General features: G+C 34.4%; 3 protein-coding genes across 3 annotated transcripts in view; 2 read left to right on the top strand and 1 right to left on the bottom strand.

The window, feature by feature from the left end:
* The first annotated feature begins 30,054 nt into the window (after nucleotides 1-30,054).
* LOC118268627 (allantoicase) lies at nucleotides 30,055-37,295 on the top strand. The gene is made up of 8 exons (XM_035583182.2): nucleotides 30,055-30,215; nucleotides 30,629-30,827; nucleotides 31,813-31,893; nucleotides 33,325-33,485; nucleotides 34,424-34,580; nucleotides 34,929-35,075; nucleotides 35,891-36,072; nucleotides 36,446-37,295. Exons 1-8 carry the CDS (start codon nucleotides 30,159-30,161, stop codon nucleotides 36,575-36,577), a joined length of 1,116 nt encoding a protein of 371 aa, XP_035439075.2. The 5' UTR covers nucleotides 30,055-30,158; the 3' UTR covers nucleotides 36,578-37,295.
* Nucleotides 37,296-61,906: 24,611 nt separating this feature from the next.
* On the bottom strand, nucleotides 61,907-133,302 carry LOC118268508 (acid sphingomyelinase-like phosphodiesterase 3a). The gene is made up of 10 exons (XM_035583032.2): nucleotides 133,138-133,302; nucleotides 112,131-112,256; nucleotides 87,785-87,853; nucleotides 85,605-85,764; nucleotides 84,758-84,960; nucleotides 83,182-83,339; nucleotides 75,579-75,750; nucleotides 65,458-65,570; nucleotides 64,936-65,117; nucleotides 61,907-64,440 (listed from the first exon to the last, which is right to left on the bottom strand). Exons 2-10 carry the CDS (start codon nucleotides 112,198-112,200, stop codon nucleotides 64,215-64,217), a joined length of 1,353 nt encoding a protein of 450 aa, XP_035438925.1. The 5' UTR covers nucleotides 112,201-112,256; nucleotides 133,138-133,302; the 3' UTR covers nucleotides 61,907-64,214.
* An 8,243-nt stretch (nucleotides 133,303-141,545) lies between these two features.
* The window catches only part of LOC118268433 (centrosomal protein 20-like), a 4,723-nt gene continuing 2,089 nt past the window's right edge, over nucleotides 141,546-144,179 (top strand). The window contains exon 1 of the mRNA XM_035582926.2: nucleotides 141,546-141,709. Within this exon, the coding sequence (XP_035438819.2) occupies nucleotides 141,617-141,709 (93 nt within the window). The 5' untranslated portion in view covers nucleotides 141,546-141,616. The remainder of the gene's footprint in view (nucleotides 141,710-144,179) is intronic.

Here is a 144,179-nt window from a genome sequence, read left to right as displayed (position 1 = left end):
AAGTACGATAACCGTTGTACTAACATCGAATCAAATACAAAAACTTGAACTAAAATAAAGATATTTCTTTTTATTCTCTCAAGACCTGTTTTATTTTGAAATATGGACGTTTCAATAACAGAAAGAGATAATATTCAATTTCCATAATGTGGTTTCTACCTCTTAGGTTCAAATAAAAAATATGTATTGAAGTGACCTAGAAATGTTGAATATGAGACCTGAATTGATAATGTAGAAATACTATACAAACAGATTAAATCTTTTAATATAAAGACTTTTATTTTAAGGTAAAATTACTGATTAACTTATTAAAATCACTCACTATCAGCACCTATAAGGGCCTTTTTCTTTTGAGGTGCTTTTCGAATCATCTAATGAGTGTGAAACTCTTACTGACTAAAAATCACGCCATTCCTACTTCTGCTATTCAAGCCGGAGCTACGGTAAATCCACTAAATAGTCCGTAGCTCCGAAACCTATAAGGGGCATTGGGTTTTCTATTTGGACTCTGAAACACTAATCTGTAATACTTGTTACCACAAATCCCTAAAAAAAAAACAGGTAATACTACTACATGACTTTTTAATAATGTTTTTCTAGTAATAACATACAAACATAATATTCTTATGCAACCTTTACCTTCCACATCAACGGCAAAGGCATCAAAACACGTCAGAGAAATATCTTTGACATATTCACGTCATTAAAAAATCATGTGGCTAAGTAAAAATCCCACATTACACGAGCTGGTTGAAAGTTGATTATTATATTATTCATCATGCCGCCATTTTATGTTGTTACGCACATCGCTTTAAGCCCAGGTGTACCGTAAGGAGGATAACTCATGTGTTTGGTCCGTGGATTTTGCTTTGCTTACGTACATAAAATAAAAATTATATCAGGGTGAGTTTTGTTGGTTCTTTTCAATTCTCACGTAAAAATAGTTTTGAAAATAGTCATATTTCATAGAAAAATGATCTAGGAAAGATGGGTGAATAGGAGAGTAAAATAGTATTTTAGCTTATTATTCACTAGCTTCTGCCAGTGGCTTTGTCCACGTTTTCGTTGGATAAAACGTCACCTAAGTCAGTTTATACACCCCTCTTTTTGCGTCGGGGGTTAAATTTTATCATAACACGTTCAGTAGTTTTCGTGTGATTGACTTGACAAATATCCAAAAAACACACTTTCACATTTATAATACTCGTATTAAAGTGTGATTTGTTTCTTATATTTTGAATGACGATTTTATATTTGTTTGTGCAATATCTGTTATCTGTTTAAGCGCAATTTTATAATAGCGCAATTTTATAATTGCGCTTATATTGCAATATTTTTCATTTCATTTCATTCATTATAAAATTATTAGCCATGCGATGCGATACTTTACCCACAACTTTTCTTTTAAAACTACTCAAATGCTAGGTCATAATAAAACATTTACAAGTACATACAAGTGCGGCGTTATCGCCCAATTCGATGTTGCAGTCAGAGTGCCGAAACGTGACCCATAATAATTTTAGCCGCACTTTTAAAATGTTTCTTCTAATAGCAGCTATTTATCTATAAAATAGTAAATAAGATTATCTAGTACTTAAGTAAGTAAATGTTAGTTTTAACTATGTTTATGGTACAATGGGTCTGGCAAAGTCTTTATATGACCAATAAACCCTAAATTAATAAAAATAATAGAAAATATGTTTATGTACTGTAAAGGAATGGTTTGAAACACATAATAGTCTTTTTTAATAGCGACAGGTTATTTGATCCTTATATAAATTAATATCTTCTACGCTTATGTAACTAGTATTGTTACGCCTTGTATCCCAGAAGGAGTAGACAGAAGAGAATATTCCGGTACGTAGCGATACTGTATAATAAACATACACCAACCCAAATTTGATTCAGGGATTTTATTTATAAAATCTATAATGTGTTGTGATTTTAGTACTTTAGTCCTACATTGTGATAATGCGCTTATAGCATTTACAATAATATGACAATTATCCCAATTAATGTGACAGCTTCATAACAGATATATCAAACATTTTAGTTAAAACTATCTAGAATTTACAAACTATCTGCCAACTAATAAAAAGGTATTCAATGTAAATGTACAGTATTATCACATAATATAAAACGCGATAATAAAACTTGAACATTATCCATGAAGTTTAACATCTATTCAAATTCCGTAGAGAGGTGCTGAACATCAACACTAAAGGTGGTTTCCATAATAAAAACGTCTTCGTAAAACGTTATCGGCCACCGCTACAAATTCGTAGCCGGCGTAGCATCGTAGCGTCGTAGCATCGTAGCGGTGCTACGAAACGTGACTGGTATACATGTGAGCTTCGATGAGATCACAGTGCACCTTTGTGACAAACGAAACTACGGATTTTGGGACGAAGACTTATTTTGAAAGAGATTTGTCTTGAAAGATAAAAGTTTTTGTCTTTGCGTGGGATTTGAACAAGATGTTCTTGTAGGCAATATTCAAGGTCGTTCGATCGATTTCTTTACATATTTATCAAAATGTCTTACTTGTTCTCAAAGAGACTGAATGTATACAGGTATCTTCCAGATAGCTTAAAGAAATCTGGTAACATAGTGTTAACCTTTGTCAGTTAAAATCAATGATTTGTGCTCAAAATTGACTTTTGTTTTATATTATAAGAAAGCCTCTTTTCCTTTAACTTTTAAACCATTTTCACTTTGTTTAAAACCGACATCACAGTTTCTAAGAGTTTAGAGACGTGACTGGTATGCATCCGATCTTAAACGACGGCTCTTTGTGACAATCGAGACTTGGATTTGTTGAGGAAGAAAAATTGGTTTAAGATGTCCTTAGTTTCTATCTTTGGTAGAGCGGAAACTATGTTGTAAAATTAAAAAATAAAAATGTATTGGTATGTATTGTATTGATAAGATGTACTTACTGAGATACTTATAACTGGTAGCATCGATAGCTAAATGAGTTTATTCTCAAAGTCTTTCTATTTATTATTTGCAATTTTCACGTTCTTGTTAAGCAATAGCCTTTAAGCACACTTTTGTTTTTGTTCTAGTGTTAACTCATGAGCAGTGACCAGTTTTTTAGACGAAGCAACGCAATTGCTATTGTATGATATTTTGTTTGCCAACTTATTTCATTAAATACATACACTAAAATATAACAAAAGGTATGCTTTTACTAACGGAATATTGATAAAACGATGAACGTTACACGGCCTCGGGCCTAGCAACAAAAACAATTTTTTATTATCTATGTTCTTTCGTCCTTCATTTGTGTTCTAAAATTAGTTTTATAATTTTAAAGTTGCATATTGCGACTGCCGGACAAGAGTTTTCGGGCAGTATATGGCAATAGGCTCACCCCTATTACATGGAATTTATAACACAAATGGTAAAAAGTTTAAAAAAAATGTCACCTCTGCCTACCCTTACGGGGATTAAAGGCATGACGTACATGTTGTTAATTAATATAATTCTTTTTGTCTTTAAATGACCTATATTTTATTTCATCAAATAAATTCATCTACAATACAAAGAATCGAGACCAACCATCTAATAATAATATCTTCCTCAAATATTCCATTTCTATTCCTTTATAATTTTAACATGATAGTTGACCAGTTAGTTATAATATTCAAGCTTTGCACAGACGAAGAAAACTTGCCGACTAGGAGGTCAAACGTGACCATTGACTTCAGATTCCCTTTGTTACATTTCACGGGACCGCAGCGGAAAATTTTCATTGTTTTCGAACGTGAGTCGACTGAAACTTGCTTCCGATAAGTGTGGACGGATTATTCGAAATTGTTGAACATCTATTAAGTTCATTGGTGTGGTCGAATTTTAGATAATTATCTATGTAATTATTATTTTGGGTTTAATTAAAGTTTGTTTCAATTTTGTGTTAATTGTACATACGTATTATTGTATGTACTTATATAAGTAATTTGTTATGTGGTAAATAATAATCGAAGTTCCAATCAATTAATCCAATAAAATCGCAATCAAAAGCTAGTATAGCAATGTATCATATACCTAAGTACTCATTCACTTAAAGATATTCATTCAAGGAGTAAAACATGAGAAGACAAACACTTTATTTAAGCATAAGTATACATATATATACACCTTATCTTTACATAATTATGATCTAAATACCTTGTATCACTGCACTTTAATATACCAATTTCGTTAAAACATTGTACAAAACATTTTCTAATTAAAATGTACCCCAGAAAAGACTCGGTGATAAAACGCAAATGTTGCCGCGTCAATCTTGAAGCTGAGTTATGAATGGTTTTCATTTGCAAGAATGTTACAAATTAGTTTATTGCAATTTGTATTTTGAATAGGCTCCCGTACATTTTGGTTGAAAATATACCGGAGCGAATATTTTTGTAGACAGTCTGTTTAAAGAACATAGTTGTCACATACTCTAGTCAAGTGTAGGCTTCTCTTTTATTAAATAAAGTAGTTAATAAAATATGTTAGCGTTCTTCAACTAAAATATTACTTAAAGCTTGAAGAATAAAACGTTCAATCAAAGTTTAGGAGTGAGAGCAAGTACGGTACGTCATTTCTACGTAAACGAAACGTCACGCATTATTTCAAATCAATATAAATACGTGTCTAATATTTTAAAATAATCTACAAGACGGACATTAAAATAAAAATAAGTCATTTACCCTATTAGCTAAAAAGATCTTAGAAATATTGTTTGCTAGTAATATATTACACAGTTTTATCATACATAGTCTAAGTCTAGCGTTTTTATCCCAAATCTAGTCTCGTATATTTCAAAAACATAACCAATCTGTCAGTTAAGCGCGTCGTTTGTATTTTTCCAAGCAACCAACAAAATTGTGCGTACAATTACGTTCATTTATATTTTGAACGTATTGACGTTTATCGAAATTACTAATGACACTTCTTTATATTACTTTTTGATTTATACAATAAATATAAAACGATGTGGGATTCTGTCATTTGTATTTCGTTTTATTTTCAACATGTTTAGCGTAATATTTTGTGCAGATTTTTCTAATGTTGCCACAAGGCAACTCATACGGTGCTGCGGACAACGTAAAAGGAGAAGGAACGGGATAGTTTTTAGTCAGTAAGAGTCTGACACTCCCTTTCGCCTCACCCAAGTCATTGGATGATTTTCCCCCCTCAAAAAAGGTAACTAGGATAGATGTAATGACCATTGCAAAGTTTCGAGCCTAACTAAAAATTTTCGAGCTTTTTGATCCATCTCGAAATTTAACACAACCTTGAAACTATATTATGATACAGCTCAAAACTTTCAATCAAGATCCAAAATATACAACACCACCCCTTAAAAAAGAAACCAAATCCCCTGTATTGAACTAATTTCAATATTTTTGTAAGAAATCCTTATTCGATTTCACTTTACGCGTGTTTCAGCTGGCACTCTATACTTACATACGTATAGAAGTCTGAACTTTACTTGGCACAGTTCCAAAAGTCTATTCCCTCTTTCATCTACACTTCCAAAACTTAAAACAATGAATCTTCGTTGAAACCTTAATCAAAGATATCACTAGTTTCGAATGTAATACTTCGACTGTGTAAATACAAAGTCATTGATTAACTTTCGCGTTTTAGATAATTCCTTCGTTTTCAGAATCAATTAAGTGGCCCAGAATGCTTCGTATTGTATGTACAATGACTTCTCTCGCTTTGGGCGAGGCAAGAGGGAGAGTCAGACTCTTACTGACTAAAAACCACCCCATTCCTACTCCTGCTTTTCGTGCTGGAGCCCCGATAAACCTGCTAGGTAGTCCGCAGATCACTGCTGCGCAACGTGTTGCAGGTTTGATTCCCGTACGAGCAACTCTTTGTGTGATCCACAAATTATTGTTTGCACGCAGACACATGACACCCAGACCAAACACATTTATATTCTTAATATGTAAACGCACCAACAATACAGAAATAAGTCCTAGGTTGGGGCAACATTAAAAAAAAATAGTAATAATAATTTATTTCGGTTTGTCATCACAGACCTAATGATTTATCTCTCTCTACAAAACAACAAGCAACGAGAACCTAATTGTAAGTACACCTGCACTCAAGCCCTTGTATTACCGGCCCATTCATCTGTATTAAGGCAAACAGTGACTAATGCAGTTCCCTTGTCACAGAGTTCATCGCTCAATCTGTGCTTCAATTTGTCCAATTTAGAAGCCACAACGCATGCTGCTGTCATATCTTGGTTAAAAGGTTTTCTGGTAGATTGATAGTGTAATGTTGGTCGCAAATATTTGTGGTCTTTATTTATGTTGGCCAAAGTTTTTCTGGTGTGGAATTGCGCCCGTGTGGTATTGGAATTAGGATCGCTTTCTCTATATGGCTGGAAACATAACCAGTATACATTGAAAGCTGCAAGTTTTTATCATTACGTGTGCTTATGTATAAATGTAAGTCTCTTTAGTTGGTCAGATGCATGTGATCCCAGTGTTTATATACTTAATGAAAATTAGCTTCGATATAATTTCAGGCTGATTGATGTCAATATATGTATTTATTTTATAAATATCATTAAACTAAGTAATAACCAATTAACACATTAATGATAAACACTCAACAATAATCATACTTTTATACAAACCGCTATAAACTTGAACAACACAAGGGCAGTCGATTTAATACCAAAAATTAATAAATATTCGCGTAATATTAATTGGAGTGGATACGCGAGGGAATCGAGAGAACTGTTACGAGTAACATTCTTTTATTAAAACACGTACATTTTTAATTATTTCGGTGGCAACCCTGACGAGTGGCCTGAGATATAGAATCTGCGGAGTATATGAGTGTTAAATAAATATTTTGCTGTTTTTGTTTGTTTGAGAATTCATAATGTGAGCGTGTATTGGGATATAACAAAGGAATATTCTATGTAGGGCGGCGAGCAAAAAGGGCTTTTGTTACCGTATGTAGATAGAGTTGTTTTTTAAATGTTACATTGTTCAGTAAACTGTCTAACTAGGTTTTGTTCGTGGCATCGTTTGGCTCTAAAAGTAACTCTCATCCTCGATGATGGTTCAACCTAATTGTATTACGACAAATAAATAATTATTTGTCTTGTACAATATGCGTAAGCGAAAAATAAAAACTTTAACGGAAATTACAAAAGTCTAAATAATCAATTCCTTTCATTCCGCGTAAAGCTTGTGTTCAACAAGAAGCAACTGTAGGAAAATTAAAGTCATCATAATGGCCCCCAAACATGGACTCGCTGTTATAGCTTCGGTAAGTCCCCTCTTTGAGGCTTGAGAGACAGGGCGACAAAAGACATTGGATGATTTTCTCCCTCAAACTAAATTTTAAAAGGAAAATAGGCCCCCTAACAAAAATAATTATACGAGGTCCCACCAAGGCACACTTCGCTACTGAATGTTTCCATACTAAAATCACATCACAACACCGCCCCATTACTAGAACATCAAACAAATACAAAAATAACACAATTTTAAAAATATGGTTACTTTAAAGCAACCCTTTAAAAGCACCCTCGGTGGATGTAAGTAACAAAAGTATGACGTAACGGTGGCGTCCGAAGTGTTAAATTAAATTTACGATATGACAGGGTAGAGAGATGTCTAGCCCAAGTCAGAGAGCTATGGGAATACGCCAAAGTGCAAACATTTTCGTTCGAGACGCCCCACCCTGTAACGTGTTGGCAGATGAATGTCAAAGAAAATGGTTTTGAGTTTTATAAGCGGAAAATGGAAGATTGGAACGAAGTTATAAGATAGTTTGCATTTTGAAGTTTAGTGACGTTGATAATAATTATTGGTACTGAACTCGGATTTGATCCTATGTAATACACACACCTACTGGTAATCAAATTCAAATTCATTTATTTACACATGCTGTATGATTTTTAGAATGGGAGAACCATGCTTTGGCACGAATGGGCTGGTTCAACCAGAGTGATACCACGGTCATACTGAAAACCGACATGAAACAACTTGCGTTGATACTTTCTGTTTTTGTTTTGTGTGTAGGATTACCGGAGGTCCAATTACCCCTATATTAATCTTCAATTCCCCAACAATACTTAAATTCCTAACTACCAAAATGCCGACAACGCATTTATAATGTGGACGTTTGGCCACTATCTCGCCTGATACATCGTCGTCGTCGAGCCCGTCTGCCCATATGCAAACTTTTCTATTGTACCTAATATATTTATACTACTTTTATACCTACATATTTTCATTAATATAAATGGGAAATTCTCACCTAAATCATAATAGTGTCGGGGCGAGTGAAAATTAAAATTTTCTGCGATCGTTCTTTGCGATGTTTGACTAATTGCGAGGTACAGTGAACATCGAAAGTAATAAATTAAATTATTTTATTGGGGTAAAGATTAGGCTGATCATCCTAAATATAACATTTTAACAAGAAGTTAAAAGATACGAATGGGACCGTCGATAGAGGTCGTCCTAGACGGACATAATATATCGACTAGATTGGCGATATGTTAAAGAAGGCCAAATTATTAGTAGGTTCCCTTTACCGACGAGCATGTATGAACAGATTGATGAATTTTTATGAAAAAGGTATGTAAGATTCGTAGAGATTGGCGATCCATGGTCTCTACCTACTCCCACGGGACACAGGCGTGAAGTTATGTATGCATGAGAAGAAATAGTGTAGAAACGTACACATAAAAAAGAAATTGTAATACCTACTTACACTCAATGGTCTCTACCTACCTCGTGATCTTCAGTGGCCATTATTAAGCCCTCCAACAAAGAAATGATCAACACATTAACAATCATAGCATCCAGTTTCCATCTAAAAGAAAACTAATCCACGAACAATGAGAAAATAAGGAAAGAACCAGACATTGTCTTAGCATTAAAAAGTACGAAGCGAAATGAATACATTGCGCTTTACATACAACCGTGGCTAAGATTAATCCTTACTTACTCAGCAAAGAACATGATACTTTTATTGTTCTCTTAGAAAACAAGGAGCATTGTTTTGCTCTCCCTAACAAATGCATTCGCAAACAAGAATAAATCCACGCATGCGACCTTAAGAGCCACCACACTGGGAGCGCATAATACATTTGTGACGTCATACATTAGCTCGCCGTGCGACAACTGTGTTCCAAGATATTTTATGTTTTTATCTGATTTTCATAAGTCAATTTTGTAGTAGGGCTAAAACTTACCATATAAAATACTCATCAAAGACATGTCTAGCCTAAAATTACACCTATAGATGAACATAATTATATTGTATACTTACTAAAAATCTGTTTTAATAGGTATATTTGATCAATACCTAATCAGTCCTTGATTTAGCTTCAATACAATAAACCGTATCAAAATCATTATTCAAAAATGTATATGAACAAAATACAAAATATCCAGTAAAACCATTTATCATATCTCACTACACTGCAAATCCTTCACAATTAACAATAGTACGGTTGCACGCAAAAATATTCCGTTGCACGGCTCACAAAATAATTGCAGCTCCATATATAAGTGGCTTCCTTAAAAAAGAACATCCCTGCCGACTGTACTGAGGGCGTACCTTTTTTTTCTGAATGCACGTGCATAATTTGTCTAAATGAGCTCGAGAGAGGTGGCTTTCCTTTTATTCCACTCCAGTGATATAAAAAGTTGGTCAAATGTGGATCTCTATTGTACCTTTAGTTTGCATTGTTCTATTCTAAGCTGGATCTAGTGTTTCTATGCAGCCAGTAATTTATTGTGGGCGGAAAGGCTTAATTGTTCATAGCTAATTTGTTTAGTGGGTGGTTCTGTATGAATTTATGTTATTGAGGGTTATTTATATGTTTTTAATTTATTGCGTTTAATGTTATAGTGCATTTAATTAGGTCTTGACTTGTAAAAAAGTGAAAGATATTTTAAGTTATTTGTATAACTTAAAATATATTTCAAGTTTTTTTAGCCATCCGACTATCACAAATGGGACCCAGTAGGGCTGATATCCGACCCGGATTTGCGGACAACCTAGTAGGTTAGGGTTTGTTTTTAGTCAGTAAGAGTCTGGCATTCCCCCTCGCCTCACTCAAGGCTGGAGAAGTTATCGAATGATTTTCCACCCTCAAAAAGAAAAGTCAATAATATAGAAATAGTGTAATAAAATACTTTGGTAAGCAAAAAATGTAAGTGGCTAATGTTCGAGCACAAGCATACTATTTAACACCAGATTACAAAATACTTCACTTAAACTTTATCCCAATATCAGACAGAATACAAAGAACTCTCAATATACGGCGTAATTGTGATCAATGTATGAAATTATATCAAAATCCTCTGTTCACTGCGATTATATTTCTTCTACTAAACCCTAAACTCTTTACTGGCCTAAGCCTTAAGCCTGATAAATGAGAATAGTCGTTAGCGCATTAATCTGAGATCCTACAGACGTCAACGACGCACTCCAGCCAACGCCTATGTCTAATTATCTAGTTTTTTTCATCTAGATAGGATAAAGTAGGGATTAGTAGTTGTTTTTTTATTAGACTGGCTTTTCTTTACATTTTTTGCGCCTGTTTTACCACCTTCATATAAGTGCCCGATAAACTTATGTGACAGATAGTGCATATAAATTACGTTCTTAATTCAAAGTTATCTGATACATAGCGGCTATCCAGACATTGTGTAACAAGTCCTTAATATTTTAAACTGGTATAAAGGATTAGTTAATAGTTATACGTTCTTTAAAAAAGTCTATCAATGTCCATTATTACTAAACATATTAAAAATATTATATTATGTAATTGTGGAACATGATCACGATTAACTTAGTTTTGTAGATTACGCCACGAAAATAATGTTTCAAATCAAATCGAAATAAACATTAAACACAACTATAAAACAAACTTACAACAACTATGAAGAAAAATACTTCGGAGCCTATAAATACAAGACCACTACTCGAAACTGACCCAACCGCTACAAAATTGAATACAAACTTCCACAATTCCATATAGCGACCACCCGAAGTTGGGAACATCTTGCCGCGGTCATCTATAGAGACGTCAAGGGTACTATAACTCAGTTAGGGTACCCCAGAGAGCTGTAGACGGGACCTCTAACTGAGTGCGGCCATACATGGAGCAATTAAAAGTATTGTAAAAGGTCTGGAAATTATTGTGTCATGTTTTATTGGATTTATGACCTCCGAAGGTCGTTTTTGTATTGGCCTCCAAGGAGCTTGATGAGAAAAATTGCGGTTGTCCAGGTTTATTTTATTTGAAGAGCTCTGTTTCTTTGTTTTGTACATAAACAGTTCTTGTATTATACTAACATAGAGATTTAACGAAACATTGTGTTTGTTGTTGTGAAACTACTGAGCATACACTTGATCGTTACGCACACACGTATCACCCTTATAACCTACACAGAAGTTCCAAAATTGCATAAAGAAAAAGCAAATTACCAAAAAAACTACGATTCAATCTCAAAGAATATTCCTTTTAACATAATTCCAACAAAACGGATTCCCGAACAATGGCAAGTTCAGCAAATCGCCCGTCGCCCGTCCGAGGTGCAGAACTTAATTTTTTAAATCAACCGACGGGGGAAGCACGTATTGCCACCGCACTGCACTTTTTTACTCTGTGACTCAAGTAAAATTATATTGCCAAGAAATTTCCACTGCGACTGTTTACTTTGGACCAGATGGCACAAGTTATGTCTCGGAATTATAGGACTGTGCCTGATTGTTTTAGACTAAGTTCTTCGTTTTGTTTATTGTTTTGTTGTGGTGGGCTGTTTACTGTTTATTTGATGTCGCATACTCGTACTGATTGAGTACTTTGTTTACAATGAGCGTGTGAAATTGTGATTAGATTTGTGCCTCAGGCATCAAAATATTATAGAATGGAGTCTGGTACTATAGCCAATGTGTGAAACCTTGGTAGACTTTTGGGGGGGGGGGAATCATCTAATGACTTCTCCCGCTTTGCCCCGAGGTAAGAGGGAATGTCAGACTCATACTGACTAAAAACCACCCCGTTCCTATTCCTGTGTTTCGACCTGGGTAAACCCGTAAGGTAGCCTGCAGCTACGAAAATTTTAATAGTCTAGTGTTAGTAGTAGGACTAGTGTTAGACATTGCTGGTAAAAAATTGGCTCTTGGCATGACATGTCTATACTAATGATCAGTTGGCAACCGATCCAATATTATGAGCAACGCATGGAAAACTTTCATCACAGCTGATACCAGACACAGTCTCCAATCATACTGATAACGTGTCAGATTAAACACTGCATACTGTGCCCTCAATCATCTGTTACGGACAAACAAACTCTCTTGATCGAGCGATCACTAATCATTGTCGCTTGTTCGAATCTTGGGAACATTTTCGATTAATTATCCGCTCGTTTTAATCTATAAGAAGCGACTGTTTCAACCCAGACTGTCTATTGTGGATACTAGCTGTGTTTTATTTATAGACAGAATATTCCATATGACATAAGTCAGTTAACAGGAAAGTGGAATATTTCGCAATATTGGCCACGTTAGTCAACTAGTCAGATAAGCGCGAATTTCTAGTTTCAACGGCCAAAACGTAATTAGAGCACCAAAATTATCAGTAAAAGCACTATACGGAATAATATTTGAGCTTGTCAACAAGCTTGCCTGCAGCAACTGCGGCCGCACTCGCTTTGCCAATGACAAATTTCTCGGAATTGAGACTCCAATATGAGTATCCCTGTAAACGGATCACTGTACTTAAAATCCTTGAGTGCTACTCTTATTATGTACTCATTGATCATTTGATAATGTTCCAGTATACTTCATAAATACTGCCTCGTTGGTCGAGTAGTCGCAATTGCGGCTGCCGGACGAGGGGTCTTGGGTTCGATTCCCGTGTCGGGCAAAGTATTATTGGGCTTTTTTAGGATTTTCGAAAATTTCTCAGTAGTAACACGGAGTCTGGAATTGTATCCAGTATATGGCAATAGGCTCATATCCTACTACATGGGACTTATACAATAAATGTTGAAAAGTGTCTACATTGTATAGCGGCATTAGCCGTAATGTGCACCTCTGCCTACCCCTTCGGGGAAAAAAGGCGTGACGTTGCATGTAAACTTAATTAATACAGGCACAGAACACAATGTTCAACGAGCTTCAAACAATCGGTAGCTAGCCTAGATGGGGTAACAATATACCAAAAAGAAGATCTAGGTCCCCTGTTTCGTTTTTGCTATCATTTGCAGATCCCATACAAAAAGTACACAAAAGGGGATATGCCCCAGAACCCTTTCTCTCGCTGAAATAATAGCCTTTTTTATTTTTTTGTATCTGAACAGTTACACTTGGCTGGATTTTTGGTTTTTGCTACCGTTGTTAGGTACGTTTTGTTTAAGTATGTGTGATTTGCAATGAGGATTATTTTGCTTTTAATGCTGATGTATTGTTTTTGATAATTTATTGTTTAATTTGTATATAAAATTCAGAAATGTAAGTGATAAAAATAACCTTTATATGAGTTGAAGCCACGTGAACGGTGTAGTAGAATGAAGGTATGACAGGGTTGTGTTTTAATTTGTAAAGGGTTTTTAGAGATACCGACACTTGGTCTGATGCATTTGAGCTAAACTCACTATTGCTGTCAACTATAAACTCAAATTATGTTTTGTAAAACAAATCATATTGTTGGATGTGTTTCTAAACGCAAATCTCGAGAACCGCTGAACCGGCTTCGCTATTTTTTTGTTGTTGTAACAATTAGATAGAGACTGCTTAACAGGCGTGGATTATTTCTGGCTACCCTTTTTTTGAGAAGAGGTCTGTCAGTGCAACAGTTGTTTAACATCATGAGCTGACAACGATGATGATTTTGAAAAATATTAACAAAACCAATGTCACACGACACCACACAAACAATATTCTATACACCATAATATATCTGCATATGACGCAATGAGTAAATTAGTTTGTCAGACGCAGTGGCCCGCGAATCCTTTGTGTCATCAACAAAACAAACTTATTCATATAAAAGTTACCACATGCTATCTCCCGGTTGTTTTAAAACTTAGTGTTCTACATTCATTCGACCTATTTTGATGTTCCCGCTGGATAGAAAGGGATGTTCCCAAGAATTCTATGAATGGAAAATTTTCTCGTCTTCAACTTTGTTTGGTATCGATGTTTTAAACCACAATGTTACTGAATTTTGTTTTTAATATATTGTCTAATCATGATACACTCTATTAACTATTATTGAAATGCCATTTTAGTTTAAATGTGTTCAATATGATAAAAATATCTCCATTGTTAAAACTTCTGAACTTCATTTTAGTCTATTTAAAGTCGGTAAAAACAGACTGAAATTACATACACACATGTGTAACTTCGCGTTTGTCTCTAGTGGGATAGGCAGAGATAATGGAACGCCAATTGCTACGAATCTTAATAAAATTACAACTACTTAAAAGCTACCGGCGTGCGGCGACGCGGCTATTGTTCTAGAAAGCTGCTCATGCATATGAACATATTTCTAGCATGACTTGAAACTAGTCGAGTTCCTCGTCAAACAGTTACGTGAGTAAGCCGATAGCATAATAATTAATCTAGGTAACTTTTTAATATTCTCAAAACAATAAATATGTTCTACTAGTTTCAAGGCTCTACATAATTAATTGTATCTCATTCACCTTTCAATTAGTGACACATTACAAATTTTATTGTATTCAATATAAAGCAATCAACACTACGTATGTAAGCAATATGTTATTTGGAATTTCGGATTTAGGAATTCTCCGAAATAGTAATAACTCATTAATAATGAGTTCTCGTTTCCTAGTACCAGGTGCTAATATTATAACGATTGTGAATGTAGTACAAACGTGTTTGGTACTTGTATGCCTATTAATGTTAAACCAAAGAGGTTATTATATTGTTATGAAAAGCCTGTGACAGATTGCAGCTAGATTTGATTTAGGGTTTTTATATTCTCCACGCATACCTAGCGGGTTGGTGATCATTGTTTAAAAATGTTGGGATTATCAAATAGCGCTGCTTGGTTTCTATCCAATGTATAAGTCTTTATTGAGCTATTTTATTCCTAAACCTTTACTAAAACATAAAACTTGGTATAAACGATCAGACGGATCACTTGATGGTAAGCAATCGCCGCCGCCCATGGACACCCGGAATACCAAAGGCGTTTCAAGTGCATTGCATCGGGTATTGGGAAGATTGGACCACTCCGGTCAAGCCGACCCATTTTTGCCGAAGCATGGCTCTCCCACACTCATGTATTTTTAAATTCGTTCAGCTTTTATTTGCAACACTATTTTTATATTATTTTAAATCGTGTTACAGTTCCGATCTAACATCTAGAAAGGTAATAAACAACAATTTGAAAAATTTTAAAAGATATAACTCACACGTTTCTAAAGGAACAACAAACTACTCTCAACTGTGAAACTAAAAGTAATTTCCTGATAAAATTGTTCTAACCTAGATAGTGAGAAGTCGTGGGGAGTTCCTGTACTGATCTTGGGATTAAAGGAAAACATACAATGTATTTAAAGTTTATCCTGCGGTGGAGTGAGAAACTAGTTCGTATTAAGGTGGAGTAACGTATAAATTGTGATGATAAACTGGACATGTGGTGCAATGGATTCAAGGTATAGAGTTTTATTGTAAACCATATAAAAATACAAAGGACACACATATTTTACAAATTGGTAGTACAGTGGGTAATCTTATCACTAAAAATCGATCTCTTACAGACATTACCACATTTGGATGGATAAGCACTAAAAGCAGCGTACTGATATTTATACAAAATATGTCATGCAGATATTTTGTGTAGGTAAATGTAAAGAATGTTATTAAATCAACGACAAAATTGGAAACTATGGGAAAAACTCCCATAGATAACTTCTCACATTGGGCGAGGCGAAAGGCAATGTCAAATTCTTACTGACTAAAAACCACCCTGTTTCTACTTTTTCGTTTCAAACCGAAGCCCTGGTAAACCTAGGTAGTCCGCAGCACCGGATCAGGTATCAGCCCTACTGGGTCCCATCTATGGTGGTCTGATGGCTAGAAAGTTTTGTTACAGACAAAATACAGAAGAATCGAATACCTTATCATCACAAAATTGACATATTTAAAACAATTATGCTGTAAAACTCCAGTCACATTGGGAATTTCAAAATCAAACCCAATCTAATCAACACGCTAAAACTAACTCCAGTACTATTTAAAGTAACTGACATACTAGCAAGAAATGCACCAACGAACACTACATTATACGTGTGAACACTACAAATCAGTGGCACCCATTTTGTTACATAAACGACTCTGCATTCGAGATTCCTGGCCTGTTGAAAAATTAAGTCGTTCGTCACGAGATTACTGTGTTAGTTACTTTTTTACTTGTTTGCAGTACGGGAATATAAAATGCAAATTTCGTACGTATAAATGCTGTGGAAATATGCGAGGATGAGTCTGGTAAATGGCAATCTTTGTTCAGTAGTTTGTGTTTTGTGTATCTACGAGTATTGTGTATTGCTTTATCATTTGCTGTTGATGTGAAAGTTGTATTGATCTGCATAGAGGCTTAAGATCGAGATAGAGAGAAAAAAATTCAGAGTTTTCCAATTTAAGAAGATTGAAATAAAAAAAAATTAAGTTAGAAAAAATACATTTAGTTGGTCTTAATTCAAAATGATTACTATGGTGTTTTATGTGCCTTTGTGTGTGTGTGTGTGTGTGTGTGTGTGTGTGTGTGTCTATGTGTGCGCATTTTTTTAATTAACGCACTTTTAACATTCTCCTTTATGATTCTATGATTTGTCCACAGAATTTGCTTCAGATCTTATTTAACCTAATAAAGTATCATTCATACATTACACTTATCACATGCAATACGAGTACTACAATATTGATGAAACTTGTACCTATGCACAATAGGGAGGTTCAAACTGAAGGCAAAGTAATACCAATATCGGTGAAAGTTGGGTGTTCAATAGCACACCTCTGCGAGATGCCGTGGTTGCACTAGGTAATAACAGAGTAGCAGTTTTGATTTACATGTATGAAGTTGTATATTCATTGCGTGAGTTATGAGTTTTCATGAGAGTGTGTGTATAGATAAATGTGACGACTTAAAATTAATTTTATTGGTAAGATTGTTGTAGTGCGCTGATTGTCATTTTAATTTTGTTTGGTTAAGGGTGTGTTGTAAAACATATGAAACGTACAATATATTTTATTGTGGGAGAGCCATGCTTCAGCATGAATGAAATAGAGACTGGATTGGTAATGCATCAAAGAAAACCGACGCGAAATCACGCTTGCATGGTGTTTCGTTGTGTGAGTCTGGTTACCGGAGACCCAGTTACTCCCTTTCCCTGATTCCCGTTAAATTCCTAACGTACCTAAAAGGAGGCACTTATAACGCTCTGGTAGTTTCGGGTCCATGGGCGGCGGTGATTGTTTACATCATGAGGTCAGTCTGCTCGTTTAGGCAGCTTATATCATAAAGACGTCATTTAATTTAGAATGTCTCATGATAGTCCTTTCGCAATAAAAAACAGATCATTCATAAATTGTATGTTTGTAAACGCACCCACGACACAGTCCTAATTCGCAACCAATTTTTTACATTTTCATTACCCTTAAATCAATGTAGCACACAAATGGCATACAAAACAATGATAAATAGACACAAACAAAACCCACTTCATTCGCACACCCAACCCAACAACAAAAACAAATCACATTCATAAATTCAATGAACGAGTAAAAATATCAATTTCAAAATCTGCAACGAAACTGAAAAACGATCGTAGCAACCTTCCATTTTTATCCAAATGACATTTCGGCATTCGGTTCGGAGGCTGGTCCGAATATACCGAAAATCTCTCACTATTGCTGCGAAAAAAAGAAAGTCCTAGGTAAATCGAACCAAACGAGGTTACAAAGGTTGAAGGCCTCGTCGCAAAAATTTGATTTGTAAATAAAGCCCTTTATACAAAACTAGAATACGTATCTACATTTAATTCCGATTTTTTTTTGTTCGATTGTTAGATGTTGTTCAGATAACTACAGTTTTTTTTAATTACATAAAAATATACTGACTGACTGCCTTGTTGGTCTAGTGGTTGCAAGTGCAAGTGCCGGACACGGGATTTCGGGTTCAATCCCCGGATCGGGCAAAGTGCTACTGGATTTTTTTCGGTTTTTCGAAAATTTCTCGGTAGTAGCACGTAGTCTGGAACTCTGGCCCACCTCCTATTACATGAGCCTTATAACAGAAATGGTGAAAAGTGAGTGTACATTGTATAGAGGCATTGCATACAAAAATATACCAAGCGACATAAATTACAATAAAGTGTTTATAAAAAGTAATTTTAAGCATGATGAGTTTATCCTCACGGATCACACCTTAAATACGGCTACATTACTACAATATTACTGCAATTTATCTTCCCTTTAACTTGCAAATTGTGTTTGAAGTACATAGATAATATTTGATATAGCACTATCTCACTCTAACACTTAAAATTGACGACGCGTGAAAAGGACAACGGTATAACAGTTACGAAATTGCGGCATATCTGAACGCGAAGTCGTGAAACAATTCTATGCCCAAACATTAACATCGAATTACGTTGGGCGCAACTATTCGTGTTAACATTAAGTACGTACATCGTAAAGCTATGTTATGTACTAGGAGATCATGTATGAGTAGCAGGGGACGTCTCGTTGGCTACAGAATACGATAGTCCAGCGTCTAGGGTCCATTACTTGCATTTATGGTAGAGAGCTGGTGAGTAGCGAAGCTTGACTATAGTTCGGCACACATGCAGAGACTATTCACACTGAGGGACATACGCCGTTCATGTATCTGTGTACACAGACTAAAAGTTATGTGTTAGTGAAGCTTCTGTCTCTGAAACTACTCTGTGTACGGTCTCTGTTAGAAATGATGAGACCAACCGTGAAAATGGTTTAACTGCTGTGTAGTAATAAAATGCAGCCATCAAGTGGTCTCGCGAAAGATGTGCCCTGAGAATTGGACTATTTATTGAATTACACGTTTCATTCTGTCACGTTAATGTTTCGTCGTAAAGTGTATGATGTTTGACGTTGTACTATTACTATTATGATTATTCATATTTTGTGTCTAATTGTTTATTAGTGTTGAAATTGTATTTGTGTGTTTTATGGGCGGTGTAGTAAATGTTAGACATAATATAATTACTTATCCTAAAAAGGTCCATCTATTAGAACTATTTTTTAACGTTGCCCCACACTATGGTTTTCTCCTTTGTCGGTTCGATTTACAAACATACAAGTTCACACACACATGACACTGAGACCCGAACCAACAATTTGTGGAATTGTTAAACAAATAGTTGCTCCGGTCAGGAATCGAACCCGTTACACTATACGCGACAGCCGCGCCAACCATGCAGTCACAAAGCTATAAAATTAATATAACTGTGTATTGTAACACAATAACTACCTTCCTCTAGTAAAATAAGGAATCATTTAATTTCGCTTATAAGACTAAAAAATCTTTTATAAACTTTTCATAAGTATTGTAACAGGTCTAATTTAATGATTTCTCATGAAACGAAATGTCCATGTGTGTATTTTAGGTGTAAAAGCTTTTGCCGTAGACTTCCCAGAAGCGTTCATATTTCGAATTTAAAGCAAATTTTCCTACAAAACGTTAGATAAACGTTTACATAGCATTTATTTACACAGCTCATATATACGAGCGTTAATTTCAAGCACGTTTTAATTGTATGGAATAATTCAACCCGCCATTTGAGTTCTTCATTAATATAATCAAATTCAATGCAGCTCAGGACATTTTTAATGAAGTAATTAGCACCGCTCAAGCAAATAAATTAAGTAGAATGGTTCAAAGTACTGAATTGTAGAAAAAGAAGCGAGTTTTGGTTTTTAAAAAGTCATTCAATTAAGTGGTTGGCAATTAACTTCTTCAGCGTGGAATGTTCTAGCAATAATAAATGACAATCAAATAAATTGGTCAAGTAGATAGACTTGTTGTTTAGGGTTCCGTAGTTTCGATTAAGGGTTTAAGAATATGGTACACATTTTATGATTACTATTTTGTTAATATTTTATTTCATAACTATATTTTTTATATTGCTATAAAAATTATTATCATGATAAGAAAATAGCACATCAATTGAGAATAGGGGCTCACCGTGAAGTAACCGAGAAGAATACCTACAAGTTTCAAGACTCTTTTATACAAAAATACATATACTTGTATACAAGTCTTGTATACAATCAGCGACGATCATTAGAATTTGTCAGCCTCTTACACAATAGTCAATACTGATATTTTTTTTAGTGTAGAAATATTTCTACTTTGGAGTTTTTGTGTAACAGTATGCCTATGATGATAATGAAAATGTCACTTATCTTTGCAATACAATTAATAAACATGAGCCTCTAGTATGGCTTGAAACTAGTAGAGTTCCTATCAAAATAGTTGCGTGAGTACATCAAAATATTTTATGTGGAAATGTTATTTTTATAATTAATTTATTAATTTTTCCACGGAACAAATAAACATTTCATAGATGCAAGGGGTCAAGTAAGAGGGTCTTAAATATATTATGTAGGCATCGGTAGCACCCTTTTGTTACCGGACCCTAAAAATGAATTATAAAAACTCATTGTTATACTGCACTTAAGAGTTTGTGAAAAATTAACTGTCAATTTTTAAAATTAAAAAATAAAAAGCTTTTATGTTAATGTAATTTCGAATTCATTTAAAACTTTTGTTATTTAGGTGTAATTCTTAGATGCCATATTGTTACTGAGTTGGCTATTGAATTAAAATATATAATATTTATACAAATGCGTTTTCTATTAATGTAAAAAATTAAGAAAACTATTTGCTATGCAGACGAGTTTTTATTTAATTAAACATCTTTTGTAGAAATTCTTTGTGTGCAGCTGTATCGTTTAGACTTCTAGAGAATACGTGTTAACCATCTATATAGGTATAGTAACGATGTTTCGGAACATAGATCACTATAATAATATCATAATTACTATGTATTGAAGGCGATGGACATATAGAGACCAGATTGGCCATACATTAAAGAAGCGCCAAATTAAAAGTACCCTTAACCGATGAGCATGCATGAAAAGTCTGATGACTGTTGATGAAGCAAAAGAGGTATGTAAGATTCGTAGCAATTGGCGGCCCATTGTCTCTGCCTACCCCCATTGGAGATGGGCGTAAAGTGTATGTATGTATTTAATTACTATGTATTATGGTACAAAATCTTCATCACTTAATTATTTTTCTATACGCGTACAGAATACACCATACTGTCCTATGGGGGTAGGAACCACAGTATCCCTCCTACTACGATTCTTATACGATTTTCTTCACGGCCTCTCTCGTTAATCTAAAGCCAGCTATGTTACTTCAAGAAAGGAACAACAACTTTAATATGCAACATTATGCATTCCCTTCCCACAACACTAGCCGTCAATTCCGCAGCGTTGAAAGTAGTATAATGGCTGTACGAAGGAGTATAATATATCAATGTAAGGATAGCGAGTAATGGAAGTGGTGCACTCGACAAGCGTCGACTAGGGACAAGCCGTCGTCTCCCATTGTATGCTGCGCTCCTTTAAGTCTTTACTTTAAAAATGTTGGCGGTGATGTTTATTTTTGTATTTTTTAGCTTTGTTTTTTCTATATAATTATTTATGGTACAATTTATTAATTACGGCAAGAATGCTATATGATTGTTATTTCAAGATATACCTTTTTAGAATTAACATAGTGGCATATACATGCGTATATCTAATATAAATACAGCAGTTACTGTTGCATAGTCCAACAGCCTACTGTAATTAGAGAATTGTACGTCAAATGAAATATCAAAGAAAACTAAGCTGATGAATAGTAAACACGACATACTTTTTTTCCATATCTTCGACTCATTTTCTATACCTCAGATAAAATCTCATGCCGTCTACCTAGCGGGTTACCGGGGCTCCGGCCCGAAAAGCAGAAGTAGGAACGGGGTGGTTTCTAGTCAGTAAGAGTTGGACACTCCCTCTCATCTCGCCAAGGATGGAAAAACTTTCCTCCCTAAAAAAGATACAATCTCATGTCATACATTTCTACATTATATCTCATTAACAAACTTAAACCAGTACCTTAAACCTTTCACCTTGAACTATTTAAACTTGACACAAATAGACGAAACAACCACGTGGAGTTTGGCCTTCACAGTTCTTTATTTAGACATCTTCCAACTAATGCGTACAGTAAAGCGTATAATTAGCCAGAAAATAAACAAAATCTAACTAATCAGCCCGTCATTATCTCATTTAAACTCGACCACTCGGTGTGATTATGTAACTGAGTGATTACAACTAATGAATCACTTTTTTGTTTCCGTATTCGTCTTATTATAAAGTACCGTATCTGGTAAATGCGCTGAATTTACAGCCTATAATATGTATCTTACACCTGAATGTACCACAATATGTGCCTAACACCTAAATAATTAATTAATTATTTATTACTGCTAATGTTGAAAAATTGTTTTACTATTTTCGGTGTTTCAATAGTGATGTATAAAATTATTGATATTAAGTTAAGAAAACATAAACAGGCGTTTTTATTTTTAAAATACAATAACTATTATCGCTGTTTAGTTTGATTTTTTATATTTCTTACAGCATAACACATACTAATGGAACGCAATACAAAAACTATGGAAAATTTCATACAAACCTTGACACATCTTTTGATTAGAACGGTCACGAAATCAGGTCAATTTAATTGATAACTTCCAATAAGTTTTTTGGTTCAATTTTTATATAATTTGGCTTAAAGTAAGTTTACAAAAATGAACGATATAAAATGCTATACAGCACCACTCTTTTTTATGATATAAGCCAGTAAAAGAGCAATCGCCGGCGCCCATGAACACCCGAAATACCAGAAGCATTACAAATGCGTTGCTGGCCTTTTAGAGGTTAGGATTTAAGAGTTGTTGGTGAATCGGGGATTGAAAAGATTGGGAAGGGGGTAATTGGGCCTCTGGTAATCTCACTTACACAACGAAACACAACGCAAGCTTTGTTTCACGTCGGTTTTGTAAGGCCGTGGTATCACTCTGGTCGAACCGGGCAAGTCAGGCCGAAGCATGGCTCTCTCACGCTTAAACTGGCGAATACCGTTCACGGAATGTTCGATGACATACCTAATTTAATATGAAATATCACAAAGGTAATTTACATTACAAACGTAATTTAATGTTGTTCCATTTAACACTAACTAAGCAAAGAACACAATACTTTTAGGATACAGTGATACCCTGGATTATAATTTAGTTCATAGCCAGAAGTACTAGGCAATCATAAGTTGTTAGAAGAGCATTGCAGCACTAATCGCGTGCATGCACCGATCTTTGTCCTTCGTGTCTCTAGTAACCAGACAGAACTTGATATTACTACCGTCGATAACGGGGTGTTTGGGTTTACTTCTGATTACATCTGTATCGAAGGAAATTCTACAGTTAAAACGATAATCTAAATGCATTTTGTATCCATTGCTGTGTTGTTTTGCATTTGAATTGGCGTCTTCAGTACAAAATGATCAATGGATGTTGAAATAAAGATTTAATTCGGTGGTGAGTATTGTATGAGGTGTAAAGTCTAGTTAGAGCATTGAATCAGACACGTGCCTATGTTTTGCAACAAATATAATTAATTGACTTACTGCAAAGCAAGTGTAGTGACAAATTAGTGAACGTTATTTCCCATTCCTTTGCAGAATTAATAATATACCCTTTTTTCAAGAGAAACAGATCAGTACTTGTGTAGTTGACTTGCAATGGTTATGTTATGTTTGAGTTTCGTATAATAAAGCATATAATATAGTCCCTATTAATATTTGTTCGACCTGGTAAAGGAACCCTCTCTCAGGAGTCATAAGTTTACCATTCAATCCAGCTAGGTTATTCTGTAACTTTCGATTCAAAAGATCAAAGTGAACTCGATCGCGGTCTGGCGTGCCATTGGTTGTGAGAATAATCTCGACCAATCACGGGCAAGAAAGCGATCGAGTTCATTTCGATTATTTCAAATTGATTGACGATAATATTAATTAAAGAAGGCCCAAATTAAAAGAACCATTAAACAACGAGCTTGCTTGCAAAGACTGATGACTATTGATGAAGCGAAAGAGGTTTGTAAGAATGGTAGCAAATGGTGTTCTATAATCTCTGCCTTCCTCTGTGGGAGACAGGGGTGAGATTATTTATTTATATTTTATTTGTATGATAACTTCGTTATTCATCCATTTATAATTAAATCATTCACTAAACAATTTCAGTAGCATCGGAAAATTTTCAATGACGATAATCTGGTTCGAGTATGGCTACTTGGCTAGCCTCGAAGTCCAATTCCGATAGTAAATTAGGTAATTCAAAGATAAAGCTTCGTTATTACTGTCAAATAGTAATTAGGATAACTGGTGAGAACCAGTTTGACGGAAGCAACGAGATGTTTTGGCTGCAACTAATTATGTTTGGTATTTCGTACAAATCAAACATGAATCTGTATGAACTATATGTTTGTACTACATGTATGTGTGTTATGAACTACACCAACATCAATAGAGTAGAAGACTAATTTTTATTTTAATGTCCGTGTTGTAGATTATTTAAAAATAATATTAGACACGTACTTTTTATTTACTTACGGAAACAAATACTTTTGAAGGTATATCGATTTGAAATAACGCGTGATGTCACTTCTAGTTACAGTTTATACCTAGAAATGAGGTATTTGCTCCCAATCTATTCTAACCTTTTTAAAATTATGATTAGTGGTACTGTTTCTTTTGTTGTCTTAGAATTTTAATGGTTCGCCGAATTCCAACAAGCAGACGTTTGAGATACAATACCAAAGTAACAGTATTCTAGTCTCAGTCCAATTTTAAATTCAACATTTCAAAAACGTAGACTACTATTGGGATACCTTTAAATAACTCCGTGTGATATTTGAGCGATACTTTGCAAATGTACGTCTGAGTGTCGACGATACCTTCCCTAGAACCGCTGGGGACATTACCTGGTAGTGTCTCAAGTTTCTAGGCGTTTCTAAATTGATATTTATGCTAATGCTGACTTGTATTGACACTGAACTAGAATATGTTTTAATACTGATCGAATATTCAAGATGACTGTCAGTTGTCTTTTGGTCGTATTTTATGGAAAATGTATGATTTACCTACCATGTAGTTTAAATAATCTTTCTTCCTGAAATATTCTTATAAGGTGTTTGTGGACACTAAGACTTTTTTCTTCACAAGACGTGCTGTGTAGCTATGCTACGAAGATACTAAGCTGTGTAACTGTACGAGGAAGAGGCGCAGCTGGAATATGCGATATATTGATAGTTCCCTACTATCAATATATCGCATACTTAGCCATCCATAGCACGCATCTCTCCATATTATTATAAAAAACATAATTTAGTTGAACTCATTTTCAGTCATCAGTTCTAAACTATAAGTAAACTTATGTCTAATGAATATATTTGGTAGAAGTCAAACACATCCACAGAAACGTAGTATAGGACATCATTGGTAGAAAAGCATCATAAAAGATTCATGTTTATACAATACTATTTGGTCTCTCTCAAATGTGCTTTTTCCTGTCTTTACCACATTTTATCGTGCTGAGGTATAACTGAACATTATTGTTGTCCCATTCAGATTAATCTAGATAAATTCATACCTACAATAACTGACAGGGGAGTGTCATGTCTGAAGCTATATCTCTTATACATTATGCGTATTGAACTCTAAACTCGACACGTGTGACATCAATTAAAAATTCGAACAAAATTTTATTATGTTGCAATAATTTAAGGTGATAAATCTCATTAAAAATGATGATTTTGCTTTATATTGGCATTACAGTGGGAGTGCAATGTGGGGTCTGGTTTGAGTGCATTTGCACTTGTTATCGACAGTATAAGTAAATTATACTGCGGGTGGTTAATAACTTCTATCTATCCCAATTCCCCAACAACCCTCAAATTCCTAACCTCCAAAAGGCCAGCAACGCACTTGTAACACCTCTGGTGTTTCGAGTATCCATGGGCGGCGGCGATTGCTTACCATCAGGTGATCCGTCTGCTCGTTTACCGGCTTATATAATAAAAAATATATACATATGCGCAGTTTTGTACAGGTGCTTATGTTTTAATCTTCATTATTAAAAAGACACGATATCACATCATGTACATTACGGAAACGAACAGTTAGGTATAATTCCACCCACCACCCACCAAAATAATAAATAATAAACTAAAATAAATATTTATATTATTATTTTTATTATCGTAATAATTGCTTAAATGTCTGCCGTTCTTATCGGTCTGTTTGACCCAGTGACTTGGCGCGCGTGGCTGAAACCGGTTAAGAACTGTACTGAACCTAACCTTTAACCTAAATAAATGATAGTCAGTCTACCAATGAGTGATTTTAGTGATCAATGTTAGGAGACTTCTACTGCATTTGAAGCGTAGGTAAGTAAAATATTATTGTATAAATATTGATGCCACCTACAGTATCTACAAAATCATATCAGATTTGTGTTACTGATATCAACTAGACTCGTAAAAGGTTATTAGAGATATAAAAGTATACTTTATTGGCAAATAACATAGCTTAAAATACAGTAAAATTAGTTAAATAGCTTATTTATTTATAGCTAATTGATTGTGTGGCTTGGGAGGCATATTAAAACCCTTTACTAATATATTAAATGTGTATTAGTTTATTAGCATAAATTGGCATAAAATACTGTAAGATTTGTTAAAAATCATATCGGATCTAAAACTAATATTAACTAGACTCGTAAAAGGTTATTAGAAATATTAAATGATTAATTTATTAGCATACAATACGGTAATGTATGTTAAATGTAAGTACTTAGCTAAAATATTTATTTTAGCACGCATAATAGTGTTGATAGTATTGGTATAATAGGTAATTACAACGATAATTAGGTGTTAGGTACATTTTGTGCATTACACTAAAGACGTATTTAAGTAAATACATCATTAACAATTATTACATTAATTAATATTAAAAAAACGTAAAACTGAACCCAATTAATAAGTAACAACAAGACAAGATTTTTTTCCAATTTTCATGAGAGTACGGATTTCGTGGCATATTAAAATTTACTTGCTCAGCTTTCCATATTGCTACATTTCAACCGACAAGACATTTATTAAACATTTAAGAGATGCTTTAAAGATAATAAAAGTCAGTAGCACGATTAAAAAAATAACTAAGGTTAAAATTAAAAACATAAAACAGGGAAAGAAAGTGAGAGATTCTAAATCAACACTTTTTATGATACATTTTGATGGCGAGATGTTAGGGTTTCTGTGGTTCAAAAACAAGGAAATGTTATTTATGTTTTCTAAAAAACTTTAATACAAAAAAAAATTCAATTAAATTTTCTCTCATCATATCAGCCACAAGACGTCCACTACTAAACATAAGATGGTTGGAGGCGATCTGTGACCTTAATCAGGTCGTCTGTCCACCTTGTGAGTGGACAATATTTTTTAAATCCGCATCAAAATCAATTCAACAAACGCGTGATAATCGCGCATAAACATACATACACACATGCAGGTGAAACTGAGAACCTACCTTCTTTGAAGTCGGTAATAAATGCCATTTTTGCCAAATGCTATAAAACATCAAGATACGACTAATTTGAGCTGAGCAGAGTGGGTGTAACTAGTACTTAATATAAATATTAAACCCACTATCGATGAATATAACCTGTGAATATAACAACTTAATATGTATATATTTGTTATCCCAACGTTACCACATTTTCGTTCAATAAAGGCTACCCTTTTCACGTCTTGTGAATTGCAGAGTAACAAAAAATCATACCTAGAATGTGTTTCCAAACTGTAGCTTACGAAAATTCTAGAACAAAATACGTCACTAGCCACTTATCAAAGTCAACAATGCATCCTATGTTTTTAGAACTATCTATTTCAAAGCAGTGTTTAGATACTTTTTATTGGACCATTCAAACCTTTGTTGTTTTTTTTTTCTAACCTCGCTGCGGTTAGTACGATAAAAGGCTATTTCTGGTTTATTGAATTAAGAGTTTTTCTTTGAAACTGTTTAAAGGATGAAAAAGGTAGAAATTTCCGACAGATTTAGATTGCTGTGTGTTCTAGATTTATTCATAGGAAAAGAGTAACTGTTTTGTGATTGTGTCTAGTCATGCGTGTGATTTATTTGGGTTGACTAAACTCTCTTGTGCGAGTTATAATTTCGGTGACAATTTGCCTATGTTAATATGGTTACTATGTTAATATTAATATACTTTATAATTGTTATAATCTATAATAGAATTGAATAAGATAAATTTCAAATTTAGCTAATCTGACATCTTTTTTTCTACTAATGGGTTTTCTACTAATTTATAAGACTATTATAATTTGCTAATGTTTTGTAACTAACTAATGACATGATTATCAAATATCGATAAAGAGTATGCTATTATTTTGAAATATTAAAATCTAAATAAAAATAAATCACTTAAAAATGTTAAGATAAAAGACCACGGTATTTTTTGTATAAGATGGTAAGCCATCGCCGCCACCCATGGACACCTGAAACACCAGTGGCGTTACAAGTGCGTTGCTGACCTTTTGGGGGTTAGAAGGGTTGTTGATAATGGAATCGGGGATTGGATAGATTGGGTAGGGGGTAATTGGGCCTCCGGTAACCTCACTTACACACCGAAACAACGCAAACGTGGTTTCATGGTACAATAGTACTCCCATTTATGGTGAATGAAGTTTTAAGTCATACACATACTCCTAGCATCTGACATGTTTTTAATAATAACTTAACCAACCATAAAAATTGACAATATCACAATGAATTTTACCCGTGAATGCGAATGAAAAGCACGTGTCCATATATAAACAACTTCTCAAGTACTAGGACGTCATGCACGTGCCGTAGATATGCAATTCCCCAATGCAATGTAACTTGCCGTCATTCGCACTCTTCTGATAACAAACAATTATGAGACTGACAGACTTCCCAACATTTTCCTACAATTATAAAGGAGACTGTTGGCTGTTATCTGGACCTCTCTGTGTCTGTTCCTATAGTAGATGTTCCTTGTTAAAACTTTTGTACTAGAGAAATAGCCTAAAAGTATCGTTTTGTAAAAGGAACTATATAGAAAGAGTATACATGTACGTATAAGATGCAATCAAACTTGCAAACATTATAATTATAGTACATTGATTGAAACTAATGTTATGAAATAGTATAAAGTTTTAGAAGATTTTTCCTAATTCTTAACCCATTCTTTGGGTTTGAAAAGTCTATCAAATTCTTACTACTTAAATACAATTTAGTCATACAGTGTTTGGCATTGTACCCAGTATATAGCAATAGGCACACCCTTTATTTAATGGCACTTATAACACAAATGGTGAAAAGTGGGTGTACATTGTACAGTGGCATTAAGTGTCGTAATGTGCACCTCTGCCTACCCTTTCGAGAATAAAAGGCGTAACGCTATTTGAAAGAATGTATGAAAAACTTGTTACATAGTAAACTCAGGCATAAGAATATGAATCTTTTATTATTTCATTTAAAAAAAACCGATAACATACAAAGCTACGAGAAACGTCCTTTAAATCTTCTTCATTAGTTTAAAATCCCGTTAATTTCCCAACAAACCGCTAAATCACCATGACAATCTAAGTTTAACTAAACCCAATCGAACAACAATAATCTATTTTAGTAACAAAACCAATTTAAGTACAATACATTAGCAAATTTTTTCAGCCATTAGCAATTGACTTGAAACCGTAATAATGGGAAAAAACTGGATATATTTAGTGTAATAGTGGTATATTAGTATATATAGCTATGGATTGTTTATTTATACTTAAACGCTATATATAGAGGAGTTAATGACAAATCGTTATCATTGTCTGTCTGGGTTTGAAGCGAGTAACTCGTTAGCTTAAGTGATAAAGGCGTGAAGATGATCGAGACTAAAGTTCCCGCGTTTGCTGAGTTGAGCGAGTTCGCGAGTATAGGGGTAAGTTCTAGGGCATTCTTTTATTTAAATTATTTTAGTTGTTCATCGTTTTGGTTTTTATGAAATCTCTTTACTCACGTTATTATAATATTAGAGATATTTTTTCAAGTCTTTAACAAGATTCTATCACTGTTTTTAAAACTGTTATATTGTTTACAAAACATGGCACTTCCAAATTCTGCTTGATATTATTCTTCTAAAGTGTAAAAATTGGTTTAAAGTCTATAAAAGTATAGACTAGATAGTTATAAAGCAATATGCAAAATCTAATAATACAAACATAATCAGAAATGAAAAGTCCCTTATAAATGATAAGACGCACATCTATCACATCCACAGAACTCTCTTCTTTAAGACCTCAAGTCTTAAAACCTATATTCCTCTGTCTCTAACCAAAAATCTTCTTCCAACAGTCTGGCGGAGAAGTAGTGTTCGCAACAGACGATTTCTTTGCAACATGTGAGAACATGATAGCAGATAGTGAGCCAATATTCATTGAGGATAAATACACGGAGTTCGGCAAGTGGATGGATGGGTGGGAGACCCGTAGAAAGAGGGTTGCTGGCCACGATTGGTGCATCCTGAAGTTGGCGACCAAGTGTGTTGTTCGTGGTAAGTGATATTTTCTATTTTAATATTCTTCTAGTAAGACACTATCGATATATCGAATTTTGAACAGTTCATGTTATTTTCGTTGTAGTAAAAAATCACGTGCCGTTTTGTACACCTCTGCCTACCCCTTCCGGGATAAAAAGCGTGAAGTTACTAAGCTAAAAAATCACAGGATATTTCTGCTCAGAACGACTGAATGCAAAAATGCATGCTCAACAGGCGTTGGGTATCATGCGTATGCTAATCACTCTCATGCAGAGTGATAAGAAACGTGTCAGACAGACTTTGTAATTAATGTCTCCTCGTTCTTCTGATTTGTCACTCTCTCTCTCTCTCTCTCTCTCTCTCTCTCTCTCTCTCTCTCTCTCTCTCTTGCTGTATTTCTTCTTTTTTCTCTTTCTTCTATGAGTTTTGACACAATATACTAAATATTTTTTAAAAGTAACTTACCCTAACTTCGTCTCTTTTAATGTCTCTTATACTATACAGAAGTTTTACCCAATTTTCACCTATTATAAGTTTTACATGGGGCATAAAAAGGGCACAATAATAAACAAACAAAATTATCACAGACCCCATTTCACACAGCAACACAGAAAATAATCAATGGAGGTCAATAATAAGCAATATAATTGTCTTAATTATTTAAAAAGTTGTTTGTTGTTTATTTAGATAATTTATTATGTAATAAGTAATGACCTATTTATATTTTTCATTGATAAAAATTTGGTATTAACAAGACAGTGATATTGTTATTGTGTACTTCTGTGTTCTGTGTAAATAAAAGATTATCACCCAAATGTATAAGTCTTGAATGACTGCACCAAATTGGATAAACGTCTTTGTTGTGTTTATTTTTGCTGTGACAACTTTTGTGTGAAATATTAAGAAAATCAGGGAAGAAGCACCTAACTGAAGACAAGATGGTTTGTTCGATTTAAAATAATGTGTGTATGAAAATTTATATTTTAATTCATTGTTTCAGGATTACTAGTGGACACAGCATTTTTCACTGGGAACTATGCACCTAAATACTCCATACAGGCTGCCTGCTTAACCCCTGAAGGTGAGTTATTTGCATTACAATTCATCTGTACTAATTTCCGAAATAGTCAAGATTTTTTCGTGAAATCTAGTCATAGAAATTTCATACAACAAAGCCATTTTTTTCTATAAATGTGCATACTTCTTACTCTTGCACATCAAGAAACCAACAAGTTTATCACAACTCATAGCAGTAAATATCTAAATACGTCTCTTCATCCCAAATAGAGAAGAATATTTTCTACATTTTTGCCAACACAACACTCAACTTAAGTCCGACCCACAAAAATATTGTACCTATCTATCCAAGTACACTTACCTAAGTCCTAAGTTACTCTACAGTAGCACTTATACCTACCTAGTACTCTCAAAGCACTTAGTTCTAGCTCAATGAGGCGTGTCCTGGCAATTCTCCAATGCTATTTACCGGACACTAGTTATTTTTGCCAAAGAAAGATCTTGGAACTGCGACTTCGTAGCTAATCAATCATACCGAACCGGGGACTTCTTCAACTGTGTGAATTGTTCCAAAAAGATCTGTTTGTATGAAGCGTTTGGATTTTCAAATGTATTTGCGCAATATGTCATTTTTGTTAGATAGGCGATTTATTTGGAATTTACCTTTTGGCAAAGACTATCTAAATCCATATAGGAATAGCGATATGCCTATTTTGTGTTATGTTTTAAGGAACCATAATTGTATCGTTCTTTAACAATAGATCAGAAATCTAGAAACGTATTTAAAAAATGCACACACAACTGGAAAATACAAATAGAAAAATGCATTTTGCTTAAGCAGTGTGCAATATGCTCTAGTTTTTTAATACGCTATGGACTACAATTCTATACTCACTAGTCCAGAAGTCCGATATTATGTTCTTCCCAAACCCTAGGGACATGGAGTTTTTAAAAGTTTACGCTCATTTACGTACATATAATGTTTAGAAGGACGCTAGCATGCCCCCGAGAGCTAATAAGTAGAATTACCAAGGACTCGCTTTTATCGGTGTTCAGATACCTATAATGTTGTTGGAGAAACTATCAAGGGAAAATTATATTTGTTAAGATTATGTGCTTTCCTGTTTCATAATGGACGAGTGGTTTATAATTGCATCTGTCAAGAACGAGTTGTTGATTCGTTCTTAATTTACTCTAACTCCCAATTACCCCTTTCCCAATTTCTCAACCCCCAAAAGGCTAGCAACGCACTTGTAACGCCTCTGGTGTTTCGGGTGTCATGGGCGGTGGCCATTGCTTACCAGGTGATCAGTTTCCTTATTTACCGGCTTATACCATAAAAAGAACTCCTGGTACCTGCAATGTTAACTGTCACTTTTACGATTACGAAATTCTCAATTACAATATATAGGAGATAGGTTCTCTTTTATTACTATTGGACTAAAACAGCTAGCAAAATATCAACATTTTAACAAACGAACATTTTCTTTTACAGAAGAAGAATCGATACCAAAGAGAGTCTCTGAAATGGGTACGGCGTGCAACAAATTCGACTTGAAACATATCGAACGACTTAAGTCTGACAAATGGGATGAATTAGTGCCCATAACAGCCCTGCGGCCAGGCTATGAAGAAACTAGACTTAATTTCCAGAAGGTAGGTGATTCGAAAGAAAATATATTTTTATTTTATAAAAAAAAGAAATCTCTCGGATTACGTAAATTCCAAATAAAGAGAAAATGAGATGACTTTTCCAAGACACAATTTTGATGTGAAGACAAAATTTGACGCAAGATTTTAGCAATACAATAAACACAACCACAAATATGACTCGTTTAAACCAAAAACCAATTTATAAAAATCCCACCCATAAATATTGCATCGCTTCCAAATTGCAACTTTTACAAAATCGCACTTCGTCTAAATTGGGTTTCTGAAAATAAGACGGATGGAACTTGTGTCTGTAGTGCAAAAACTTTTTAAAATAAATCCGATTGGACGTTGAAAACTCATCACACGGCAGCTTTCTGAAGAACCAAATGGAATAGGGCGTTTAAAAAACATTGCTATGAAATAAACAGCGACAGAATTTCAAAGGAGAAGCACTTCTAGTTTCATATTAATCTTGGGTCTTTAAGGGGCAAAATACTATTCATTGGTTTGATTACTTATTACTTACTGCCGATTTTAATCCGAAACCTTTAGATTAAGATTGATTTTTGACATTAGTTCTATAGAGTTTCTGTCAAAAATGAAGATCGATTCTAAGATTTTGGATCGGTTATTAAAATTAGCAGTTAGTCTTAACTGCCGACAATCTTTCGTTTAGATGATAATATAGTTACTTCTGTATGCGTAAAAGTAATTTGGCAGATTGTGAAGGTAATAAAATAGACGAAAAATTACAAGAACGTAAAAAAATCTCAACAAAACAAAACCCATAATTTCAAATAGAAAGTTTAAAAATAAATTCGCCACATTCTCGCCTCTAGCGCTAAATGATGGCTCACTGGAGTGAAATTTAAAAATCCAGGAATAAAGTCCGAGGAATTAAAACATGGAACTACACTTTTGGTATTTTTATTTTGTTTTAGGTACTCAGTGACGATGCTTGGACTCATATTCGTGTGAACATTTATCCCGATGGAGGGATTGCTCGTCTGCGAGTGTTCGGGGAAGCTAAACCCGAGCCGCCTCCGAGAAATCAAATTATAGACCTAGTGTCTCTGCTAAATGGCGCTGCTTGCCAAGGTAATAACGCAACCATGTATATGTCAGGTGTTAAACCTCACAATGGGAATATGAAATTAATTCAATAGTGTTCATTGTGGTGTTGGTTTGAAATAATGACTAGATTTCCTATTTCGGTTCGATAAATTGGTGTTTAGTGATTTTAAAATGATGCTAGATAATTTGGCATAATGCTTCCTTTTGGGTTCGATTCTCTCACTGGAAAATGTTAACTATCTAAATCAAATTTAAAAAGTAGTTAAACTTACTGAGACACTTTTTATAACAGTTATTATAAGCAAAATAGTGAAGCAGAGTGTAGTAGATTTTACAATTTTCCATTTTTACTCATTTTTTTCTCCCTTACAGGTTTCTCAAATGCCCACTACGGACACCCAAAAAACGTAATCAAGCCTTCTAAAGGAAAATGTATGTCTGACGGTTGGGAGACGGCGAGGAGACTGGATAGACCGAATATTATAGAGGCCAATGATGATGGAACTATGAAGACTACAGGTAATTAGCACAATCTAGACTATTAAATAAAATTAGAGTGTCTGTTTGTAATATTGAAATAACGGCCTTTTTACTACATGCATTGGAAGATTTTTAATTTTTTTTTTTATAATTTATGTCTTTCTGTCTGTTAGTTTTGGTTAATCTCTGAAATTGCTGTAACGAATTTGATAAATTTTATACAGCCAAATTAAAAAATATATAGAATAAAATAGTTAAGCTATTAGTTTTTCTAAATTTTGTTATATTTTTGGGGCTCATTGCATTAGCTTGTATACCATCACCATCGTTTCTAGATTTTTTTGTATTTTCCTGGTACAATAATTCATGTTTCACGTATTATTACAATATAATATAAGATATTAACATACCTATTTAGAAATTATTCAAATTCAATTTGATAAACATTTCACACACTAATTGAACACCAGTAGCAAATTACAATACTAATTCAATTTTAGCATTTTGGCACAAATTCAATATGTATTTTAGTATAATTAGAATTCTAATCGGAGGTGGAAAATTAATTTGAAAGCGAAATAATAGAACATTAGGCCTTTATTTCAATGCACACGTCACCATATGTATGTAATATTTACTTTTAACCGTTATATTATGAGTTGAGTGCACATCTGTTTTCAAACACGGAATATTGCAGATTTCGCACTGAAAATTGTTAAATCCGAGAATATTAAATATTCTTTAACTGATGTGGAAATCCGTCTTTGTTTAACTCAAAACACGTCTCTCGGTGGCAATTCCCGAATGCAATCAAAATAATTTGTAAATTCTAACAATTGTATTATTTCACAAAGGTCAAGAATGGGCGGTCTTCAAATTGGGCTTCCCGGGGCACATTAAGCAAATTTGTGTGGACACCAACCACTTTAAAGGCAATTATCCTGACTCCGTGAAGATTGAGGGGGCGTACTTAGGCCGGGGCGACTGGTATCCAGAAATTGACGCCAACTGGCATAATATTTTGAAGCCTAGTAAGGTAAGAATCACTTTCTATTATAACCTTAATCTCTACATTTTTATGGACATTATCTTATAGGTCTTAAAAGTATTACTTCATCTAATATTTTAAACAAATCGAATCTCATAATTCGATACGACTATTGCAAATGGCTTAGACATAACCATTGTTGGTCTTTAAAGACCATAAGACTCGTAATGAGATGCCTACTCTAAGGCATTTTTATTATTTGTGACTTTTGTTTTTCCTTTAGTATTCCTTAATCCCTGTTACCACCATTTTCTGTTATAGTCACAGCACCAATTTTAATAAAGCATTCCCAAATGAAAAAACATAAAATACCGAAATTGAGTTAACAAAATCTAATTTATACGTACATTTTCAATTACAGCTATCGGCCCATAATGAGCATTGGTTTGACTGTGAATCGAATGTCATCACACACATTAAAGTAACGATGGCGCCAGATGGTGGCTTCAGCAGAATTAGAGCGTTCGGTTATATCAGCGAACAAATTATTTGAGAGTTTTGGGTAAATGGTTGGAGTACATAGCGTAATATATAAGTCAGGCCTTTATTTTCAAAGGCAAAGAGATGTTTTAACTATCACTTATTACCAGTTACGTCATTGAGGACGAGCTTATAATAATATCTTCACATTGGATCCCTTTGTAACCAGATCTAGGAATAGAAGTTAAAACCGTCTTAGTAGAAGACTATTTGACTATGTCATTGTGTATCTGTAGTTAGCTGAGAAGGAAACGTATTTTGAAGCTAGTATAAGCGTGCAATGTACAATGTCGCGGAAACCCGAGTACTAGTTCCAAGGGCCATTGTACAGACGAGAACAGTCGTTCTTGGTTCCTACGTACGACACAGACTTAGAAGCGTAGCGACGTAATATCAGAGCTAAAATTCAGTGAAGCAAAACCATGTATTGTTCTAATAGTTGACATTATTTTATGCTGTGAACTAAATTGTATATTTTTGTACTATAATTCTCGTAAATTAATTATGTTTCTTTGGTTTATTTACCACCGTACTCAGAGTCATTTAATGGTTACTTAATGAGTCATTTAATGAGTCATTTAATGGTTACTTAAACCAGTCCTTAGCAATTGTTTTTGAAACCAAAGTTTTACTAAGGAATAGTTTAAGGAACCATTAAATGACTCTAAGTACGGCTAATCAGAGCCCTATTTTGACTTGAAACCAATCGAGTGATATCGTCGAAAAGTTACGTGAGAAAAATATAATTATTTATGTTGTTTCAAAATTGCTTTCTAAGTTTGATTTGGGTTAACCAAAAATAGATTTTATAGATTTTAGTTAGATGGAGTGTTATGTATTACCGTCCTGTATTATTTAGATTTTAAGTTTTAGTTAATAAGGTTGAATTTTCTTTAATTTAATTTCTTGTAACATAGTTCTGTTCTTAGATTTCCAAATGATTTAGACGAATCAGTTTTTAGATGTTATTGTTATAACATTGTTATTGCTTGAAAATTATTTTAACAAATGTGGTTCCTAAATGTTCCTATATGAATATTTAATGTATTCGTATTACTAAGTAACTACAATAGCGTGTAAGTTACAGAAATTATTTAGTTCATGATTACTTTGAAAGTTAAATGTATGAGTAAAAGTTTATTTTGGATTCGATATTTATTCAGAATTCTTGTAAAAACTCTTTAACTTCTGAATCTTATTATATTTTATCTTTCAAGTACTCATTTACTAATGTTTTCAAGTATTATTAATAAAATAATTATAATAACTGAATTTACTTTTTTATTCATTGACTCTTAACATTTTCATAAAACAAAATAACATGCATTTATGTTTCTTTTCAATATAAAGAAAACTATTCAGAAAAAGACTGATAACTGCCTCGTTGGTTAAGTGGTCGCAAGTGCGATTCCTGGGTAAGGGGTCTTGGGTTCGATTCCCGGGCAAAGTCCCGCTGGATTTTTTGATTTTTCTAAAAAAATCTCAATTGTAACACGAAGTCTGGATTTGTGCCCAGTATATGGCAAAAGTCTCACTCACCCCCAATTACATGGAACTTATAATAGAAATGGTGGAAAGTGGATGTACATTGTACAGTTTTTACGTGCCGTAATGTGCACTTCTGCCTACCACTTCGGAGATTAAAGGCATGACGATACACATTATTGAAAAGTATCAACTCAGTAATAACAGTCTATACTTGAAGTCCAAACAGCCATAAATTCTTGCAATACCAATGTCTAGTCAGCACCAACCAACAACAACACACACTCATAAAATTCCCACCTAATTCGCGAAAAACGACATCAAACGCAACCACTTCACATCGCACCTTGTAAACAGTACTAAAACAAAACTACATCAATAAACACAAAAAAAGCACGGTCAAAGTAACATATAAAATAAAAAAAAAAAACGAACATCAAACTCCCTATATACAACAGCGAATTCCATTGAGATCCAATGCATGTAAACTGATCCCTTATTTTATTCCGACTATAAAAATGGCGATATATTTGAGAGGCATTTAAAATAACAAAATGTCCGCGACAATCCCTCGTGGGCTTTTAAGCAGAGTTCTGCAATCTCCTGAACAATATCCGGCTTGAAACTTTGTGGCACACGTGGATCTGTAAGTCGGGCAAACTTGGGAAGGTTTCCTCATGAAGACGGTAGCTGTGTCTACGGTCACACCCTGAGGCTACGACTGAAGTTTCAGTTTCCAGGGAATTTGTGAAAACTTAATAAGAATTAATGTTTCTAGATTTTTTCGGTTTTGATTTCTGATAAGGGCGTTGATTATCGTTTGTTAATTAATTTGTAAGTACTAATTAGACGTAAGGTATGATTTTTTTTCTATTATTATTTTTTGTATTGTAGATACTTATTATAATCATTTACAGAATAAAATGGTGACAAAAAATTATAGTTTGATAAAGAAAAGCTCTTATCCTCACGCTTTTTTATCCCGGAGGAGTAGGTAGAGGCTCTAGTACCAAACTCTGTGCTACTACTGAGAAACTTTAGAAAAACCGAAAAAAGCCTATTAATTCTTTGCCCGCGAATCGAACCGGAGACTCCTTGCCTCGTACGACGACTTGACCAACGAGGCAGTCAATTAAAAGCTACTAAATTAAAACGCCCATCCAAACAGCCTACCGACGTAGATAAAAACACTACATATTTATAAAACGATAGGTGATGCATACATATCTGTGACCTTCAAATAACATACAAAGGTTAATTGCTTTATTCCCCATGCATTAGGGAAATGAGTTTGCTATAGTCTCCGGGGTACATTACGTACGAAGAATCTTACTCATTTTGCCAAAGTAACATCACTTTTATGGAAAGCCTCTTGTCTTAAACACATTGTTTATTGATTCTGTTATGCAATAAGGTTCAAATTGCTTTTTGGTTTTATTAATAAATATCTATGTTGAGGATGGTTTGGTTATTTTAAGAGGATGATGTTATTTTTATGTTATACGCCAGTAAACGGACACCCGAAACACCAGAGGTGTTACAAGTGCGTTGCCGGCTTTTTGGGGGTTAGAAATTTAAGAATTGTTAGGGAATTGGGGATTGGGAAGATTTGGGAGGGGTTAATTTGGTCTCCAGCAATATTACTCTCACAACGAAATACAACGCAAGCGTTGTTTCACGTCGGTTTTCTGTGAGGCCATGGTACCACTCCGGTCGAACCGACCCATTCGTGCCGAAGCATGGCTTATTACATAGTGATCATTCAGTAAAACTAGTTACTCGTTCCAACCTTTATGATTTTAGGGTAACTAAGAAGATAAAATGCCTTTTTTCTAACAGATGATACATAATTGTATTGAGATGATTTCAGTAGTCACTGTATTTGACTTCATAGTCATCCGATGCTTGAAATAGTAGGCCAATATTTATGCAGATTTTGCTAGTAACGTTCAACAGACACAGCAGTTTCACGTGCGACCAATGAGTCAGTCCAAGTAAATTGCTTCAATGGTATTTAATTCCCATTAGACACTCTAACGAGACCTCTTTCATTAGAAAACGTATACTTTCGAGTCTTTTATTACAGGCTAATGCCAATTACTTTGGAAACCCGATCCGATCAACAATGCTAATTATCGTTCATTATCTAGAATGTACAACTTCCAGCTACAAGGGTGACTACCCCGATATTTTAAAAGATACGGCTCGTATATCAAGTAGGAGATCGAATGAGACTATCGAGTCAGAGGTCTCAGGTTTCAATTTCAGGATTAAGGACTACATTTTAAAATTTTGTGGTGGGTGTGTGGCAATTAGTATCTTTTCCAGACATACATACACGGTATTTTTCACATAACTGAATTAGAATGGGTGTTATATTTAAACTATGCCTTCGAAGAAAGACAGGCGTGTATTTTGTTTAGATTATTTGTTTAGTTATATAAGAAAAGATACCGTCTACTTTAAAAAATTTCTTGATCTGATTAATTCATTACGGAATTGGCATCAAATTGGAATGTTACCGAGACTAAAAATACATTTAATTGATGTGCAATAAATTTATTGCTCCTAGATATGATTGTAGAGCAATAATTATATTTTTATATTTTTTTTTTATAATTCTATGTAATAATTAATACTATCTAGGTAGCATTGAACTCATTCTCAATTATCTAGTTGCTATGTTGCTATATATAACTGAAGCCCCTACCTGATTTCATTGACAAAATTCAAAACCATTTTAAGAACAGAATTTTCGTGACATTTCAACAGACAGAAATAAATTCTAAAAGTGTGAATACACTTGGCTTGTACAAAAAACGTCGAAACATGAACACGTAGGTACATTTTAATATACATCAAAGTTCTCGTCTCAACTCGAGTGGAAGTAACAGCGATAATGAAAAGCTACGAGAGTGTTTGAGTGAAATTACTTTTTTTACTCGATACCGAATTAAAATCGGTTATCGATTATACCGTGTTTAGATTGTAGGTGCTGTTTAACTTTTATTTAAGGGTGATAGGTAAAGGTGGTAAGAGAATTTGTTTCAAGTGTAATGAAATGAATTTTAAATTATTTAGTGTGTTCTTTTTTTACTATTTTAAGTGACTTCTAGGTTGATTGATGACTTTGTGATAGATATAGATATATTTCGTGATTTTATGAAAGTGTGTCTCAACATCTTTTGACAGTAAAAGTCTGACACTTTCTTAAGGCGGGAGAAGTCATTGGAAGACATTCCCTTTTTTCCCTCAAAAAAAACCTCGGTTTAATCATTCTATATATCATCATCATCTTCAGCCGAGAGACGTCTTCTGCTGAACAAAGGCCTGCCCCTTAGTCCTCCACGTGGAACGACAAGCCGCCACCTGCATCCACTGGCTCCCCGCGACTTCTATATATACCTATAGTAAATTTCTAACATGCTTTGTTAGACATTGTGAGAAATAAACCAAAAGCAAATGTCTAGAACATATAATTCAAATTCATAAATCTCCACCAGGCTACACTTGACATGTCGACAAAATTGTCGTCCATTAATTCGCAGACAGATCGAATGTGAGACTGGAATCCAAGAGATCATTCAGTTGAGCACTAGTGCGAGATATTTGGGACTTGGCACATGTCTGACATAGGGGTTCATACATGCAGCAAATAACTTGAGCTTTCTGTGGCCATTACCTAAATTGTCGGTTCTAAACCTTAGTGGTTTTTTGGTTGCTATTTGTTATTTATTGTATTATTGTGTATTTTGTTTAAATAATAAATAATAAAAAAAGCTTTCTGTGGACATTACCTAAAATAACTCTTGTTTAAAAAAAGGGAACCGCCTTTTATTTTGCTTACCGCCTCAATTTTTAAGCCTTAAGTCTGAAAAATACTATGCTGAAAATCCCATCAAAATCGGTTCAGCCAGACGCGAGAAAAGCTCTACTAGTTTCGAGTCACAGAGACACTCTTCATCATTAGCAGCACGTACAGACGTCGGAGACTGGTGAACCTCCTTAATCTTTGCTTTGGCAAGTAGGTTAAATAACGGTTTACTCGCGTAAATATATTGAAACATTTACGCTGTTGTAATTTCGAGTTTAATATGTCTTACGATAGTTAAAACAAAAAAAAACAAGTAATATATAAATTATGCCAACACAAAAAATATAATTGTTATGCAGTTTTATTGCAGTAACCGAATAGTGAGAAGAAAAACATAATATAATATGATGAGATATTTTCACAACCACTGAAACCATAGCTCCAATCAGGTTAATGGTAGCTATAATATGTTATTTTACAGTCGAGTATATCCTTAATCCCATGAAAGCCTTTGTAAGAAACTTGATGGTATTATTTCTATAAGATTAAGTATAATTTAAAATGCACTTTGCGTGAAGACTTCAAACGCTTCAGATTCTTTTGAGCGTAAGTAAAAGCATGTGGTATCTTATGTTGTATTATTTTTTTAATTTCTAGCGTTATAATGTAATTTATTTTTAATTTTATTCCATAAGTATGATAATGTGATAGTCAGCAAAATTCAATTTCAAAATTCTGATGAATATCATTAAATTGTAATAATATTAAAATGTAAAAATATTTTCTTGAAAAACTAAATTATTTGTCTGTCATGTAATTTTCAATCTCATTTGCGTATGACTTTTCGATTTTGAAATCGTTATATTTTGAATGTGATATTTTCTATGTCATAGGATTCAATTTTAGGCGGACGGGTCTCTCATCTCTCTTCAAATCTTAAGTCAGTGAAAACTTTAGCGAACGGTATGATATTCACACTTTCTGGTAAGAATTCATTGTCATAGACATTAAAATAAAAATAATGAGAGAGAAAATTAACTACCAAAAATACATAGAATTTAGATCACCAGAACAATCCTACGCAAACAGAGCAATATAAAATAAAAAAAAGCAATTTAAAACGTTTGATAACATACATAGAACGATGGAACCCAGGGGTTTATTGATAAACCGTCGTCAAGGCATTATGAAAGCCAATTTATAGAGAATATTTCTATGCAAATAGCGGCAGTGTGACACGGGTGTGACATGGGATCGCGAGTGGCAATTATAGAGGTACATTACTCGAAGATACGTCACACCTGCACGTACTGAAGATGTTTTCACGAATATTTGTCTCTACATTAGCTGATGTCTTTGTCTTTGATGGTTGTGCCCTTGAATCTATTGACTTGGACAGTTTGTAGACAATAAACAATGCGAAGGTTTCAAAAGTGTGTTGTTTGTGTTTTGTTTCAGGGTGGGTGATGTGTAAATCAAAATGTCATGAAAAATCTTCCTCAAGCCAGAAGCTGCAGTCTAATCGTTTAATTTAAATGAAAAATGCACGCATTTTTGCTACTAAACAATGAAAACTGTCCACGAAGCGAAAACGCTAAATGCGTTTCTTGTTTTTGACGAATACATGCATTCGTCAAATGGCACAATGTGGACCTTGGGCTAGGTTCTTGACTTACATAACTACATAATTAGTTTATACAACTGCAAACCCACTGGTTCTATTTATGTCATATTAATCGTTTCACCAAACCATGATAAGGGTGGTTTACCACCAAAGATGTGCTTTGTAGCTATGCTACAAAGATGTAGCTTACCTGAGTCCGTTTCTACCAGTGCTAAACTATGATGTGTACCAATGAATATGATTTAAAATGATTGGTGGAAACCAAACGCTTCCAAAGCAACGTAGCATAACACATCTCTGGTAGAAAATCAACCTAATACCTCCCCTAAACAGCTGCAACAGCTGTCTGTCACAAATCTAGAGCAGTTTAACCTCAGAGATAGTTGGACACATGTCACCATTAGCACCACAGCCAAACATACATAGTTACTCAATGATCTATATTCTATATAATCGCACCGTCCACAGTTCGAGGTAATTCGATCCTATTCTAGAGTTATCAATCTGACCACAAAAATCCGGTTATTACCAGCTCAACTTCGCTCTAGAACTGTTTCGAACTACACGTGTTGACATACGAAGGGTTATCTCCTAGTACATTGCACACCTATTATGTTATCAGTATTTTTATGTTCGTGTGTGAATCGTTGGGGTCTTGGTTCATGATTGTGTTTGTGTTCTGTTTCCTACTTGCTCTTTGATCAGTTACTCGTATGATACGACGAATATAAATGGTCAAGATTATTTCATTCGGTGCTTGGAGTAAATTGAAGTCCCTTACTAATGACCCTTTCGACATGCATATACATGTATATAGACATTATATGTTTGTATATATAATTACGGTACAGGAGATAATCATAGTACAAATTATATGAACTTTATTAGCCAGAGCAAATCATGTACAACGTACTATTTACGCCGTCACACCCCTATATCTAAGCATAAAAATATAAAGATCATATTACCAAATAAACAAATATTGACGCAAGCATTAATTACTCTGATCCGCAACCACCAGTTTGAGGCAGACAAATAAAAGTACAAACTTCTATTTGCCAATTAGATAGAGTTATAATTCTGTAGTAAGTACTTGTATTTTACTCGGTATTCCGACCGATGGATATTTTGCTAAAGAAAATATTTACCGCTTTAAGCTTTTGAGCTCAATCTTGTTTTTCCTCTAGAGCTGTGCCCACGTATTTTCCTTTGGAATATTTTTCCGCCCGTACCTTCGGGACGGACGTTTGAAAACACGGATCGCTGATAGTCCGACTTTATTCTATTAGAGAATTCCTTGGACAACGGTTTTCTATTTAAATTTCTTTGTTTTACTTTTGGATTTTAAAGGTTTAGTGCTTATTGTGTGGTGTTATTGAGCTTGTTGTTGAACAGACTTGTTTTGTAAATAATTCACTTGTTGTAGAAAGGAAAATAAGGATTTTTATTCATACAAACAATATAATTATATTAACATACATTACACATTTTTTTAATGTTCTCCCACATTAGGATTTTCTCCTGTGCCGTGGGTGCCTTTACAAACATACAATTTCACATGCACATGATACCCAGACTCGAAACAACAGTTTGTGGATCACACAAAGAGTTACTCCGTGCGGGAATGGAACCCGCTACACGTTGCATGGCGGCCAGTTGCCCAGCTACCGCGCCAACCGTGCAGTCAAACTGAAACCCAATCAGACCACAACAAAATACACCCTATGTATAAACTAATCTTATAACATGTTGCTCAAGCATGAGGATTAGGATTAGAGTAATACCATAACTGTATCAACATCCAGATATAATTTGAGGTCTATACAACCTATAAATGCAGCAATGCTTATAACAAACCGCTCGGACAATACACGAGACGGCCTATTGTCAGACTCACCATTCAAATTGCTTCAACTGCCAACGAGAATGGATAAATATGTATGAGATATGACCCTTTTGTGTGACAAAGTCGAATTCGTAGAATTCAAAGAATTCGAAGAAAAGAGAAAATTATACTTGGTATTTCCTTTCTGTTTCGTAGAAAAAAAAATGGTGAAATGATTTAGGTAAACAAATGAAATGTTTGATCTGGCTCACACTAATAACGTAACTGGTGATCAGATCGCCTTTGTCTAATCGCTTTGGGGATGAATAGGGTACATGATGTCATTTGCTGACTAAATACTTCAATATGACTTTCATAAAACCTAACATCCGATCATAATTCTAGGCATTTGGCACGGAACCTAAACATCAAAAGGCATATGTCGCCATACATATGTAACAACATGTAACACCTACATATTCGTCATACGAAGCCTGTGGCAGTCAGCTACATTACAGTTAGTTTTTTCTACTACGTATGTTACATTCAACCTGTAGTTTTCATAGTCTCAGAGGCTCTTTGATCTTTAGGCAACCAGGTAGGAGACCGCTGATTGAAATGTCCAGGATTCAAATACCTTTAATTTCTTAGTCCTTAGACGCTTACTTGGTTATGAAGAATAGATGATGAAACGAATTTAATTCTTATATCACTAGACAACCTATCCCAATCTCATAAGTTACATTAAAAATAATTGTTAGTTTATTTAACTAATATTTTGTCATGTGTCGTAGGTGCGGTTACAAATAAACAATTTCACATGCACATGACACTCAAACCCAAAACAACAATTTGTGGATCTCACAAAGAGTTGTTTTTGCGGGAATCGATGCCACTACGCGTTGCACAGCAGCCAGTTGCCCAGATACTTCGCCATGTAGTCAATTAAAAGCGTATCCATACTAATAACCTGACTAAACACTAAGAAAATCTCAGTTCGTATCTTACTTAGAATTACCTAGTTCCTCATAAAGATGAATTATCAACCGTTTTTACACCGTAACTGTCTTAAATATAATGTTCTTAAATGTTTTATTACGCGCTCAAGCGATTACGAGATGTATATTTTGGATTAAGTATTCATTTTACTGCTGTTTTTCAAAACTTCGCTTGTTCAAGATATTCGAGGTGGTAATTGTGGGTTGGGGGTCAATGTTTATGTTTTTGTTTATGGATTTTGGGTTTTTAAAAGAAAGTTTGTTGTATGGTGTTCTAAAAAGTAGATGTTTATTAGTAAATTGAGTATTAATATCGGCGGTATTGTTTAAGAATATATAAATACTAGGTTCTGTCAGCGGCTTCACCCGCGTTCCTGTGAGATGAAAAGTATCTTATCACCCAAGTCAGCTCATACTCTGTCTGTATACCAAATGTCATCAAAATCCGTTCAGTAGTTCCAGCATGATTGACGGACAAACATCCAAACAAACTTTCTTTTTTATAATATCAGTGTGATTGATAAATGTGTTGTGTCCTTTGTGGATACAAAGATTAATTTATATCTAGAACCAAATAAAAGAAATGACATTCACACATTGACATCATAAAAAACAATACAGTTCTTTCTCAAATAGCCAAAAACACTTCGCTCTTCCAGCCTCTATTGGCACTTAAGGGAGCGAACAATTGCCGCATTCTAGACTACGAGTCAATATCTCCAAACATTAGGTATTTAGGTACTCTCCTAATTGTTACTAGTAATTAATTTAACAAATTCAAGTACTAAGAAATTCTCAGATCAAGTACAATTCAACAAATCTTGGTTAAACTTGCTAATCACTATACAAACGTTCTATTGCGAAGTTCGGTGTGAGTCATTGGTCTCGAGCGACCTGGCACGGCGCCCAATAGGACACCGGTTACCCAAACATCAGCTCTAAGATCGCCGCTACGTATCAGTGCCTCGGTTTTATGCCGCCCTAGTACTTTGTATGGCATTGCTTTGATTGCGAAGCTGTGATAGCCTAGATTGGCTTTGGCAGTTCAGATCCCATAACCGTTTGCATTCGTAAGTCTTGTCGTATGTGTTAAGCCGTGCCAGTAACCAACTTCATATCTCTAGGTATATCCTAAGATCAAATAGTTTCGCTCCGACTTTATTAAGTCGCAAAATCTATGGTAGATAAACAAGTTATATCAGATCTCGTTTTAATAGGATGAGGCAAGAGGTTCCTTAGATTCTCGGTATAAACAAGGAATTATTTTATACGTTTTTATGTCACTTAAGATAGGGTATCTTATTAAGATTTTGTATATTTCTGATAATGAACTACAAGGTTTGGATGGAACAATGAAATACATAGTAATATGTAGTTAATATTTATATACTACAACATTGGAAAAAGAAATACCTTAACCAAAAATCCCAACAAACTTTAAAAAAATCTCCAAAAGCAATACCAAAAAATCTCATTCATTCGCTACTCAAAAACACATCATGTTTTACCACGATTCACATTTTTTCTTCGGTAAGCACCCCATCACGGAATAAGTACGCAAACGAGAGGTTGGGAATTATCCCTGTTACTAATTGAGCTTCCCTTGAAAACAGTCCCTTGGTCTGTCTCTCAGCCCCAGTCTCCCAAGTCCTCATACATTTTTCCTGCGAAACGACCCGGGCAATTTAATCCCTGCATTTACGAAGTTGCTAGCCGAATTACCGAATAAATGCGACCCTCGGCGTCTTAAGACAGGTACTACTTATCTTGCGAAAGGTATTATGTATTCTGGAATTAAAATTTGGTGAGGCATTTTGACTGTAATTTTTGTGTCGTTGATTAATTTTTTATTATTATGCAATGGGGGTTTAATGATTGGGTGCGTCTTTTGAAATAATAGACGAAACAAAACAGTAGGAATTTCTGTATGTCACTGATTCTAATTTGGAACTAAATTAATAAAATCGTTAGTTTTCTATACCAACTTAAGTGTGGGAGAGCCACGCTTCGACAAGAATGGGTCGGCTCGATCGGAGTGATATGAAACAACGCTTGCGTTGTGTTTCGTTGTGTGAGTGAGGTAACTGGATGCCCAATTAGCCCCGTTCCTAATCTTCCCAATCCCCGATACCTCAACAACCCTTAAATTCTTAACCCTCAAAAGGCCAGCAACGCACTTGTAACGCCTCTGGTGTTTCGGGTGTACATGGGCGGCAGCGATTGCTTACCATCAGGAGATCCATCTGCTCGTTTACCGGCTTATACCACAAAAATAAAAATTTTAACATCTTTTTCCAATCCTGTCTTGTGTCTTATTCCCTGATACCGTATCTATATTCACATTCTCAGTATCTTATAGTATCGGTTTGCGAACAAGAACAAAACGTTCTTCCAAGTTTCTCAGCACATGGATTTAGTAATCAACTTACAAAGTAGTTGATATACACACCAGCACATCAACTTATCCGATATCAAAATCTATCAATAGATTATCAACTATATTCAAAGACGTTTAAGGTTGAAATTCCTTTGAACTAAACTGACAAATCGGAGTAGGTTGAATTGCTTGCTGTATTTTCTCCCAGTTCCATAAATACTGTACAACATTGTTGTTTTAAGATTAGCCTAAACTTCTTAGCAACCAAGGAGTCACAAGTTTTCCAAGCATTCTTTCATGAAGCTATTAAAAAAAAATCTATTAATTAGATTTTTTTCTGTTTTTTGACTATATCGAGTTCATACAACATTTACAACTAAACTATAGAACTTAAAAACTAACAAAACAATTAGAAATTGTTTTTGTTTCTTGTCAAACTGAAATAAATTTTAGCATTATTATTTTTTAAGTAAACTCAATTCCACGCTTTGTACCATTACTGAGAATATTGTAGATATTCTACCTAAACCGAACCAAGTACAAAAGCTTAAGCAATAACAATGTAAACCAACAGAACAAAATCGTATGAGTTAGTATTTTTGTTATACGTAAGTAATATCTACATAACTGTTTATAAGTAAGTAATAAATAAAAAAATAGATGTTAATTGGCTTATATTGTGTGGTTATCAAGATTAAGAGTGTTTACCAAATATCAGTTAGATCGGACGTCAAGAAGGGGAATTAAATACCAATTATTAAATTGAACCCAAGCAAACAGGTCAAGCTAAATAAAACCGCTTAAAAAGCAAAACATAAAGGATTACTTACCTAAATAATAATCTGCATGTCCTAGATATAACGATGAAAAAATATATCAGTCTTACTAGCTGACGTGTTCAAACTTAATAGACACATACTTGAAGCAAACAAGTAAAGTGATTTGTCCGTAATTGGATAGACCGAAACCGACACCAAACTTTGGACAGTTCGCCCCGTGTTCTACTAATTCTGTGCACACCAAACTCACCCTTTAGCAAAACTTTTCTAATCGAAAAGAACTTGATGAACTAAACGTTGGAATACGCAAGGCTTGTACCAACGTTATTACGTAGATATAGTTTATGCTTGGTGTTTGAGAAGTATTAAAAATATCCCACTTTCTTCCAGTTACGTCAATTGACGTCAGACATCAACGTCACGTCATTGATCATGAGTTGTGTTATTCTAGATAATCTATCTCTCTCTGATCATCCCCTCATGTCTGTGGATCATGATCAGCATCAGGGTTGCATCCGGAGCGGATGATCTTCCAGGGTTTCTGTCCAGGCGCGTCTCTTACAACCGTAAAATTTTGAGGACGAGTTCTTCACTTGGCCATCTCGTTGAGGAACGTCTGCGCGATTGTTGGTAGATGGTAGAAAACCGAAGAACCGAACCGAACCGTTTTTATGCGAAGTTGGACTAGGATCGATACATTGGTATATGCTTTGCTGTCCAAGGTATTCTTAGCATACGCCTAGATAATATCATCAGTATATGACGTAATCCTACTGGAAAATCCCAAAAAAATTCTTTGTCAAGCTCAGGGTTTCAACCCTAGTTTTATGAGTTAACTGTCGTATATACAACCATCATACTAATGAAGAAGTCAAGAGTCATTCAAAGTAACAGACAAGTTAAGGAACACCATAAATCCACTAAAAATAATTGCTTCGCAAACTTTGACACGAAAGAAATACAAAACATTAAAAAGAGTAAGAAAAAAAATGAAAATAAATCTCGTAAATCCCCTTGTCAAATACAAAGAGAGGATTGTGAAAGTGGCCATGCAGAAGTGGCGAAAGTTTTGTTTAAATATATACCTAAGGGTAGATACTTTAGAGTTGAGACTTAAAATTTTACTTTCGTTCGTATTTTCTTGCACTCGAATCGTATCGTTTTGGAAAACTTTTCATCCCCAATTAGAGATCTCGATGTTATTGCTTTTTGACTTGTAACTTCGCTGTCTTGAAATTTTAAATGGCTGTCGCGAAGATATCTAGCTGAATATTCAAATCTTTTTGCCATTTCAAATAGCATTTAAAGTTGACAGTGTAATTTACTGGTCACACGATGACCTTGGAGTCACGAAACTGTTTCTACATTAAAACATTTAACTCTTTTAAAAAACATGTTTTATAAATGTGTTGCTACTTTATTCCAAAACTAGCCAGCTTAACACACAATACCTAATGCTCGCACCTAGTACTAACGACAAAACAAAACCCTCAAAAACAGGTAAAATCCCTCACCGCCATTAATATTGTTAAACATTAAGCCAACCTCAGCCAGCATTATCAACGGCTAATCCACTAAGTCCCACTATCAGAGAGCAAAGTACTTTAGATAATTCAAACAAGAAACATTGGAACATTGTTTGCACTGTTTTAATGGCCAAATATTGGTGTTAAGCGCACTCTGAAACGTGACTACGGGCAAAGCTCTGCGATACAATTGGCCTGTTATAATGCTGAATTATGGTTTCACTCATGTTACTAGTAAATGTTTCCATGCACACTAACATCAGCATCCATCCGACAGATACGTAGGTCTTAAAACATGGCGCCCGGGACGTTGACTTGTTAAAGACGGTTCGAATTAGTTTCGGCTAGCCAAAGGTTAAGTGGATGAACTTAGTGAGGGAATCTTATTGAAGAAGATCACTCTAATTTGCATAAATTCGTCGTTTTATTTCTGCTCCAGACTAAATACGTTTGTTTTATTGGATTCTGGACTAGACGGGGTTTCTAGAAATAGATTGTAATCAAATGAAACCTGTAAAAATGTGAATAGCGAAAGTATAAATAATAGATAATTCAACGAATGAAACCTATTTATAGGCTGTTTTTGGTTATAAATTACGATTGAATTTTTATTAGTATTATACAATAAAGTGACTTTTAGTAGGTATCTATTATTAAAGGATCATCATTTTTGTGAAGAAAATATCCACAACGTTTGACCAACACGAGCAGTCCGTTAAATAAATTAGAAATAAAAATAAATCGATGACACAAAAGTACATTGAATCGTACACCGGACAATAAAAGACCAACATTGAAAAGAACATGAAGACATTAAAAGAATAATGGACGAAAATTATACAGGATTTACAAACGGCTGACGAATCAAGTGTGCTATAAGATTTGACAACAATGCTGGACCCAGAATTACAAAAGATCCAACATGACAGATTAGCGATCGATTTTTTTTCTAACAATAATACTGTCTTTTTATAACGAAGGGAGGATGGAAATAATGAAATGTCCCTGTGAGTCAACGTAAAAATATATTCTTTTGAGTCGACTGTCCCGGCGAATTAAGATTGATTACCTTGCTTGCTACACTTTCAGGCGTGAATTTTATTCTATACTGGCTTTTATTCCTGGCTCGTTCAATTAATTTAGATTTTAGAATAGAATTTAAATCGAAATGTTTTGTGTATTATTTTCATTTATTAGCGCGTTATGCTTAATTACAATTAAGTAATTTGTACTGAAATAAAATTGAAATGAATTTATTTTGCAAATAGTCTACAAAAGAGCACTGTTACACGTCAAAATTGTTATAAAAAAATCTAGATGAGATCAGCATTTCCTAACGGACTACTCTGAGAAGAAAAGCCGAAACAAACTCATAGGTGACTCATGTCTATTTGTTTCACACAATTAAATAAAGAAATGCATATTATGAAATAACTTGTATCTGTTTTCTAGACGTTTAAAATAACATAATCAACCCTATATGATAAAAATTAATATCCTTTGACATTTCCATGGTACAGACACACATTTTTACTTCTTTTTATCATAATAAAACATAGATTTAAGTGGTACAAGGTTTTTCACAGTTCCGTAGTCATTTTCCGAAATTTTTAATGAGATTTTGTAAGTGAGGGAAATTTTTCGCGTATCTTTATTTTTAATCGCTGAAAAGGGTTGGCTTTAAGATTATTATGATAGAGACCACCAAAATTTGTTTTTTGAGTTAAAAATTGGCAAAAGATTATCGTGTTTTTAATGATAAATGAGGATGGTGACAATTTATGTAGAGACTTCTTAGTCATAGTCGATTCTTAGTCATTGTCGATTATATAAAGTTTTATTGTTTTTGAATACGAATTCTGAGAAAGTGTATCTAATCTACCTACGGTATCTAGAAATGTAACTGTTTGGTTTGTCGATTTCTAAAGTAAGCTTATGATTACCTTATGCACGTTACATATCTTACTCGTTACTCTCTGTATTAACTGTACAGATAGACTGTACACTTAAATTATAGTGTTTTCTATTCTTGATTTGATTTAATTAATAACAGTACAGTTTTTAACGGATTGTTTGTTCTATTCTTGATTAAATTAAGTTAAATACATATTTACGCATATATGACATACATGCTCTATACACCTACGATTTACCTGTATAGATAAAACTGCATATTTAAGTTGTAAGGTGTGAAGCGTGCATTATAGTGACTTGCATAACTACACTACTAACAAAGTAATAGTAGAGGCCAATCTATGTTGGATAATTAAAACGAATCAGTATGCAATACAAAACACTCCACTAGAAAATCATTTTAACAAAACGCCAAAAATAATACTGCTACAAAACACACACCAAACATCAACAGAGAAAAAAATTAAAACATAAAATTAACATATTTTTAAAACCACCATTTTACGTATTCAAAAAAAGACTGTTTCGAAAAAACCCTAGAGTACGTGATTTTAACGTGTCATCAAATACAGCTAAACGTAAATTACGAGTGGAATCAAAAAAATCCCGTAACGTTAACCCTGTGTATGCTACGCCATCGCTAATTGCGCCCGCACCCATTCGTTTTGTATTTCGCCGCGTTGAATTTAAATAAAAATTCGTTATTCTGGTGACCTGTGGAGGGTTATGTGTTTATATGTATGTTTATAGTGAGTGTACAGGACATTTATTTTTTGTGTAGCGCTAAAATGTGCATTTTGTGATGCTGCACTCAGCCTCACATAAAAATTATTAAAATTTCACTAAATTGAATGAAAGTAATGTCAAGATGACCCGGAGGTTTAAGATGCCCATGACATGATAATGCGGAATTGAAACTTAGCAACACCAAGTACCAATGTGACTTTATCCAAGTTATAGGTATGTACTATCTAAAAAAAATTGTCACTACTGAAAGGAAAACATCGTGACGAAACCTAGGCTTATAATTTCCAATTATAAGTTTGAAATAGTTTCCAATCCAACCCGCATTGAGCAAGCGTGGCGATTAATGCTCAAATCTTCGCCGTGTGATAAGAGGCCTTAGGTCAGCAGTGGCCACGTGGCTGGCTATAATGTGATGAATGAAAATTATAATGACAATCTCAATAACAATACCAACCTATTACAACCTAATAAGGATATATGACTCAAGCATTTGTTAGTTGCATTACCTAAGACAAAAATAAGTCAAACACAAATGCTCCAGAAATATATGACTTACGTATTTCTATTCAAAATAAATGGGAATCCGAACGCCATCTTTGTATTGTGTAAGTAGTTATTGAATGCCTAAGTTCGGCCAATTTACTTTGTCAAGTACTCGTACTATCTTAGTTATGTGTGCTTGAGTAAAACTTCACAGTTATGACTAACGAGTAGTCTTTAGTCTGTCTACACTGGATTCCGTTGAAATTTAGTGTCTAAATGTTTAGTTATAGCCTTGATGAATAATGTTCCGTTGGCTGTTTCTAAGAGACAATTTTCTTTTTTTAAGGGTGGAAAATCACCAGATGACATCTCCCGCCTTGGGCGAAGCGAGAGTGTTAGAATCATACTGACTAAAAATCACCCCGTCCCTACTCCTACTTTTTGAGCTGGAGCCCAGGCAAACCCGCTAGGTAGTCTGCAGGGACAGATTTTTTTTCTTTTCCTTTATAGGTGTAAAAGAAAACTCATAGTATATAGAAACTAACTAACTTTCAATAAGTCAAGCAACGCTTTTCTAGACTGGTATATAGATTGGCGAACACAGCATCACCTTCCTTTTAAAAAGGTAGTCATTGTTTTTCAATGCCTTTCGTGGTGGTTATTGGTGGTCTTATATGAATATTGTATGACTGTTAATGCGTGCAAATAAAACGAACATGTTACAAAATACTGACCATAAGGTAATACCTGTAGTTATTAAATGTACTGACTGTTTGACCGCCTAGGATCAGTCGTCTTCGCTAAATCTGGCGTCGTACTGTGATAGCAGAAGCACTGTGTATGTAACGAAAGACCTCTGGGGACAATTGTCCCATCTTGGAGACACAGGAATTCAAATTTATTTTACATTAGGAACTATGAAATAATTCTTCTACCGAATCTCGCTAACAGCCAAACTTCATTTAATTTTACCTTATCATAGAAACACAAATACACATGTTACCATTTAACGTTAATTACGAAAATTGATACATTAAACCAGAAACAAGGTCATACGTAACCGAAAACTCACCCGGAAAATTTGTCTTGTTCAAATTACCTCATTAAATAGTAATACCGAGCTCTTATTTAAAATTCCTGCTGCCATTAGTATGTACTTGCAAATGACAGGTCCACGAAAAAAAAACACAGGACAAGAAAAATATACAGAAAGAGAATAATTACATTACTTTGAAGGTGAATTTTATTATAAAAGGAGATGGCGTGAATTTATTTTCGTCTCTGTTTTTCATTCGACCTTTGAGTGCTCCTATTAAGCGGGTATAAATAGTGTATGTGGTTGATACAAACACGGCCTATTTTCGTATTCTATTTATATTTTGCTGGCATGTAATTATTGGTTTCGTATCTTTGTCTAATAGTTTGTTGTTCAGTCTTGGCCTGGTTATAATATCTAAAGTAAAAGTTATAAGTGACTTCTCTCGCCTTGGGCTAATCAAGAGGGAGTGTCAGACTCTTACTGACTATAAACCACCCCGTTGCTACTCCTGGTCTTCGAGTCGGAGCCCCGGTAATCCGCTAGACAGTCCGCAGCTCCGTAGCAATTTGGTTACAATAGAGGGTAAATTACTATCTTTTTTTTTAATCCGTTGCCTCACACTAGAATTTTCTCCTGGATTGTGGGTGCGTTTATTCACTTACAATGTTACATGCACATTATCCAAACCTTCATCCGTCGCTGGATTATTCTTAGATTATCTATACATATAATAAAATCGTAGAAAAGTGCTGTCTGTACATTGAAAATAAAAATAAAAAAAATAGCAGGGGTTATTGTTATGTCGATGTCGAACCCAAAAATGTAATTAACTTTTTTTTTGTCTGTTTGTCTGTGCGTCTATGCGCGATAATCTCAGAAACGGCTGATCCGAGTTGGATGCGGTTTTCACGAATATATTGTGGTATGCTTCAATTAACATTTAGTGTTTGTTTCATGTCAATCGGATCATAAATAAAAAAGTTATGTCAAATTAAAGAATCACGTCGAACACTATTAACGGATTTGGTTAAAATTTGGTACAGATATAGTTTAGAACCTTAGAAAGAACATAGGATAGTTTTTATTTCAAAAATCAAAAAATAAAAATAATAATTTATTCCGGTCATACAGCGCCATCTATTGTTCAATTTCGTACTTATAGTACGGAATTGAACAATGTCGGGCTGTTCCTATACTCCGTAGATAGATGGCGTTGATCGCGCAATGGTGTCATTATAATTGTTCAGTTCATGTTATTGTTTTAATTCATTGGAAATTTGTTTTTGCCAAATAGTAAAAAGCAATGAAAAATATAATATAATACAACTTTTAGTACAAAGAAAACGCTCTAACGGAGTATAGATAATTCTATGTCGATCGTTACACGACTTCGGTTCATGTTATTGTTTTAATTCATCAACATGCTATGGTTTCGTTACATTTATTTGGTTGGGTATCGGCCGAGCGCTTCGGTACTATCGTGGAAGAAGTGTATTATCAGTCGTATGATTATCTGTCTGTAGTGGTCCTGCTGTTTCGTATATTCTAAATAAATTGGTTTCGTTGTATTTGTCAATTAATAAGTTTATTTGTTGGGTTTGCCTGGTTTTCTGGTTAAATTATTTAACGTAGGTTTAGTTTGATATCGATTATTAGTAGTTACTGTAGTTAGTTTTTTTAATAAAATTGTAAGTCTAATTTATTAATTAATTAGATGGATTAGATTTAAATTATTTAGTTTAAGCTTGGTTATTATAGCATAGAGGATAGGTTGTAATATAATTTCTTTTTTAATTGTTATAAATTCGTAATTCGTAGCTTTCTTTAGTTTTAAGTTAGTTTTCATCTTAAGTTCGGAAAGATTATAATATTTCTTTAGTTTAAGTCCGTTTTTAAACTATTTTTTCAATGCCCTAAGTGAGTATACATCTATTAAATTCAAACGCAGAGCTCATTATGTTGATTTTTGAAGAGTTCCCTGGAATATCTTCTACATCTCATTTTTGAAGAGATTCCGCGAGATCGGGAACTATGTGGTTAAAACCAAAAATTTGCCGGAAGTCACTATTCCACGCGAACGAAGTCGCGGGCAAAAGCTATTATAAATATTTATTTTTCCCGCCTCTTGAATCAAAACTGAGACTGATAAATAATCAAGAAGAATTGGTCAAATACATACATTTACAATCAACAACAAAATAGTTTAAGCAAAACGTAACAAGTTACTGAAGAACTCCGATACTAAACGATGCGAGTTAAACCATAGTATTTGCAATGACCGTACCAGCTTAGTTTGCGGTAACTTCAGTTAAATCTTTAACGTGTATTTATTCAGTCGAACTTTTCAGTTAACCGATACAATGGAGTCAGTAAAAGTCTGTTAGTTGAAATTGTAAGCATTTTTATAGTAATGTTTTTCTTTATTACATTTAAATCTTGATGGTGTAGGCAGATGGTTACTTATTTTAGACGTAATGACGTCATGTCATGATTTTCTCTAGAATTTTCTCTTGTATTGTGTAACAATTTGTGGATCACTCAAAGAGTTGCTCCATGCGGAAATCAAACCCGTTACACGTTACACGGTAGTCAGTTGCCAAGCCACCACGTCAAGCGTGCAAACAAAGTTAAATTACATATAATTTGTTGTAATTAAAAAAAGTTTCATTGGTCACTAGCAGGTGTATTTTAAATTCCATAGTATTAACCGAACGAACGAAGCAAGGACTCCTTGTCCGGCAGTCGCACTTGCGTACCACTCGACCAACGATATAACTATTAGTAGCTACACCAAAAATAAAGACTCTAGCTTCTATTTAACATCTCAAGGTCTCGCCCTCAAACTTAATATAAACGGAGCAAGCGACGACATTAAACCACATTTGTATAACGAAATAATAAATAAACAATATACTGAGCAGTGAACATAATTATGAGTTCGTGAAGGGAGTTGTTCACGCGACAATTTGGTTGACCTTTGATCGTTATCGATCGAGCGCGTTCAAGTTGCTTTTCGAAATCAGAGTGATGAGGATCGAATGAAATATAGCTACAAGTTTGAATTTACAACGGGGAGAATATAAATTTTAATGTAGTTCTTTAATGGTGAATAGTTTAGAATAAGCTCTCTATAGAATAAGATTGCTCAAATATTAATATTAGAACTTGATAAGTAACTTAATATTAATATGTAATATACATGGTTAATATCCGGTTTCAATAGCGTCATGATTACGGATGAACAGTTCATCCGTGATCATGACGCTTGCAACAGTGCTGTAATATCGGAAACTCATAGACATAAATAAACATGGTAAATATCCCATTTCAAGTTCTAATACTAGTGTTAGTGACGACTCAAATATTGCTTATGAATTTAATTATTTTATCATGAACAGATCAGAATGAAACAATTAACAATATTCTATTTTTCCTGAAAAATACAACCCGTGTCTTTTCAAGGTCAGAGCGAATAGGTACTTTCTAAGTTTGTGTGCTCCATTTTTGGCCACATCTTCGTTTCGTCGTACTGGCAGTAAGCGGGTTGGTGGCCAAAGGCGGACTTGTCAACTCCGTACTACTACTGAGAGATTTCCGAAAAAACAAAAAAAAGGTTAGCAATACTTTGCCCAACCCGGGGATCGAACTCGAGGCCCCTTACCGCTGGGTAAGGGGCCGTCGTACTTACTACCACTAGACCAACGAAGCAGTATTTTATCACCAAATACTTAATAAGTTATTATGTTAAAATAAGCCCTAACCGCTGTTTTAAATATTAAATGCAACTTAATTTAATTTCAATATTAGCTACTGACAAAAACCTATTTATTTCGAAGTATTATTATGAATATTGTATTTCTAATTAGTTTATCATTTGTCAGTAAAATATGTTGAAATTAAATGGGAACATTATTAATTGAACTATAATTTTGGTAATCCGGTATCATCGAGGTATTTGGTGAAACAAATAAAGTAGCTTATTTATTATTAAACTTAATTAGCTTCCTGATATGTCTGAATTTTAATTTGATGGAACAGCTAAACGTATCATTATACGGGGAGGTATATCAGTATTGAAAGCCTATTTAACGATTAATCGAAATAAATGGTTTGACTTTTAGATAATTATAGCTGTAATTAGCTGGATTGACATTGTTTTTTTTTATGTTATTGGAGATAAATAGCAGACGAATCACCGGATGGTAAGTATGGTAAGATATTAGCACTATCCACACACACACACACACACGGACACCCGTAACACCGAAGGCGTCGCCACGTCTACGCGCGCAGCTCATGATTAAGAGTTCCTCTGTGACTCGAAACTAGAAGAGCTTATACCGTGATTTTTTTAGTTAATTTAGTATGTCACACGATAGTTATTATAAAAACAGAATTCTGCATGAACGCTAATCAAATCGCCCATTTTGAATATTTAGCCAGTTTAGCCAGTTTTACAACAAAAACGACCTTCCTCGTTTAAGAAATATTAAAATAAATAGATGGAGTGATATTTGAGCTCTTGTCAGATAATTAACGACTTGTCAGCTGTTACAAGCAACTACTGACTTAAAAGTGCTTACAGCATTGTCTTGAGCTCGAGTATACATAGATTATACGAAGCAAGATGTCTGTTGTACATTAAGAACAGTAAGCTTAGTTTGTTTCGTCCTTGAGACGAAAATTAGCTTTGTTTTTTTTTATATCTAGATCGTGATCTTTGTAGCGTATAGTTTATGTTGGTGACTTATTTTTTGCAGATATAACTTATAAATATAGCACCAGTGTTTATGAAATTTAAACAGTAAAATAAAACTTCTTTTTGTTAAGATTGATAAAGAGTAAATGCCCCTCATCAGGAGTTAAAAAGGGTCAGGTTTATGAAATAACCAGGTCAACAAACAAATCGGTCTTTGTTGATTAAAATGTCTTCCTTCAGTCAACTCTTATGGCACCCAGAAGTACCAACAAACGTAATTTAAATTCCACCGTCACCTCAAGTTTATCATTGACTTAACACTCATATCTCATTTGATACCAAAGGAAAAATCCTGTAGACCTAAAATTTACACACATACATAACTTCACGCCTGTCTCCCATGGGGGTAGGACCGCCAATTGCTACGACTCTTACATATCTCTTTCACTTCATCAACAGTGATCAGTCTTTTCATGCATGCTTGTCGGATAAAGGAAACAAAAAAACTTTTAAACGCTATCATTGACTTAACACTCATATCGCATTCGATACCACAGGAAAAATCCTGTAGACCTGAAAAATTTCCTTCAAAAATTTGACTGCAGACAGCTGTCGAGTGTCGCAGAGCATAATGTACATATAGATACATAGCTCGCAAGATGTTCCCGTTTTATCAAGAGACCGAGTATCGACTTTTGTACTTAGCATAAATTTGCATGTCAAGATACATATACCACTTGTTTATGCTAAACGTGATACCCTTTAATAATATACAATGTATCGCGAACTTGATCAAGTTTTCTGTAAGATTCATTTCGGTGTTTAAGCGAGCGAATGTGTTAGATTGATGCGATTAAAACATAAATCTGCTTTTGAGGGCCCGGAGCTAATATTGGATTGGAAGGATTATGCGATAATGTCTTTGAGTAAATGTTGCAAGTTGGAATTTATTTGGAGACAGTTTTAGAGTAAAATATTATTCTAAGAATTAATCGGTTGTTACATTTTGATGCGTTTTCAGGGTAAAGTCGAAGATACTCCAGAGGTTTTTTTTGAGGGGGGAAAATCACCCTATGGCTTCTCCTGCCTTGGGCAAGGCGAGAAGGGGTGTCCTGCTTTTCGCGCCGGAGCCCGTTGGGCAGTCCTCCGTAGCTAGACTCCAGTGGTAGGGTAGCATATTTAGTAAATAGTCGCACGGTATACCTACATACATGGTGTTATACTCAAGAGTACTTTTATCTTTAGTTTACACTCATGTAAGGGGTTAAAGTTTTAGTAGATTAACAACACACAACATACATTCTCTAAAACCTGGCAAAGTCATATTCAACATAACCTACTCAAAATTTTCAAACATACTCTATTCCTTGTTAAGTTATTCCACCTTTAATAAACTAAACCCTGATTCGATGAAAGATCTATTTATATGTATAAGAGATGTTATCAGGCCTGATTGGTTGCTAAAAATACTCCTTTAAATCCTAAACGTACATAAAATTATGACGATAGTACCATGTATCACTGTTCCCGCAATTCCAGGGTAGAGTTAATCCGCTCAGATATAGTGACGTCACGTAGCTCGCATCATGGTAGGGTACGCACGGACTGAATTATTGTAGGTACGGAGCTTGCTCGAAGAAATGTGATGTGAAAAATTTTCGATTTTTCAAGTAGGTAGTAGGTATTTACGCTGTTTATTTTGAATAGGGATGAGATGTTGGTAGTAGTTTTTTTCCTAAGACGAGTGCATGCTTTGTTTTCCTAGGTTTTTTTTTCACAAGCATTTTTTTTTTGTCCACAGAACTATGAATGCAAAATAAATTGAAAGTGTTCTGATAATTCAAAAATACTTTAATCTTGATGACCAAACAAAATAAGTCAATAAAAACCTTTAAAAAACACGCAATACTCTTGTTTTATAAATTAATACTTACAATTGCAAATTGTAATACGACGAACGCATAAAATAAGCAATAGTATTTTATTTGAGTGAAAATATACAGTAGAAAGGAAAAAAATAAAAACAAGAAACTTGATTACAATTCTTTATTAAAAATTAATTGAAACATCCAGTCGATACAAATACGGGAACATCGATAATAATTATTGCGAAATGAAACAGTATTTTATTTCGCTAGATAAACCTGCTACCAGTTGAATGCAATATTTATTAATAACGAATATTGGTTTTTAAATCTCCTTTAAATCGATGCGGATTTCAATATTGTAATACGGATTGTAATATTGTAAAATATAAATTTTTCGACGTTACTATTTTAATTGAGTATTTTTTTTAGTTTAATATTTATAAAGCATTCAACTGTTTTTACGGAATAATGTCAAGTATTTATATTTTCGATAATTAATAAATTAAATTAAGCAATTCGATAAGTATTAAGTATTTCACTTATTCACTAGTTGTTCCTCATTTACAATTTCAAAATTAAATTAATTACAATTTTAATTATGTATTTACAGCGATTTAAATTTTAAAATTATGACTAGTTTTTTATTATAATAATTTATTAATGAATACAAAATATTTTCAGATTTATGTAATACATTTTCGGTTTCGACTCGATTACTTATATTGTTACAAGACAGATTAAATAAATAATGTTAATAATAATAACTAATAGGCCCTCCTAATTATTGTTGACAAATATTTTAGTCGATACAAAGTAACACTGGAACATCAAACTTAACATAACATTACATATTTTTATAACATAATTATTACATAACATAAATATTTTTATTATAATTTTCGGGGGACATACTAAATTAATTATTATGTTATCGGCATAGGTACCCACGTAATATTTTGATGAAAACTTAACTAGTTACAGAGCATGCTAGAGACTCATATTCATGAACAGCATTCAGCTGCTACTGACCTCTAGCATGGCTTGAAACTAGTCGAGTTCCTCGTCAAAATGTTCCGTTATTATGTTATCATAATAATTAATTGGTAACATAATAATTCATTGATATTATTAAGATAACGTAAAAAATGTTACAAAAGACAAAATAATGAGTCACAGTTTACGAAACAATCTTTAAATGCAATAAGTGTAACATAATTAAAATAACGATAATTAAAACAAACAATGTGTTTATCGATGAAATTAAAGTCCAACAAATAAACTCACCAATTGTTTTTGCCTTGACAAAGCCCAGCCCAATTATGCGAGGACGAAGTTTCCAAGACAAATTTTTAATTAAATTATTCCAGTTTTTCAACTTTCAATTTATACTTCTAGGAATTTTTATACTAATTTTAATAGGTCGACTGTAACTTTTAAATGACCTTATAAAAATTCTACTTACTAAACTTAATATTTACAGTAAAAGTACACCAATTTTACATCAAAAGCAAGCATACTTTGTTTAATAATGACAATATTCGTGTGTTACAAAACATCACTAAATTAATACAAATGGAATATCAAAAGACCACATTTTACGGATTACTAAATTGTAATTTATATAATTTTTAAATGTGTTTCCGAAAAATTAATTTCGTTTTTTTATAATTTACAGTCTCGAATTTTTTACAACATTAATTTTTCGACTATTTATTTCTTGTTATATTAATTTTTATTCTATAGGACTAGAATGTCTAAAGCATATATTTTACAATTATTTTTAGTAATAAAAGTTTTACTATTCTAAGCACTTCACGTATCATCAAGCGTTATCACAAATGCCGTCTGAGCTATCTCAATACACTGCTCAATATAAACCTACTTACCCCCTATGTTTATAACCTATTCATACTTTTGAAGCACAATTATATTTACACGTCAAAGGTAAAGTCCGATTATGAGCTCAAGAAATTGTTATTACGTTGTAAAATTATTTACGTCTCATTATGTAAACAGTTTTTATTTTAGTGTAATGTAAAATAAATTTTAAATATTTACCTAAAAACACGTTTCAAAACAATGGACCAATTTGAATATTACGTCATATAAACGATTGAACGGACCGAACACGCTCGCGGCTAACACTGCGATCATAGTCACACGTTTGAAGCACGTGTCTCGGCAAAAATTTGTGTAATTTGGATTCTCTTTGAACCATTTTTTTTTCAAAAACCGTTCAGTTTACTGGTACATTTCACAGTTCCGTACAAAAACGTGTACAATCAATCAATCACGTACGTACATCCCATTTATCAATTATCTCGTAGGTAGGTAAATAATACTGTATTTATTTACAAGAAAAAAGTGTCGAAACAAAACATGATGATATCGAAGCATACCTTTAGGCGACATTGTGTTCACAAGGAATACTGAAAAAAGGACCTTATAAAAAGTAATTGAAGATACAAAAATCTACCCAATTACAATGATGATAGAGATTAAAATCAGTAATGTGGTGTAAAGTGGTAATGTCATCGGGGCTGAGTCACCGGCTGCAGCGAGGGCGCTTGCGGCTGCTTCCACGCACTGACGGTATGCGACATGCTCTAAGCATGTTATAGCGCAGAAGTGTTGATGGGCACACGCACCGTCACACGATTCTGAGCTTTCGTGCCTGACGCGATAGGCTCGTAAGTACCTGTTGAAAAAAGACATACTATTGTAAATAAAATAGGCTCCTTTTGTCTCCACGTGATTTTTTCCCCATCAGGTTAAACAATCTTTACACTTTCATATTTTTCTTTGACTACTGTTCTATTTGACTACTAATGATAGTTTGGAAAAAGACTATACACTACTTCCCTAGAGGCGTTTACATAAATTCTATCTTAAACGATTAAGTGAGATTTAAAAGGACGCTTTTCTTATTCGTAAAAGATTAAGTAGAATTATAAAGGAAACTATTATTACCAATTTTGTAGAAATCACAATGTTAACCTCATCATAGTTTAATCTAAATTTATTTAGGTTTCATAATATTTAAATGTTTTACTACTTAACGTAAAAAAAATACTTAATGTTATATATCTCAATAAATAGGAGCAAAATGGGATTTTTCAAGTAAATTACACTGTTCTATCACAGGCTAAGAAATAACTAGACTGTATTATTAATATTATTCTTATTTACTTACTTGTGAAATATATTGGTCTCATGCGGCGTGCCTATCTGCAGCTTATCAGCCAGATTGTGCAGAGACATGGCGGACACCTCGTGCAGGCCGTAGTACTGTGTGAGGTTATACTCCGCCGTCCATTCTGCTAGATTTCTGTTGGCTGCTGCCAGGTCCAAGAAGTATTGGGTGTAGTCTAACACCTAATGAAAGAACCAGTTGTGGGGATTACAAACATTTATAAAAAAAAAATAAACTTAAAAAAAGGGAACTGCCTTCAATTTTCATCACACAAAAAGCGGTGAAATCCCAACTCATAATTCTAATTTCACAAAGTTTCGAGGAGTATGTCAAAATATCTCATTACATGTCGCTCAATAATTAAATGAATATTGCCGCTACACAGGAACTGTGATTAAAATACAAAAGTAATAAAAATAAAGAGTGTGCCTGCTTGTTAAGGAGTATATGATATTATTTGTAAGTATTTACAAAGTCACTGTACTAAAAAGTAAAGTAAAAATAACATTAATCATTACTTACCTTCCCCGTATTAGTATCAAACTTGTAAAGCCTGAGCCCAGGGTTAGAAGAGTCGGCTGGATCACGGTGAGGACTCACAGATGGAGCCATGAACGTCCAGGACACTGGTCGATCTAAACAATAGAAATAAAAAGTAATTAAATGGGTGCCACAGAAAAAGGAACTTTAAGTTAAATACATTATGTTTGAATATTCATTGTCCTAGATAAATAAAGGATATTTAATACTAATAGGTTTATTGTCCCAGAAAAAAAAATAGGTATATTTAGGATTTTGATTAAAAGTCTTGAATAATAGGTTTAATTCGTGTAATTATGTAAAACAAGTAATTATGTTATTAGTTCCACTGTATAATAGTGATTCTATATCATCATTAGTCGTAATTTTAGTTTTTGAGTAATGGTAAGTAATAGTACCTAATTACATAGGAATTTCCGATATAATTATAGCCTTCTGCTTTCTGGCATACATTGTTATAACCAGTAAAGAATAAGACAGCTTTGTATTTCATCATGTACCTATCAACTATAAAATAATAATGTCTAAAGAAATAACACTGTGATACTAGCTAAAAAGTAAGTACCAACAATTTTAACTTTACTGAAATAAACAATTCTATGAAACCACGTAGGTACTGGGCGTTTACTCTTAAAACCAATCCCAATTTCAATCCAATAAAATGTCAATAATTATTTAATGTCGAAACTATACAATCGTAACTGTTAAAATAGCATTCAAAGTATGGAATATAAAGGCAAAATCAAATTCAAAATACGAGCAATACGGATGCAAGGAGCGCTAATGTTGCAACTCAAGAGTGCGAAATTTCTCAACACCAAAGTCAGAGTAAGACCCGATCATAGCTGATAAAATTAATATCGTAACTGAATTAACAAGAATAAATACTTAAATTCCTCCTTTAATTACATCTTCATAAACTTCAATTCATATTGCAAAAACAAACAAATATAATTAAAATGCTTATAATTTCTTTAGCAATCAATTTATTGTACGCTGTAAACTTGGATATTGCTATTAAATAAATATGGTATACTTATATTAAGAACACAATATTTTATATTATAAAAAAGTATTGCATAAGGGACTGTATTTGTTTGTATAATGTATTTTGTATATGTATTATATTTCTAAAAGAAATTGTTTGTCTAGAGTTACATTTATTATAGACTTGCTTCGCTTGCGTTCATGCGGGATAAAAATTAGCTTATATGTGTTATTTCAAAAAAATATTTCCATATAAAAAACATAGCACATTCAGTTCTAAGCTATGTGTACCAGTGAATATGATTGGTGGAAGACAAATGCATCAACAGAAACGTAACATAGCACATCTCTGGTAGAAAAGCACCCTCACACTCGCAACCAGTAATAGAACCTCCTTTTTAAAAATAAAAGGGAGGTTCTATTACAAACCGACACAAAATTAGAAAATGTAACGAAACTTAAAGAAATAAAACATTTTTACTCCACTCCGGATTCAGTAATTTCGTTGTGAAAATTTCATGACATCTACCAGACACCGTTTTGGGATTTATTGGTTCCCAAAAACGTCATCCCTGTACCCGATAAATGGTGTTACGTTTATATTTTCGGAAGTTGACTTCGAGCAAACGAATCGAATTTACTTTTCGATGAAAAGTCTTTTTATGTTTGCATTACTGATATTATTTTAATATTTAGGGCGGCTTGCGCAACATTTGGTCTAAACAGAATTTAGTTAAATGTGTTTATCTTGCTAAATATGTTTAACCTAAATACAATTAAAAATCTCTTGCTCATGTCCGTATGGATGGTAATTTAACTAATCATAGTTAGAGAGTCGGTAATGCAGTTTCTTACGTTCCTTTTTACACTTTCGTGCGTTGTAGATTTGACTTAGAGCAAAATTGTTGCATTTCTTAAAACAAAAATGCGTAATATGGACTGACGAACTTTCAACTGACACATCAAGTCAACCGAGCTGTCACACATTGTGCTATTGTGATTTGTGAATTGTTCTCGTGGTATTTTTTATTGATTAATAATTATTTTAGTTGAGTCATAATTACCATGGCAAAAAATGTGTTTCTTCTAGGGCCCGGAGGCCTAATTTTACAAAAGAAGAACTGATAATTCTGCTTGCAGTGATGGAACCATACACCCATATTATTGAGTGCAAAAAGACTGACCAAATAAAACAGAGTGAAAAGCAAAACGACTAGGTTAAAATAGCTATTATTTATTGAATATCCATTAATAAAAGTACATTTCCTTACTTGTTGCTAGTTTTTATTTATTACTATTTATTGAATATCCATTAATACATACATATCGTCACGCCATTAAGCCACACATTATGTTTACACCCAATTTTCACAATTTATGTTGTAAGTCCCATATAATGTGTGGTGAGCCTATTGCCTTATACCGGGCACATGTCCAGACTCCGTGCTACTACTGAGAAATTTTCGAAAATCTGAAAAAAGCCCAGTAATACTTTGCTCGACCCGGGAGTCGCACTTGCAACCACTCGGCCAACGAGGTAGTCCATATCCATTAATAAAAGTACATTTCCTTACTTGTTTCTGGTTTTTAAATGTGGGGCTATTTGCTGTAACAAAAATATTGTGGTTTCTTTCGTTAGACGAAACCTAAAGAATTTGTGGTCCGAATACATTCCAAATAAGTCTGCTCTCTCAAACAATTCCCTCGGTCTATTAATATATTCTATAATCTTCTGGTCGTCGTCAGAATACAATTCCCACAAATCCATCTAACAAACTTCCTACCGACCTCTTTACAATCTTTTATAAAATAATAGTAAAATGTCTATAACCTACATAAATATGATGACGCGCGATTGGTACTAAACGTATTTAGCGAAGCTAAATAGCCATCTTTGGGTATTTAACTTTGACAGTTCGCTAAACGTGATTAGTGCCTAAATTTTTGTTGTGCAAGACGCTAAATATAATTAGCAGACTAAATGCGTTTACGTCACTTTTAAACTGTATTTAGCGACGATGCGCAAGCCGCCCTTAATCATTTGTTTTTATTTATCGCGATCTCTTTGTTTGTTTCAGTTCTTGAAATCAATATAGAAGTAATGTTCTATAGAATTCTGATAGTTTCATTGATTTTTTTATTTAAATCAGCTTTTAAAAATGATCTTTTTGTTACATTTATAATTCATTTTCGTAGTATTGCGGTGTGGAGCGGTGATACAAAGAAATACTATTATTACTCTTGCAATATAAAATTATTATTATTTTACTGTTATTTCTCTTGTATTGTAAAATTCTTGTAAAATAAAATTAATTTTACAGTTCTTTTTCCTTTCCGTAGAATCATCTTTGAATTATTTTAGCTTTATATTTACCAACATCAATTTAAAAACCCGCTACCGCTCAACATAATTATTTTAATAAGGCTCCGAATAAAATCAATAGAAACAAAAGTATATCGTATATCATAATATAGTGATTATATTATTAAAGCATTTATATCTATTTTTAGTATATTATAGTTATTTATAAAGGCGCGTGCCTACCGGCACGAGGGGGTCGGCTCAACCGGAATCATACTACAGCCTCATAGACAACCGACATTAACAACGATTGTATTGTGTTTCGTTGTATGAGTGAGGTTACCGGAGGCACAATTTTCTATGGCATAAAGTTCAATGCAACAATACTTTAAAATATTAAAAAATATTCACAGTAATATATTAACATTTCAACGACAACAAAAACTCTTAAAACATTGTCCAGAAAATAAATAATAAAATTGAAATTGATATCAACAGAATAAATATGTGGACTTTTATCGACTGCCTTTTGTTCGCGAGTGTATCAGCAATAATCAGTGTACAGTCGCTGACACTATTTAATGAATGTATGGGCTGTTGCTCGCTGCTGTAAATGAAATGATAAATGAACACCACATTCTCATTGATGCTTCACAGCTTTTCATACGTCATTTTAATAATGCATTACTTGTTATTTTGTGTTGCTGTTTACAGTAAAAATATTTTTGGTGATTTTTTGAAACTGATTTTATTTTTATAATAAGAGAGCATAAAGTCTGGGTTTTAATTCTTGACCTTTGTTATGGTAGAATTCCTGTGGCGATAGAGTTTGACTGCCTGACTGAGGTGGTGTGCTATTTGCTTAGTAAATCAAACTGCTTAACATAATACCTATTATATCGAAACGAAACCACCTTTGCTACATTGGAATTAAAATTGATTATCGTCGTATCGTCACTCACTGCACCAAAAACTTTCGCAATTTCTTATAATACAATATACTCTAAATCAATTTGAAGTTGTCACACGTTTTACAGTAATATAAACATTAATAACATAAGGATATAAGAACCACAATACATTACCCATAATAAAAGTCGTTAGTTGGCGGTTTTAAACAGACGGATTTATTACGTTCTTACAATAGACATTCATAGTTTCATACATAGACAAAGTTTTACCTCAATGGCTAATAGATGGCGCTACTTGTATTAAATTAACATTTTGATAACATTCTAATTAACACCCCCACTTTATCAAAATAACAACTTTTTCAGAGTATTACACATAGTGGAGAGGTAAAACAACAGATTAAAAAAAATGCCTTTTATAAGCAACAAAACAAGAAATATACAGTTCTGCCTTGGCTATTCTAAATTAACAATTCCAAGATCTTTCATGAACTTGTAATGTTTAACACTTGGCAAACCCTTGGTTAGCAAGTCAGCAGGCATGTTAGCTGTTGACAAATATCTAGCTTCAATTATATCATTTCTCAAAACTTCTCTAATGAAATGGTACCTGACATCAATATGCTTGGACCTTTTGTGTGACTGATAATTATTTGCCAACTTTAATGCACTCTGACTGTCATTGTACAAAACAATTTTATTATAAGTGCCAATTATTTCAAACTCTAACTTCTGTAAATATATGGCTTCACGACATGCTTCTGACAAAGCCATATATTCTGCTTCACAACTACTAAGAGCAACAGTTCTTTGTTTCTTGCTCTCCCAAGAAATTGCAGAACCTGACTTAGTGAAACAGAAACCAGTATATGAGCGTCTGTCAGTGGCATCACTTGCCCAATCAGCATCTACAAAACCTACAAGTCCTGCACTTTCTTTGGAATATTTTAAACAATAGGTCTTAGTCTGTGACAAATATTTCAGAATTCTTTTTGCATAATTCCAGTGTACATAAGAATAACAGTTGTTAAACTGGCTTAAATAACTGACTGAATAGGCAATATCAGGACGAGTTAGAACAGCTAAATACATTAAGCTACCTATTAATTTTTGAAAAGGCAGCCTTTCTTCACATACATTAGACTTATTAACATTTAATTTACATTCTATAGGAGTTTCTACTGCATGACATTCAGACATATCAAACTTTTCAAGCAACTGGTCTATATACCTTTCTTGATCCAAAGTTACTACATTGGTACTTTTGTCAACTCTCATCCCCAAATAATTTCTTACCCTACCTAAATTCTTTACTTTGAATTTTTTACTCAAAATGTCTATTAAATTATCAGATTCAGACTTACAGTTAGAGAATACTAAAAAATCATCGACATACAGTCCAACTATGGTTTTCTTATTATCACTATGGTTATTAACAAATACACAGGGTTCTAATTTACATTTTTTAAATCCTGATTTACATAGTATCTCCTCAACCTTGTTATACCATGCTAGAGATGATTGTTTTAATCCATAAACAGCTTTTCTTAACTTTAAAACTTTATTTGAACTATTCATGGGAAAACCTTCAGGTAAATGCATAAATATGCTTTCTTTTAAATGACCATTAAGGAAAGCTGTTTTCACATCCAGATGAGTGATGTCCATGCCTAACTGGACACTTATGGCAAACAACAAACGCAGGGTTGAATGTCTAATCACTGGACTGAAGGTCTCTTGGTAATCAATACCAGCCTTCTGGGTAAATCCTTTGGCCACAAGCCGCGCACGATATACCACTTTATTGTCTGAGTCAGTTTTTTCTTAAACACCCACTTACACTGCACTACACTCGCGTTGCTGGGAGTATCGACAACTTCCCACGCTTGATTGTCTTGGAATGACTGCAGCTCCTCTGTCATGGCCTGCAACCACATCAGTCGCTCTGGCCCACTGATAGCCTCTGCATATGTCAGTCCATCTTCTCCTGTAGCTGTACAACACATGTTGGCGAAACCGTATCTATCAGTCTTTCTTCTCTGACGTTTCTCTGTTACTTCTGGAACTGGTGTGGTAGAACCTGCATGTGGTGTATCTAAAGCTTCTTCTGTGCTCTGTGGAGCTGAACTAGTCTGTTCCATGTTCAGGTTTTCTCCATAAGCTTCTGACTCTAAGCTTTCATCTTCAACATCCAAGTAATCAGATTCCGAAGAACTTGACTTGTTCACAGGTTCAAGTTTCACCACAGATTCCTCTACCAACTCCCCCACTGAATCTGTGCTTTCTAGGGAAACAGTCACGGTCTCTTGACGCTGGGGTTTTTCTTGTATTATAACGTCCCTGCTAGTGGTGACTTTGTTATTTACCGGGTTGTATATTCGGTAACCTTTGACATTATCACTATAACCAACAAGTATATGTTTTGTTGATTTCCTGTCCCACTTGGCTCTTTTTTCTTTTGGTGTGTGCACCATTACTGGACTCCCAAATACACGTAAATGTTGCAAATCTGGTTTCCTGCCAAACCACATCTCATATGGAGTTTTTTCTATACCTGAAGCTGTAGACCTGTTTTTGAGATATACCGCGGTATTTGCGGCTTCAGCCCAAAACTTTTTATCTAATTCTGCTTCGAAAAGTAGGCATCTAGCTCTCTCCACAACAGTCCGGTTGCTTCTTTCGCTAAGTCCATTCTGCTCTGGTGTGTAAGCATTTGATTTTTGGTGAATGACCCCCTCATGTTTCAAAAAATCTCTAAAATCATTGCTACAATACTCACATCCATTGTCTGTGCGCAAAATTTTTATTTTTCTGTTTTGAAAGTTCTCTACCATTGACTTAAACTCTTTAAAACAAGTCAGTGTTTCACTTTTATACTTTAAGAAGTATATGAAGGTCATTCTAGTAAAATCATCGATGAACAGTAAAAAATATCTTGCACCACCTATGGATTTGCACTCCATCGGTCCACAGATGTCTGAGTGTATAATCTGAAGGATTTCTGTGGCTCTTGTACCAGTCGAGAATGGTAATCTAGCTTGTTTCCCTTCACAGCAAATTTCACAGCTAGACTTACTTGTCACAAATTTGTCCAAGTAATCCATACCATTGACTAAACCTTGCTTCATCTTGTTCATATCTGTGCTGTTTAAATGTCCAAGCCGTCTATGCCACGTTTGTCCATCTACTGTTGATGATGACAACAAACACGTCTCATTTTGCAAGATTAACTTGTATACATTATTGACAAGTTCCGCTTCTGCAACTAGATTGCCTAATCTGTTTTTAATGAGGCATCGGCCGGGTTCAAACACAACACTATTTCCATTTCTTATCAATTCACTAACTGATAGTAGGTTAGTCGCAAGAGTCGGTACGCACAACACGTTCTTTACTGTAACCTCGTAACCGTAACTCGTCGTGACTTTTACGTCGCCGGCACATAATACAGGCACTTTCATGTTGTTTGCTATTGTGATTTCAGGTAAACTTGACGAATCCATCCTATTTGTCAACCAACTTTCGTTTGCAATCATGTGTGTACTGGCTCCCGAATCAATATACCAGTCGCATTTATTAAAGTTACCACTCAAGAAAACAACACTGAATGCATTTGTTTGCTTTTTCTTCTCTGTTTTTTCGTTTTTAAATGGACATTGAGACATAAAATGTCCAGATTGTTTGCATTTGTAGCATGTTATTGTTTTGTTATTTCTGTCGTTTGACATTGACGTACTCGGTGCATAGATATTCGGAGTTGGTCCGCCATGTTTGCTATTGCTGCCAAATTTTACTATGTTTCTTCTTCTGCCAACTTCGTGCAATAAACGCTGAGTTGTCATTTCCGTTCGCTTCAACTGAGCCGCCATTTTCCATATCTAACAATTTTGTTTTTATGGAATCGGCTGTGATTTGCATCCCGGAATGCTCTATTGCCATGATCATTGGCATAAACTTATCTGGTAAACCAGCTAGTAACAATGACCCAACCCAATCATCGTTTATAATGAATCCAGTTCCACTTAATCGTTGCGAAGTTTCCACAATTTGCGTAACGTAACTGGTCATATTTTCACATGTTTCTAATCTGATGGAGATTAAATGACGTAACAGAGTAATTCTTCTAGAAAACCCCGAATCATCAAATAGAGCTTTCAGTTTTGTCCATAACTCCTTTGTTGTCTTCGTCTCCTTTATGTGCACGAACAATGATGCGTCAATAGTCAGGATCAATTTTGCACGTGCTCTGGTATCTGCTACTGTCTGTGCTGCATCTGTCGCCGCTGCTTCTTGCTTGAGGTACTTGTCCGTGTCCTCAAGGACTAGCAAGTTTTGTACGGCGAACGCCCAGTCGTCATAATTTTCACGACCCTTGAGCTTTGGCACACTCGAAAGAAAACTTGAGTTCATCTTGATTAGTTGATGTCACACGCGTAAAATAAACTAACAAACTAACAATAACTCTCGAAAAAACACAATAACTTTAATTTACTTTGCAAAATCTGAGTAGCCCATAACCTAATAAAAGTCGTTAGTTGGCGGTTTTAAACAGACGGATTTATTACGTTCTTACAATAGACATTCATAGTTTCATACATAGACAAAGTTTTACCTCAATGGCTAATAGATGGCGCTACTTGTATTAAATTAACATTTTGATAACATTCTAATTAACAGTATCCGTGACACGTACATAAATTACTCGTGTGTCCTACGATATAGATATATAAAAGAACGTACGTGAGGTTGTGCGTACATCAAATACGCTGACTTAGCCGCGGAACAAGCAGACAATGAAATAAAATAATAATTCTTTCTCTTTTTTCGTGAATAGAATCGCGAGTAACACGAACACAATTGAACTAAGGTCAAGCTTTTTTAAGGTGAACAAAGATTTGTAGGAGGTATTACGTTTGTGGGACATGTCATACCACGCCAGACATTAGACATTTCATATAATATTATATGGTATACAAAATTGCTACTATAGTACGAGCGAAACTAGTTGGCCACATGCGTTAAACTTCTAAAAGTTCATGTGTTTTTTATTTATTCTTTTCAATAATTAAACAATGATTTTTCACGATACTTCGAGATTGGTCATCATTGTCACATCTTATATGCGTTACAAACAAAACGTGCAGAAGGCAAACCGCACAATCACCCCTGTCACTTACGCTAAAAGTCAATATTTATTAACAATGAATTACCATAAGTGGTTCCATTCGAAATAGCACATTCCTTTACTTATAAAATAAAAATTTATTCAACCAAATAGTCTTCAGTCAGTTATTCTAATCCTAAGTGGATTAGAATAACTAGATATATTTTAAAATTTAAAAAATCTTACATCTATACCAGCAATAAAGAATTGACTGCAAGCAACCCAACATAGTCAAGAGCAATAAATAACATAGCATGGTAAGAAATGCCTTTAAAAAGTAAATGGTAAGAGTCAACTGAGAAAATTGAATTACAGGAACACTTGTAAGATGAAAACCACTTTTCCTGTACATGTGTAGTGACACAGTCTGTTTTCTTTTAATTTCCAATTTAAGCGAAATTAAGTTTTATAATGAAATTGAATTAAGGTTGAAAATAAATGGTTTTAAGTAGACTACGAGTATTATTTTTATGTATGTAAAAAGAACTTTGAGATATTTTTGCTAACGAGTTTCAATTTACAATTTTCGTTTTGATTTTTTTTTGACACGTAGCTAAATAGTCTAGTGGCTCAAATTCTACAGACTAAATTGACACCTCATATTAGGCAACCCTTATAATTAATGACGGATTAACTGGTAGCAAAGTACTTAGTCTATGCCAACAAATTCTATTGACCAGACTTTAAACCTAACCTTAATGAACTTTCATTTCAAAATCGAGTAACCAAACACACTCACCATTATCATAGATGACTCTGAATGTATCAGCATGTAGATGTCCGAAGAACTGTCCAGCGATGATCTTGGCGTGTCGTCGGACCATGCGGAGATATTTCGCGTTAGCATCAGCTGACATGTCGTAGGGATGTCGTGAGTCCGACCCTGGGGCCGCATGGCCTACTATGTACACCTGTTGAAGAAAAATTAAGGATTTAATACTGAAGTTGAATAGGAATTACCTTAATTTTATTAGTGTCTGTTGACAAAAATAGATTTCATAACTTAAGAATGACCGCACAAAATTGATTCGGTTGTGTTTTGGTCATAAATGCTAATATTTTTTTTTTTAATATATTTAAAGTTTACATTTTTGTATACCGACTGATCCTATGGACAGTTGTTCTGAAATAAAGGATTTAAATTGAATTGAACTATTGAATGTGGAAATTCGTTGATAAATCCATAGGGATAATTGAGTAAATTAATAACAACTACATTTTAGCACAAGTCCTCAAAAACACATGTAATTTAATGTGTTATATGCAATATGTTTACAATCTAACAATGAAATCACAGTTAAACTTTTTCATGTTATAAAACCGATCCTACCTTGTAGTTACGAACATAAAACCTTAAAAACTTCCATTTCTATAAGACCTAAATAGTAAAATCTTAACCAATAAAGACGTTGACTGTTCCTAGAACACGAACATTCTGCAATATAAAGTTTTGTGACGTAAATTTTTCTATTACAACGGAATTTATATGCGAACGTAAAATTTTATTTTACCGGCACTTTGAGAATCTTGTGCACCTTCTAGAGAAAGAATTGTAAGACCGGGATCGGCTATCTTTGTAAGATTTGGTTTTACAAAATACTTTGTTGAAATATCGTTGATTAGTTTGTAAATTCTTTATTTTAATAGTGGTTTGGTTTATTTAAGATTTTGGGTTGGTTCCGAGATATCCACATCGTAAATTTGGGTCGGTTGTATGCTGTTCATGATCATGAGCTCCATTCGGGACTTGAAACCAGTCGAGATAAATAAATGAATGTGAGTTTTACTTATGCAAGAAATATGTTTTTAATCATATTCCAGTCAATGGTATATAGTAAAATGAATGGTATAATATGGCCATGTTGTGTTTCAGTTTCAATTAATATCTTTTTATAGGAAAGACGGCAAACTAACACACGGATCACCTGATGGTAAGCGATCAGCGCCGCCCATGGACACCTATTTAAGATGTCTTTGTTAAGCTATGAAAACGATAAAAATAATATATAGATATTTTAATATCGATTTCATATTTGGACGCAACTTGAACGTATACTATATACCCAGTATACGTACCTATACTATATAGCTCTATATACCCAGCTTTGAACTCCTGCTACTACAGTAAATAGCTCAGCCGCCGACCCTTTCAATGAAAACAGGAATAATGCTGAACACATCTCACCTTTTACCACCCATCAACATAAAAATCAACGACCTCTTTAATTTTAGATGCCAAGTCGATGAATAGTCAACTTTTAGTGGTTATTAAATCTTTAGTACGTATAAAACGCATCTTGGTATAACCCTCGTTATTCATTATCCCTGTTGACTGTCCAGAAACCAATTTGAGTTAACAATAAACTCAACGATTAAGACTAAGCTCCTATAATTAAATGCTTGATGCGTCTCATTTTGTTTCTAAATTAATTCATATTGAAATGGCGTGACGTTCTTGCAATTATTTTTATGAAACAATTTGCTGTTTATGATATTATTTAGATGGAAGTCCTTGAGGTGTCTTGGCGGCCATTTTGTTTTATGTCGGCCATTGTTCTGTTGTGAGCAATGGTTCTTTGTTTTGTGTAATTATGCTCATCGCTTCATCGTTGGCTGAAAATCATAAGACTGAATATCAAGTGTTGGGTGTCAGGTTTTTTGAAAGTCAAATAAATTTATTTATTTACGTATTTTGTTGTTGTAAGAAACATAATTGGATTGGCCACAGAAATCCCTCCATAGAGAGGAGTGGAATGAGGGTAGAAAAGCCTTTGTCCTGCAGTGGAACGGCCACGGCTAAAAATAATAAAAAAAAAAAACAAGAAATGTATAAATATTTGGAAATATCTGCCAATACAGAATACTACAAAATAATTTGGTTTGTAACGAAAAATAAGCCGTAGATTTTTTCCAAAGCATAAAATACGCCTCAAATCTGAAAATGGTAATCCATTCAAATCGTGAATGGTTGCCAATTCAACTTAAATATCCCATACAGCCTCCGTTTACTCAGCCCTTAAGCCGAACTATTGACTACAGCTTTGAAAAGCCTCCCTCAAAAAGAGGTAGTGTAGAAACATATTGTATATATACACAAGTCGTATATATCCATTTTTATATACATAAATTGACTTTAAATCCGCGGCTCTGAATGTATTGACAGAATAGGAAAAATAAATTGAATTTTCCGACACGGTCTGACTTCTGACATCAGATTATTCTTATCTAGCACCCTGTATGTGTTTGGAAAAGCCTTTTTCTCTTTCATGACGTCATAACAACGGATTGTGATAAGGCTCTGTTCTTTAATGAGTGCTGTTGGCATTTTATTGATAATTTTGTATAAAGAAGTGATTGTATTGATGGTGAATAAAAATAAAGTACGTAGTTGAAGAGATAGAAGATTGATTGAATCCACTTTGATCTAGTGTTTTATTGTCTATCAAATGTTGTGTGTAGCGTTTTATTGTTTTGTTTACATTTATGTTTAAAGAGGTAAGGTATTTTTATTTATTCCTCATACTTATTCGCTACAGCTAGCGGCTTCACCCACGTTTCCGTGGGATAAAAAGTTTCCTATCACTTTAGTCTGCTCATACCCTGTCTGTACACTAAATTTTATATACATCCCTCCAGTAGTTTCAGCGTGATTGACGGACTAACAGGAAGAACTTAGAAATATTGATCGATACAATATTGTGATTATTGATTTTAAAAAAATGTAGCTCGGTTGTTACCAACAACAGGCGCAATTTTTTTTAAGAAATATGGGTCAAACGAACTCTCTGGGCACCTGATGGTATGGTGCGATGAGCGCCGCCCATGGTCCGCCCATAGAAATTGCACCTGTTTCTGAAATTGCACCCGCAACACCAGAGGAGACACAAGTAAAATTTCTGATATCTTTATCTAATTGCTCACTCGTTCAAAACTAAAACGTCTTCTTTGTAAGTCACAATTCCTTGTAATACTTACCAATAAAGAGTTAAGCATTAACCTATAAATGAATAAAACCCGTTACCTCCTACTTGCCGAAACCGAACTACCTTCTATAAGGACTTTATTACCGCCGAACATTTTTCACCATCAAAATTATTCTGTCACCTACTACACTCTGAATATATAACGGAGTTACATGATTTATATAGGAGGAGAACATTCTTGACTATAATCACGCAAACGACAAAGATTGATGTTTTTGTGTTGCAGAAATGTATTTATGATTCGACTTTTCCTTTGAATGTTATTACCTATGTATAAGGTAACATTTCAGTCGTGCTGTTGATTTTTTTTTAACCCTTCGGGTTTTTAACACTTTTTATCGCTGGTAAAACTTTTTGATTTTTTTAGCTTCTAGCTTATGTTCTTCTCTCTAAAATTATTAAGAAGCAGGGGCGAGACTATTGACATATACGCAGTTCCAGTCTGATTAACAATTTTCAAAAATCATTATTATTAAATCTTAGCTCAATATTTTGCTCTATCTGGGAATTAAACTCCAACAACTCTTGTTCAGCTGTGTCCTTTAGTAACACTTGAATAACAACATAATGATTATGTCACATTGTATTGTACATATAAACAGCCTATATTGACCACTGTCGACCAAAGGATCTCGCACGTAGAAGGTTTCAGCATTAATCACTACGCTTACACAATGTGGGTTGACGATTTCAAACTTTTAATTAGAAATTACCTATAAGCCCAGGCTTTAAAGTTTTTCTCTGGTGTCTAAACCATCTCAGAAAGTACATACATAGAAGTCACATTACGTGTCGTCTTGCCTGAGAAACGGGCAACGTAAGAGGTTACCGGCTCCGGCTCAAAGCAGGAGAAGGAACGGGGTGGTTTTTAGTTAGTAAGAGTCTGACACACGCCTCACCCAAGGCGGGAGAAGTTATTGAATTATTTTTTCCCCTCTTCAAAAAAAAAATAAAAGCCTCCGGACCACCACGACATTAAAATATGAATATAATAAAACTTATATAATAAAATATCACGTAATAGGTATTTCAGAACTAACTAATATATAGCACCTTTACCAGGACTCACACAAAACATTACCTACACCTACATTACCTACAGTACATCAATTGAAAATCAAATCATGGAAAATTATTCGCACATTAGATTTACTGTTACAACCACACAGTGGTACAACATGGACTATTTATGGCCATGAATTATACCAAGGCTACAATGATTCATAATTTCTGTTCGAGAAATTCGAAATTCATGTGAGTAGCTTCGAACATACATTAATAGCCTCTATTGTTGTATTATTATGAGCTAAATTAGCTTTTGCCTGGTTTATGAAAAGGTGTCAAATATAGGCTGTTGATATGTAGGTAATTTTAAAAGTTTACGGAAATTAAGAAGTTATTTTCGATGAGTAGTATTTGTTTTTCTGTGAATAGCCGATAAACAAGCATATACGTGACCTGATGGTAAGCAATCGCTGCCGCACGCAGTAGAATTTTATTGTAACTTTCGTGAGACATACTAAGTTAATTATTATGTTATCGTCTTACTCACCTATTATCAGTAGCAGCGCGACAATCGCCGCGTCTTGTATCGCGGAATGTTGCTCATGAATATGAGCTTCTAGCATGGCTTGAAACTAGTCGAGTTCCTCAAACAAATACGTGAGTAAGCCGATAAGATAATAATTAATCACACAGTAGAAATTTGGGGATACTTGTTTGTTGGGGCTTGCAGATATTGAGAGGATGGGTAACTGGGCCTTTGGTAAATCAGTCACACTACAGGAACACATGCGTTGTTTCGCGACGGTTTTCTGTTAGGCCGTATTATCATTCTGATCGAGTCAGCCACATTTATTTCTCCCCGAACTCCGCTATGGAACTTAATAACAGACGTTATAAGCTTTCTAACATAAAATATTTAGAAGCTTACTATCACTCCAAATTATATTAACCCAAAATCGAATGTTGCTTTAATGTTAAAAATAAAATAAGTCCAACTATCTCCTAACTTACTAAATACACCTACAGGTTCAGACAACAACAAAAATTAACTCAATAGCTAAACAGCACTTCCAAAAATAGTAGAAAAATACTTTAAAAGGAACCAAAGCATACCACTAAACTCCATTCAACCAAAAAGCACTCACACCCAAAAAAAGAAAAACCAAAAGCAAAGCAATTTAAGGCAAAGCGATTAGATTAACGATTTTCTAATCTGCAATTTATTATGGGCCGTACCGTGGCCGGTCCGGGCCGGACTTCCTACGGTTCCGGTGCCGTGGTAGCACTATGTTGTTCCACTACTCCTCGTTAAAACCGTGTTTTGAAACGGAGCCGGACAACGCGCATATTTATGAAGGAAGTTCACAAAGCCGTGTTCGTAATTTGTTTGCATCAAATCTGACTTGTTATGTGCCGAGCACTAGATAAAACATTGCTGCTTGAAAATGAATTCAAAGAATATTAATTTAAGATTGAAAACAGTTTGTGTAACATAAGTAAGCTTCCTCGTGCGAACTGCTAGAGAGTGGAATTCTTTGCCGGAGTCTGTGTTTACTGATTGGGGGTATAGCCTGGGTGTCTTCAAGGGCCGAGAGAATAGGTTGCTCATGACTTAACACCAGGCGAGATAGCGGCCAAACGTCGACCCAACATACACATATATTATATAAAAAAGGTAACAATTTTAATTATAGTGAGGCATATTCTATTTGAGAATGATTCAAGTCGGGAATCCATTGTCGACCATTCCAGAGTTATAATTAAGAGACAGAGATATTGCATCAGAAAAGTTAGAGAGATTATGAATTTAGGCTAGTTTGTTATTGTAATTGTGTTATTGTAAAATCCTATTTTGGATACGGAAATAAATTATTGACAAACGATACGTTGTAAATTATTGTCAAACAAACAATAAATCTAAATATTTTATTTCTAACAGTTGACATATCAATAATAACAGAACGAATGCAAACAAAATGAACAAAATTTGCATGTTAAACAAATATTTCGTTTGTCGAACGTAAATCTGGAACAACAATGGCATAGTGGGCAAAACTAAAAATTTTTTTGGGACAAAACTTAGTTACCTACGTTTTTATTTTCGCACTCAATTTTAGGAACGCAATTTGCAGTATATTTAGATGCCACCTCATTTTTACGACCGTTTCCAAAAAATGTATTGCTATTTTGGCTCCCAAAATTCTAGTATTGTTAAATAAATTTTCTTTTTATGGTACCTATTCAATGTTTTTGTTTATTTTTTATTTTAATGTTAATGTATTTAATCAAGTGCTATGAGCCTATGGTTTATGATTGCATAGGACTCAACAAAAATATCGTCTATCTGCTCTTTCAGAGATTAAACGACATGGTATTTATTATATTATGTATTATTATACGAGGAAAGCAGTATCCGCCTCTAACACAAATACAGTCGCCTCAATGTGACCACGACCCCTATGTCAAGAGTAAAACGACAGAGAAATTTATTTGAAGTTCATCTTTCTTTTGTTTTATTTTTTCATACGTTGCCCCACACTAGGATTTTCTCCTGTGTCGTGCGTGTCGTGTGTAATGCATTTACAAATACAGAAGTTGATATACACATGACACTCAGACCCGAAACAACAATCAGTGGATCACACAAAGAGTTGCTCTGAGCGGGAATCGAACCAGCTACCCGTGCAGTCTATTTCATCATTGTCATCTAAATATTTTATATGTACATATAATTACATATATTATACCCCTATTACACACAATTCTCTGTCGAATACTATGTTACTAGCAGTTGTCATACGCACGATTTAAACTGTCATAGCGAAGAGTCTCTTACTCAAAACTTTGACAACGGGTGTTGCCCAAAATGTAACAGATGCTCCCTAGGTGACCTAGATTTTGTTGGGAAACTTAGGTATATAGTGTCTTTGTAGCAGGAAGCTTGGAAGTTGTTGAGTTATATGGCTGAAATAAATGCGTTTGCATTTTGTTGTGTTTATGAAGATAGATTTTTTTAAGAACATCTTGAAATTGGGACGTTAGAGATAGATGTGGAGTCTTATTTATTATTTTTTCTTCCTATTCATATTCATTAAAGTTTACATTATTAAAAAAACAAAATAAAAAAAATAACATACCGGCCGAATTCAGAATCTCCTCCTTTTTGGGAAGTCGGTTAAAAATGTTAAGTAAAAAAGAGAACTTTGCTCAGAAACCAAAACTATTAATAGCTAATTTCGTTAGAAATCACAAATATGCATTGTAATAAATTTTACCACACCCAATTTGTCAACGTTTCACGGAATTTTTAATCCTCTTATAAACAGAATAAGTATTTGTTTATGATAAACTTACCATTTCTTTGTTAGCAGTAGCTTTATCCAGCACCTCGTCTAGCCAATCCCACTGTTTCTTCGCCTGTATGCTGTTCGAATCCCTGACGCTAAACAGATTAGTGTTAAGCGCTACTATCCGAAGCTTGCTTTGTTTTTGTTCTATGGTGTAGTATCCACCTGTGGACAAATAATGCGAACATTGAATTAAAATATGTTTTTGTATATGTTGCGCGTTGTGGCACTTGCGATGGCCGAGTCGTCGCAACTCTGACTGTCGGGTAAGGGGTCTCGGATTCGATTCCCAGGTCGAGCAAAGTATTACTGGGTGTTTTTCGGTTATTCGAAAATTTCTTACGGTGTCTGAAATAGGGCTCGGTAGTATGACTATAGGCTCAACCCCAGTATATGGCACTTATTACACAAATCGTGAATTACATGGTTATACATTGTATGTACACACAGTGGCATTACGTGCCTCAATATGCATCTCTGCTTAAAAGTCCTTCGGGGATGATGACAACGATTATGTAGATTTTTCTAGTGGTCTACTATTTACGGCATTTAGATCATGGAGCAGGGAGTTACATTTTCTTTCTGTATAAACTACCAAATTAATTATTGTAACTAATAATTAGTAATATTAAGCTTATTACAATACAATACGCTAATTAAAAAGTTAATTACACTTCTACAATATCTTATTAGGGGCAAATTTGACCAATAAACCGATATTAAAATCTCATTTCTAGTTCCTTATTCTGACATATTCATATCAAAATGTTATTCCATATTCTATGTTTAACATACCAACTGTTCTTATGTACACGTTATGGCATGCAATACAGTATTCAGTATTGAATTAAAATCACAAGGAAATTATCCGAGCATTACTGAATATAAATCGAGTCTCGAATCAAGTAGCGAACGTGGATAATGCACAAAGCGAGCTGCAAAAACGTTGACTACGCAGTTTCGTTCAACCGAACTTCGTGTTTCTTATTTTCTGTCGACTCCAAGAAACTTTAAAGTTTTATAAAGCGGACTAGCAGTAACTTAGAACTGATGGCAGGAAAGTTAGGCGTTGTAGTTGAAAGACATCAAAACAATCACCATATTTAAAAGTCTGCTGCGCTTCTGTCGTCGATGCGACGCTGCGACGGTGCGCCCAGAATAAAGCAGCCTGATTTGCTAAGATTACTCTGCTTCAAGTTTTTATTTTTTGATTTTATTTTACAATTTTTTATGACAAAATGGTCATTATAAATGATTTTCAACTAATCCTTTTTATTAATATGTTTACCAACGTAATCATGTAATAGGGTGTATTTTAAATAGAAACATGTAACTGTAATAAATAACTGTTTTTATGTCCCTAATAAGTAAATGAATTTTATTTCATTCGGATTAACTTATGTAGTCATAAAATTTTTGAGCATTTCACAATATTCTATTCATTAATGTCACTACGATTACCTAATTATCAAAACAAACTAAACAACAGTACCAATCAAAAACGCTTTCATAAATTAAAACTACTATCAAAATCATACCCATACTTAGCTACCTCCATCAAAGAAAGACAAAGCCGTACTTACCAAATTTGAATGTCTGCAAAGCTTCCAAAGGTAGCCAGTGCATCCATAAATTAGTAAGGCTCTCGGACGGCGCGGGGTCCAAGTGACCCAGTACTGGGAACACAAAGTGTGAACTGAACGTTCTACTGAGAAGATCTGTCATATTTCTTATAGCTTGGATCTTGTCATCCTCGTTGCCCGTGTATCGAGCTGCTATGATGTCACTGGAAGAAAATTATTGCGTTAGTATTTCATAAGGTTTCTGCTTTCTTGTTGAATGCGATAAGCTGAATTTCCAAGTAGGAGTCTAGGATTCGATTTTAGCGTGAGACCAAAAACTACTGCCTCGGTGGCCTAGTGGTTGCAAGTGCGACTGCTGGGCAAGGGGTCTCGGGTTCGATTCCCGGGTCGGGCGAAGTATTATTGGGCTTTTTTCGGTTTTTCGAAAATTTCTCAGTAGTTTCTGGAAATGTGCCCGGTATATGGCAATAGGCTCACCATCTATTACATGGGACTTACTACATAAATTGTGAAAAGTGGGTGTACACAAGTGGCATTACGTGTCATAATGTGCACCTCTGTAATTAAAGGCGTGACGATATGTATGTATGTATGTACCAAAAACTAGGTGATTGTTTTTAAAAATTAATTCAATCTAGCACAGTAACTTTTGTCCATACCATGATGAATAATGAATTTTAGAATACAAATGCTTATGAAAGCAATTTTATTTCGATGATCCTTAATGTTTTAGTTCACTAAATTAAAATGAATAATTATGAGTTTTAAGCAACTCTGTCTCATAATAAAAATCTAATCATCAATGAAAATCTAAAACCTAAAATCTAATAAAAGTAAATAGTCTTACCCAGTCCAAAGCACGAACTCAACATTCTCAGAATGTCGTGTGCGCATGTACCGCGCGGCTGACTCGATCAACTCGAGTGAGCTGTCGCACGAGTAGTCTCCGAAGCGACCCAACGCCCTATGGTGGCCTGAACTCCCTCGCTCGTCTGCTCGGCGACAATCTACAATAAAAAAGTGTTAAAAGATACTTTCATGGTGGTAAGGCAGTTTAGTAACGCGTAGGAGACTGAATTCTTTCCTGGTGTCATTTTAATCACCGATAGTCTAAAAGACCCTTCAATTTTGCAATCTAGAAATATTATGCGTATTTTTTTTATTAAAAAAGACAAATTCGAAGAGCATCTAGTAAAAATTAATAATTTCATCCTTTTTTTTAACGGTTTTATTTAGCTTGCTCTGTTTGTTTGTTTGGGTCAAGTTTAGTAATAGGCATTTAACCATCTTCCTAATCAAATATCAGTCTGATCGATCTAATATTTGATACACACTCTTAATCTTGATGACCATACAATATAAACCCATTGAAACCGTTATACATATTCTTTTATGTATTACTTGTTTGAAATTCGTCCTTTCAGTTCGTAGGCATGACTATCACCTTAGCGACATAAAACTTTCCTACGTTTTCACTATACAGCTCTTGTTACGCTATTATTTGAGAACCCATTTCGCTCTGTACCTGAAATACTTTTCTGTGTATTGACTTTATTTGAATTCCCTAAATTTATCTTAGTCCATATTGACATAAGGTAGAGGAAAAAGGAAAATGTCGTATGGAAACCTTGATAAACCGCTTACACGTGCCTGAGGGCTTATATTCCACTACTACCAAGGTTAGACATCAGCCATTTTTTGACTACATTTGACGTCGCATTTTGAGAATTTCTTGGACATGACTATAGCACTAACATTAGAACTTAAGACGGGATATTTACCATGTTTATTTATGTCTATGAGTTTCCGATATTTCAGCACTGTTGCAAGTTCTATGATCACGCCGAAATATCGGAAACTGATAGACATAAATAAACATGGTAAAGATCCCATGTCTTAAGTACTAATTTTAGTGTTAGTGACAATTTCAGTTTAAAAACTTATTTGACTATAGCATAAATATCGCATATTAGGGTTTATACCGATACAGGAGTCAAACATACAAGTCTAAACTAAAATACGATCCTTTGCTTCCAAAAATACTTCATAGCGTATTTCACCAAAAGACAAATGCACTTCGCATCTATCTTCCGCTTTGTGTCTCAGTCCCAATCAATTTTCAATCAATCATATCGATACTCATACCTCATATGTGCATGAGAACTGCATACAAATACAGGATTCCAGGTATTTGTGAGTACATACGGCGATTGGATGCGCTAATTAAACCGATGCTCCGCATACAAATTACTGTAGTCTGACAAGCAAACCGAAGTTGGGCGTCCAAATTGGAAACAATTCGTTTACTGTGGCCGACCAGGATAGCCTGACCATACACTAAATTTCCTGTGGTTTCAATTGCCTATTTATTTAGATTGTAATAGATTCTAGTGTAATAATTAGGATTTAGGATGTACAAATGACTGGTCTCAAGTTAATGAGAAGTTATCCAATGTATTCTCAGTATCAGATGAAGAAGAGTCTGACTCTTACTGACAAAAAACCACCCAACTCCTACTCTTGCTTTTCGAGCCGGAGCCCTGGTAAACCCGCTAAGTAGTCTACAGTTTCGGATCAGGCATGAGCCCTATTGGGCCCCAACTGTGGTGATTAATGAGAAGTCTAAGTTAGAACCACTACCAACTTAGTTAGGGTTCCTTTCATTATTTAGAGTCAAATCTGTAATCTTGTCATACAATTTTGGTGGCCTATCTACGCCTGTCAGTTCTTCTATCCTCTAGTATATGTATATCAAACATCACAATATTACACTAAAAATAGATTCAAATTACAAGAAAGTGGTATTAAGTAATATTCTTCGGCAATCAAAGGCATCATACAACACTTAGGTCAATTGACTCATCACAGAATCAAGTAAAATAGTTATACGAAAGTTTAAGCATTTAACTCACGAATAAACCACTGCGGTTACCCTGAACTACCGTTCGCAGTAAAAGTTAACTGAGGTTAACGTCGTCGTTGGAGTAACTTGACTGAACTTAGAAATAGTTAACATTTTATACCTACGTCTTCTAGTGTCGCCTTGTGATGTGTAGAGGGGATCATAGTGGAAGTCTGTTATGTGCCAGAAGTATCCTGTAACAAAGAAAAAAAATCATATTAGATATTTATCTCTAAACAAAGAAAAAAAACATATTAAGGAGTGTTATAGGACAATAATAACATCAGATTACAAATTGGTTGAAGCATTATAGTTCTCTAGAAAAACAAACCATTTTTGTTATGTTTCGTTTTGCGAATGAGGTTACCGGAGGCCCAATTACCCCTCTCCCCAATTTTCCCAATCTCCGATTCTCCAACAACCTTAAGTGTTTCGGATGTCCATGTGCGGCGGCCATTGCTTACCATCAGGTGATCCGGCTTATTAATATCGGCTACAGGCGATTCAGGCTTCACTGCTAGCTGAACAGCGAACATATGCTTCCAGTGTTTACTAATTATATTCATCAATTTATTTTAAACAGAGTAAAAATAAGTTCTGTCATAATTTTTGGTCTGCTGTGCCTGAGGCTTATCGATATACGTGGAGGACTAAGGGGAAGGCCTTTGTTCAACAGTGAACTTCTTTCGGTTGATGATGATGCCCATGGGACAATATAGACCTTATATAGCAGCAAAAGGTAAATAAATATACTAGGTAATTTTATCTTCCATTATCAATTTAAATAATACAGTAGACCTAATACTAAAAGAATCTAATCAGACACGCAATGTTGCTTCAATTACGCCTTTAATACAACCAGGAAAAAAGTACTCAAGTTTTTCCCCGTCCGTCGGGAGATCACCAAAAAGAAAATCATGTTGTAGTAATACGTCTGAATTTATCTGCAAACGGGAGTCGAGCAAAAACATCTGATTAATGGGGGAGCGAGTCAACTGATGAACATGTTTCGTATTCAAACGTGCTGCGTGTATGGAAGGGTATTGGTGTTTGGAGTGAATTTATTTTTCAGAGTAAATTGAGACGTGAGTTTGAAATATAAGTATGTTTTGGAAGGTATGCAGATGTGTATGTTAATATAATATCTTTGTGTCGTTACAACGTAAGTCATTTTTTCTCGCCTAATGGTAAGTGATGATTCGGCCTACGATAGAGTACGTCTGCCCATAAGCAACCTATTCACTCGGGCTTTGAAGACACACAGGTTATACCCAAAGAAACACAGACTCCGGCAAAGAGTTTCCCTCCCCAGTAGTTCGCACAAGGAAGTAAAATTGTTATTTCCTTGGAAATTCTCTTTTTCTTTTTTCATCTCCTCTGTCCTATCATATTCCAAAAATGTTGATGAAACAAAAATTAAAACCAACTATTCCACAAAAGAAGACAATGACGTGCCCAATAACACTAACCAACAAAGTAACTAAATGTTCGGAAACTGCTATCTACTACTATAGAACCATGTCAAAGCAACCATAAACTGTAACTCAACCGAACAGCTTCCGAAATGTACACCTTGGTAATGTAACAAAGTTGTAAGTGCCAGTCATCGTGGCCAATAGCCAGCACTTACGAAGTTCATTATAAACTCCCGCTTGTTCGAGTCATGCTTCAAATACAGTATTGGTAGCATATACGGGCGTACGTACCTATAGATATGTATACAACGTGTAACAAAAAGGGGGTATACATATCAAGTGCACGGTTTCTAGATAACATAACAAACGATACGGGAAGGGTTTTTAAACTCATGTTTTCATGGTACCAAGTTATGAATTTTTCAAATCGCGCCGGCGCGCTAATCAAAATTAGGTAGACAGGTACTAGGCGATCAGATTGACAGAAAAAATGTTTCGTAATATTAGCGAGTGACCCCTGTAGTGTTGTGACACGTTTGTATGATTTGAAACCAAGAACTATGCGATATCAAGTATTTGGTACTAATTTTTTTTTAAACGTATTTTAAGCTGAAACTTTGTGTAGAGATTCTATTCAACCTGTATTCATCAGGGCTTCTTGATGTATATGGGTATTTTGTTACACGTTGTATAGTCGACTATACGAAGACAGTGTATTGGTTATTGACTGCCTAGTTGTTCAAGACCCGTAAATGCGAGTAAGGATTTAGTCAGTAAGAGTCTGACACTCCCTCTTGCCTCGCCCAAGGCGGTATATAAGTGCAAGGAATCTTCGGTTTTCATTTTGTTTTTTCCAAGTCCACGGAGTCCAATCTGCCTGGCAAGTGTGAAGATAATGACTAAACAACTCTTTATATGTAGAGGGGGAAACAACTCTTTATATGTTCAGGCCTGTACGATAATCTTGTACTGCGCTTTGTGTCCGGTATATGGCAATATACTCTCTCCTCTTATTACATGCAATTTTAAGATAACAAGTGAAAAGCGGTTTAAATGCACCTCTAGAATACTGATCATTGAACTGAGAATACTATAGGGAATTAAAAGCCATAACGTTATATACGGTACATAAAGACCATAACAGACTTAAAGGTAGGTAACATTAAAATAATCGATTAACTTAGCAAGTTTCTCGAAGTTTCTCAGATCACTTACAGCGTATCTTGATAAAGCTATCAGCTAAAGTTGGTAGCAACAGTTTGTCGAGGACAATTTGCTTCCCTTGTGATAGTGAGGTTATCAGGTACCGATCGCACTTTTATTCCTATTTATCTGGGGCTTCATTTTCAATCGCTTTGTCAAGAAGAAAGGAGAATTTTCGTAAGCGATTGTTTTCTTTACCGATGTCTACATACTTGTGTGATTTTGGATTGAAAATGTCTATTTAACGAGTAAGAAGTATTTATTTATTTAACTTTCTGCAACTCTATTGTACAAGGGTGGGCTTAATGCTATAGATATTCCCGCAAGCCAGCCTTTAGGTGATACAGTGAGAATGTGGTCGGTGCTATAAAGTGTAAAAAAATATTTATTATTCGTATTTAGTAAAACTTAAACGTTTTCAAATAAAATTTTGTTAACTTATTTTCTGGCAAATAAATTTCTGATTTCATATGAAGATCTATCGATATCGACATAGACAATGTAGCTTATCAAATTTGATTAAAAATAAACATTCATGATACATATAAAGATAAAAATAATAAGAAACTAATCTATCAACTCCTAAATATTTGAGTACGAGTGGTATCAAAACAGTAGTATTGTGATGACCCATTTGCAGAAGTCTAGGGCATTCGACCTAGTTTACATTTTAGTGTCCATTTTAATGTGATTGAGAAACAGCAATGTAATTAGCATGAAGTAAATTGATAACCTGGTTCTAGGTATTTTTATTTATTGAGATAAACAGAGTTTTAATAATACCATTTCACCGGCTATTGTTTTCTATTTTTAAGCTTTCATTATTCTATGCCTTTTTTAAGGGGCAAAAATCATGCATTTACTTCTACCGCCTTGGGTGACTCGAGAGGGAGTGTCATTCTCTTACTGACTAAAAACTACCCCGTCCGTACCCCTGCTTTTCGAGCCAGAGCCAACTACAACAACTGTAAACTGGGTAGGTAGTTCACAGCTTTGGATTGGGCCGCAGTTCCGAATCGGGATTATACTATGCCTGACTTTAAAAAATAATTTCAAATGCCATGCTTCGTGTGGTATGTACTCCAACAGAAAACAATATACGAGTAATTATAACTTACATAATTATAATCTAGGTTAGTATTAGGACCACTAATACATAGTTTCACAGATGGTTACAAATAAAAAAGCAATGAAACATATCAAACAATTTACAAAACCTACACACGTACAACAAGAAAAAAAAACGTATCCAACACACAAAACGCAATATTTTTCTTTACATCCAAGCCGAGCAATGTCCCACGAGACACGAGTTGGCAAATCTCGCTAAATTCAACTCGCGAAATAAATTAGACAAGCGATTTGTACTTCCAACGGATTAAATTGTCTTCATTTATTAGCCCACCCCAGAGGCAGTGGGTTCCGTTAATTTGTTATATTTTAATGTATGCTGTTTCAAGTTTTCTTTTCTATTTTTTTTAATGGTGAAATGTAGTGGCCATTTTTCATTGGTTTAAGCTCGTGGAAACAGATGCTTTGTGTGTAAATGAGTTTGTTTACAGTAGTTTTTTTTTTGTTTGTAATTGTATTGTTTTTTGTGACCTACTATTTTTATTTTATAGTTTTAGTCTTCTTCTGCCAGAATTTTAGTTATTTATTTATTCTTAGTTAGTTAGTTACTTATTTATTCTAAAATAAAATATTTTTTCTAAAATAAAAGAAGCCTAAGTTACACCTGAGTACATCCTCTATCTGTCAATGAAAGTCCCGTCAAAATCGGTCAGCCCATTACAGATATTAGCCAGATCAAACAGACTGTCAGACAGACAAAAATTGTAAAACATGTAGTAAAACGTGGTTATATCAATATTACAAAGAGACACTCCAATTTTATTTATGAGTCTAGATTTCACGAAACTCTTAATACCGAATACCGATGAATTGTCGCACAAACAATAAATAACAACGCAAGAAACGATAATAGTTCTGGAATCTTTCCAAATATCAAGAAAATCTATGTGTTACGTAAAAATCCGTTACTCAATAAGAGTGTTTTTCTGACATGTCATTGTTACTAGTGAGATTTATTTTACGTTCATATATTTATACATTTTTGGGACAAAAATATCCAAAAAATAAGTCATATAAAGAGATACGGATAAATGAGTATTTCGTATAAGTAATGGGTAGTACAGATAACGTTTGGTAGTGGATAAATCAAGACTTGTCTAAGTAGGATGTTCTGAATGTCCCTTAGGATGATAATAAATTATTAGCATTACATTTGGTATTAATGTACAATTTATGATGAAATATCTGGACGTTATAAAAAACTGGTCAGTGAATTTGTTTCAGTTATTCTCTTTTTTTAAGGCTACTAAGTACCTTTCTAAGTCTAATTCGTGTATATTAAAACTCTGTAACTAGGCAGTAGGCTTCGTGACCTCGCCGCGTCTGCGAACGCTGCTCATGATTAAGATCCCCTTTATGGCTCGAAATTATTAGAGCTTTTCTCAATATATTTTATTGTGATTAAACCATTATTTTCAGCTATATAAAAATACATTGTGTTTTTTTATCACACAAAAAGTTAACATAAACTAACCTAACCTGAACCTTATGAATGATATTTTCAGAATTACATTGATAATCTAATTGCTCGAGGCATGATGTTTGTGTATTTATAAAATGTATTTACTTACTCTATGGCATATAATGCTAAAACAGGCGAGGCGACATTAATTGATTTAATTCGTAGCAGGAAGCGGCCTTACCCAACAAATACGTGAGACGAATATAGCTTTTTGTTGCTTTTTCATTTCATGGGGAAAGATTTACCATAGGTATATATTAAGTGTACTATGTTTGATAAACAAGTTTAATGTCAGTACTAACTCAGTGTTAACAACGGACTATTGCATTATTTTAAACAACATACAAAATCATCCACAATAATATGTTACAATGAACAATAGATCTATTGCGAAACTGACTGCACGGTGGGCACGGTGGCTGAGGAACCGGCTGGCACGGTGGCTGAGGAACCGGCTGCCACGCAACGTGGAGCGGGTTTGATTCCCACACGGACAACTCTTTGTGTGATGCATAAACTATTGTTTTAGGCCTGGATCCCATGTGTATGCAAACTTGGACGTTTGTAAACGTACCCACGATACTTTTTGAAACTCCTCGTATGGTTTTTTTAAACTCAACAAATACTCTCACCCAATATTAAACATAAATCTTCAGTACACATTTTATTTAGGTATCTAAAGTGTTAATACACAAGGTATCGGGACTTGACTGAAATTCAGAAAACATATTTACTTATCTTTAAAAAAAATATTCCTGTTACTTATTAATCGTAATGTTGAAATCACTTTAAGCTATTTAATGCTCTTAACAAACCCTTTTTTATTTGAATCCTCTTAATCCACAAACAATGTTCTGATCCCATAAGGATTGGTGAAGTTTTCCTTGAGATCTTTCCTTAACTGTTTTCTGTTAAGCCATAAATCACATAAATATATTTATGGCAACCAAAAACACATGCAACTCACAGATAAATGATAGATGATTTTTATTTCCGTATCACATGAATATAGGAAAAATGTCGCATTATCACGCCTATATTATTTTTTCATAGACTAAGGAAGAAAATGAGAGAAGTTGAACAAATTAGTGAATACAATGAGTAGTCATACTGTTATAAGCTTTACATATTTATAAAATTTCACAGTTTAATGTCAATGCTTCATAGTTAATAGGAAACCTATTGCTTCAAGTTACATGAGGTTTATTAATAAGCTAATATGTTATACAAAAATTCACCGCTACAGACTAATATGTAACATTGAAAAAAAAAATATTGTGAAGCTTTCTGAAAATTGAAGTGAATCTAGATAATATCCCTATTCTTCTCCCAAGTCAGCAAAATAATATGCTGGAAACCGCATCAAACGCGAAATAATATCGCACCCAATATTAAACATAAATCTTCAGTACACATTTTATTTAGGTATCTAAAGTACACAAGGTATCGGACTGACTGAACCTACTTTACTTATTTTAAAAAAGAGTTATTTAATGTTGAAATCACTTTAAGCTATTTAATGCTCTTAACAAACCCTTTTTTATTTGAATCCTCTTAATCCACAAACAATGTTCTGATCCCATAAGGATTGGTGGAGTTTTCCCTGAGATCTTTCCTTAACATTTTTTCTAGTTAAGCCATAAATCACATAAATATATTTATGGCAACCAAAAACACATGCAACTCACAGATAAATGATAGATGATTTTCATTTCCGTATCTACACATATAGAAAAATATCGCATTTTCACGCTTATATTATTCTCCAAAGACTTAGGAAGAAAATGAGAGAAGTTATACAAATTAATGCTGCTCATAGGTCACTACTCCTAATATCAGTCAACTTACCAAGCTGCTTATATACACCTTCCTACAACGACAAAGTACAGACGTAAACGCATTTTTTATTTTTAAGAGCAGCTCGGAGCTTCAACGTAATACCTCACGATTTAAATATAGATCTGTTTTGCACAAGTGCAGCCACAGCAAGGCGTTTACTGGCCAGATCCTTTTTCGAGGACTGAATTGCTTAACTTTTTCATTTTAATTAGTCTTATGTTTATCTTTGTTTTTTTTTTGTGGTCTATATGTGGGGGCTTGTTATTAGCAATAAGTTAAACCTATAGTTAGTATCTAAATAATGTTATTAGTCTGTAAGCCTTCCTTAAAATAAATAAATAAATAAATAAAATAAAATAATATAATAAATAAAAACCTATTTAACGGTTAATAAAAACAAAACATCTCAATAATTCTTTGCTCAATCTCCAGTTTGATCCGTAAACGTTGAGCATCAAAACAAAAAAAAAGGTAAAAGAAAAAAGAACAATAGAAATAATACCACGGAACAGATAATTTGATTACACGAAAAAACACGAGATCTCATCAAACATTTTCCTATTACAATCATAAAATAAATATAATCACTAAACGAATTTCTTCATCTTCAAGCGTGAGAAACGTATCGGGAGAGGAAATAATCAACGAAAAACCCATTCGTCATTGGGAATAAAGATTTAATACAATGCTGGGAGCGTGAGTTGCGTGATCAACCTGCTTCGTACTTACCGTGCTATGTATACCGTACAATATAATAACCCCATTTGATTGATGAATACGAGTAAGTACGAAGTTTTACGAGGAATGACGAAGGCTTAAGTGTTGTTACTTGTGGTATTGTACGTGAGAATTATGTGTACCGGGTTTTACGAGTGACTTTGAATTGGTATTATTTATAGTAGGGAAAATGTATTGTGATGTTTGTGGCAGAAGGTTGTTATGATAACTGATGGCACGTCGTTGACAGGTGAATATTAAAGTAAGGTAAGGTATGAATATCGTAATAATTCTGCGTGTAGACACTGGGAATAGGTGAATAAAATAAATGTTGTTGTCTTGCGAGTAAATAAGAATTGTGATAGATTTTGATTTATTTGCTTTTTGTTTCGACTTCAATTTATATAACATGGTAATAAGATTAGGCTAGAGTCAGATGATGGATTTGTCTTAGTAACACGAAACCTAATAATATATGATTATGAATGGTTAGACAAAACTATTGTTAAAGATATTGTCATACGCGTAAAAATAATTTGCTGCAGTGTGTGGTCCAGTAGGAAAGACCGTTTTGAGGAAATACATGTTTTATATTCAGTTTAAACAAAGGTTTTTTTCTGCATTAATGAAAAATATTCTGACAGCTTAAACCCTTAAAATATTTTCTTATAGGAACCTCTAAACCACCCTTAGGATGTTTTTCCACCAGGTGTGCTATGCTACGTAGCTGTAGATACGTTTGGCATCTACCAATCATACGAGTATTCATTGGTACACATAGCTTAACACTGGTGGAACCGGATTCAACTAAGATAATATGTTTTTATATATTCCACATTGCGGCGGCATATCTTCGTAGCACATCCTACTTGCATGGCTACATTACTTAGTATCACTGGAAACGATCACATAATTTCATATGCTTAGGTATTATATATACTCGCAGCTTAACTATATAGCACATATCTGGTGGAGAGGCACCCATATACTCGTAGCATAGCTACATAGCACATCTTTGCCGAAAATCACCCTTAACCCCAAGAACATCAGCATCCATAAAACGTTCTATCTATACCTTTGTAGGTCATAAGATTAGTATTCCACCACCATCACTCACACGGGTGGAATAAAAAATAAAAGTACCTAATACTTTTTCTCCTTAATACAATGTCAGTCTGTCAGTGTTATAAGGGACGTACTCTACGTGATTTTGCGTCGTCTGGTTATAACCTGATAAGGCGACTGATGTAAAAAATATTTTCGTTGCCAACCGTAGAACTTAATTTTTGTTCATTTTTTCGCTTTAGCGCAAGGGAAAGGTCGGTGTAATCAGTTGATGTGAACATCGAGCTGAGAACGCTTGTTGATCTATCACAATTTGTCCTTCCATTCGCTTCAAGTACGTGACTGAAAGAATTCTTGGAAGTTTTTTGTGAGAAGCTGCTATAGTGTTGCTGACTTTGATTCTATTCATTACTTATCATATTACGTATTATTTCATGTAGTTTAAGAAAATAATGAATGGGCAATTAGTGATAAAGTGTATCGGTATTATTATTTAATTAAGTTTAGAAATAAATACACAATTAAATGTAAGTATGATTCCTAATTTATTCTTTTTAAATTCTCTACTAATTATAGGAGCTATAAACATTAATTTCTGCAATAGATATACGACTTTATATATACGATTACCTAACAAAAATAACTTTATACGCAACTCACCGAAAAATCAGATTTTATACTTTCCAAAGCGTACGTTTTTAAAATAATTAATTAGTATCCGTTGAGAGCGCGCAGTTCCGTTCCTTCTTTAAATGGAGTCATGAGGATACAAAGTCACGAATTCCGACCCTCTTCTAATTTGATTAGGACTCAGTTTAGCCCACCAGTCATTAACTTTTCACGAAATAAAAACGTTAATTTGAAAGTACAGTCGGGAACTGGATTGCTTGTACGGAATTTTTATAGGTACAAGGATTTTAAAAATATGATTTTTACAAAATAAATGTAATATTATGTGATTACATTAATCATCATGACTTATGTTAATACAGATTTATTTCTAAATGTCTGTTAGGTTTCAGTTAGTCTGACTAATGGATCTAACTACGGATAAAATTGGAAGTCATTGGAGGAGGCCTATGTTCAGCAGTGGACGTTGAATCAAAGTTAATTCAGATAAACTTATAGAAAATGGTTTGAAACAAGCCCGTGAGGGTTTTATCTAACACCATCATTATTAAGACAATCACAAGAAAAAACACAACACTTAATAACTCTTTCTACAAACACAATTTTAATCTACCACTTCCCACACAAACAAACAGACGTTTTTTGCTCACAGACAAAGCACTAAATAAATTGTACTCGCCATGCATTTTACAATATCATTCGATCACTGTCATTGTAGACTCCCCCGGTGGTTCATTATACCATAAGAACATGAAACAAAAAACACTACCATAGCATGGTGGTCTAGTTGACTACACGACTGTGTATTGTCAGGTACATTAACGGTTTGATTGTAAAACTTAGAGTAGGGCATGAAAGTTTTAAATAAAGATCAAAAAAATCTGAATGCCGGTTTCTATAACAAAATCAATCAGTTTGAAGTATCTCATTATAACTAGATCAATGAGATTATCTTAAAAGTTGGAATAAAATACTGTTTCTAAAACAGCATTCGATTTGATATCGGATTCTATCATAAATTTTAAAAGATATAGGATTTTTGTCCACGACGGTGGCAACAAAGCACACGGCCTACCTGATGATAAGTGGTTACCGTAGCCTATGAATGCAAATTATAGGCATTCATTTGATATCATGTAAGTAGAGATTGAGCTGGCTTATGTTTCCACAAGGATAAAATACAAAGAAATCCAATTGAGGCAGACTTAAACCCTTGTACAAGGTACAGAGCGTTTGCAAAACATTTCCCCACAATAATTTGGCATCAGACAACTCACAATTACCAAAAAACACACCCACTAACAAACAGAACATAAAACAAAAACCCATTTACCTCAACATCATTGTGGAAACTCACCTCACAGCATACATACATACATAGCCACATCTAACAATATGTTGTTTGAAGATTAACCCGACATCGGCAAAGTCGGATCATCAATCAAGCCTTACCCTCAACAAAGAGAACGGGTAGCCTGTGATTAGCGCTTCTGAATTATCTACCATCGTGTGTGGAAGAGAAAATGCTTTCAAACTAATTGTTCAAGAGAAACTGTTGTTTTTGTCAGCCAAATTCATTGAGTGTCGTTGTAATGATCGAGTGTCACTGTTATTGATTGGGCTTGGAATCGGTTAATGTTTTGTTTTGGATTCATTGAAGTATGTAGGCTATGTTCATGAAGATATGAGTATTACTAAATGATCTTCTTAATGGCCTACTTCAACGTCATTCTGAGTATTTATTTCTATAACGAGATAAAATTGTTTTAATGATTAACCTAATGCTACATTCCTAGGCTGAAACCTGATTCATAGATGCGGTAGGAAAGATAAAGATAATATTCCGCTCGAAAAAGAAAATGTAGAGTACATTCAACTATTTTAAGATAATTTTCTCTTAAAATACTCGTACTTTTTATAAGAAGCGGGACCAAAGTAAAATTGAAATCACCTAAACTTCAAGGAAAATAGAAAAGTACAAACAGCCAAAATAAATCATAGCTCTCACGCTCGTTTTCCTATTCAACTACTTAATAATAATATCCTTCACAACCGCAAACTGCGCTCGATTGTACCGCCCTACTTTTGCCAACCGCTTGAGCATATTAAATTATCGTAATGATGAATTTACAAAAGGGGAAATACCTCTGCGGTATTACGAGAATTGAACCACCACTGGCTATATTTTATAACATTATTAAACTGACATTCATAGATCTTATCTCACTGCGTGTACGTTGTAAATTATGACTGAAAGAGATATGCAAAAACGTGGAATGGAATATGAACAAAAGATATTCGGTCGTCGGTGTTGTTAGGGGTGAAATTTGTGACAAAAATTTGCGTGCTTCGTTGGAAACTTTAAAAGATTTGTGGATGAGCATTTGCTAATAATTACTTGAAATATTTAATGTTGATAATCGCTAAGTTCATGTAAAAGTTGTTAGTTTAGTATTTTGTAGTAAATTTTATTTTTATGTTACGTTATTTTAGGGATCATTATATACGGACTAAAGATCAGTAAAATAACCACAAATAATCTAATGACTGGTATTGGAAAAATAAATACTAGAGCGTCGTTTAAATCTTCTAACAAAAATCTTTCTATAATTACACAAGAACAATCCAACTTTTTTTTGATCAAACATTATACATCTTCAATAATCACGATGCCTTATTTTATTTACAAATCAAATTGAATACGAAACCACTGATGCGTAAAGTTCAACATTTTCAGAGCTTATCCACACAGAAAATTAAAATTAGAGTGGATTTATTTTCAAAATATGAAAAACAGTGCATTTGTGTCGCCTGCGCAGATACTGTCTTTAAGGTCCGAGTAAATAGGTTTCTTATACCCATATGTTCTTGTAATCAACAGATTATTGTTTCTCTGGGTCTGGCTCTAGGTGTGATGTGTATGTGAAATCGTATGTTTGTAAACGCATCTACGAAACTGAAGAAAATCGTAGTGTGAGGCAACGTAAATGCTTAATTCCCGATTCCCCAACAACCCTTGAACTCATAAGCCCCAAGAGGCAACGCACTTGTAACGCCTCTGGTGTTTCAGGTATCCATGGGCGGCGTCGATTGCTTACCATCAAGAGATCCGTCAGCTCGTTTACCGATTTATACCATAAAAAAACGTTTAACAATAATTATAACAGAATTGTAAAATAATAAAACCATGCTAACTTTATTTCACAGTGTGGACACAGCCTTATTCAAAAACAATCGTCGGTGAAGCGAGCAGTGAACAATTTTCCTTCAGAGCGGCTAGCGCTAATCTTTCGGCTACGAACTAATTTTCCAGTCACGCAAACCATCGATCATGTATTTAAATGTATTTCTTTGTAGACGCTTTACACATAGTGCGGAAGTAATCCCCGCTGTTTGCTATTGGATTAAATTAACCTGGAATTACTGTTATGTTGGCTTAGATTGTTTTTCTTTTCTGTGTATTTGTTTGTGAGATATATTTTTTGTTCTAAGGATTACAAATGGTTTTATCTGTATGGCGTTTATACTTTATATAAGTTTTTAACAATATCATTAGAACTTGCAACGGGATATTTACCATGTTTATTTATGTCTATGAGTTTCAGATATTTCGGCAAGTTGCAAGCGCCATGATCACGGATGAACTTAATAAAGTTTATAGAAATTAATAAAGATGGTAAATATCCCGTTTCAAGTTCTAATAATATCGCTTATACTTTTATAAAAGTTACCAAATACATGTGAAAATATTACATCAATTCGTTGTGATTATATTCATTAAAAAGAAAACACGAATAGACCAAGGAAAAACTTAATGTTAGCATTCAGTCTATTATTAAGGACTCTATATTATTAAGAATAAAACTAATTGTTACCTTACCTTACTTTTTATTAGTATTTATACGTTTTCGATAAACAATACGACATGGTAACCATATTTTGTTTGTCGATTTCTTTTTAATTACTTAACCAGATATACATATAAAAAACAGTTAAACTAGGTTTTTTAATTCGCGCACCCATAAATCTACCGACGGACAGCAAAATTATATCAGTCGTTAAAAAAATCCAATAAATTCACGCAGACAACGATAAAAAATACGATTAAACTTTTTACTCAAATAAAAAGCGACAGAACTCGCAAATTAGTATTGTGAACATAAAATGGTCGACGTAAACAGGCGATAAACTTCCGTAAAACTATATACGTAAGGTATAATTTACATTAGTATACATGGTAGTACATTATGTTACGCTGTCCCAGGCACCCGAACAAAGGTTTTCGATCCATTACCGAAACACTAAAAGCCTATTAGCTACTGATAGACAGAAACATCGTTAAACATAAAAGATTAATGTTTTTTAAATGAACGCCTGGGACCTAAATGTTGCTAAATGTCTGCACAATTAAGAAAATTGGCAACGTTCTAGTTCTGACTAGTGAGAAAGAAAACTTTTCTGTAGTTTGCCCCGGTTAATTTTGTTACGTTTAGCATAAAATAGTTCTTGAAATTATGCGCAGTAAGTTGAATTTTCAAAATTAGTCTTCGTCTGAGTGTAGTTTCGCTATCTCACTATCATGCCTGTTTGATGTTCAATGGCATAATAGATGCGTACAGAGATAGGTACTAAGTTAATAACCTAGACATAATAAATCTGAGCACACAGAACGCCAGTGGAATACAAACTAAAATACTTCAAGTAAGTTCCTTCAGCCTTCAAGATTTCCACTAAGAAGGAGGCCAAATATTTTTCAAAGTAAAATCAACCCTATCGCCTAAGTGATAACTTGTATATACAAACAATTTATCATTCTCAGTCAGCACTGTACATAGGGACGTCACTCAAAATGTTCCAAAACATACTTGCTACGTAAACAGGGTGCTACTAAAAATTCAGAGGCGGAACCATGGCTTTGCATTTTAACGGTTTTCAAACCGCAACCATGGGTTGGAGGATAGAACAAAATCCTATACTTCCCTAAAACCGAGGCCCCGTGAAATTACACCATTACCTAAATAATGGATGTAGGTATTTTGTGGTGTGCCAAATGGCTTGTACGTGGCCATCTATCAGTTAAGATCGATTCGTTTACTTTCTATGTATTTACGTTTGTAAGCAGGTATTGAATTCGATTTTTGCATTCACGCCTCTCAAGCGGTAAAAGAAGTTCGGGAGAAAAATAATAAACTATGTATAAGGCTAACTAAAAATGTATTGAAGCTGAATGAAAAATCGTGGAAATCTTTGTTTTATGTTTTTTTGATTCGAACAGCAAATTTATTTTATTCAATTACCAAGAAAAGATATGCAACGTTACGCCTTTTATCCCCGAAGGGGTAGGCAAAGTTGCACAATAAGGTACATATACACCCACTTTTCACAATTTGTGTTATAAGTCCCATGTAATAGGGGGTGAGATATTCGAACAAAAATATCCCACATTGTTCATAGCTCAGTTAGGTGGAGTAAAAATACTCGTAGTACGTACCATTATACCATGTCATAACCTTCACATGAATTGTGGCACGTAATATTATAAACCTACTTGGTAGTGCTCCAAGAAATATCAAAAGGAACCTGACTTGCTCGCAGTCAGCATTTACTACTTAGCGTAATAAAGTTACCTAACAAAATGGTGCCCTAGTACATAGTATCGGTGTCCCTATTCCTTGGGTAGTAGCCATCATCATATTTCCATATCAATTTCTTCTGACTATTGCTGTAGTAAGATCAAAGTACAGTCGTCTTGTCAAATACGATTTTGAAATCTTAAGGCGATGAGATCATGATTTTCGGCTAAAGTTTAAAAGGCATTATTAGTAGATTTGTGTCCCTTAACGTGTTCTTGTCCGCACTGAGTAATATTAAATTTTGTGTACTTCAAAAATTGTCGTTTCCGATCTGGGTGTCATTATTGTATATTTATATTAGCACCAATAGTATTATAATAGACAGAATAATGTAAAGAAAACAAAATTTCATTCGTTTCATAGAGAAAAATCTCGAATTTTCTGTAATAGTAAAGGAATCGGAACTCAAAGAGAGACGACATAAAAGTGTGTCCTTAGCTCGTCTCTATCAAGTGTTTCGTCTAACAATCTATGACGGTAAAATAAAGACGTTTCTCGAGACAATAATGCCTAAGGTCTAATAGGGTTTCCAGATTCCTTTATGTTTTTCAAATAAAAGGCTGTCTTATCACTTTCTGATCTTTCGGTAAAAGCCAATAAATGTTATTCTAGGAAGAAATAATAGACTTTGAGAGGATAATAATGGAGATATTATTCTCTTTTATTTCCAATAGTTTTACGATAAATAGGACAAGACTGGAGGAATCTGTTTATGGCAAAGGATGTGAGTTTTATTCATGACTATAAGACATTGTTTTTCGATCTTAAAGAAATAGGAAACTTTAATGTCTATTTTCAGATAGGACTAATAGTACTATAATTTATGTCAGTTATTAATGTTATACGTTACTATAATTTAAGTTTGATTGCTCAAGATTTGATAATTTAAAAGAAATCAGGATGAAGTTAGGTACACAACCTTAGCAAAAACACGTCTTATAGGATTACAATACAAAATGAAAATCAAAAGCATTTTTATCAATTAAACTATATATGGAACTTTTAAAATGTTCATAACTAAAGAAATAAATAATAGTCTGTCAGTGACGCTAGATGCTCGATTCTAAATATAGATTCGAATGGAGAACTAACAAGAAATTCTCTTATACCTAGCTCCTACCAAGAACCGAACAGTATACCTAGCAAAAAAGGACACACCCTACACTGAGAGTACTTTGAAATTCTACTTCGGGGAATAACAACAGCGTCTAGTTATGTAATGTCAAACGAATGGTGCAGAAAAGGAATTGCACAGCAACGCGACCCAACAAGGTTTGACCCTACGATTTACGACATTTCTATGTCCGGGCTGTTACTGCGGGGTTACAAGTTACAAGTGACGTCATAGTACACAATGTAAGTTAAATGTAGTTAGAACAAAAATTGTTTAGTACAAGAATGTCGCATTGTGGGAACCCTAATTACAAGAATGTGTGTGTAGGTACCCATAACTTACTAAGCTCGCATTTTATCGTCTATACGTGTTCATTCCTTTTAAAGGATCCCCTTGTAAATGGAAATCCTTATATTTACGATATCTGCTAGTGTAAACAGGCTTTATGTTAGGGACAGATGAGAAGCTATATTTTTTCTTTGATACGTATTTGTAAGCTACATTTTATCGCTTTTGTTACGCTGTCCGCGTTAGATAGGGTGAGTACATAAATTCTGTACAACATATTTGTTACTGATAAAATGTGTATTGTGTACCTATATTTTGATCTATTTTCCTTTTTAGGATGATGTGAAGGTTTTAGCGTATGTTTAGTATCTTAGACCTTTTTCCTCGTAAAAATCATACGATTTAATCTAGTCAGTAATTTGAAACAATTTCAAAAGGAACGTTACTACAGCCTAACAAACATCACACTTAAGCATTACCTAAATGTTGAGGTTGTTAAATAAGATTTACGTGTCCTTGCTTTTGATGTGATTGTATAAGCTGATTTTTTAAGCTTGACTGAATCAGAGAACTCAAATTCAACAATCATAAATCACATTTTAATATTATAGATGTGAAAGTTTGTTTGTTTAGACGTTTATCCGTCAATTACTCTGAAACAATAGAACAGATTTTGATGAAGTTTGGTATACAAACAAGGTATGACAAGCTGATTTAGGTGATAGGATACTTTTTTATCCCACGGGAACGCGAACAAAGCCGCTTACACAAGCTAGTCAACGTATAAGAAAAAAAAAACAATTACGTACCTACATTTATTAAATATCTCCAACATTATATCGGTTACGCATGATCGCAGATAGCTAATCACAACAAAACAAATAATTAATTCTTAGGAAGTAAGTCCCTCAGGGCTTAGAAAGGTTACGTCTATTGGAAACTGAGTAGCGAAATATACGCATAAATAGCGAACAAAACTAGTAACAATAACTCACAAACTAACTTTACTACCGTTGTTATTATAAGGTATTGGACTGGATTATGTAGTGATCAGAGACTTATGTCTACAGTCCGTAATAGTATTAACTAAAAATCACGGTTTACTCACGTATTATTAATGGAGAAAAGCTCTACTAGTTTTGAATCACAGAGGGACGCTAAATAGATAGCTACGTTAAAAATGTGGGTGCATCTAACAATACGACCAGGAACTGTATTTTTTCCTACAAGAGTATATTAAGAACAGTTTTGAAAATTAAAGCAATTGTCTGTATCTATATACTTAGTTTAATAAAAACGTGGGCATTGAAAATAATCTGAGCTTAGGTGACGTTGCAATTGGTTTTAAAAGTTTGTGTGTATTTATTTATCTCTTATGCTATTATGTTTGTTTAGGTATATATTATTGAAATGGTCCTTTTCCATCACTGAAATATTATAATGAAAGTAGTATTGCTTAAACTATGTACCTACATGACATAGCGATCCAAAGTTAATAAAATTTTCAATGACACTTTACGAGTATTATAAATTCAGAATAAACTATTTCAATTAACGCGACCGCTCGCCTAACTTTTAACTATACAGGACATATTATTATATCTGCTGCATAGTTGGAACTCTGACTACATTACTCTATGTTAAAATATAAAAACAACAAAATGTTTTGGTGTGTATTTTTTTGAAAGTGACAAAATCATCCATTGACTTCTCCCGCCTTGGGCGAGGCGAGAGGAAGTGTCAGACTCTTACTGACTAAAAACCACCCCGTTCCTACTCCTGCTTTTCGAGCCAGAGCCCCGGTAAACCCGCTAGGTAGTCCGCAGCTCTAGAACCGAAATAACTGGTAGTGTTTATTTTCTTGGAGCGAAGTTATCATAATATTAGTGGAGCGATCATAACAAAAGCTCAGCCGTTATTGTTACGATGTGCAATAAACTAAGGTGTGTTTTATAAAACTGTTTACAAGAGAAATAGTTGCTTAACCTATTTTTTTTTTTTGTGTATAGTGCAGTGTTTATGAGGGTTTTGTTTATTTTCTGAAGGTGTTTATGTATGATACACGTACTGCACGAAATAGGAGAAAAAATTAATATTTTCACCTAATCACTCAGGCTAAAAATAAAAGGCATAGTGATGTGGGATTACAGTTACATTTTAAGAAGATTCAACGCAATGAAACAGATTTTCAACGATGTTCGGTGTTTGGTGATAGGTTTCTTTTATATAGATTTTTTTACATCTAAACTTTCGTTTAGACGTTACGTTCACACAAGTAAATCACACATACTGAAAGTAACACACCTAGACAGACTGACAGACTATTATTTTTTTATTCATTGACATTAGTTGTTGACATTCCAAAGTACCTTTGTATGATATGCTAATTGGAATAAATGATGAATGACTTTAACTTTTTTTAGTTAATAATATTCTTAACACTGTTATATGATGTATTTTCACACAAAAAAAAAACCAATAAAGAATTCAATTTGTTCAATTTGTCTAGGCAACAGTTGTAAATGATATGCAAAACTAAGCCAGCCCGTATCCGCATTCATGCATAAATGATGCGAGGGCTTCGTGTATAAGTCCTGACTAGCCGGCCTGAATCAATAAGTCAGTTTGATTATACATACTTTACATTGATTTGTAAATGGAAAATTGTTGAATTGTATCAGAAAATTGCTTTAGCTAGAGCCTATATAATATGCCTTTATAAAACATAACTGCCACACTCAGAGTCATTTAATAGTTACTCAACTCCGTCCTTAGAAATCGCTTTCCATATAAAATCGTTACTAAGGAATAATTTAAGTAATCATTAAATGTCTCTGAGTGTGGCAGTAAAACAACTAGCTAATGTCCGCGGCTTCGCTCGCGTGAATTTCAGATTTAGTGACTAATAAAAGTAACCTAAGTTACTTCGTAGTTCATCAGCTATCTGCCAATAAAATTCCCGTCGAAATTGGTCCAGCCATTTCAGAGATTAGCCAGAATAAACAGACAGACAGACAAAATTCAGTCAGATTTTATTGTCAGCAGCGCGACAATCGCCGCGTCGTGTGTCGCGGAATGTTGCTCAAGAATATAAATAAGCCTCTAGCATGGCTTGAAACTAGTCGAGTTCATCGTCAAACAGTTACGTGAATAAGCCGTTAATTTAGTTGTCTCACGAAAGTTTAAAATGATGAAATTATAGTTTTTTTTTAATTTGTAATTCAAATAGCAAATGCTAGAGTTCGGTGAATCAAACGTAATCAAATAATTTCTAACTATACTAAACACCTTTAAACTCTAGTTAACTACAAATTATACTTGATAGAGACATAATGATTACCACTTATCGTCATAGTATGACGATTATACATAATAAGTCAATTTGAACTATTATATCATAGTTAATATCCAATCGATTAACTAGTTCGTAATTACTATTGATGATATATTATTGAACGTTCATGTATATCAAGAACTTGTACTTCTCTTGCTAAAGAATTTCTCTTAAATAAATTCTTATCCCGTTTTTAGTCAGTAAGAGTCTGACTGGCCCTCTTGTTTTAACCAGGGAAGGAGACCCCGTGAGATTTTCTAATAAAATGTTCCAATATTGTAAGAATCAAATTATAAAATAGTCGATGTTGGTAACATGAGAAGATGTTTACTAATGGTTTGATTTTATTTTTTGGAATCCGTCCTGTACTTTAGTAAAAATATTCAACACATACAAAAAAACAATCATTACCTGTCTATGACTTCAGTACATCGATAACTATACATTAAACACTACACAAGGGTGTAATTCACTTATCGAACCCAATAAAGAGTCCCAGAGCATTAATTGTTGGTCAATCAACACGCGAACTGATAATTTTCGCCTTTGTACTAGCGTTTGATACTTCATTTTACATTTTTGAAGCAAAATATATTTATTATTCGTTTTTTTTTTTTATTAAAAAGTCATCATAGTAGTCAGTAAGAAATTTCGAAGTTAACAGAACAATTTTTGCGATCAGTAGATGGCGCTAGTGTAGGGTTAGGTCATGTCAAATCAAGGACTGTAGCTATTCACGAAAATTTCAAAACAACAAGAAACAAAGAATTAAAAATACATACCTACTACCTAAAACATAAAACAATAAATGAAACCCTTGCCACATTGCGGCGTGTCAACACAAATTCGATTGTGCACGTAAGGCTTGTAGTCCATCAGCTCAAAGCGCGCAGACAGCTATAAGCTTGTGCCTCGCGTGTCACGACCATGTGTAAAGCACATTAGGGCACACGCACATTGCTTTATACGAATTGCTATTTGATCAAATACGTATGAGCAATCGTTCCACAAATATCACTAACGTCTCAAGGCAATTTTAGTATATAAGTAAGGTGTAGTATTGATTCTTTGTATGGAAGAAACGATGAAGTCTGTTTAGGAAATGGACAAATATTTTTGTTGATGGTGATGGTTTTATTGCTTAGAAGCTACGTTTTTTACCCGAATGCGCCAGAAGGAGGGTTATGTACTAGATAGTTGAGGTGTCAAATTAAAGTCAAATGATTTATTCGAATAAAACCATAAATACCAAAAATAAATAAATAGTAAAGTCTGTCAATATGTCCGTTAGTGAAGATAGGTGCTCGGTGTTAAATGATGCCTGTGTGGTTGTTATTGAATACAGTATTTAAGTCTGTTGTATTACTCGAATCATTAAAATTTTCAAGATCAAGGTCACAATTACAAAATTTTGGAAATAAGTCAAATTTGACTTTGTAAGAGCAGTTTCTTATAAATTACGAAATTAATCAACCACAAAATTTACAGCTTTCAAACTAACATCAATTTCCTTTAAACAGAAATGGCATCAAAATTAATCTTTCAACTAAACCAACGAAAATTCACGAATCATTTTCATTTAAACACTCTCAGTACTCAGTACAGTACTCCTTTAAGTGAATTCGTAACAGAATATTTATATAGGATTAACAATTCTGTTAACAATCCTGTACGGACTAGAATCCTTTGGCTGCATTTGATTTACATAGAAACCCCAAATCACACTACTGCGTCATCTAGTTAGAATAAGGAAGTCTCACTACTAAGCTGAATAAAGTTTTAAGAGAGTAAATTACAATTATTGGGGTTTTACTTATGTGTAGGTATTTTATATTTTTTTTGTTAAGTATCATATTTTGATGGATGGGATGTGTCCTATGTTCAGTTGTGGATGTCTTGTGGCTGATATGATGATGTTGATGATGATTTTGGTCTATGTAGCTATAACAAATATGGTTTCAAATTCGATTTCGACTTTATTTTTATATATTTAAATACAAAGTTTTAACTATACCTAACGTTTCACGCACCTATTTAAAATAGAGGTTATACAATAGCTGACAAAAGTGGCCACTGCATATTCGCTGGATTTTCCTTTTTTTTTAGTTCAGATCTAGGAAGTTTATTCTACTGGAATTCATAAAATACTATTTGACACGTACAACATGTTCATTTTATTTTCAGCACAAAAACAGGCACACCCAATAAAGTTCCAAGAAAATCATTTCACAGCATTTCACCGATGCGATACGAGTCACGATTGAACAAAAAAAGATATCCAATAAAGAACAATAGCGTTTCCGATTAAACGAACGTAAAACAAATCGTACCAAAATTAAATTCACAATCTTTAATAGCTAGCAGTAATTGGTATTGAACATCGAATCAGGCTTCAAAATTGTAGCTTCAAATTTAATATTGAATGGTTTAAGCCACTTTTCGCACTACAGGTTATTAAAAAATTCAGACCTGCATTTATTGGTATGATATTTTATAATTGGGAAAATATTATTATGCTTATTATAATTCTGTGTTCTTTGATGTGTAAATTTTAAGTAGCTTATATTGTATTGAAATAAACAAATCTGCTTTCATTTATTGAATGTTTCTGTACTTCCTGTCTTTTATTTACGGTTTATTCATATGTATTTTTGATAAGTAAATTTTCTTACTTTTTCATTAAAAATCACTCAGAAACATTATGGAAATAATTATTACAGTACTGTAGCAGCGTGGATATCGTCTGCGTCGTGTATCGCGGAATGCTGCTCATGAATATGAGCCTCTGGCATGGCGTGAAACTAGTCGGGTTCCTCAACAAACTGTTACGTGAGTAAGCCGATAACATAATATTTAATTTGTTACCGTATGTGTCGAAAGTTTTAATAAAATTATGGAAATACTTTAATTCACTAACTTTGTACCAAACACAGAACTCATAACATGAATTATAAAAGTGAACGAATTATATTGTGAAGACAGTCAATCTAACACACATTGGAATCAACGACTGAAGTCCCTTCTAATCATCAATACAGTTGTTAACATCCACATCAGACCATTACAATCTCAATTAAAATGCCTTCTCATGTCAACCCGACAAGCAGACAATAAAAGTCGATCGTGACTGATTGCTTGACAGTTTGCAATCACGGAGACTTCTTTATTTTGATGGGTGCCAGTTGGACGGGTGGTTAGGATCGATGTTTTATTGTCAGTCAGTTTACTGACGATATGATTAATAGAGTTTTAAGGAAGGGTGAGATTTGATGTGTCCTGAATTGACGAATGTTTATGGAGAGAGTGGTGAATGTTTTTTTATGGGATAAACCAGTGAATGAGCAGGCGGATCACCTGGTGGTAAGCAATCGGTGCCGCCCATAAAACCCCGATACACCAGAGGCGTTACAAGTGCGTTGCCGCTTTTTGGACATTAGGAACTTGAGGATTGTCTAGAATTCGGGAGTTGGGGAGCTTGGGAAAGAGGGGTAATTGGGCCTCCAGTAATCTCAGTTATACGAACACAAACACAACGCAAGCGTTGTTTCACGCTGCCTCATTTGTGCCGAAGCATTGATATACACGAAATGTGTACCTGTAATAGATAGGTACGAGGTATGGTTATTGTTCAACACCGGGCGCTATTCCAGATTATATGTATGTTTTTACTGTTAAACACCAACAATATTTATCCAACTGGGGAATCGAAATCCAGATCATTTCTTTAACATTTTTGTAACTATCTGACTAACAAATTAGCCACCATGTTTTTTTGCGTTTTATAATCTCTGCTTACCCCAATGAGAAACAAATGTGATCATACGTAGAAAACCTTATTTTAGAAGAACAGATGATGTAGGTACGCGAAAAATCTTGAAGAAAATCTAGAAAAGAACTGAGTCACGGACGTAAATTGAGAAAGGTATGCTAAGATTGTTTGGTCATGTTGAAAGAATGAATGAAAGCGGGTTTAAGAAAGCAATTTGTAAAAGGGATGTTCGTTATAATGCGTATGTAGAAGGTACTCTAAGAGAAAATAGTACTTTAGCCTCGTTGAAAAAACTTTAATGCAACATTACCCCGAATTTAGTATGTAATGTGTAACTACGTTCGAATGTTTGTTTTTTTTATTTGTTAGCCACTCACCGATTACTATGCCAATTATAGTGGATCGACGATTATTTTTTTGGTCAAGAGGTTTTTCTCCCGAGAGGGTCTAATTTTCGCCAAGTCAGGATCTGATGATCTTATATCATTTTCATATGAGCTTATGACACCGGCTTCTAACCTATCAGTGGGTGGATAACTTATCAGTACTAATAATAGTAATTTTTTGCTACTTAATTTTTATTTTTTGTCCGTTTTTAGTGTTTTGATTTTGGTGTTTTAAACGCAGTTTTTTATTTTTTGTGTGACATATTTCTGTTCATAACACGGACTCGAATGTCAGTCAGTCGATGTCGATGTCACAATCACCACGATTAAGACTCTACCTGGGTTTGAAGAACGCAGTATAAAAGGTTCAGGATTATCAGCGAATGGTAATACACGATCTCTATGTACTCGTATAGAAATTAAAAAAAGTTAATATAATTTGGTTTAATAAGTTATGGTAACAAGAGTGAAAAAGACATAAGTACCTGTTTTGGCGTGAGTGCAGGTGAGCGAGATGACACAAATGAGTGTCAGCACCAAGTTTGAGGTCTTCATATTGAACACTTTACACTTAAGTCACTTGCATTTTCACTGAACACCACTATGTTTATCTGAAACAAAAATAAATACAAGTTAGATTAATGTTAGAACTAATATTGCAAATCTAATGAGAAAGCGAGTGGTAGAGTATCCGATTCTATCCTAAGCCATATCCAATTAATAAACATGTAACAAGTAACATTGTAAATGCATAAATAAAAGTTAGAGTCAAACCTTAAGCCAAAGACTTTTTGTTGCTTAAGGAATCAGAATTTAAAATAGCTATTAACACAACTAACGTAATGTGAAATAGGCTCACCCTCTATTACATAGGACAAATGGTGAAAAGTGGGCGTACAATGTACAGTGGCATTACTTGCTGTAATGCACACCTCTGCCTACCTCTTCGAGGATAAAAGGCGTGACGTTACGAACGTAATGTCGTTATCATCATCATCATCATCAGTGTTTGTATCTCTCTTACTGATACATGACTTATTATCATTTAATTAATAGAGCCACATCTTTTTTATTGTGTGCCCATTTCTACGTAGCACAATATTAAGTATGATTACATGCCTATTTGCTAAAGAGACCTACACAACTTAGAAACCAGAAAAACAAAACCCTTCATGTAATAAACGGCCCAGTTGACCTCGGAGCGGCATGTTGGAATGTATTTAATGCTTGTACTATTTCCCACGATCTAGCCAGAATGTGGAATAACATTCCATCTCGTCAATACAAGTCAGAAATATGACCTGAATCACACGTTCGAAGCGCCTCGGGCTTTCCGTTACCCTAAATACGGAGATAAAAGATTTTTTGGTGTCTAGTCTAGAAATTTCGGTGTGATTTATCACTTATGTGAGAGCTGATAAATATAATATCACGTATTTCTATTCCCTAAAGGTATGCCATTTAGGGTATACTTTACGCCGGGAATATTTTTAGTGTGTTACTGCGAAACTATTTATCAATTTCACGCACCATTTGATGGCTACAATAGTTACTTTATGCTAAACTAGGTGAAAAATATTCCTAATTCTGAGCCTAATAGAGCTCAAGATGGTAGGCAATGTTGATGAATCCGAGAGTATGACACTAGCATACATAATACACAGTTACGACCTTCAATAGTGTTTTACCGCCCATCATGAAACAAGTACAAAGAGGAAATGTCATAATGTGATTGTGCACTGTAACACAAAAAAACCGCCCTGCTCACAGAATTACAAGTAAAAAGGTGTAGATAGGTTATATGCGTTCAGAAAGTAGCACATTGAGATGTGTACAAATGGTAGCGTTTTTGCAGTATAGGACCGTTAGATGAAAATTAGAGAAGGGCGAAGTTTGAAACCGTAAAGTGTCACGCATTATGTTAATCCGCAGATGAGATGTCATAACTGCATTTCCCTTAAAGGGAATTCTCCTCTTTGTATTTGCTTCATGCCACCACTATGTACTGAGAAGGCATTTCAGAATGAACCACAAAACGCTCCAGCCTTGCTTTATCGCCTCACACGAAATAAAGGCTTTGCCAAACAACTATATAATAGGTTCAAACATATGAACGAGCAGTTATTACGTATTGCTCACGCATTTGCGACCACAAACAAGCTTTGTGAGACACGACCTCTTTTTATCTTCCCCTTTTCTGTATCGAAAGGCCTTTGTTTGTCATACCGAGCCACGGCAGCGATTTAGCAATTTTCCGGTGCCAAATAGACGTATTATTGGTGCTGCTACCCCACGTTTATTTTTGCTAATGTCATGTTATTACCCGTATGGCGTTTTTACAAATTGAATTCTGTTTAGGTGAGAAAAGGGTTGGATTTTTATTGGCGTTGGGATTCTTTTTATTATTGTTGATGGCTATTAGATCCTTGTCTTAGTTTAGGTATGTGGCTCTGAACTTTCAAGTCAATGTTGTAGAACAGCGAACTTATCTTAAATTCAAAGATTTTTAAATTTTAAAAAGATTTACTACTAAACATCACTAATTATTTTGCTTCATAAAAGTTTATTGAAATGAAAACATAATCTTAAATTCGAAAACACTTTTCTAAAACCATTTGCCAACTTCAAAGTCAAACAAACTTACAAGACAAGAAAGTTCTTAGTTCCAGTTCATCAGTTTCATAATATAACCAGACGTTTTAGTTAGAAACTTGCCAAGTGCACCTCATTAGTCAAATAAAATATCACAAAGGACTAGTATTATTACGAATTATCACACAATTCAATTTAACAATGAACTTTAAAAGTATGAGATGGCTTTCTATAGAGCACTTAGTTAATTTATTTTCTTTGTACGTGGTCACTCTGTGATTCTCAACTAGATTAGGGTTGGTACTGAAAGTTTTATTATGTTTATGAAGTGACCAATGTACTCAATTATTAAAAAAGGTATAAATATTTTTGTACATGTAAGAGTCATACTTGATTCGATTGGAGTGATAATGTGGCCTTGAAAAAATAAAACCGGCGTGCATCAACACTTGTGTTACCTAATTGTGTTTCATCATAAGATCTCTCACGTAACTTCCTGGTTGTTGGAATCTCAATATTTTTATTATCCTCAATTTCTAAAACGCTGGCAATGCACCCGACACTCATCTGTTCTTGTGGGTGTCATTAGACATCGCCGATTGCAAACTATCAGGTGATCCATCTGCTCGTTTATTAATGTTTTCTCGCATAGATATGTAATTTGTTACACAAAATAAAGACTAATAATTATGGACCAGTTTTTAAGGAGGTAAAATCATCGTGGGTCTTCTCCCGCTTTAAGCAAGGCGAAAGGGAGTGTCAGAACTGACTAAAAACCACCCCGTTCGTACTTCTACTTTTCAAGACAGAGCCCCGGTAACCCACTAAGCAATCCGCAGCTCCGGACATAATTATAGACCTCACTATCACAAGTCCGATAGAAACATCCATAATTATTTGGCTTTCGGCTAAGTCCCTTTGGGAAATAACAGATGTGACGCTATGTACATTGGTACGTAACTAGCAGGAAAGCGAATATCGCTTGTGGTATATTAAACTAATATTCGTTCGAAAGCGGTTGCATGTTGCTCATTAACTGGACGTCATTAGTGACGTGATACTTTGTTTGTTTATGGGTGCTGTTATGGTATGGTATGTATTGTAATAGTGTAGGTAAATAATGAAGTTTTGCATATTACATTGTATGGATTAATTATCTTTCGTAGGGTATGTACCTAGTTTTCATTGATATACATATAGGCTTATTTTCATGAGATAATAGCTTCTGCCAGCGGCTTTGACTTCGTTTCGGTGGGATAAAATTTATCTTATCACCCAAGTCAGCTCACCCTGTCTGTATACAAAATTTGTCATCAAAACCCGTTCAGTTTCCAGCGTAATTAATGGACAAACATCCATCCAAACAAACAAACTTTCACTTTTATAGTATTAATGCGATAATGTGATAGTCCTAAGCTCTGCACTATAACCCAAATGCACATAAGTCGGGTCAGTCTTTCCAAAGTTCATAATTATTATCTGCATTCAAACTTAAACGACCCAAAAATGAAAACATTAAAAACATCCTTAAAAGCATCCACTCTCGAACACAAAAAAAAAGTATTTTAATTTATATTCCAACGTCAATAGTCAAAGAACAATTTATGTCACCGTTAAATAACATCATTAATTTAAATATTATTCATGAAACTTCACCAAAACAGTCAGGCAAACGAAATATTCCTTCATTACCAGAACCGGAATGGTAATGACGCGCCCAAAATATTCCATTTCACAGAGAATCGGGTGCGTCATTATTAATAAAGGTGCATAATGCGACAGCCAGAGAATAAAGTAACGTGACGGAAATGAAACCGGTAATTATGACAGATACGTCACGATGAATTGACAGTAACATGACAATTGACAGTTCGGGCTTATGGTAATGATGGTGACGTGTAAAAATATATATTTTTGGACGCCATTCAGGTTGGTAAATGTCTTTTAAATTGTGTTTTTACAGTTTGGGGTTTGGCTGAAAAAAAAACCTATATATCTGATATATCAATAGAATAGAGGTGGTGTTTCGTCTTGTTATCGGTAAACAATGTAAACTGTTTAACTTTTTACCTAATTTACTTCTGGTTATAATCGACTGCAGAGCCATTTGAGTTCGTTCCAGAGAGTAGTGGCATGGAAAGTGTTGTGCAATCAATGTTTTAATTTTTGTGCTTAGTAGGTGGCACTAGTAAAGACCATGATCTTGTCCGTCTATCATTTTAGTTAGTTACTATGACTTGTATATTGGAGAATTAATTTTGATACTTAATTTACAAAAAGTCATCATTTACTTATGTATTATCATTAATGGAGAAAAGCTCTGCTAGTTTTAAGTCACAGAGGGACTCTTTATCATGAGTAGCGTGCGTAAGCGCGGCGACGTCGCTCATTATAATATGTGAGTTAACCGTGTTTTTTAGTTAAATTAGTGTGTCTCACAATAGTTAATATAAAAAACACGTTTCATAAAGTTCAACAAAATTTTATTATAGGTAAGTTTCGTGAAACATACTAAATTAATTACTATGTTTACGTGTCGTGTGTCGCGGAATGCTGCTCATGAATATGAGCCTCTAGGATGGCTTGTAACTAGTCGAGTTCCTCGTCAAACAGTTACGTGAGTAAGCCGATAACATAATAATTAATTCAACAAAATTATTAAAAATGCATAAAAACACTCAACAATCTGATGAAATGCCATTTCCCAAATAAGTACCTACTTACATTACAAAATTTAAAATCCGTATTCCAACTCGAATTTACGGTCTCGGTACCGTTGAGATTACGTCAAAATTTCAACGGGGAAATATATTTGGAATGTCGACGGCGATACGGTGCCCCTTTCTCGGTACCACGGTACTTTGGACCGCAACGGACGGCACCTTGACATTTTCGCTTAGGCTCGAAATAAAACTACAAAAACTGGGGTAGGGTTAAACCGTTGACGGGGGCCGTGAGTGACTGAAGAATCGTGATTGTGATTCGTTGGAATTCTTTTATTTGGTATTGTATTACGATTCCGACTGTGTAGACATTTTATTTACATGGAATGGGGTTTTGTCTGACCACTAAGTTATCTGAAGGGAAGATCGACGGCGGAAAACGGTTTACGTTTAGGGCGGTATGTTGTTTATTACTACTTTTGGTGGTCTGAAATAATAGAATTGGAGTTTGGATTTGTGATTGGTTGAACATAATGAACTGTATTCTAGTATCACCAGTATTCTTCTAAGTATCTAAGTAGTTTAAAAAAACCATTTCCCACACGGATACCATTTCACAAGCTGCATAACCCGATTAAGCTTAATTTTCCGTGCATTTTTTTTGGGAGTTTCTGCCTCGTTGGTCGAGTGGTTACAAGTGCGATTGTCGGACAAGGGGTTCCAGGTTTGATTTCCGGGTCGGGCAAAGTAGTACTGGGCTTTTTTTTGCATATACGAAAATTTCTCAGTAGTAGCCCGGAGTCTGGAATTGGGCCCAGTATATGGCAATAGGCTCACCCCGTATTACATGGGACTTATAACATAAATGGCGAAAAGTGGGTGTACATTGTTTAGCGGTATTACGTGCTGTAATGTGCACCTCTGCCTACCCCTTCGGGGATAAAAGGTGTGACGTTTTAAGTATAGAATTTCTTCTTTAACATTTTAAAACGTTTTCCTTATTTCTAACAATGACAATCCCATTGTTTATCAATAGCACCAGCTGCAATTTCAACACAACACACAATGACCGTTACAATTCGCTACCAAAAATTCGTGCAGCACAAAAAATCTTAACACATTGCCTATTTTAAAGAGCGCTGCAAAAAATACAGCGCTGCAAACCAAAATGGTTGGCGTTTAAAGCAGCTGGAAAACTACGAACTATCTCCGCATTACGGTTGGAATCTCGCCATAACAGTCGTACCCAGGTTTACCTTACGTTCTTAGTGTTATTGTAGTATTATTACTTTTCACGCTGGCATTTTAGGGTTACGAAGTGGCGAAGAATATTTTTATATTATGCCTCGTATGGGAGCTTGTAGCTGCATTGTTGTGTGGAAAATTTGAATAAGATTCACAAGGAAAAATGTCGGAGTTTGTTTTTGTTTTTTCTTAGTTTGTGTAGAGTTGTGTGCCTGTGCAGTCTTGTCTAAAATGGCTGTAATATACATAACTATACATAGAACAATTCTGTATTTCCTTATGTACGCATAATTTGTCAGTAATATATTAGTTGCGCTGGAGAAGTACGAAATAAAATGTTTTGTGCAATACGAGCAAAAGTGTTCTATTGGTGTACCTATTATGTCTTATTGAGTCTGAATTTCATCCCATAATGCTATAGAAATAAAATACAAAATGGTGTCTAATAACCTTGCCTTCCATGTACTCATACATCAAACTAATAGAAAAATTCAGAACACATTTCTAAAACAATAGTCGAAGACCGAACAAAATCATTGAAAATTCTAGACCACGTTTACAAAAATCATATAACACCAATAAAACTGCCAAACGGTGCTGGTAATGACGTATAAGGATCGGTTCGCATGCACCATGAAACACAATTACATTTCATTAAAAGGCTTCCTCAATAGAACGTGTTTCCTCACGTAAATTAAATTTCCCAGATTCGACGCCGTAAGTGTACAATGCAATGGTTTAAATTTTACAAGAACGTGTGGCTGGTAGAACAGCGGTGCAATTGAGCAGTTCATTTGTTCCGGCTAATGAGGCGTGGCGTGAATTTGGTTTACTTATTTAAGAGTCAACTGTAGTTTCATGTTTTTGAGGTGATAGATGTTGATGATGGTGGATCTTCATTTTAGCTTGGTGCTGTAGAACTAAACAGAAATGGATGAAAAGGTAATAATTCTAGCTTCACTGACATACAAACTGACGGACAATTCAATTTAACGTTTCAAAAATCTAGGCATTTTCTGTCTGTTCTTTAAAGTGTTAAGTGGCTTACATTATTTTATAGTTGTGGATAGGCGATTTCAAACTGGTTGAAGGTTTCCTCACGATGTTTTCCTTCACCGTTCGTCAGTGGTGTCTAAATAATCATAGGAAGTACATATAACTTGGAAATAGTCACATTGATACTTGCCGGTGGTAGTTTTCGAACACGCCCCAACACCCTCACGCACGAGAAGCGTCTTAAACCTTCAGGCTACCACGACATGTATTCAAATAACTAGTAGAAAATAATAGTTTTTTCAATATGGTGTTATATCTAACCCTTAAAAATTTAAGTTACCACACTCCACAAGAAGTTTTTAAACACAAAACGAAAGAAAGGGTGTGAGTAATTTATCGTGGGAACCAGTAATCCGTATAGCTTATACAGCCCGCGGTATTCTGACCGGCTCGTCAATCTAGATAGAGGGTTGATACGGATCTGAGCAGGGGTAGTGTGAATTTATTTCCTACCTTCGACGAGCTGTGGCCTTTCTTGTTTTAATTTTGTGAACTACGTAGAGTGCATTTATTGTTTTGTAAATAAATTATTTGATAAAGTGGCTGATTCGTATGAGGAAACTGCTTACTATGCTTTTTTTTTTAATGAGACAAGTCCTCTACGGCCTCTCTTACCGCTGCAACATAAGACAGGATCTACAGTAGATACAACCATAAAAACACTGGAACTCTGAAGTTCGGCACGTCTTGAGGACATGAATAACTGTCTTGGATCCCGCAACGAAATAAATCAGAAGAATTGCTTACTATGCATGCCTACTATTACTATACTATGTTTACTATGATTTCACGCGTATATTATAATAGTCAATAATGCTATTGAATGATAAATCGTTTGTTACCTCCCCAATTTTCCCAAACCCCGATTCCCCAACAACCCCTAATTTCCTAACCCCGAAACTGACTTCTAACACCTCTGGTGTTTCGGGTGTGTATCCGTTTGCTCGCTTATGGGCTTATACCTTAAAAAAGCAATGGGATTTTTAATTACACTACTACAAAGTGGTCTATATTATTATTATCCTTAACTTCAAAGCCTAAATAAAACTAACGTAACTACAAAACGAAGCCTCTAATTAAACACAATTTCGCGTTGCATGTAAGAAAACAGTAATTCATAGTAAGTGGACGTTGTTTAATCACTTTTGAATCGCTCACATTCCTTCGTGAATATGCAAAAACAGTTAATATGGCGCTAAACGATTTAGATTACCTTTATTTAAGCATTTTTCTTCGTACTTTGTATAAGTATAGTAATGCTTTATTGTATGGCGCAATGTGTTCATATTGTATCAAATCAAATCACTTTAATGCATATTATAATGTACAGTGTAGTCTACAATTTTCATACAGTACTATCTCCCAAGTATTATGTTATTCTTTTGATCTTGTTTATAGCGGCTTCACACCACAAGGTGTGTAAGCTGCGGACTGTCTAGCGGGTTACCACGGCTCCGGCTCGAAAAGTCAAAGTGAGAACGGGTTGATTTTTAGTCAGTAAGAGTTTGACACTCCCTCTCACATTGCCCAAAGTGGAAGAAGGCATTGGTTGATTCATCATCTCATTTAGTATTATTTACGATAAAAATCGTTTCATTATGTTAAGGAAATTACTGTCAGACAAGAGTCACCAAATAAGATTCTTTCAAAACCTTTCCGAGTTAAAAATCTAAATTCAATAAGAACTTTGAAACTTTTGAAAAATTCTTCTTTATTCCAAATACAAAACACCTACTAAAAGTAAAAAAATGTCTAAAATTTCACCTTAGAAAGCCTAAAAACCTTCAATACGCTTTTTAAAACATTTTATAGTGCTAAACGCTTTTACCGGCACGCGTTTATTGCAACCGAAAATTATCTAAGCACCCACAAAAGAGGCATACCACTCCCTTACTTAACTTTATTCTTCACAAAAAAACAACTTTTACCTCGTAAAAGAAAGACTGAAACACATTTCATAAAAGCAAAGAAAAATAGGTTGAAAAAAAGGCAGATTTCCTCTCAAACGTACCGCGGACGACAGAGAATTCAATTTCCTGCGAAAAAAACTCTAGAGCGGTAGGAAAATAAATCGAGTAAAGCATGTATTGACCGAACGTTTTCCATAAGATCAGTCTTTGGTATGCAAAGGTACTCGTACCTTGTAAAGCTTAGTGCACGTTGATTAGATTTGCCGATGGAAAGGAACATAATCCAATCATTTTGAAAATTCATTCTTTCGTATTAATTCTGGAGTGTTTGGTTTGGTTTGGCAGTTTTATTTAATTTCGTAGATGCAGTTGATAGGAAAACACACACACAACGTCACGCCTTTTATCCCCGAACGGGTAGACAGAGGTGTACATTACGGCACGTAATGCCGCTTTACAATGTACACCCACTTTTCACCATTTGTATTATAAGTATAGGAAAAATATGCATATTATGTGAATGAAATCAGAACCATGAAGCAAATACAAGAAGATGTCATAATTAGATTACGGGGAGCGAGAAACGTAACACAACCACGCCCTTACTATTTTTCGGTGCAGTGCTAAAAAAACGTTGTCCATTTTGCGTATTTTAATGGGTATTAAGTAAGTGAAGCTTAGTTTATTTTCTTCTCCTCTAATAATAACTATTGATTTATTTCATTGCGCGATCCAAGACAGTTATTCATGTCCCTGGGACTTCAGGGGTACGGTGTTTTCATATTTGTATCTACTGTAGTTCCTAGTTTACAAGAGTAGATGCGGTACGGGAGGTTGTGGTGGGCATGTTTCATTAAAAAAAGTGAAGGTTAGTATATTTACCAAACACAGAAAAAATATAATTTATCTGTAAACAAAAGCCTTATGAAACGTGAATTATATTAATGAGAACAAAATAATATTGTAATATTTACTTCAAATATCATATTCTCAAAGCATCTTTTGTTTTATTAATTAAAATGTTACCGGTGCCTGTGTTATAACGAGAGAACACTTGTGTGTCCTATCCGCCACATAATAATTTTAAACCGTCAAAGAATTTTAATTGAAATATGTTGGAGTATTACTATGAGATACGTGATGCAAGTTCAGAGTTTAATATTACAACTAGGTAATAGTATTTATGTGTGAGAGTTTAAAACAAACTACTTTTGTTAAATATTTGACTATTCTAATCATATTATAGATGTGAATTGTCATAAATATACTTATTAAGCAATTGTTTCTAGTTTGACTCACAGTTTGAGTTTTATTTAGGCTTAAGACATTATTGCAATTATTTATTAGATTAAAGAGTCTAAAAATGGAACAAAATAACTTAAATGTAAAAAAAACTTTTGAACTAAAAAGTAATAGAACAAATCTCTCTAAGGACTTATTTCACAATGTATGTATACTCGCTATGTATCAGATAACTTTGAATTAAGAACGTAATTTGTACACACTATCTGTCCCATAAGTTTATCGGGCATTTATATGAAGATCTAAATCTTTCTAGGGGCTTTTATCAATCATATGTTAGCCCCATTAATATGAAGATGGTAAAACAAGCGCTAAATATCTTAAAATAACCAACGAAGTGTAACATAACCTAATGAATTACAACACCTCATTGAATACGAGTATTAACACGCACATCAAATAAGCTTACACATATTACAAACTTCAATTCAAATTAAGGCAGTGTACACTTTTCGCAGAGCTAATCTGTCTTGATAATGTAAACCGCGTGAATGCGTACGAAGGCGTCAAGACGATTATATGTAGCCAATGAGGCATGAACACACCGGTTTTACATACGACAATGTAATCTCTACGTGATGAGATAAAAACCTTTTTATAACAAGCTGGGGTAGGTTGTATGTTGCTTGTGTGTTGGTGTGAATAAAAATCTATAGGTAGTTGTTTTGGTAAAGATGGTTGTCCCATGTAGCAAGATATTTGTCATTAGATTTGGCGGGACAAGTCATAATTAGTATGTGGATGGTGACCACTTTTCATATGCTGTATATCTTAATACATATATCGTATTTGTTACTCAATCACGTTAAAATGGCCGAAGGGAACGGAATGAAATTTGGAATACGAGTGGTCTAGTATAAAACATAGGCTAAGCTTGGCTTTAAGCTACGGGCAGAAGCAAGTACTACATAACAACTACTATAATAATTATACTAGGGTCTTGCTTGTGCTTGGAGTTGATATTATTTTACAATTTCCTGAAAATAACGTGATTTATTTAGTAAATTTTAGTCAAAATAAAATTATAAAACACGAATTAACTTTGAAAAAAAGATCAATCAACTAAATTTCCCGAAAATATACACAAAATAACTTTATTACAAAATTAAATTCTCTTTCTGCAAACTTGAAACTTAAGTACCAATTATAATTCGGCTCCTAATCAGCTTTCATCGTAATTAGTTGTTTGCCGACTGAACGATGCCATATATCTTCGAGCAGTTGAGTAATCAGATTACACGCAAACTGATTAATTTGTTAAGACAGCCATTTGTAAATTTAAACAGAAAATTAATGGAAGACCAATCTGTTGAAATACAAATAAGTAGTTCAGTCGATTCTGGATTCTATGTTTGATTCAAATAATGCTCAATTTTGGAAATTTTCTGCAGTGACATGAATTTTGAAACTGTGTTCGATCTAAAGCAATATATGTACTTAGTTCCTATTACATGGAATTCATAGAAGATATACGAAAGTATATCGTTAATATCAAAATTATCATACATTAGGTTTTACCAGCGGCTTCGCCCGCGGTCCCGCGATATAAAAAGTGTCCTAAGTGTAATTCCAAACCATAATCTAACCCTGTTCCAAATTGTATCCCTATCCCTTTAGCCATTTTGACATGATTGAGTAACAAGCATATTCGTATTTATAATAATATGTATGAGCAAAATGTTATGTACAGTAAATATACCTTTGACTGGTCTTTCAGTCAATATAAAAGCGTGAATTTAATATCATAATTTTATTGATAAACTTCACAACAAAAATGTCTCGTGATTGAAATTCATAGAACCGACGAATTTCATTATAAAACTCCATACTATCATAATGCGATGATGCGCCGTCCGATAAATGAGACTGCATTATTGGCACGTCAAAGTTTTACCACGGTTATGGAAGAGAAATTTTCCACTATAACTCGATTGAATAGCGTCACGTGAAAATCACTTTTAATATAATAAAGCATTTATCTCAATAAACTCGCATAAAGACAAGTCAAATCACACTTAATATGAGAAATGTAAAAATTCTTTGGTTGTTTGGATGTTCCGTCAATCACGCTGAAACTACTGAATGGATTTTGATGAAATTTGGTATACGGACAAGGTATGAGCTGACTTGGGTGATAGGATACTTTTAATCCCACGGTAATGCGAACGAAACCACTGGCAAAAGCCTAGCAGACAAACTATAGAATTCTACTGGCTTTGACGAAGCTACTTTAACTGACAAAAATGCGCGTACTCCTAAAACCTTAAGAACCTAACTCAAATTAATATCTTATTTAGACATGAAAAACATTGAGTACTAAGTGTCCATCAAAACAAATAGAGAACAAAAAAAAAATCAAAGTCGGCCAAAAACAAACCGCCACCAAATTTTTATCAGCACACAAAAAAAAAGATCCGACTCCTTAAAAAGATATTCATAAAACATTTTAATACGAACGACTTTAGATCCATTAAAACCGTTCCATAATTTCATCTGTCACGCCACTTCCCGTCATTTCTTCAACTTGGAACATTTCCGTTCTTAAAGTTTTTTAAGAAGAAGAAGGAAAAAGTGTGTTCCAAGTATCCGAAGCAAGTTTCAACACAAGCCACGAGGTTCAATAATAAAGTTTCGATCGATTTACATCCATCAAAAAGTTTATTGTTGTCGGTTCCGATGAGAGTAACTTCGGGAGAGTTGTGTTTGACGTGCCCAAGTATTTATTCATACTTCTGCTATGGCTCGTACTTGTACGGTGAATGAGGAAAATTACGGTTTTGACCTGTTTCAAGATTTTGCGTTACGTTTTAGAAAGAAGTCTTAAAATGTAAATACTTTCTGAATCTTTGTCGAGGTTTGGAGTGGAAATGTATGTACGTTTTATTTAATTATGATGTGAATAAGTTAAATGAAGCAAGCTTAAAATAGGTTGATATTTACATCATTGATTTTTTTACAGTATAAGCCAGTAAACGAGCTTGCAGATCACCTGATGGTTAGCAATCGCTGCCGCCCATGGACACCAGAAACACCAGGGGCGCTACAAGCGCGTTGCCAGCCTTTTGGGGGCAGGAATTCAAGGGTTGTTGGGGAATCAGGGATTGGGAAGATTGGGAAGGGGATAATTGGGCCTCCGGTAACCTCAAAATGGAGACACAAGATGAAAATTAAGCACAGATACTCCATTAATCTGTCAGAGCATTAGTGGAAAAGTTTAACTACAAACATTTTAACCCTTTAAAGGTAAATAATTTTACTTTATTTATGTCAAAAGGCTGAGAACTCCAATGAACATCAATAGATTGTCTCGTGACATTGAAGATTAGTTTTAACTTGACATTGAGTAATGAAAAACTTTATTTGGAGGTGTTCTGTTATAAATTATCTGTAGATTGTAATTACGTAAGTATTTTAGTAGTCAGAAAATTAAAGAATATTGAAGTGGGAATTAAAATATAGTGCTGTTTCGATAAAGGGTTATTGAGTTAAAAATATCTTTGATATTTAAGTTAGGTATAACTAATTTTTTTAACACTGATTTAGTCTGTTATGTGCCAAAATCAACATCTAAGCAAGACTCATTACCAACGTAAAAGTGCGGGTCCGCAGCATGCGAGCAAGAATAACTCGCTGCCCGGCCAGACCCGAGTGTACGGCACGTCGCGTTCCTCGCGGTCCTCAAAGAGCCATCACAGATAGGGCCCAGTAAGGCTGATGCCCAACCCGCAGCTACGGACTACCTAGCGAGTTTACCGGGGCTTCGGCTTAAAGAGCGGGAGTAGGAATGGGTGTTTTTTAGTCAGTAAGAGATTGACACTCCCTCTCGCCTCGCCCAAGGCGGGAGACGTCATAGAATGGTTTTCTGATTTATTTTTATTGTATTTCATGTAGCAGCAGTCGATTAGTTAAAAGTAGATGCTACAAATACTACTGCCGAGTTACTACACATTTTGTTTCTTTTTCAGTAATAATAACGTAACAAACAAAGTACAAATTAAATTAATTTGTCCAAGAAAATTTTAGTAAAATAAACATAAAATTCTACCACACAATTCCGTTTAACAAAAAATGTGAAGCAAGCAACACTTGTACAATAAGATAGGCCGTTAGTTGGCAGAATGCCACAACATAGTGCGACTTTATCAATTTTTAACCCGCAGTATTCATGCCAAAGGGGTACTTTCGTATAAGCTTAAAACTATCAGCCTTCGAAATGGTCAGCGAAGTCGAAACAAGAGCCAAAACTACACGAATATACAAACAAACGACTCTTGTGAATAGACTCCCGTTTTAGGCTTGATTAATTTCTTTGTACGGGTCAAGAACTCTTGATTAATATTGCTATTAGGTAGACTAAGGTTAATAAAATAGTCAACTATACTAAGGACTGCCTCGTTGATAGAGGGGTCGCAACGACTGCCGGTAATGGGGTCTCCAGTTTAATTCCCGGATCAGGTAAAGTATTACTGTTTTTTTTTGGTTTCTCGAAAATTTCTTAGTAGTAACTCAGAGTCTAGAAATGTGCCTAGTATATGGCAATAAGCTCACCCCCTATAACATGGGACTTACAACACATATGGTGAAAAGTTAGTGTACACTGTACAATGTACAATGTTATTGACTGACTGGTCGGCTATGCAAAATCAGCAATATATAATTTTAAGACTAATGTCTACTTCGGAGAGTACGTTAATCTTTTAGTATTAACTGTCATACAAACATTTATGACTATCTTTTCCTAGGTTAAGAGGCGTGGATTGCCTCGGCTCTTCAAAACTTATGCGAAGTCAGTTTGCACGGTTAGCGGGGTGGCTAGGTAACGTGTCGCGAGTTCGGTCACTAATGAGAACTTTAAAAGATCCACAAATTTTTGTTCCAGGTCTAAGTGTCACAATGTGTTTGGAATTGTTGTTTGTACATGCACCTACGATGCAGAAGAAAATCTTCGTATGAGATGAATTTTTTAATTAAAAAAAATAATAATAAAAAGGCAAAATCAAAGTTAATATAATATTGGGAACTGGGAAACTGTTAAGAAAACAATCTTAATTTTTTTTTAAGAAATTCTCTTTTTATATAAAGCAAACACTGCCAGTGTTTCTTAAAACCTATGTACTTAGAATAAAACCAGGCTTTTACAGCAAATATCATGGCTTCCATAATAATAAACAGACTATACCGCATTTTACATCTTTAACATAAAAAAATAAGTACGTATACACAAAAATACATATAAATTAAAAAGCTTTCTTCCTTTTTACTACGCTTCACCCTTTTAGTCACAATTTTTTGTACTTTATGTAACAAATTAAATTTGCAAAGAAAATTGCTGAAGTGTGTTAAAAGAAAATAGGAACTCGGGAGAAAATTTTATATTAGCAAGATTCTTCTATTATACTATACTATATTAACGACTGCGCGGTTGGTGCGGTAGCTGCGCAAATGGTTGCTGCGTAACGTGTTGCGGATTCGATTCTCTCACGGAGCAATTCTTTGTGTGATCCACAAATTTTTGTTTCGTGTTGTGTCATGTGCATGTGAACTTGTATGTTTGTAAACGCACCCACGACACAGAAGAAAATTCTAGTACGGGGCAACGTTTTTTATAAAAGAAAAAAGAAACGAAAATGTAAATACTCATTAATTTTTGTAAGCAAATTCATAAATCTAAATAATTTCACTTCATCGTAAAACGAGCAAAACACAAATATAATAATAATGATCCAGTACAAATTCAATAAAGGAATTTTGATAATTGCCTTCTATGTAGGTAACAGTAGTAATTGGTACAAGTTTCCCTTAATGATCGAAGTTATAAGTGATAGTTATTTTTGGATATAGGACAGGAAATGTTATTCTGTTTGTTTCCTTATTAGTAACTTAATGTCCTTGTAAATTATTTCTGTAGGCATTCTTGTATTTTGATTTGATAAGTAATATATTATATTATTACCCAAGAAGATTTTAATAAATCTAAATATTTTATAATTTCTAATATTATAAATGCTAAAGTTTTGTGTTCGTATTTTCTCTTACGTCAAAACAGTTGAAGGAATCTAGCTGGGTTTTTTCTAGCAAAAACGTAGGCAAGCCGCTGGAAAAAGCTAGTTTAGTCTATAAAGCTGAAGAGTTTGTTTGTTTATTTAAATGCTCTATCTCTAGAACTACTGGTTAGAATTGAATGTATATTTTTTTTGTTTTCGACTTTATCGAGAAAGGATCTAAAACATGACGCAAAACAAAACGCACGTGAAACCGCGAGTAAATAGCTAGTAATTTTAAAAGAAGCAGGTAAAAAACAACAATCAGAGATTTTCTAACAATTTTTATACACAAAAACCATAGTCATTAAAAATATTGATTTATTAAAATCAACCAAACAGCACCAGCTAATCACCAGGCAATAAACAGAATTAATTGCCAAACTTCCCTAACGACACAACTTGATAATTGATAGTTATTTTCGTGCATATGAATGAAGAAATAATCCCCTTTCTTGTGCCTTTTTGATTTACAACGGCCTAGTTTTTCTTTGTGTTGGCACGAACTAATTTTCACATGGAAACAGCTCATGGCGTTGTGTGGAGCTCTGGAGATTGGTCTGGTAATGATAGTGGGGGATTTTGACTGTCTATTTTGTAGCAGATGTACTCTGTTAGTTGTTGGGGACCTGGTATTGGAATTATGTAATAACATTGCGTTGTACGTAATAATGTTTTTGGTAAATAATGATAAATATTCGTTACCTAAATGGGTATTTTTTGACCACAAGGTTGGGAAATATGAAGTTACCCTTACTACAATCACACCTATATAGATAGTTGTTAATTTTTCTGCTTTAAATTGAAATCAAAGTTTTCAATTTATCAACATCTCGAAATCAACCTTAATTTAAGGAAATACGTGCTAATTTCTTCATTAGTATACATACATACTCGTATATACTAATGTATACATATGGTGCTCAAAATCATAACACCTGAAAACAGAAGGTTTCAATACTCGTTCATAATAAAAATCTTTGTAGTCACTCTCACAAATAAGTAATGGTCATGGTAGCCCAGGTTTTTTATTCTAGTTTCATCATTCCCGAAATTATATTGATTGTAAATATTGATAAAAATATAAATCTATAAAGTTTATCAATTATACAAGTTGTCCCCAAAAGCCGTGGTTATTTTTATACCCATTAATATCCAGCACGTGTATTGAGATCAGGCAAAACTTTTCAATATTTCATTAATTTTTGGCGGCACGTGTATCAAAAAGTATTGATTGGGATTAATTGTTCCTGACCTTGGTAAAGATAAACTTCTGTAGAATACATAGTTCAATAATTGAATATATTTGATAACTTTTATTTGATATTGTTTACTCGTTGACTGCACGGTTGGCGCGGTGGCTGGGTAACCATACCATAAGAGGTAGAAAAAAGTGACAATAAAATTTTATAGTTAACAATTTAAATGTTTTTTAAAAATATACAATCAGACAACCCTTTGTCTCGTGTGAATACACTACAAAGGGAAATGCGTCTTTATGACTATAATCAATCATTGATAATACTAGAAATCCCAACGAATAAACCTAGCAAACCCTCTCTTAATATATTCTTCAATAAATCAAAAGTTAGAATATCACATATATCCAAAATTGTCAAAGAAATTACACCAATCCAATTCAAAGCAATCACTTATAGAAGTCATTGCCTAACTTCAGACAGCTACCACAGTACTTTGAAAACTTGGAACACTTCAGCCAAAACTGTTTATTCGATACGAGAGAAAAAAACGCTTAAATGGATAACACTATTTCTTAGAAAATAAAAGTTTCACATACGAACACAACTAAACAAGAAACTGATTTTCAATAAATTGTATTGTATATTTATATAAACCTATGACTTTCTTTTTACTAAGTAATTCTGTCATCTCAGAAGGACACTTTTGTGTGTGGGAGAGCTATGCTTCGGCACGAATGGGCCGGCTCGACAGGAGTGATACCACGGCCTCACAGAAAACCGACGTGAAACAGCGCTTGAGTTGTGTTTCGCTGTGACAGTGAGGTAACCGGAGGTCCAATTCCCCCTTTCCCAATCTTCCCAATCGCTAATTCTCCAACAACCCTTAAATTCCTAACCCCCAAAAGGCCGACAACGCACTTGTAATGCTTCTGGTCTTTTAAGCGTCCATGGGTAGATGTGATAGCTTACCATCAGGTCATCCGTCTGCTCGTTAACGCTCACGCTACACGCTCTTAGATTACAATAACAAAACATACATGGTATATTATGATTTTCTACCACAAATAGTATAAACTTCAAAATCCTCAAAAACATTCAAGTTCGAAAACGTTCTTCAAAATAAATATATAAAAACTACATTTATCTCACGTGCACTTCTAAATAGTACAACGGAATGTTTTGTTATGCGCCACGAGTACGCTCGTGTGATTTATAGCACTGAAGTTTTTGTACAGACACCCGGATTTTAGGTTAAATTTAACACTCTTTATATAATGTACCTACAGAATATTCTAGCTCGACATTTTATTCCCTAAGGGACTTTGCCCCAAATTCCATGTGGCAAATGACATAGTTATCGTAAGTGTATCTAAGTCTAAAGTTATGTAAACTTTGTACACTCATTCAGTGTTATATCAGATAATATGTATATGAAGCTTGCCTTAATGCTTGATAAAGTGTGACTGAGATTTTCAAATAAGAACTCTCACTCTCTCAATTTTTACCAACTAATTTCTACCAGCGTCTGTCGTTCCTGTGGGAGAAAAAAAACCCAAGTGTTATTCCAAACCAATCTACCCGTTCCAAATTTCATCCCGATCCCTTCAGCAGTTTTGATGTGATGAGTAAAAAACACGTAAACTCACAAAGTTTCGCATTTATAATATTAGTAAAATACATTAATTATGTCATATAGTATTCTCTTCCATCTTATAGCTAACAAGTTCATCGCGATTTTCAAATCCAAAACACCATACTTGGCTTTTTGAAGCAAACACACGAACTTATTTGTGAGTAAACCATTGTCTCTGCCTAACCATGGGAGATCTATAGACTTGAGGTTATGTATTCATGTTATGTAAATTACGGTATCACTCTCGTCTATTCCATTTTCACTTCATCTCTCTCTTGAAAATTATGGTTAAATCTAATTAAGCTCGTAACGACATCTACTGCTGACATCTATAGTGTGTGCCTTTTGTACACAAGAGGAAATTAGTTATAAGCTCCATGAGCCAAGAGGTTTGCTGATTACAATTTGAGAGGTTCAAGTTTATCAGAGAGCGCTGCTGTCCAATCCCTTAGTCGGCTCTAACGATAAGGGAAGGAAGAACCAGAGAATAAAGTGGTGACAAGTATATTAGACTCTGTCTATTCCAATTAACATAATAAACCTTTTAAAAGAGGGAACTGCCTTTAAAGGTGAAAATGCGAACCTCAATTTTTTTAAGTTGGGTAATGTACCTAAAGCCTTCTCCTAGTCTCAAAAATACTATGCTGAAATATCATTTTAAATTAGCTAAATAAAATTCATTTTATCATTCACAATCATTACTTATTGCAATTTGAAATTTTAAGTCATTGAAGTGTAAGCCTTCACCAGTTTTCTTCGTTTTCTATTCCGTCTAATATAATACTTTACGTATAATAGTACCTAGACATCTTAATAGTTAGCAACAAAATACATTAACTAAACATTGATTGTTTAACAATATTTCTATTTCACCTTTCAGGCAAACACCTTTTTCCATTTTAGTTCTATCGAAACCTTTTTAATAACGACATTAATATTCTATTCAATTGTTAAACAGCAAAAAAGAATATGTACGCATAAAATAATATAAAACTTAATGCAAAAAAAAACGACCTGTCTATTAATTTATTCGAAATCAAATTGAATTCATTTACTGTCATGACTAAACAATTCAAAACAGCTAAATATTTATAAAAAAATTCGTCCTACATACACTATCACAATTTATAATTTCTTTAAGATTATAATTTATACTTAAACTAAGAAATGTTAATATACTACGATACTGATGTATTAGTTACTTCTAAGTAATTTCTATCACTATTCAAGTAGAGAATATCTTCAAAATTATTCACAACCATGAGATTTTATATTCCATAAACGTTTAATACACCTAGCATTAAAGCCTTAGAAACACCCCGAAGTTTAACCAACTATTCGAGCTACTAATTTAAACTAGTCCCCGAAACTTATCCCATGAATAAATAAACGGTTATATTAATAAAACTTCAGTTTCCACCGAAACTCATTACTAATTTACTCCTTCGGAATTCTCAATCCTAGGTAGAAAATAAAATTAATCTACAATTAACTCGTAGCGACGGCGTAGCGCCTCGTAGCACCGCGTAGCGAGGCGCTACGAGATATTCTTCACACACATTTACGTTTGCGTATAAGGCGGACTTAATTTAATTTGCGAAATGAATTTCGAGATATTATTTCAAAATTAACATTCATATAAGAGATTCCTCTCCGCGGCGTAATTAAATTTTAACGTAATTTGTAGACGGTTAAATGTGTGAGAGTGTTCTGGTTTTGAAACATCGCGTGAAAAATTAATTTACTGGTAATCTTAATTGTTCTCAGACATTTAAACCAAATAAAAGTAGTTAAAGACACAAAGATTTAAAAAAGAAATTATGTAAAACTTTAACAAAAAAATCATACCTTATTACGTTCATAAATCTCCGTAATCAAACACCATTTATGTCCTCATACTAGCAAACACAACAACATAAACCACTCGTACACCACTACACCAAACGTACGACCGTACAATATTTGTTCAGCCGACCAAACACGTCCGTACAGCACAACGGTCGGCGGCAAACTGCGCTACTACTTCGGTTAGCATTCCAAGTTTAAAAACCGCCGATCGGAACGCTTCGGGTGCGCTCGGCACGGTGCAACATGATTATTCAGTATTTTCTATACGGTCCCAGCGTTGGATATTTGTTATCTATGCACTGGAGTTATGCGAGAGACGGATCAGCCCAATATCATAAAATGTATGTACCTGAAAGTTTTGTTGTATGAAAATTGAGATTGTGCTTACCTCGCGTGTCTCGATTTTATGTTTTTTCCCTATTGTTTGAAGACGAATGTATTGTTGTGTACTTCTTTTGTTACGGAGTTCTCAAGGCAGCAAAGGGGATAAACTAATAATAAAATCTCATACTTGCGTACCAATCCAAGCAAGTTTTCCGTTCCGGAGCTGCGGACAACATAACAGGTTATCGGGGCTACGGCTCAAAGCAGGAGAAGGAACGGGGTGGTGCTTAGCCAGTAAGAGTCTGACACTTCCTCTCATCTCACCCAAGGCGGGAGAAGTCATTGAAAAAAGTGTTTTCCGTATTTAGTACCATAAACTATAACTGAAATGAGTAGTTTTATTAAGGATATCAGGTTCAACTAGTTTATTATTAAGTTCATCTATTTAGATTTGATAAATCCATAGGAATTTAAGAGCCATTAAGAGTCTAATTCTATAATCGAACAGTCTTTGGAACAACTGATATTTTCTCCAATAAATCGACAAACCCTTCTGAACTGCGGTTCACTGACCCAACATCAAATAAAATCATGAAGTTACTAGACAACAGATTTAATAACTGATCTGATATAAAGGGTGTTCAGCAATTTCGACTTTTCCGGTCCCAACAGGAAAGGATTGTTTAGTGTGACAAACAATCTTTTGACGCAAAATATAGTCGTAATATTAACCGAATATTTTCTATGGGGAAACCAGAAAGTCGATTTATTAGTTTTGATATTCGAATATAGAATTATTACATAATTTTTTTACTACATTATCACTTTAAGGAAAGGAGAAAAGGCTAGTTGATAATAATTAAATAATTCTTGTTTTTTCACGACACTTCGGTTTGGCAGGCAAAGACAGGCAGTTTGAATCCGTCACACGTAGCGTGGCAGCCAGTTACCAAGCCACCGCACCAACCGTGCAGTCATATAGGTTAATTTGGCTATACTAACATTGGTTACACTTTTAATATAAACGAAAAAAATAAATATTGTTACTTTTAAAGAAAAATGTAATAATAAATACCTTTACAATACACAATAACTTTATCTACGACAAACTACTGGAAACGGCAACAAAGTACGATTCGAAAACAAAGCTATGTTTCATGTCGTTCGGAACAAAATATGAACAGTGAACCAACGGGACACGGCCGGTGTCGCGGACAAAAGCTAGTTTTTGATAAATGTAACGTCCTACAGAATTCAATCTTTCATATACGAATGAGTACGATCAAAGGATCAGAGGTGAAAGATGCTTTTATGAAAATGACAGTTCTTTTGAATTTTTTGTTCCACGTCCGTGTTCGAAGCTGCGTTACTGCGCGATGCCGTATCTAGTTTTTGTGTGGGGGGTGCGCGTATATTCGTCGATAGTACTTTTGTATTATTTCTAGCTCGCGATAGCTGCGGGTTCGTCTATGCAATAATAGAGAAGAGAATACGTTTGCATATATTATTTTTTTGCATATTATTTTATATTTAAACAAAATTATTATGCAATTATAATTGTATACACTCTACTGCAATTGCTCATTGCAAAATTATACCTCAAAAAAAAAAAATATTTTTTAGAATAATAACAATCAATACTTATTTTGTGTACTTCAAGGCCCTCTTTATTATTTGGAGTTGCAGACATCGTATCATGTTACCGGGGCTCCGGTTCAAAGCAGGAGAAGGAACGGGGTAGTTTGAAGTCAGTGTCTGACACTCCCTCTCTCCTCACCCAAGGCGGACGAATTCTTTCGATGATTTTCTCCCTCAAAAAATAATACTAAAATAGTTTGAAAAAAATATATAACCGCACATCCCTAACCAAATTACGAGTAAATTATCACATTAACGACGTACTCTAGTATCAATTTCAAAAGGTCCTGCTTTCATACGCGCCCTGTTCTCTGTCACGGTCTAATTATACTATCAACCTCAAAACCGCTAGAGGTAATTAGGGTCAATAGCAGGCCAGTAATTAATTAGCTATCTATGACAAAAGACAGCGATAATGGTCAAGTGTTGTTTATAAGACATAATATGCATGACCTTATTTTCATTTTGTTTAAATACTAGGTTCTGTTAGTGGCTTCGCCAGCATTTCCGTAGAGATATTTCGTAGAGTTCCTATTGTAGTCCCACGTCAGCTCGTAAAAAATCTGTACTACTGTCTGTATTTTCAGCGTTATTAACGGTTAAACATACAAACAAACAAAGGTTTATATTTATAATTTTATTCACATTTATAATTTCTAATTAATTATAAGTTTGAAATCGCTAACACCTTTTGAGCAAGCTTGATGATTATTGCTCAAATCTTTTCTGTGTGAGAAGAGGAGAAGAGGCTTTTGGTCAACAGTGACCCAATTATAGGCTGTTGATGTGATGTGATGTGGTATTATACTGAAATAGTTATTTACCCACATGGTCGACTTTCTTTTTTTCTTTTCCAAATAAGCAGAAGTTACCTCATTGTGAGCTTTAACAAGTACCGTAATTGAACCCTTCATGCCTCGTTGGTTAAATAGCTCTGTACACGACTGGAACTACTTATAGGCCAGTACAGATAGGTTTTGAAACAAAAGAAATTTATAGTAGAATGAAACCTATTGGAAATGGAAGAGAATATGCTAAAACAAGAAAAAAATAAAAATTCCACTCCATCCGAGTTCGGGAAGTGGGGGTTTTAAGAGTAAAAATCGGTTTATCGCAATTTTCGCGAAACTACAAGTCCTATGAACAAAGCCAGTTAAATAGCAAAGTTGTAGGTAATAAAAAGATCTACAACTTTTGTAGTTACATATTACTTCAATTTTGTGGAAAATTAAAAAAACTACGATTTCGGTTTTTTATTCTTATCTTTGACAAAAATATTTATTTTTTAACGAAATTTTGTGAAAACGTGCCTTTATATATACCAAACAAACTGTAAATTTTTGGAATTGAACAATGTATTTTTTTACCAGATATTGATTAAATACCGAAAAATTATCCTAATTTTCAATCGAAAATTCACGCGTCAAAATATGAACAGTTTAGCCAACGGACATTGGCCGGTTGTTTGTTCGGACAAAAGCTTTAGTTTTTGATAAAAAAAAATTAACGTCCTACCATGGAATTCAATGTTCTCAAATAACGCAATGAGTACGATCAAAGGATCAGAGGTCGAAAGAAATGCTTTTCATGATTATGCACAGTTCTTTTGAGCTATTTATTCCACGTCTCATGTAGCGTAAGCTGCGTTACTGCGTACATTGCCGTATCTAATTAAAAATTATAAATTAAAACATTCGCGCGTATGATTAACAATCGAATAAGTACTTTTGTTTATATTCTAGATAAGACATAGCTGCGGGTGTCTATGCAAGAATAGAGAAGTAGAATTTTGCATTATATTAATTTTTTAGATACTTATTTTTGCTATTTCAATATAATAATTATAAACCTTATTATGTAATTATATACTTAAGGTGGCAAAATCTTATTGTAAAATACTTCTCGCCTTAGGTGATGCGAGAGGGAGTGTCAGACTTATTACTGACTAAAAACCACCCTGTTCCTCAAGTGTGTTTTTATTATCCGGAGCTGCGGACTACGTAACAGGTTACCGGGGCGCCGGCTCAAAGCAGGAGAAGGAACGAGGTGGTTTTTAGTCAGTAAGGCGCGTTCGGAACGCTCACGCGCCGCAAGCACGGGTCTAGAAGTTATTGGACGATTTCCGATTGCTCGCCGTCTAAAAACCCGTATTTCTAGCCAGATGAATGCCATACTAAAATAGTTTGTGCAAAATAGGAAACGCACGTCCCCACCAAATTACGAGTAAATTAACACATTAACGACGTACTCCAGTATCAATTTCAAAAGTGTCCTGCTTTCATACGCACCCTGTTCTCTGTCACGGGACTAATCTACTATCCACCTTCAAAACCGTTGGAGAAATTAGGGTCAATAGCAACCAGTAATTAATTAGCATCTATCGACAAAAGACAGCGATAATGGTCAAGTGTTGTTTGAAACATATGCATGACCGTATTTTCATTGTTTAGATACCATTTTTCAGGGAGGAAAATCATCCAATAACTTCTCTCGCCAAAAAGGCGAGAGTTTGTTTCAGACTACTTACTAAAGGCACGTTTTTTACAAAATTTTGTTAAAAAATAAATATTTTTGTCAAAGATAAGAATAAAAAACCGAGATCGTAGGAGTTTTAATTTTCCGCGAAACGCAACGCGCCGCAAATACGGGTCTGGTTCTGGTCGGGCGGCAACTTTGCCTTGCTTGTTTTCCGCAGACCCGTACTTTCGGTGGCCGGAGATCGTTACGCGTTTGTTTACTCTGTTAAACTTCACCCACATTTCCGTGGGATAAAAAGTATCATATCACTTAAGTCAGTTCATACCTCGTGTCATCAAAATCCGTTTAGTTGTTTCAGCGTTATTGACGGTACAAACATCCAAACAAACAAACAAAGTAGTGTTGTAGTGGCCCGGAGGTTTAAGATGCCCGCTGCTCGTGCATGAGGCTAGGAAACCTGCCAAAGGCAAGTACCACTGTGACTTTTCCGAGTTATATGTAGTTTTTAAGATTATTTAGAAATCAATGACAAACGTGGAAGGAAAATATCATGAGGGAACCTGAGTTTAAAAGTTCTAATTTGAAATCGCCAACACGCATTGAGCAAGCTTGGTGATTAATGCTCAAACCTTCTCTGTATGAGAAGGGGAGAAAAGACTTTTGGTCAACAGTGTCCCAATTATAGGCTGATGATATGATCTGATGTAGTGTTATACTGAAATAGTTTTTTACCCACATGATCGACTTTCTTCTTACCTTTTCCAAATAAGCAGAAGTTACTTTTCTCATTGTAAGCTTTAACAAGTACCGTAATTGAACCCTTCATGCCTCGTTGGTTAAATGGCTCTGTACACGACTGGAACTACTTAACCGATTACATTGTTCCTTTATTTTTACTAAATAGCACTTGTTTTACTTTTAACTTGCTTTAAAAAAATAATGATGGTCTTATTTTTGAACTTTTTATAACACATTATGTGCGTAGTTTATAGAAGTTTCCAGTAACAGTACCGAGTTCAAAACTCAAAACAAGTGTGGGAGAGCAATGCTTCGACAGGAATGGATTGACTCGAGCGGATTGATACCACGGCCTCAAAAAAAACCAATGTGAAATAACGCTGGCGTTGTGCTTCGTCGTGTGAGTAAGGTTCAGGTTACCAGAGGCCCAATTACCTCCCTTCCCAATCTTCTCAATCCCCAATTTCCCAACAACCCTTAAATTCCTAAAGCTAGATGCAACATTGAATATGTGGACCTCTGCTTACCTCCTATTGTTAATACATTATCAAGATACACAAAGTTGCAAAAACTTCTACAACTGGTATGAGGTGAACCACAAACCAAGGCGATTCAACCACAGACAAGACATATATTACTTTTTAACCACACTTCCGATACAAATATACAATACATATTCCATCACGGTTCTCATGTAAATAGCACTTTAAGTTTTTGTTTTTATTGAATCTGCATTGGATTTTCCATCCAATAATACTGTATTTTGTTGATTAATTACAATGGTATGATTGACTGCCTAATTATATTATTTTGTATGCAGATAAAAAAATTATACTTTTTAACGAAGGTTCTTTTCTTTGAGTTAGACATGCACCCTGTGACTTCTCTCGCCTCGGGCGATGCGAGAGGAGTGTCAGACTCTTACTAACTAAAAACCATCCCGTTCTTACTCTTGTTTTTCGAGCTGGAACCCCGGTAACCCGCTAGGCAGTTTGCAGCTCCAGGTTGACATCAACACAGTTATATACTTTCGGCATTTACAGAATATATATATTTTTTTTACATTGTGCTTGAAAAACCTTAATCGCTATTTCGATAAGTAAAACAAATACCGATACCTAACGATCTTATCAATAAATAAACTGTTAATTAGCACACCGATTAAATACAAACAATGACTCGGTAACAGGGAAGTTAAATAGCACCTCCGTATTCTGTGGACCGACACTCGATGCAGTGTGAGCTATAGGGCTGTCCGCAAACAGTTATTTATCCAGGGACGTTCCAACGAAACAGCATACATACATATCGTCACGCCTCTAATCCCCGAAGGGGTAGGCAGAGGTGCACATTATGGCAAGTAATGCCATTGTACAATGTACACCCACTTTTCACAATTTATGTTGTAAGTCCCATGTAATAGGTGGTGAGCCTATTGCCATATACCGGGCACATTTCCAGACTCCGTGCTACTGCTGAGAAATTTTCGAAAATCCGAAAAAAGCCCAGCAATACTTTGCCCGACCCGGGAATCGAACCCGAGACCTCTTGTCCGGCAGTCGCTCTTGCGACCACTCGACCAACGAGGCAGTCTGTGTAGTCTGTGGACCGACACTCGATGCAGTGTGAGCTATAGGGCTGTCCGCAAACAGTTATTTATCCAGGGACGTTCCAACGAAACAGTTTCAAAGTTAATGTGCTAAACATTAGTTAGGGCCACGGTTACTACGACTGCAGGAAGAATGCGCTTGCAGTTGGCCGCAGGTCGTTATACCATACATCAAAGTCTCTGTAAAAATAGTAGTGCTTTTGTGTATGGGTAGGTACTATCAACAAAGTGACTTTGTGTCTCGGATATCAATGTATGTTTTTCGTTGATTATTATGTTACTATTGGCTTCCTCAGGTATATAGAGTAGTATATAGCAGACACGGCGATCTGTAGTCGTGTCTGCTATAATCTACTCACGGCATGTTGCTCATGAACATAAGCCTCAAGCATTGCTTGAAACTAGTCAAGTTCCTCGTCAAATAGATACATAAGTATGCTGATAATATATTATAATAATTAATTTAGTATGTCCCATAACACTTATAATAAATGTTTTTCAGTTTGTAACAACACTGAAAAACAAATTAGACATCATATTTTAGTTAACTAACTTCTATATTATCTTCTGTATCTCGTGACCAGAGCTGGTCTGTTCCTCGGTCAGAGGATAAGCATTGCCATACAACATGGCAATGCTGCCAGCCTTCTGGGCACTTTTATCATTGACATCAATGCGGATGAATAATTTAATACTTAAATAGTAAAAACCTTTTTAGGTTCCTTTTAATTTCTAGTTTTAAATTATTCTAGTTTAGGTTGTTAATTCTATGTAGTTGTATTGTGAATGTTCAATAAAATAAAAGCCTACCTTCATGCTACTTCTATAACTCTTATTCAAAAGACAGCGTACTTTATACGCACAATCTTAAAAAAGCAACGTCCTAATAGACTCTATAGATTCTATTTTCTCAACAATGCGATTCATTGAAATGTCATCAATTACGTCACCGAATTTCCACTCTCATACGACGTTCCATCTCAGACATAAGACTGTATCTCAAGTAGACTGGAATTGAATCACTTAAATCCTCCTTCGAGCTCGCTTATTTGAATTTTATGCCAAGGTTACCTAAATTTGTAAAGGAAAGTTTAATTTCCAAAGGATTTTTCTATTCCAATTTTGTTTGGGATTGCTTTTTTGGAACTAAAATGGGTGATTCGGTCTGAGTGTAGAAGTATAACAGTTCTGGCGTTCGATTTGTTGGATCCAAGTGACATTGGTACTTTGATTAGAAGATGTCGAATTCTGTGACTTTGATTTAGTAAAATGAGTGGTTGCAATGGACCTTTTCGTTTTTTTCGCGGTTGTCATCTTATTGCGTTTGTTCATTGTTCTAATTTATTGCTACACACAAAAGTTCCGTGCACCATTTGGTATGTGTAGCGCGTCAAAGTGATTTTTAATTTTATAATAATCGTCTAGACAAACAGAAATCCGTTGCGTGCGATGCGTACGTTGTGGGCCTGTGGACGCTTACCTTTATAATCAAATGGCGATGCTCGTACATAAAGGTCAATAAACCTTTTTTGTTACGTCAACCATATTATTATATTCTCCTTTTTTAAACCTCTATAGCCACCGGCTAGACATAAGTAAAATAATAAATGGTCGTTCGTGTCATGACAACTTCATGTCAATATTGTCAATCACATGTTTTTATCTTGGTTTTGAGAACAATTTTGGAATAAAATGAATGAAAAAGCGATATCAGAAAAGGAATTATTGGCCGCAATCAAAGATCTTTTAAAGAAAAATGGATATTTAAATAAAATAAATGCTGAGGTTAGTCACTATTATTATTTAATATTTAACATTCACTCATAAGTAAACAAAAATAGGTAAATCTCAATACGGCTTTGATATTACACAAAACTGTTAAGATATTTTATGCTGGCTTTTTATTTATTTTATTCTTGAAACTAAAACTTTCACAATTTCACAACTTTCACAAATAACAAGAAGTAAAATTTACTTCTTGTTATTTTTCCTGTGTATTGTATGTAAAAAAATTGGATGCAGGTCGCTTACGCCTACGCCTGTTCAGCAGTGGACGTCTTGTGGCTAATATGATGCTGATGATTATGATGAAAGAAAAAAATTTTGAACACAATCATATAATATGAATAAAATTAACACCATAAAAAACTAAATTAAATCGTTTACCAATACAAATCAATACACATTGTTACCTAAAAATATCAAAAAACAAAACACCATTCCACATTTCCACGCGGTTAACTTTAACGTAAACGAAAAAAAAAATCGTTTACGAAAAAGTTCCTCCATTTTTGTATTGGACAACTATTTGTAACCGACGACCGTGGTTGCTATATAATGCGGTTTGCATAATATTACGGCCCATTAAAGTACTGGGCTGAATTAAAAGCCAAGGTTCATATAAACATTAATGGCTGATCATTTTTATTTAATTTGTTCACTGATCTGGAATACAATTACTTGTTTTACGAGGTTTTTTGGAATTAATTCCCATTTTGTTTAATTGAGGCTATTTATAAGCGTTAGTGTACTTCTCCACCAGATATGTGCTATGTAGCTATGCTACGAAGATGTTATAGCTAAGCTGTAAACCTATGTGACCGTTTCCACCGATATTAAGTTATGTAGGTGTGCGAGGAAGATGTAGCAGCTCGACTATGCGATGTATCGATAGTAGGGAAGCCATCCATAGCACACATCCATGGGCTGCATTCATAGTACGCATCTTTCCATATAAAATACCTAATAATATCTAAATTATAGCTTAGCTGAGTCCGTTTCCACTAGTGCTAAGCTATGCGTGCCAATGAATATGATTGGTGGAAGCCAAACACATGCACAGCAACGTAGCATAGCGCATCTCCTGTGGAAAAACACCCTTAGTGTTGCTAATTATCTTAGTTAATGTACCATTTTAGTTACTCTGGACCTTACATTTGTTATTATTTAAAAAACTATCGTGTAGGTATACATATATCGTAATAACGTATAACTTTATAACTTTATTCCTCGGTAAATGGGCTATTACGAAAATAATTATTCAATTCGATCCAGTAGATCCAGAGATTAGCGCGTTCAAACAAACAAACTTTTTAGCTTATACATACCTACCTATATTACCTGTAGATATGTGTAGATAACGTGATATTACTATTTTTACTTCTAAAAAATAATAAAAGCATAAAAAAAATGAAATATCATTGAACATCTAGAAATAAAACCATACTTCTAAATGCTTTCTATTTTAGAACATTTCTCAAATATTTGAGCTCGACGGTTGTTTAGTAGAATGGTATGTATGTTTGTACGTATGTATTTGAGCACTACACATCACAAATATTTGTTGAACGTACAGGTACTCGTACAAAAAGGGTTCTAAGCTTGAATGAATTGTATGAAATTTCCTTTTGTTCATTGTGATATAAAATGTGAAAATCAAGCAATCGAATCCTGGGTTAGACAAAAGGCATATTGATTTCGTAAAAATTTCACAGCTAAGAATAAATTCACATTGGAAGTTGGAGTTTGCAGCTGGCTCATCCTTTATTACATGGGTCTTTTTTTAAGGGGGGAAATCATGGAATGACTTCTCCCGTCTTGGGCAAGGCGAGAGGGAGTGTCAGACTCTTACTGACTAAAAACCACCCCGTTCCTTCTCCTGCTTTTTCAGCCGGAGTCCCGGTAAACCCGCTAGGTAGTCCACAGCTTCGTATTACATGGGTCTGGTGATAAGTTAATGTTAAGTACATTTTTAATGCACAGCATGTATGTGTCTGCCTACAAAGATTAACGAATATACAATGATATTTTTATAATAACTATCGTGAGACATACAAAATTAACTGAAAATCACTGTTTCCTTACGTAAATTAAAGGAGAAAAGCTATACTAGTTTCGAGTCACAGAGGGATTCTTCATCATAAACAGCGTGGGCAGACGCAGGGATGTCACGCGGCCTACTGTCAGTCGTCACAGTCAGTGATGTTTAGTTAATCTATACTATAATATTATAAAGCAGAAGAGTTTGTTTGTTTGAACGCGCTAATCATCGGAACTACGGATTTGAATAATTCTTTTTGTGTTGGGTAGTGCATCTATCGAGGAAGGTTATAGGCTATAAAACATCACGCTATGATCAATAGGAGCAAGCAGCAGCGGGTGAAACCGCGCGAAAGTAGCTAGTTTAATATACAATGATGTCATATTTATAGACACATATTGGCGTTGCTTAAAAATCCAAGCACATGAAAAATAA

The sequence above is a fragment of the Spodoptera frugiperda genome, chromosome 29, assembly GCF_023101765.2.
Source record: "Spodoptera frugiperda isolate SF20-4 chromosome 29, AGI-APGP_CSIRO_Sfru_2.0, whole genome shotgun sequence".
Lineage (NCBI taxonomy): Eukaryota > Metazoa > Arthropoda > Insecta > Lepidoptera > Noctuidae > Spodoptera > Spodoptera frugiperda.
This window is presented reverse-complemented; position numbering and strand designations above follow the sequence as displayed.

Excerpts from the sequence above, each read along its gene's own strand:
- LOC118268627 (XM_035583182.2), top strand. The coding sequence starts at position 30,159 with ATGATCGAGACTAAAGTTCCCGCGTTTGCTGAGTTGAGCGAGTTCGCG. Across the intron at positions 30,216-30,628 it reads GCGAGTTCGCGAGTATAGGG|TCTGGCGGAGAAGTAGTGTT; the intron begins GTAAGTTCTAGG and ends TTCTTCCAACAG. Across the intron at positions 31,894-33,324 it reads TGCCTGCTTAACCCCTGAAG|AAGAAGAATCGATACCAAAG; the intron begins GTGAGTTATTTG and ends TTTCTTTTACAG.
- LOC118268508 (XM_035583032.2), bottom strand. The coding sequence starts at position 112,200 with ATGAAGACCTCAAACTTGGTGCTGACACTCATTTGTGTCATCTCGCTC. Across the intron at positions 75,751-83,181 it reads CTACTGCTAACAAAGAAATG|GTGTACATAGTAGGCCATGC; the intron begins GTAAGTTTATCA and ends TTTCTTCAACAG. Across the intron at positions 64,441-64,935 it reads GAGACCAATATATTTCACAA|GTACTTACGAGCCTATCGCG; the intron begins GTAAGTAAATAA and ends TTTTTTCAACAG.